Below are 144,179 nucleotides of genomic sequence, written 5' to 3'. Positions count from 1 at the left end.
GATATGCTTTGTAGTACAACAGAGCAAAATATTTAAATGCACTTTGGATGAATGCTGCTTATCCTTTCACTATGCATGTGCCATTTCTCAGGGGAAAGTCCTCCCAAAAGTGGCTAATACAGTATAAAAGTTTTAGAACAAAAACCTTGTAGAATCAATCTATACCCAAAACTAAAAGGAGAGGGTTAGCTAAAGCAGAATATTTGCCCTGTTCACATCATAAAAGCATGATCATAGAATCGTAGGTTTGTAGAGTTGGAAGGGTCATCTACTCCAAACCCCTCAAGGCAGGAATCCTGCCCACAGCCATCCCTAGGTGGACTCGAACCATCAACCTTATGGTTAATAGCCAGACACACTGACCCATGGCGCCATGTTGAAATATAAGAGCTTTTAAGGTCAGTTTGAAATCTAAAAAGGAAGGGACCAGATATACATTCCTTCTTTGAGAGGGAGATCCACAGGAACAGGGGCCAGCCACCAAAAGGCCCTGTCCCAAATCTAATAGAAATTGATTATAAGAACTGGGGCAAGCTTGTATGTGTGCAGGTGGTCCTTCAGGGAATCTCCCTTTAAACTATAAAAACTATAAACGGCAAGAGTGCAGGGACCAAATGAGGACCTGAAAGCCTATCTGGCCCTTAGGACTTTCCCCAGTTCACACCCTCACCCATAGGTGCTCCTGTCTGTCTGGAACCTCTGGCGTCACTTACCACTGACATGTGGCCCCAAGAAGGCTGACCATGAGCGAATGTGGCCCTCCCCATCTCTGATCTATGACTTTAACACAAGTACTTCAAATTGCTCTAACTTGGCAGGCCTCAGTGTGGTGAGGGGAAGAGCCGTAATTTTGTTGCTCCTTCATCCCTGCGCTCTTTGGCCGTGTTAAGATTTTGTAATTGTTTTCGGAAACTTTGGTGTATGTTTCATCACGCGGATTCTGGCCACGCCATCGATAGCCCTCTTTGGTTTACATAATTGTACTACAGGAGTACAACAATATATGTGTTAATGAGATTGCTTGCGAAAAGTGGAGCTGACTTAGCAGGATACTTACGAAAAACATCCCCTACTCCAAAAAAACAAACCATTCCCAAAAAATAATATAGTTCAGGGCACCGTAATCCTATGAACACTCACAGAATCTCCCTTAATGCGTGCTTGCTTTGATGAGGGCATGAAATAGCCTAGCAAATTACATATTTTGTAAAGCAATTCAAAAAATACAAACTTCATGCACATCCCTACCCCAGACTATAGGCAATGTTGCCTGGGGTGGATGGGAATTGTAGTACAACACATTGGGAGGCCCCCTCCCCCAGTTGTGGAAGGCTGTGGTGTGGACAGTACTCTGTCTAGATGGTCCAATTGTCTTGCAGTTTTTTTGTGTTCATCCAGAGTTTAGATTGGGGAGTAAAATTTGATTCAGTCTGCATTTAAAGGAGAACCTACGGTACCTAAATCACACTTCCCAAAGGACACACGTACTGAAACACAGCCATGCATCAAAGTTCAATATCCTCTTGATTCCGCCCCCCCCCCCACCGGCAGTTCTTAAGCCGAGTAATTTATACGAACGTGCATTTACTAGGGTAAAGTGTACTTTAAAATACATTAAGATGCTGGGGATTGAATGAACTACTGCAATTGCATTTCACCCTTGGCACTAGACAGATGGGCGATGGGTCGTTTGTTGGTCACCATGTGACCAAGTGGCAGGTCTTATCGCTTCCTATCAAGTAATTTCTCTCCCCGCCACACACTTATTCTCTCCTTCCTAAGATTTAAAAATAAATAAATATTCAAACGGTGTCTGCAGCGTTCTGAACCTAAACGGAAACAGCACGTTGAAGCAGGAAGTAAAACAGGAGAAGAAACGTCCTACTTATAACCCCCATTCTTCAGTGTGCAGGCAAAAATTCTGCCAGCTTCTGAGGGTGTGTGTGTGTCTTAAGTGCCTACAATTACCCTACTCACCTTTCCCACCTTAGCAGAGAGCTGAGAGGGAGAGGGGTTTGTTTCTAAAGCAGCACCAGGAAACCTGAAACCCTGGGGCCACATGTGGCCCTAAGCTTAATTTAATGTGGCCCTCCAGTGTTGGTTCCAACTGGGGTTTTTCCCCCCCTCGTGGGGTCAACAGCACTTCTTTGGAAGTTGCCCCCCCGCCCCATTCTAAAGAGAAGCAATTGGGACGTTCCAGCCAGCCTGTCACGTAGCTTGTGACCCTATATGCATGCTGAAGCTCTTTACAAACAGATTTCTAGGGCTCCCTCCCGCCCTGATGAGTTTTAGCTCAAGGCACTTAGGACCAACCCTACTCTTCTAAATCCCAGGCATGCAGGGTCTGGTGATGGTTGTTCGGTAGCAAGGCCAAATACCCCCCACTCATGCTCAGGAGACCTGCAAGTATTCCATTCATTTCAGGGCAAATCTAAAATAGAATTCATGGCTTAAACAGAACTCTGTCTGTATCTTAATCCCATTTCTATTAAATCTCTTGAATGGCTTTTTAAGGGGGGGGGCGGTGTTGCGTTCTGCCTGCCCAAGAGCTTGTGTCTTATTTGGTTGACAGCTTCCCTACCCCACGCACGATGAAGGCAAACTGTGGGATTGCTGTCTGGCGTAGGAAAATCTGTGCTCTGTACTACCCACCTGGGTCTCTTTGTAATATGAAGCAGAGGTGAACTCTGGCCAGATTAGACAAGTCTCTAATTTTAAAGATTGCTATTTGAAAAGCGACAGGAGATCATTTTGAGCAAAATGGCAAGCACATTTGTAGAATAATAGGGCAAAAGGGATTGTGAAGAATAAAATTGCATGGGGATTTCCCGCCCTCCCCCTCCTCTTGTGTTCTCTGTTGCGTTTCCTTAAGCACAAGACCTTCCCCATCTGAGAGATTACATTTCTCGGGCAGAATGGCAGAAATGCCAGGGATGGATTTGGTGCTCGTATGTGCTCAATGCCACACACTAAATCTGCAATCCTCTTAAAAACAGCAGACTCCCTGTTGTCCCTTGTGTGAGAGAGATGTGATTGGAAAGGAATAGGATTGCGGATTCCGTCTAGGTTTCCTCCATTAATAGCTTTGCTGAAGGGTTCTGTGTAACCCAGAAAGCTTGCATAGTTCTACACGAGAGATGGGTGCCATAGTTATTCCCCCCCCCCCGCTCCCACAATATTTGGGGCTGGACTTAAATAACCCCCCTTTTTTCTTCCTTAGCTGATAGTCTACGGATTGCCACAATGCTGAGCCAGCCCATTCAGTCAGCCCTTTCCGTCTGCCTTTGCCCTTTGTTCACAGCTTATAGTTGATTTTAACTGAACAGTCTATAAATTAAATGAATGAATGAATGAATGACCACCACCATCACCCCAACATCTTTAATTTCTCCCCATAGAGAACCATGGTAGACACTGGAGCACAGGTGCCTGGTAGACATGAGGACTATTGGTTTCTTTGGAGAGGCAATGGTAGGGGCTGGTGGATTCTGATGCGTCAAGGACAGAGCTTAGCAGATAAGCGTATGGGTTTAATAAAACCTCCCACCCACCCCCAGCTCCATCCACAGACGAGGTATTATTGGCCACCACCCCAATCTCTGAGCGATGGCAAGATTCCAGGGGTTCCAGGTACTTACCCAGAGTCTGTGTCCCCTTTTGGGAACGGGGCACAGCAGAGACTGTGGTGTTTTTATGATAAACGGTTTATTTACACATATATTCAAACTGAGCCTTTGATGGAGGGGTTCACAGTATGAACACCCCAAAAGGGTTTTGTTTCTCACATAGTCCCAGCCTTGCATTTAGACAGGCATCCAACATTGTGCTGTGCCTCTGTGGGTTTCCAGCTTGCTGCTTTACTTCTAGGTCACATTACCGCCTCCAGCTTCTAGCTCACATAACAGCTAACTCAGACCTCTCTGCTGTAAACTCTGGCTTTATCTGTCTCACAAAAGCCCATTATCCTTTGTTCTCTTAATGGCCCAGAACTCAGTCACTCACCAGAACATGGGAAGGTAGCCTGGCTTCATTAGCTTTTAACATTTACTGCATCCAGGGATTTGAGAGGACTTGCAACCAACCAGTTTAACACCGCAAGCCCTTCATTAAATTTTAACACTTTCTAGATCCAGGAATTTAGAGAGGTCTAGCACCCCTGAACTCAAAACCACGAGTTTTACAACTTTGCCTGGATCCTCTATACAGCATTGTGTTGATGGCCAATCCTCAACAGGACAAAACTCTGTTGCCTCTATTCAAGTTACACAAACTCTGGAGGGAAAAAACCACTCGTGCCTAGAAAGAAAATTAGGATTATGATTAGCCTAGGATTTAGAAGGCTGGAAAACAGTATTATTATTATTATTATTATTATTATTATTATTATTATTATTAAATCACTTTTGCAGCCATCTTTATTTTTTAAGCATGCAAAATGCATTGGAAAGCAGAAAGCAGGGAGGCGGGGAAGGAAGGTAACAGACAGTTGGGAAATGTGCAAATTTTTATGTGGGAGAAAGCTCTGTGGATGCACCTTTCCCTTAAAATCTTCATAGGAAAATATAATCGCCTCCCACTACTTTATGCAGAGCTTTCTGTGCTGTTACAACATCTGAGCTGCCACCCCATCAATCGCCGCACTCTTCTCATACCTATTTGTATGCCAGACAACCAACATGCCCCAGTTTAAAAAGGGACTCAAAGCACCACATTTAATGTGGAAGCAAAGGGTCAAGCATGAATGTGGGTATTGACTAAACCCTGCTCCATTCTGCCTTAGCTGATTTGTCCCTCTGACCCTAATATTGCCCATATTGGCCTCCCCAAACCTGGTCCCCTCTAAGACATTGTTGAACTCAAAACTCCTATCAACTCCGGGCAGCAGGTCGGGGATAATGGGAGTTGTAGTCTTACAGCCCTCTGATTTTGTTGGGCTTCCATCAGACCCGCCCCCCCCCCCAGCCAGCATTGCCAATGGCCAGGGATGATGGGAGTTGTCGGCCAGTAACATCCAGAGGACACCAGTTTCCACCACTCCCAGAGTTCCCTGTGAAGAGGGATTGGTTGTTAGACAACTCTTGGCCCCCTTAACAAACTACAGCTCTCGGAATTCTTGTGAAAACAAAATCGAAAATTCTTTCTAGTAGCACCTTAGAGACCAACTGAGTTTGTTCCTGGTATGAGCTTTCGTGTGCATGCACACTTCTTCAGATACACTGAAACAGAATTCTTGTGGAAAGCCATGACAGTTTAAAGTGGTATGATACTGTTTTAAATATATGGTGTGGATGTGGCCATACATTGACTGGTAGTGGTTGTCCAAGGTGTCAGACAGAGGGGATCTTTCCTGCTCCTTTTAACTGGAGATGGTGGGGGTGGTGGTGGAGTGAACCTGGGACCTTTTGCTTGCAAAGGGTGAGTTTTTCCCACCGAACTATGGTCATGCTGTCTTGCAAATCAGCCACTGGTGAATATAAATAATAATAATAATAATAATAATAATAATAATAATAATAGCTGGTTTGAAAGAGATAAGGTCATAGGAAACACAGGAAATTGCCTTATACTGAGGCCACTGGTCCATCTAGTTCAGGATTGTCTACCCTGACCAGCAGTGACTCTCCAGAACAGGGGTCGGCAAACTTACCAGGCCTCAGGCTGGTTCCTCCAGCACCGATCGCGTGGCAGGCCGGAGGGCGGGGGAGCGTGTGCCCATATGCGTGTGCACACGCTATTTCCGCGCACTTCCAGGTCAGCGGAGCACCAGAAATAGCTTGTGCACATGCGTCATTTCTGGCGCACTTCTGGGTCGGTGGAGCACCGGAAATAGCTTGTGCGCATGCACACGGGCCTCCTCAGACCTGTAAGTGCGCCAGAAATGACGCATGCGCACAAGCTATTTCCGGTGCTCCGCCGACCTGGAAGTGGGCAGCCGTGCCAGTAAGAGTGGGCGGCGGCAGTGGGGTTCGCCGCGGACCAGATAACTGAGTCCCTTGGGCCGCATCCCGCCCGCGGGCCTTAGTTTGGGGACCCCTGCTCCAGAATCTCAGATAGGAGTCTTTCCAAACCCTACCAAGATATGCCAATCGGGATTAAACCTGTGATCTTCTGCATGCAAAGCAGATATTCTGCTACTGGGTTGTTATCCTTCATCTAAGTGTCAATAAGGCTCCAGTTCCCATGATTTGAACCTGGGACTTTCTGCATGCAAAGCAAATGCTCCGCGACTGAGCAGCAGCCACCCCCAGGTGAGATTGAGTCAAGGACAACAGCTGGCAAGGGGTGTGGGACGGACTCTGTGTGTGCATGCAGTGGGCTTTCTTGTCAGCCATAAAAAGGGCAATGAAGCCCCATTCCCTTCCTCCTGCTGAAATTTGTAGGCGGATTTAATTGCTTGCGAATGCCAGTATTAGCCACGTGCAAGGCGAGCGAGGGCCCCGGGGGGTTGTGCAAGTTTCCTCCCCATAGATGTATGTGCCAGAACGTTTCCTGTCAGCCTCGTACCATCTGCTTTTTACGCCTCCCCTTCCCTTCGGTTTCCTAAACAGCTCTCTGCCGCGCGCGCGCGCGCTCATTTCCCCTCTTTCATTGCGAAAAATCACACACAGTGGGGGGTGGGAGGTGGGTGATTTGCCATACTGGCTCAGAATGATAGGCCTCAGCCTGTTCCGCAGGCCTCTTCTGACCACCAGGCAGAGAGGTGGAGTATAAATGTTTCTAATAAACCAAGTAATTAAAATAAGATTTAGTAGACTTCTTTTTCCTCCTTCCTGCATTCCTCCGGGAATCCCCACTGATGTTTTTATTTTTCTTTAAGTTGAGCACCCTAATCCTTTCCCCAATACAGAAGGGCCAAGGCCCTGAAACAGCCCTCAGTGCCAGCGATGGGGAACCTGTAGGGTCCTTGTTACTGCTCGACTCCAATCGACCCTGACCATTTGCTACCGTGCTGGCTTCCAGGAGTTGGAGGCCAGAAACATCTGGATGGTCATAGCTGAAGTTCCCCATCTCTGCTGTCCACCTTGCAGTGCTTCTGTAATATCTGTTGCAGGACTTTGGAAACCTCCAGGTCCACCCATTTGGCCCAGTAGCCTATTCCACCCAAGCCATGCCCTTCTGTCCTATGTAAAAGGCCAGGTGCAGTGGCGGACCTTGACGTCTCAAATTTTAGTGGTGCCCTGTGCAATGGCAATATCCGGCACCCTGCTGGATATTGCAGTTGCAGCGCCCCAGAAGCTCCACACCCGGTGCAACTACACTGGTCACGCAACCCTAGATCTGCCTTTGCCAACTGCCGTCCAAGTAAAAAGTTGAAAGGGTGGCAAAGCCCCGTGCCCAAGGTAACACTTTGGAGAGGGCTTCCAAAGGTCAACTGATATCATTGCAGTGCCAGGTAATGGGCCAATCAGGTGGCTCTGCCTACCTGTTGAACTTGGCCTGCAGTGTTTCCCAACCTTGGGCCTCCAGATGTTTTTGGACTACAACTCCCATCATCCCTAGCTAGCAAGACCAGTGGTCAGGGATGATGGGAATTGTAGTCTGAAAACAGCTGGAGGCACACGGATGGGAAACACTACTGTAATGGATTGGGGAGATAACCCCCTGCCCTTCCCAGGACTTAATTGCTGCCTGAAAATAAATAAAACCAAACCAGATATTATTATAATCATCATCATCATCATCATCATCTGTCCCCAAAGGGGTCTCTCACTGGGGATTTTGAGACAGGCAGATGGGCACACACGATGCGACAGAGAGCAGACGTCTGCTGTCTTATTGTGATCTCTGATTCATCCCCCACTGGAGGGAGTTGGATGAGTACTTCCCCCTACCCCAACCCACAAAAAAGTCCTCCAGGCTTTTCTCAGTCCTGTGGTAACCCCAGACGTCAGCCTCCCATATGCTAGGAATTGCCCCATAGCCCCTTTTCCTCTGTCAAGAGAGCCTGTGCTCAGTTAATCTTTTGTGCGTCCTGAGAATGAGATGGTCAGGCTCCTTGTTACAGGACATTATTTGCGGTTTGACAAGACATGGCCTTCTGTGGGAGCAGAGAAACAGCAACACTCAGGATTTTGCGGCAGGGGCTATGGCGGGGGGGGGGGGCGCGGGGCAGGGCCATAGCTAGGGATGGTGAGTTGGGCCCCTGCCAGGGGTGCAGGCGAGGGGGGGCCCACAAAACCGGCTAAAATATGTCCATATATTTGTCTATAAATAAAAATATTGATTATTGCCTCATAAGAAAAGGTTTTTAATAGAGGGTGAATTGAATGGGTGAAAGGGAGGGGGTTGGAGGAGAGGCAGAAAAAAAAGCTAATTTGTCTGTGGCTAGGAGGCGCAATCTGGACACTTCTGCCAGGGGCGCAAGATCACTTAGCTACGGCTCTGAGGGGGTGGGAACTTTATGGACTACATTTTGAAGACCACATCTCATTGGTAGGCATATCCTAAGGCAAAAGTGGCCGAGGAATCACTGCAAATTTTACTGCAGTACTGTTGGCTGGTTGGCTATTTACTTATTTATTTATGGCACTTAGATGCCACCTATTCTTTCAAGGAACTCAAGATACTGTACGTGGTTCTCCCCTCACACACACACCCATTTTATCCTCACAACAACCCTGTGAGGTAGGTTAGGCTGATAGAGAGTGGCTGGCCAAAGGTCACCCAGTGAGCTTCATAGCTGAGGGAGGATTTGAACCCCATTCTCCCAGGTACCTCAACCCCAGGGGCCAAATGTGGCCCTGCAGGGCCCTCTATGTGGCCCCTGAAGACTCTCCCCAGGCCACTTTGCTCACTGGCCCTGCTTTGCATGCTTTTTTCCTGGCGGGAATGTACCCTTGAACTCTGGATAAATGCTCCTTGCTTGCCTGGATGGAGGACACAGAGAGAGGGTGCGCCGCTCTATGCGCAGGGTGGGGTTAAATAAATTTAATCAATAAATAATTTTTTAGAAATCAGTTAATGCAGCCCATTAATTGATAAAATGCTGGAGTCTTCCCTGCAGGAGAAACAACGCTCACCTTCTCGTTTCCTTTCCCTCTCAAATGCAGGTCAAGCTGGGAACTCCCAGACCTCCTCGAGGGCAAGATCCAAGCGATCAGCGACTCGGATGGGGTCAATTACCCCTGGTATGGGAACACCACAGAGACCTGTACCATCGTGGGGCCCACCAAGAAGGAAGGGAAGTTCAGCGTCAGCATGAACGATAACTTCTACCCAAGTGTCACCTGGGCCGTCCCAGTGAGTGACAGCAATGTGGCCAAGCTCACAAGCATCCACAGGGATCAGAGCTTTACTACTTGGCTGGTTGCCACCAACACGGCCACCAACGAGATGGTCATCCTTCAGACAATCCGGTGGCGGATGAAGCTGGGCATCGATGTGACCCCCAGCAAACCTTTGGGGCACCGTGCCAAGCTGAAGGAGCCCCATGCCCAGGAGCAGCCACAGATCCTAAGCAAGAATGAGCCAATACCACCTAGTGCCCTCGTGAAACCCAATGCCAACGACGCCCAGGTGCTCATGTGGAGGCCTAAGGACGGGCGCCCTCTAGTGGTGATACCTCCAAAGCATCGGTAATGAGACCCCCTCTCCCTCTAGTGTGTCCAGCCGCACGGGGTGGATTGGGAGGAGTGGGGGCAGAGAGAGGAGGAGGAGGAAAAAAACCGCTTCATATTTAAGAAAACATATTTAAGCAAAAAAAAAAACCACCAACCAGATGCACTTTTAAAACTCATTTGACAGAAAAGAGAAATATTAATAATAATAATGCAACCATTCTACCTTTTCCCGTCGGAACGGGTCTCACTGTGCTAGAGACTCTCAACAGGAAGGATGCTCCCCTCAAGATTATGACGGGGTGTGTGTGTACGTTTGTCACCAGACATCGAGTTTCTAAGGGAGCAAACAAAATCAATGTCCACACACTTGATTTCCAGCTTTGTAAAAGTTGCTTTTTTCCTTCCTTCAGTTGTTGTTTTCAAGTTCAATCTCATTAACTTAGCTTGGATCACCTGAGAGAGAGAAAAAAACAAAAAGGTATTATATATATATATATATATATATATATATATATATATATATATATGAGGGAGGTTTTATTTTCGGGTTGGGAGGAGGAAGGGAGAAAATTAATTTTTTTTAGTTGGGAAGGGGGAGTGGATGCAGAAGCAACAGAGTAGAAAAGAAAACAACCATTTGTTTATTTCTCCTCTCCCTGGATGATGATGATGATGATGATGATGATGATGATGATGATTGGGGGGGTGGATTTTTTTTTCCTTACAGAGATGATGTTCCAAATTGCAAACACAAGTCACGCGGCCTTATGTAGATTTTACTTTGCATTGCCAAACCTTTGCCTTAAGCAGCATTTTTTAAAAAAAGAGTGGGGGAGTGGGGGGGGGGTAAGAAAGCAAGCAAGCAAAGAAGGCTCTTTTTTCCTTACTGGATATTAGATTGGGGGGGGGGGGAGATGTTTTGTTCTGGAATGAAAATGAATCATTGAGCTTGTATCGCAACCAGTTGCTAAAGGAGGTTGCCATCTTTCCCCCCTTGCTTTTGAAACAAACTGAAACTACACCAGCAGAGATTCTCTTGGGACAGAGAGGCGGTGAAGGAAACTGCACCCGCTTAATTTCCACCTGACTGCTGCTGTTAGTAGTGAAGGGACTCTAATTGCTTCCACACTAGACCTTCTTTCCCCCTAAAATTATCACCCTATGTTTAATCAGTTTTTACAAATTGCATTCCTATGTTTTCTGGGTTGTCTCCGATGTCAGTGCTACTAACATTTCAGTGGGTCTACTCTTAGTAGAACACAGTTGGATACAACCCTCTGTGCATCTTTTTTTCAAATCTGATTTGTAGTGGGGTGTGGGGGTCTCTCTCTCTTTTTGGGGGGTAATTTTAGGGCTTTTAAAAAAGACTTTTCAGGGACGCAGGTGGTGCTGTGAGCTAAACCACTGAGCCTAGGGTCTGCCAATCAGAAGGTCGGCGGCTCAAATCCCCGCAATGGGGTGAGCTCTCGTTGCCGGGTCCCTGCTCCTGTCAACCTAGCAGTTCGAAAGCACGTCAAAGTGCAAGTAGATAAATAGGTACCGCTCCGGTGGGAAGGTAAACGGCGTTTCCGTGCGCTGCTCTGGTTCACCAGAAGCGGCTTAGTCATGCTGGCCACATGACCCGGAAAAAATTGTCTGCGGACAAACGCCAGCTCCCTCAGCCAGTAAAGCGAGATGAACGCCACAATCCCAGAGTCGTCAGCGACTGGACCTAACGGTCAGGGGTCCCTTTACCTTTAAAAAGACTTTTCAGGGCTCCTCCTCCTTTAATTACAAACTTCCTGTGTACAGATTCAACTCACTTTATTGCTTCCTGTTTAGTTCAATGGAAGGATATTGGCAGTCCCTTCATTGCCAAATATTATCAGTTTCTGAGCCTGTGAACAGAGATGCTTTGAGTCTGCATTGCCTCCCATTTTAGCCCCTTTTTATTTGTATAGAGCAAAATAGACAGTACTATTTTTCTACATAAAAATGATAAGAAAATAATGAGAGGCAATCAGTCTTTAAAGCCTCCTCACAGGAACAGAAACTGGCAACGCAGGAGAACTGCATTCAAGAAAAAGTAATATAATGGGCCGAACCTGCCAGCAGTAAGCTTTTAATTAACAGTTCAAGGGGTCTTTGCTTAATGCGTCTTTCTTCTGAACAAGCATTACAGAAGGATCTTAGCCATGGGGAGTGGCATTGCTGATCTATTTGGTGTAATATTAAGTGCTGTGCAGAACCACCAGTTTAATTTTACTTCCTGCACAGTGTGGTAAAGAAATGCACCAGCAACACTGAAAGTAACTAGTGTGGAAGCAACATTTGCTTGGGGGGGGGGATTGTTTTTTTCTATGTCATGGAGGAAAAAACCTGGTTTGAGCCTCCCCAAGTAATCCTCCCTAGCTTAGATGGGGATTCTGTGACCTGTGCTGAACTACAGCTTCCACCAGCCCCAACAAGCATGGCCAATAGCCAGGGTTGATGGGAGTTGTAGTTCAGCAACATCTGGAGGGCCAAAGGTTTCCCACACCTTTCTAGAAAGAAAACAAGAGTACCAAGCAAGGATAGCAGGAAGTGATCTGGTGATGTTTGGATTCTTTACTTCCTTCTCCATATCTGACCCTCATCCCTTTGGGAGGGTCTTCAGGGCAGTGAGAAACAGTTGTATCCAACTAACTCGGAGTAGACCCAGTGGAATTAATGTACCTAAACTAGCCATGCCCATATTGAAAATAACTTAAGTTTGGGGCGGAGCTGTAACTTACTAAGGAAACACATGCTTTGAACACAGAACCTTTTGCTTGCAGTCTGTGGTCAGGGTGTTTATGGTGATGGCAAAGACCTCTGAATGTAACTTTTAGGAGCTGCTGTTGGTGAGAGTAAGTTCTGGGCCTGATGGACCAGTTGTTTTTATTAACATATATGAAATTGGTCACAATGTCCATTAATTGCAATGAGTCTACTCTGAGCGAAGCTTAGTCAGATACAGTCCATATGAAATATTTTAAGAGATACAGTCCATATGAAATATTTTAAGGGGTGAGGGGGGGTGAGGGAAGAGACTCAGTTTTGAAAATGCGCAGGCCCCAGGACAAAACTTCCATGACACACCGTTTCTTTCTGGTATTCACAGGAACAGGAGTGTTTTCCCCTCTAATGATACGGGGCAGCCAGCGTTCAGCACGGATCACTTGGGATCGGGGCAATATAGGGGTCCCTTCTTCACCAAAGGGGGAGCCCAGTGTGCGGTTTGGTTTAAAATTTAAAAAGAAACGGAAGTGGGGAGGGGAGACCACATTTTCAACTCAACATGCAGGATTCTAAAATTCACACTTGTCTGTTTTTTTCTGAAAATAATAGTTCTCTAAGTAATAGCGTGCTTGCACTAGCAGATTACCATCAGACGCGCTTACCGCTGTTGCTGGATTTGACCCCTGCTGCTGCTGCTGCTGCTGCTACTGCTGTAGGGTTCGCACTTGGCAAGGGGGTAGTTTGGTGTTAAATTATTGCTGGGAAAGCCTGCAAGTCACTCAAATGCTGTTTTTCCCCTGCAGGGCATGAAAGAGATGGGGCAAAACAAAAATAAAAACAAACCATCCAATCACACCCAAATGCATGATTAAGAGTTTACCTGCAGAAATATTTGGCTAGTGATTCCTTTTGAAAATATACATGTTCCCTCCATCACCCAACATATGGGGGGTATAGCCATAGTTACTGCCCTCCCTTTTCAGAACAGGGGTAAAACAGGAGTTGTTTACTCCTGATGGAAGCCATTTCTTTTCCAAAACTGGACAGAAGTGACACACTTTTATTGTTGCAGTTAGAAGTGGGAGTTTATCATTGCTGCTTAAAATTTGCCACGTTCAGCAACCATAGGGTGCAGGTGTATTAACCTAATCCATCCAAACAATCCATATTTGGCGGCAGTTGGCCCTAAAGCTTGTTCTTGATCAGCCAAATCCCTGGCTCCTGTATGATCCGTAATCAAGCCAAGGAAATTAGACAGCTGCTACTTTTGAAGGTCACAGCTATATAGCACCAAACGAGTGTGCGATATGCTATTCAGAACGCACCAGTTACTGTGCCTGCATGGAAATGCTTACAATTACTTACAAAATGCCCAGAACAAGAGTCCTGAACATCTCGAGGCATGGGCTGAATCTCAGGCAAGGGTCATATGCTCACAGAGTTATTAAAATAACAAAGCAGCACTACAGTTCCCAGGATCCTTTGGGGGGAAGGGGAGTCACAACTGTTAAAAGTGGTATGAGAGTGGCTCAGTTGCACAGTGTGGATAAGCCCAAGCAGTGGAGGCTGGTCTGTTAGGCAAATGGGGCACTGCCACACCAGTCAATGCCCGCTGTCACTGCCCTGCCATCTTGCTTACAACCAGCCCAACACTTGTTGGCTTCCATCCTCCGCAGTGTTGCCCTTGTAGAACTCAGCAAGGAGAAGGATGGGGAGGGGGGAGAATCAGAATTAATTGGCTCTACCTCTCATTGGTTCTGGACTGTGGCTCCACCTACTGTATGGGCTCACAGCCTTCTGCCCCACCAGCTCAGGCTATGAGAAGATGTTGCTTCAGCAAGCACCAAACAGATTGAACAGCATCATCTTCTTCCCTCCTGCTAGTTCTTCCCACAGTGAGCGGTGCCTTTTGAGTTAAAGGGCCACAGCACACCCCATCAGTCTTGGTGCTACTAGCAGAGCAGGGGAGACTCTGGTCTCACTGGGGCCTCTGTGAAGAGGTCTTTTAAGCCCAAGGATGGCACCATTATATCTTCAGGCTGGGGCACAGGCATTAGTAGCAGACATGCTTCTGTGGTTGGTCTTCTCTGTCCTTTCCCTTCTGCTTTGGAGTCCTCACCCTCATATCCCCAAGGACAAGGAATCTGATGCCAGGGTCACAGAATCATAGAACAGCTGGAAAGGACCTTGTGGTCCACCCCCCCTGCAATGCAAGAATTTCAACCAAAGCATCCATGGCAGATGGCCAGCTAACCTCCACTTAAAAACCTCCAGCACCTCTCATGGGAGTCTGTTCGACTGCAGAATGGCTCTTATTGTCAGAAAGTTCCTCCTGATGTTTAGTCGGAATCTCCTTTCTTGTAACTTGAATCCATTGGTTCGGGTCCTACCCTCCAGAACTGGAGAAAGCAAGCTTGCTCCAACTCTCATGGGAAAGCCCTTTAGATATTTGAATGTGGTTCTCTGATATCTCCTGATCATACCTCCTCTCATCCTCCTCTTATCTGGGCTAAACATGCCCAACTGTTCCTCATACCGCTTGGTTTCCAGACCCTCGGTTGTGACACTGAACAGCCTTCCCTATGAAAGTGATTGAGAATACTTGGAAATAACAGCTGCAACTTAGGAAGCTGCCTTCTACTGAGTTGGACCATTGATCCATCTAGGTCAGTATTGTCTACACTGACTGGCAGCAACTCTTCAGAGCCCCAGGCAGGGAACTTTCCCCCAGCTGTCACCTGGAGATGTAATTGGGGTTTGAACCTGCATGTAAAACACAAGCTCTGCCACTGAGCTACAGCCCTTTAAACAAAAAATCAGAGAGGAGGCTGCTGCTTTTGTCTTGCTGAAGTGGCTTCCCAGTCCTGTTTCTATGGGGGATGTCAAGAAAGCAGACTCCCTCCCTGATAAAGCCGCCTTATTCAGATGTTTTCCTCAACCCTGCTGCTTTAAGTGGAGAGGGGGAGGAGCTGTCATGGACAGGCTTGATCCAACACAAATTGGGATGTGCCTGAAAATGACTGGCTGGACTGAGTTGCTGTCCTCAAGATGAATAGAACCACTGATGAAGGGGTTCAGAAGGTGGAATGTTGAGGGTGTGGGGGGTAAGAGGGTTGTGTGAGATATGGGAGCTGATACTAATGTTCAGTCAGAGCTATCTTTCTAGAAAAAGAGGTGCCAGAACTCACCATGAACACCTCTCTTGTTCTCTTATAATGGAAATGGCGCCCACCTACAGAGCTGTCAACCTTCCTTTTTTTTTTTGCAATGGGAAACGACGCTGGAATAAGGGATTTTCCCCGAAAAAAAAAGGAAAGTTGACAGGTATGCCACCTGAGGTGCTGGAACTGAGTTCCAGTGAGTTCTGGCTGGGGAGGAAAAGCCCTGCTAATGCTGAAAGGAGCTTCTCTAGATTCACATTAAAAGCAGGCAGGTCAGGTATTATTTCATTTAAAAGAGACCGGCTGGATCAAATCAAGAAGTTGCATGTAGTCCAGCATCATCTGGGTCCATCCAACAGTGGCCAACCATAGACGCCAGGAAGACGACGAGATACAAAGCTGTAGGACAATTCCCACTGCTGTTCCTCTTCTCCCTGCCCAGTGTCCGTTAGCTGGACACTGATCAAGGCAGACCTTAGACGAATCAAGCACGGCAAACCCTTGAGCATCTTGGGCTGTGCACTCCCCTATGCAGTTGATCACGGGGATCTCCACCATTCATTGCATGGAGACAGGTTAACAGGTGACTAAATTACTCATATAGAGAGAAAGAGAAAAGGAGATGTGAGATGTGTGTTTTTCACTGTCGTAGCCCAGGGTTACTACTCATCTTTCCGCACACCCCTCTCCAGAATGCCTGACCTGTGGCTGACCTGCCTTCATCCTTTCTCACGCTTTCCTGCTTTGAGCCATTTTCAACATAAAATGAGAACACACTTAACTCTGTTGGGCTTGGGTGGGTCACTGTTGCATCACTGTTGCCCAATGTATAGCATTCATGTGAATTCTGGAGGTGGGGGTGGGGGGGGTGAACTGTGAACCTCCGGGTGTTCCTAAGACACACAACTCCCATAATTCCTTTTGGTCATGGTGGCTGAGGTTGATGGGAATTGGAGCCCAACAACATCTGGAGGGCCACAGAAACTCCCTACTCTTGATCTAAGAGTGTGAAAGATTCTCCTTTTTCACAAGTGAATGCTACTTCTAAACAGGCATTTGCCCATCTCTTGCATGCTGTGAGGGTTGCTCCTTAGATCAGGGAATGGTGGGGGTGGGGGCAGGACTGTAGTCCTCCTGATGTTTTCGGACTACAACTCCCATCCTCCAGCAACATCTGGAGGAGCACAGATTGAATTCAATGAAGCAAACATCACTTCTCTGCAATAGTCCCCTTTACCTTGTAAAGTTGGTGTGGCAATAGCCTGCTCTAATGCATTAATAAGGACCAGAGTAGGAACACTGAGGTGAAACAGTGGCTGAAATTGCATTCACTCCAACCGTCTTCAACCCCTGGGCAGGGTAACATGGTAGGAGACAGGCCTCATCCATACTTGTAAGCATAATAACACACACCTCTCTCTTGCACTACTACACTGTGATCAAAGCCTTTGATTTGTGGCTGACAGCTGTTAAATGCACCAGTTAGTACGGTACCTGTCCACACACCAAAAAGACCAAGGGAATAACTTTGGGAGCAGGTCTTTGCTATGAATAAAAAGGTAGAAGGTCCACCTTGCCTGTAAGGGGAGGGGGCAGGTTACCATAACCCCATTCAAAGTTGTGCCTGGATTTGTGTTGCAGCAATAAGAACTGTCCCTTGGTCTTTGCAAAAAAAAAAAAAAAAAAAAAATACTGTGAAAATGTCTTGTGGGGGTGGGGAAATGTACCAAGCCTGGACACTAAAAAAGAAGAAGAGGTATTTAAGAAGATATAAAAGCAACACATTTGCTTTACAAAAAAACAACAACAAAATAATAAAAGAATTTTCAAAAAGAACCTTTTGACGTCTGGTTTTATGGTGTGTTTGCTTTTTTATGACAGGAGAAAACAACTGTACAGTTAGGGGATATGACATGTCCGATTGAGACCTAGAACAAGCCATGTGGAGTTTATTTGTCTAGAGCATTTGTACCCCCTAAAATAACTCCCTAGGGTGGCTTACAATACATGCCATCAGTAAAAGAAATGAGACAGGTCCTGCTTGCAACTTTACAATCCAAAAGACATGAACACATGGGGAGAAAGGGATGATGGGGTGGGGACTTGGGTGCCAATTCTTAAATTGTACTTAAAATGACCGGCAGGAATGAAAAGAATGCAGGGATAGAAGACACTTCCTATTCCATTCAAAGCTGCAGAGTCCCCTGGGGATTGATGGGGAAATCCCTCTGAGAATGGCACCTCTGGAAGAGGAATGGGGGTTTACTAGCAACTCTCAGCACAACAAACTACAGCTCCCAGCATTCTTTGGGGGAAGCCATGACTGTTTTAAAGTACAGGCTGTGGCCATTTTAGGCACCTGCAATTGACGTGTGATTGCCGCCCAAGGAAGGCAAAACAAGGGTTGAACTGGGTAAAGGGCCAGGGTGTGGGAAAGGAACTCCCAGACAAAATGGCCAGCTGTAGTAAAATACTGCTCTAAATGTATAATGTGGGCGAGGCCTAGTCAAGCCCACAAATGAGTGGGGACACCTTGTCGGGGCTCCCCATTCTCCAACCTCTTGGAAGGAGGAAGCTCATGCTTGAAAAGCTTCCAGTACCAAAAGGGCTATTTGTTTTTTCCCTCAGCTGGGCCACCGTTGCCCTACCCACTTCCTCTTCGTGTGCCTTTCCAGGCTCACAGGAAGTGTTATGTGCTTGTGTAGCACCAAGCTGCTAGTGTGGTTAGTTCTCCTTTTCTACACAGCAATTGCAACTTGCTAAGGGTGTAACCTTCCCCCATCACAGACGTTTTGGTTGTGATGGAAACAGGGAGGGGGGGTAGAGTTCAAAACAAGAAAGGCTTATGGGGAAGAACTTTCTGACCGCAAGAGCTGTTTGAAAGTGGAACAGACTCCCATGAGAGGTGGTGGACCCTGCTTCGTTGGAGGTTTTTAAGCAGAGGCTGGGTGCCCATCTGTCAGGGATTCTATAGCTGTGATTCCAGCATTGCAGGGGGGTTGGACTAGATGCCCCTTGGGGTCCCTATCTAACTACAATCCTATCATTCTTTGAAATTCATGTCCTTTATTTTTTGGCAATGCAATGTGCAGCTGGCCATTGTGGTGTCATATACCGGTGGATAGATGTATGTATGGACATGTGAGCTTCACCTATGGGATTTCAGCATGGGAATCTGGTTCCATAATCGCCAAAGAAATAGCTGACAGTTCTGCACAGGCTTGCTGCTGGCATGACAGCACAGTGTGTGGAATCTCTGGGCCGAAGGTCCTTGTCTGAGGGAGCATCTATTTATAACTCCACGATGAGGGTGGGTGGCACACAAGAAATGGGTGACTGGAGTTACATCACGCCTTCCCCTCTTAGAAACTGTTGACAGCTGCTTGATAGCAATGGCTCCTGATAAACGTTGACTCCAGAGCTTCCTGGGAAGGAGAATAAAAGCTAAACATGAATCACTACTGCCTCTCTTTCCCTCTCCCCTAGAAAATGCTTCCACCTCCCTTCTTGTTCATCTTCTAAAAAAAACATTTTCACTTCTGTAAGCAAAACAAGAAAAATTAAGGCAGGGTGGGAGAAAAATGAGCCTCTGACATTCGCAAGTCATGCAATAGCAAAATTAAGAGTTGTGCACAAAGCTGCGGCTTCCCCCAAAGAATTATGGTAACTGTAGTTTGTTAAGGGTGCTGAAGGTTGTTAGGGTACCCCTTATTCACTTCACAAGGTTGTTAGGAGGCCCCTTACAGAGCTACAATTCCCAGAATTCCCAGTGAAGAGGTATTTATTGTTAAACCACATTGGGAATTATAGCAATGCGAGGGGGGGGTAGGGGGTCTGCTAACAAAGTCTCTGCACCCTTAACAGACTACAGTTCCCATGATTCTTTGGAAGAAACCACACCTGGTTAAAGTGGTATGAGATACAGGCAACTCTCATTTTAGATATGACCAATATGTGCACAACTGCGCACACACACCCAGCAGGGCGGGGGTGGAACGGTGTTTGCAGGCTTTTTCAATGGGACCTCGATTTCACACAAGTGATTTCACCTGGAACACAACCCCCACACAAACACGGAGTTGCCTGTAGCTTTAATGTATAGGATTGTATCCAATGTTATTCCAACTCAGAGCAGACCCATTGAAAAATGTTCTGCCTTATTTGCGGGCAGAAAAATTAAGGGGGACATTTCATCAAATTTATGCATAGGGTGGAGAAATTTCAACCCAGTTTCTGGGGAGTGATGCTTCTGTCTCTGTTTTTCCATTGGGTTCATCTCACCTGAGTTTTTTTTTCAGCCAGAAGTCACCAAACTCAGTTCTGATACCTCTCAGGTGAATGCCATTGTCACTCTAAAAGAACGAATGAGGTGTTCATGCTACTATAGGAAAATAGCACTGACCCCACCCTATTCATTTCTGAAATGGCCACAATTTTGCAGTCTCAACAATGTCCTGGTCTTAATGGTAGCTTAAAAGGAAATACAGAACAGACTTAGAGTGTAAAATATTTTTTTATTTTTAAAAACCAAGTCATAATGGCCTAAAGCAGCAAGTGACTTTTGTCAGCTTGGTGCCCTCCATATTTTATTTTATTTTGTGTGTGTGTGTGTATCATTCTGGAGGTAATGTGAAATGAAAATAGAGGGGACTTGATGGCTATCACAGAAAAATGGAAGGGAAATGGCAGCCGGCAGAAATGATACCACCACCACCAAAAAAGGGAAAATGGCAGCTACTGCAACAGAAGGGAAATGATGGTCACCAAAGCCACCAAAAAGGACACAACCAAACGAAAAAGAAAATAGCAGCCATAACAAAAGACGCCACAAAAAGCATGTAGGAAAAATGGTGACCAGCACAGATAAAAGGAAGGGGGGGGGAACAACACAAGCGTGCACGCGCACGCACGCACACACACACACACACGGGGGGAGGAATCCTGAGAATGTGCTATAAAGTGGTTTTTTCTTTTAGCAGGGATGGGTTGAAAAAAATAAATACCAAAGCTCTTGCAGAAACAGAGCTTTAAACAGGGAGAAAGTGGAACCATTAAAAAGAAGCCAAACCCTGCAATTGGAAACTTTGGAAACTTTATAACTGCCCTGAGGGCTGCTTTCACCTTTGGCTAATCCTCCAAGGAGATGCCAACAGTAGGTGCCTCTGCTGACCAGCATCTAGGGTCACAGCAGCTTACATGGAAATCTTCTGGCACAGTCTTTCATCTAGAAATTCTGGGGGTTGACAAGCCCAGGACCAAATGCATGCAAAACCCTGAACATTGTGCCCATTTCGTGTTGCATACCAAATATGCTAACTGGATGCTTGCTTTATCCCCCACCTCCCCACACCCTCAACCCAGAGCACCTGTTTGCCAAAAACTGGACACTAGCCAGCCAGACTGACTACAGAGCAGCTGTCAAATAGGAATGCCTTTTGGAGACGTCCAGCCTCTGCTACATTTGAAGCTATAAAAGCCAGAAACTCTATCCTCAATTGCCAGGCTGCCACCAACATTGCTGTGTATTTTTTTTAGAAATGCAGTTCCGGACCTATAGCTCAAGGCATATTGCAGCACAACTGGGAAACACAAAGAATTAAAATTAGCAGCCTTATACTGAGTCAGACCATTAGGTCCCTCTAGCTCCAGACTGTCTTCACCGATTGGCAGCGACTCTCTAGGGTTTCAGTCAGGGTAAGTTCCCAGCCCTACCTGGAGATTCCAGGGATTGAACCTGGGACGTTCTGAATGCAAAGCAGATACATTACCACTGAGCTACGGTCCTGTCCTCTAAAAACAGTAGAGATTTTAGTTCTTGTGGTTCAGAAAAAAAGCCGATTTAAGCAGGAAGCTACTTTCAGACAAATCAGGTGCATCTGGCACATTATTGTGCATGCTTGGCAGGGTTTCAGGCAGAGGGGCATCCCCAGCACTACTTGCAGTTGCCAGGGATTGAACCTGGAACCCATTTATTATTATTATTTCAATTTATATACCGCCCTATAACTGGAGGTTTCAGGGTGGTTTACAGAACAAAATCAAAATATAAAACCACAAAATATATAACCCCCCCCAAAAAAACCCCCACATTTTAAAAGGGCATAGGCTGCCACCAGGAACAGGTGGAGAAAGGCAGGACCAGGGACCTCAGGCTCTCAGCAGGGTGCAAAGCAGATCCTCTAACGCTGAATATGGCCATTACCTTTCAACATGCCATTGTTTAATTGTTGGGAGTGGTTTTATTAGTTGTAACTCAATCAGAGATCAACCAGAGAAGGAAGAGACATGTGGGGGTGGCAGGTGACTCTCTACAGAGAGGGGACAGAGGCAGCAGTGTGTGGAGGAATGCCTTATGGTTTCAGCTGTCTCTACATTAATGCACAGAGCATGGGAAACAAGCAAGAAGAACTTGAACTTATTTCGGAATGGTAAATATGACCCTAATAGGCATTACTGAATCTTGGTGGGGTGATGCTCATGACTGGAATGTAGAATTTGAGAGGTCCAACCTGTTTAAAATAAATAGGTCAAACAGGAAGGGAGTAGCAGCATTATATGTAAATGTTGGTTACACTTGTGAAGAGATCCATGACTTGGAGCATGGAAGGCAGATTGAGAGTATGTGGGTAAAAAATGTAGGAGACAGACACAACAGGGACCTTATTGTGGGTGTCTGCTATAGACTGCCAAGCCAGACTGAAGATGCCTAATATTTACAGGGAGAGCGTTCCAAAGGGCAGGTGCCAGTAAAGTCCCAATTCCTTCACTGAGCAGAACAGATGGTATCTGTGGGAGACCCTCACCTGCAGAGTGCAATGATCAACTAGGTATATAAGGGTAAAGATGATACTTCAGGCATTTTGATCACAAGCTGTATATAATTTTACACACCCAAACCAGCACCTTGAACTTAGCTCAGTAGCTCATTGCCAGCCAGTTATCTTTGGCACATCCTTCTACAATTTAACTATTGTACAGCGCCTGTGGTTTTTATGTTTCAAACAAATATGTGAAATGATTCCCTCCTCCCTTGGGGTATGCTTTCTGGCATTGTTGGGTGCAAAGCATCAACTTCCCATCATTTCTCACATTCGTTTACAATTAACTCAAACAGCTTTAACCCGCCAGCCAGTGTGAGTGGCATGCTTGGCATCTGAAAAGAGTACAGCTGACAAGAGACCTTTTTCTAGGTTGCAGCACAGGCCAACGCGTTGGACGATCAATGCAAAGAATTTTGAGGTCAACAACTTGTGATGAGCCAACTTCTATTTATAACCAAGGGGGTGGGGGTGAAGTATAATAAGGCCTAGTGGTTTTTTATAAATGTAACAATGTGTGTGTGTGTATATATAACCACCTGCTCTAGCTCGTCTTCAGGTTTCCAGCGGCTTTTGTCCAAAGCTGAAAAAGGCACCAGTTCCATATCTGTGAATTTCCTTAAACTATTCCTTAAGTTCAGTTAATAAAAAAAAAGGCAAGGAAAAGCAGGGGAAAGGAAAAAAGTTGGAAGTGGGCAGTTATTTCCTTTGATCAGGGCATGATGGAAAAACCCCTATTTGTATCATTGTTAAGATGAGTTACAGGAAATGTCATTTAGCAGCAGTGGAATCATATGCAAATTTACTTTTTTTCTAATTGTTCATTTTTTAAAAAGCGTGAATTCTCTATTAAACTCTTTTGAAGATGCAAATGAAAAATGAAACAACCAATACCAATGTCTAGGAGTGAGACATTTAACATATAAGGCTTAAGTCAGCTCACCAACTATACATACTGGTAATTTTAGTACTTGCTTTATTCCTTTATATTTTCTTTGCAGCCTTTTTCTTTACAGGCTGTTAATGGGGAAAAGTTAACTTAAAAGGTCCCACAAGTTGACTTCCATTCAAGCGGGGCTCATTATCAGGTTAGATGGAGCTAGATAGAAACAGATTTAAGATTAAATCAAGGGTGTTTGGGTTAAAATTTATAGCTGAAAGAGAACTTTTAACATATCATGTAGGATACTTCCAGAGGATGTGTTTATTGAACATCGGCTCTGGTTGCACATAGCTTGCAGGCAGGTTTGACAGTGTTGGCTGTTTATTAAGTACTCATTCCAATTTGTTTGTGGGGTTATATGGCATTATGTAAAGCAGTTATGCCATGCTTTCCAGAGCATTTTCTCATAGCTTTCTTTATTGCAAAGTCAGTTGACATTTTTAAAGCAGGGAGCTGGTTTGTTGCACAAGAGCACCACACCAACTTCCATTGCACAACACAGATTTGCTGGTACGTGATTGAATCCCACTTGAAAACAGAAACATTTTGGAAGAGGACCTCGTTTCGCCCCTTCTTCATGCAGGAAATCCATTGCTGTAGCATTGCTACTACAGTTAACTACTAAAAGTCTCTGCTGAAGGAAATCCAGCTCGCACCAATCAGGGAGGAAAAACATTCCTCCTTTGAAAATACAAACAGCAGGAGTTTTGATTGCCAGTGGATCCTCACGTATATGGTTTTCATGTGGGGAAAGAACAATGGGTGAAAGGACTCTTTGGTACTTGAGAAGTTTTGGTGTGTTTTTATATGCAGGAGAGCCACAGGTTCATCACCTGTTACACGTTGCAGAATGGAGCTTTCTATGTAATACTGGTGTTAACTGTTCTGCATCCCTCTCCTTCTCCTTCTCCTTCTCCTTCTTCTTCTCCTTCTACTTCTTCTTCTTCTCTCTCTCTCTCTCGTCTTAGAAGTCTATTGCTGCTCAGAGTGCCTGTTGCTCCCATCTCTCGAGGCCATCTTATTAACAGCACACAAAGTCATCCGTCCCTTGGCTTTCCTGGCCAATAGGTTTTTTAAAAACACAACCTCTGGAGCAGTTCAAATGTTCATAAACATTCTGCAATCCCTCAGTGGCAGCAGAACCAGAGGCTAAGAAGGACTAATTCCATTCAAATGAAGCCAGCGCTGTCTCAGTCAACAGCTACAAAAGATTAAAACTTGCAGGTTGTATTTACTTAAGTCCCACCCCCCTCTTTTTTGGTTTCCTCTAATGGAGTGTGAATGTGAGCGTGTGTGCGCGTGTGCAAAAACTGCTATTTTTATTGCAAAGCCAACATGTTTCATTCAGTACTTCCCTTTTCTTTCTGTGACCAGATTTTCTGAGCTGATTAACCAACAACTGGCCATGACTTCACTAGCAGATACCAAGATAAGGCGCTGATGCTGGGCAACAGGTGCGCATAACAAACATAGAAAGATCAGCTACTACCAGAATAAAGATAAAAGGGTGGGTGGGCGGGAGGGACACACCAACAGAGAATAGCAGCCTCCTTAAATATATCATGGTGAGAATGAGGCAATAAAACCAGACACCGCTCAAGAACTATTTATGTTAATTCACAAGTTGCAATTTCTGTAATTAATGCTATTTCTAGAAGAGGAAAGATTGCAGAGTAGAGCTTCCACAATGCCACAAAAGGAAGCCTGTGAGCACATGCACAGATTTTGTGGAAACTATTGTTCCCAATGAAGTGTGCACAATTATTTTAAAGAGAAAATGGGTCCTGGACCCCATGATTTTGGAAAAATCCAGGAACGGGGACCATTTCTGCTATATTCTGCCTCTACTGTTGGGAAGCAATATGCCTTGGGAATCACAAGTTGGTGAGGCAAGATGGTGACGGCCACAGGCTTGGCAAGCTGCTAGGGGAGTAACAGCACCGGCTAAATAATTTGGCCGGTCCCTGCGCTGCCGAAATCATTGCCGCTGCTGCTGCTTGTGGAGGGGAGCCCAATGGGATAGAGAGAAATGGAGAGGGCATGGAGAAACAAATCTTCCCAGGCAATCTCAATCCCGAGACTGACCCAGCTGGGCTCAGAAACCCCAGAGAGCCGTGCGACAGGGCTCGCTCCTGTCCTGCAGTGGGGCAAACACTGCACAGACCTCTTCCCCCTCCTTACCTTCTCGTCCTGATTGTGAGTGCGGAATCAGGGAGTCGCAGACGTTGGGGAGCACGAAGGGAGGGAAGATGGCAGTGCCCAGGAGTGAAGGCTGACCCAACCTCATCTCATGGAGGGCTTCTCCCAGAAGATGGTGCCCACACCTCGGCCCCCAAGTCCAGCAGGACTCCCAGTGCAGTTTAGGCCACCCACAAATTTGTCTATTTTTGCCAGTAAAGGGGAGCCTCTGCCGGCCACGTAGAGGGTGCACTAGAAAGAACACAACCCCCACCCCCCAATCTGGGTCCCCTCAGCTGCAGGGTGGGCTACAGATACACACACATATATCAAATATATAAACATTTTTTCTCTTCTTGAAAAATTGTGTTTTTGTTTTTGTTTTCTGTTCCCTGCACACCACCGGCAGAGCCGGGGAATTTGGGAAAGAGGGCTGGAACTGCAGGCCAGGGAAAGCCGCTCACCAGCCGGCCATTCCATTCCACCCCACCCTCCATAAAAAACACTAAAATCAAACAAAATCACATACATTTAGCCTCCCCCTCTCCTCTTTCACTGCAAACTGCCTGCAGGGCCTAGATTTACCATTCTCATCAACCTCACCTTTTGGTGATTAAGTATTTTGACCCTTAAGCTCCATTTCCCCTTCTCTTATTACATTTTATCTTATTTTTATACCTCCACCATATTTTTAGTTTAGTTTTTCGCTTCAGTTTTTTCTTGCTCCCAATTATTTATTCTTTTTTATTATTGTTGTTACTGTTCTCTCTAACTTTGAAGGTTTGTCCTCACGTTTTCAGCTTGACTTGACTTCTTATTTTTGATATATTATTTTTTAATTGAACTCCTGGTCTTGTTCTTATTCACACAATTTTAATTTCACTTTTACTTTTTTACTAAGGAAATCCCCACAACACTAAACGGATGCACACAGTCCGTGTTTAAATCATGGAAGGAAAAAGTAGGGAAATTGGCCCTGACCCCACCCCAACTAATACCCCTGGCCCATCACCCACAATTCCACTATGCATCCCAAAACCTCCAAATGAAGACCTGGCAAGCTAAAGGCCTAGTTTGGTTATTGTTATTCTATATATAATAGAAGCAACTCCAGAACTAGCCCTATTAAATATCTTCCAGGACAACAACACACATGGATATGACAAGAAGTCATTTATTCTCAGCAGTCAGAAACTGACTTTTATAAAAATGGCAATACCATATCAATAAGGGAATACAGGGGACATTCCAGTAGCCCAACTGACCCATCACCAACCACAAGCGTTCTTAAACAATCCAGCAGCAAAAGCAGCAGCCATTCGGCCATTGGCTAATTTTGAAAATCTCCTCCTAACACTGGAGACACACAGGAAGGGGGTGGTATCTACAATATATAAAATACTACTCCAAGACACTACAGACCCCTTCACCACAATTAAAAACCAATGGGAGCATGACATAGGATACAAAATAAACCCCGCACAATGGTAAAAAATATGGTCTAAACTACCATTTAAATCCATCTCAGCCTAAAGAAGAGAACTTACCCTGAAACTTATCTATAGATGGTACTTAAACACCACAGAAGTTGGCATTGATACACCCAGGGACCTCATCTAAATGCTGGAGAGGCTACACCTCCATAGGCAAGTACCTCCACATGTGGTGGGGATGCCCCAAAGTTCATTCCTTTTGGATATCAGTGCTGCAGGAAATAACCACAATAACAAAACGGGTAATAGAAGCAACTCCAGAACTAGCCCTATTAAATATATTCCAGGACAACAACACACATGGATATGACAAGAAACTCTAAGTCATTTATTCTGAGCAGTCAGAAACATCATAACTAGACATTGGAAGGACCTATTAGGAGTGAACATAGACCACTGGTACTAAAATGTATGGGAAGCCACCTTATTAGAAAAGCTAACCAACAAACTAGCACAGGGACAAGCAACGGAGGACACCTTCACACCGGTATGGCTCCTATTTATCACATACACAGCACAACAAGAAAATGACTTATCCCCCCAACAGCATATGAATCAATATGGCCCAACAACACTCCCCTCCCCCAGCACATACAAACAAACAAACAAACTGCAACCAACTGAACACAACCAATCAAGCTCTGGACACCCTAATCTCTTGCAATGTCAATACAAATAAAGTAATATACAAATAAAGGACCTACACACGTGATGCTGACACAAACTCTACACTAACATGATGCAATAGAATGAAAGAATATAACCCCCATCTCCTTCCCCTTTCTTTCCCCCCATCACATGATGTCTATGACAATAGTGTCTCATACTGAATGTAATCAAACTGTGAAAAAGACTCTGAATTGAAAATGGATACGCAAGCTTATTTTCCTTGTTTATTTGTTTGCTTTGTAACACATTAAACATTAATTAAAAACGAATTAAAAACGAATTAAAAATGAATTAAAAAATAAAAATCCTGACATTTAATTGCAACATGTGTATCTCCTCAGTTCACTCCTGCCCATCCAACAGAAGCACAACATGGGCAGGCATCCTTTCAGCTTCTCCAGCTGCTAAACCCAGAGGTGGATCTGAAAGAGGAAAAAGAGAAAACAAAGGTGAGAACAAGAGACCCCTCTCTCTGCCAATGCCAAAGAGGCTTAATTCTGAATATCCCATTGCATAGCAGCCATTGCTAGACCCTTTCAAGGACGGAAGCCTTAGGTCAAGAATGAGAACCCTTTTAAGCCTCAGGGCTGCATCCCCACCTGGGCAACTTTGAGGGCCACATGGCACAGTAAAACATGGGTGGGACTATTCATGTTAATTTTTCCCTTGCACAATATGCTAGTTTCTACACAAACACATGCATGTCTATCCTTCATCCATGCAAACATGAAAGGACTGGCAAGGGTTGTGAACTTCCAAGGGCGAGTGAGAGGGGCCTGGAGGGTCAGATTTGGCTCCTGGGTCAGAGGTTCCCCACCCTTGCCTGAATCCAAGAGTCCTGAATAGTTTGGGGCTCTAAGGAGACCTCCGACTGGTCCAGGCTAGTTGAGTGGTCTTGGACCCCCTTTCCCCCAAAAGGGAACAAACTTCTTAAGCTGCTTATTTTTTTAAAAAGGGAAGAAAAACCCAAATATCTCTTTGTCACAGCCAGGTGTTGCCAATTCCCATATTCCATCCCAAGTGAGTCTTCAAAGCACAGCATTTATTAGGTTTAAAAATAGCCAAACAGTGAGGACTGGAGAACAACTGTGCCCACTGCTCCACATTCCCCAGTGAGGACTAGAGAACAACTGTGCCCACTGCTCCACATTCCCCCCGCTGCTCCCCATGAGCCAAGGACATCTCCCCAAGATTCCCCCCCCCCAAGTGTTGAGATTGCCAATCTGCTTCATGGCACCTTGCACTGTGTGTTTGTGTTTGTGTATGTGTGTGTTTTACCTTGCCCTGTTTTGGGTACTTCTACAAGCCTTGCAAGTGAGGCAAAGTCCAGAGGCCTTCCCCCTACCCCACCCAACCAATAAAGAATAATTCTGTTACTCTAAGAGACTTTCTGGCAGAAGAGCAGGTACAAATGCTTTTTTTTAATTAATTAAATAAATCAATCCCGTCTGTAGCTCCTGGTGTCTGGATATGTGGCCTTGCTTTGTCTTTCTTGCACCAGTTTTTTTTCCTTACCCTCTCAGGCTGCCTCTCCATGCCTTCTCCTTTTGACCCTTCCCCTTTTCCAACACTCTTTTCAAAAGATCACCTCCCCCACATCTGAGGCTTCCTTCTGCTTGTTCTATGGGGGAAACCTGTGGCTCGCCAGATCTCTTGTAAGACTCCATCTCCCATCAGCCCTGACCAGCCTGGCCTTAGAATCTCATTGACCTGAGCAGCTGAGAGCCAATGGCAGGCAAGATTCTTCTTCCAGCTCTTCCTACCTCTGAAATTAAAAGGCAGCTCGACCAATCACTGCCAGGCTGCTCCACTGGCCAGTCCCAAAAGCACTGACATCTCCCAGCAGCATACAAAACTTTATTTGAACATTCTGGACTTGATTTTTGATAGCACTGATAGATTAGTGTTTTCGGTTGGTCTGTCTCGTTTGTTTTATTGTACTACATAGACACCCCTCGTCTCCACTTTTGTATTACGGAAACTGCGTTAATAAATAATTAATACTAATAACAAGAATAACAAAAGGCACAGCTTTTGACCACCTGTGATGCTCCATATATTTTAGACTACTGCCTGGGGCTGATGGGGAGATGGGAGTCTCACAATGCCTCTGCAGACCAAGACTGATGGTTGCTCTACCAGGATGGCAAAGCCTGCTTTGGCACACAGTGATTGTGGCTTTCAGGAACTTCTCCAATGGTGGACACACTGCTGCCTCAGTTTACTCAGGAGAGCTCCGCATTCCACAGAGCATTTACTGAGTTCCCACTCCGTGGAGCATTCAAGAAATAATTGGTTACAGTCCTACATTTACAAAGGAAAAAAGCGCGGGGTGAAGAATAGAAGAAAAGAGCAGCCTATTTCTAAGGGAGGATCAGCTCCCCGGGAGAAACACTGCCTTCTAGATCTTAAGCTTCTCATTAATGTTATTACAAGGGGAAATGAGAGAGGGAACAAAGCCCACAATCATCTCTTGCTGATTCAAAATTCAAGCAGGGATTACCATATTTAATAATATATTTCACCTCAAAAGAAGCTCTCTTTCTGGCACAAAATAAACCGAAAAACCTACCGACAATGTGGAAGGCAGCACGAGAGAGACTTACGCATTAGACGATCCAAAGCCAAAGCCTGTAAGGGGTGGGGGGAAATGCAATGTTAAAGGGATTATTGGACAGGTTATATTACAAAACACACATTAAGGAAAGGTGTCAGGATTCCAAGCCAGCCTCAAAGCCACACGGTCACATCGGCACAGTTTCTCTCTGCCCCCTAACCAGTATCCAATCACTCCAGTTTGGAGTCTAGTGTTTAACTCTAACTCGCAACCAAAGCTCTTCTTTTAATTCATACACAGAGGAAGCTGCCTTCTAAAGAGTCAGACCACTGGGTCCATCTAGCTCAGTATTGTCAACCGTTAGCAGCTTCTCTGGGGTGATTCCCAGTAACTGGGGGCATCTTCCCTCTGACAGCAGAGGTAGAACACAGCCTAATTCCTCCTTGAATTTGTCTAACCCCCTTTCAAAGCCACCCAAGATAGTGGCCGTAACTACTTCTTGTGAGAGCAAATTTTAATTATGGGCTGTATATGGAAAATGGAGGACTTCCATTTTCCCTGTTCTGAGAAAAAAATTCCTCAAAACATCTAAGAACCAGGTGGAGGGCAAGGGCAAGGGGATGGAAACTCTGCACATGCTCATGAGCAGACTTTGCCGACTCCTACTCAGAAGGTGCAGAGAGCAATAAGCCCGAGAAATGAATGGCAGCGGAAGGTTTCTGGGTTTGGGGGCTTAACATCAGATTTGGTGTGTTTTGTAAATTGTTCAAAAATATTTAAACAATTTATGTTCTGCCTAACTGCAACTGTCTCTAGGTGGTTAAAAAGGCTTTAACCCTTACATAAAGGTTTTTAAAGTATGGTTAAAAATATACATTTCTTTCTATTTTCCCGCCCCCAAAGGGGAATGAAAAGATGTATGCTGGATACAGTTATGTCCCTCAGTTTCTCCAACAGAAAGCCAGTGTGGTGCAGCCAGTTAATAGTGTTGGGCTAGGACATGAGACCAGGGTTTAAATCCCCGCTTGGCCACAAAGTTCACTGGGTGTGACCTTGAGCCAGTCAATGCCTCTCAGCCTAACCTACCTCACAGGGTTGTTGTGAGTGGTTGAATTAGGGAGAGAAACCATGTACACCACCCTGAGCAACTTGGAGAGAAAGGTGGCACATAAATGCAATAAAAAAATTAAAAAGCAACCCCTGCTCCCCTTTAAGATATGATTAAGCTTGGTTTGCATCTGAAATCCAGCCCCTAACAGTTTATGACTGACCAAGTGCTGAAGCTCCCCACGCTCCCACTTCTCCAAGCTCCCTCCTATTTAGGGTCAAGAACACCTCGTACCTCCTCCTCCACCCGACCCGAAACCGGAGAAGCCAGTGCCTTGTGTGCCAAAACCCGTAGGCTGCTGAGAGAGGGATCCAAAGGTAGGGGTATTCTGGCTTGCCAGCGTTCCGAATGACACTGTGTTGGCTGTGCCGCCAAACCTGTGGAACAGAGAGGAGGAGCAAGAGGGTTAAAGAGGATGCGGCTTTTAAAAAAGATAAGTGAAGCAAAAAGAGCTAGATGAAGGCAGAAATCCACAATCAGCCAACTTGGGTGCTGTGAATGCCAAGGGAGGTCATGTTGGTACTGCTGCCTGGATTGGTGTTCTTCCTGGACAGGGTCTTCTCAATGGTGGCTCCCCATTGGTGGAATGCCCTCCTTGGTGAGGTGCATCTGCCTTCCTTTTATTAACAGAGCCACCCACCTGCCAATCAACTGACATCACAATGACATCAGGCAACGGGCGCTTTGAAGTCCCCACAATGAGGACTTCAAAGCACTGTACAAGGCTGGTAAATAGAATAGCAGTGTGTTATAGTACCACTGATCAGCTGATGGTCAAAGTTTCAATGCACTAAGCAGGGGCTCCCTGGATTTGGCTCTTTGGAAGCTAGACTTCCAATCCCAGCTCACTTTGTTATCACAGTTCTCCATGGGGAACTCTGTAGTGCAGCCAATCCTAACCAGCTTGGTGATTTGCAGTGAAAGCAAGCTTCCCTGGCTTTAAGGTTCCTGACTGCACAATGGCAGCTGTCCCTTGCACAGGTGGGTGGGGTCTGAGGAAATTGTATAATTCATTGCTGTTACCTGCCCCAGGACCTTCTGGCAAAGGGTAAGTAAGAAATCTGATTTAAAAAATCAATATAATGAAATGTAGTGAAATGAAGGGTGGCTTGCAGAGTATTTATTCAAACTAAGAAATAAAAATTGGGAACCTGGATATCACTGCAAACCCCCCTCCCAAGACGTTGTTGTTGTTGTTGTTGCTTACCCAAATCCTCCAGCGTTGGCGGCCGCCGTCCCCTCTCCGAAGACTTTGCCTCCCGTCGAGCCCAGAGGGCTTGCAAAGGCTGGGGCTGAACCGAATGCTGGCACCCCTCCGAACCCGGGGGAGCCCCCAAAAGTGGGAGGGCTGCCGAACACAGGAGCAGCTCCAAAGCCACCTGAGCAAACACAGAGGCAAACAAAGGGGGGGGAGGGAAAGGGACATACACAAGCAGAATAAATAAAAAGTCAAAATAAGAGAGGGGGGGGCAAGGCAAGAAGAGCAAAGAAAGAAGAAATCAGAGTTAGGACATTTCCTGGTGCAGAAGCCCCACAGACCTGAGCTTGCGGGGGAGGGGGGCTTTATTTGTGCTGCAGAAGCAGTGGGACCCTGACACAGGCCCCCATTTCATCCTAGAAAACATGAAGTCAGTAAATATTACAAAATACCCTCCTTTTTAAAGGCACAACTAAAAAAAGGAAATGAGGGGGGCAGTTGTCTGATGAGTCCTCTCTGGTTTTGGCCTCTTGGGCAAAGCGAATAACACACATCAGGCTCAACACCGTTTTGGATGTCAGAACTCAGGATTCTGAACTCTCTCTCTTTGTAAGAGACTCTCTCTCTCTCTCTCTCTCTCTCTCTCTCTCTGTGTGTGTGTGTGTGTGAGAGAGAGAGAGAGAGAGAGAGAGAAAGCATTGCTTAATTCAAGAGGCAAAAGCAGGAATGGGGTGGGGGGTGGGGGAGCAGAAAGGAAAAGCTTTAGGCAGAGGCAGGGCTTAGCTAGCTTTCCCCTCTTTTTTTGTTTAGAGTTGCAATCTATGTCTGGAAAGGAGAAGTGATCTATAGGATTTACAGCACTGCATTCCCCCCAACTTCCCATCTGAGGGGAACCTCAACCTCCTGCTGGCCTTCATTCGAGAGAAGCCGGATGTCTCCAAGAACTGCAAATCGGCACCCATCACCCCCAACTCTCCACTCTCTTCCCCCCCCAGAATGCACCAAAGAGAGAGAGAGAAAGAGGGGGGGGGTTGGGGAGTTTCTCATTAAGAGCTGCCTTCTTCACCCTCCATACAGCACTTACTGCAAAAGGGGTGGCTAGATTCTGCAGGCATGTCCTTAAGAAGAAAAACCTTGGACATGAATTAAAAGAAAAGCAGGCCAAGAACACCCGCTCTAGAGCGCCTGCATGAAAAAGCAGCAGTTGCTGCTGCCGCCGCCGCCAGCAGCAGCTCTCAGCAAAAGATGGGGAAAAGGAGGGGGGAAGCTAGCAGTTGCTAAGGTAGCTGTTTTCTGATGTCGCCAGCTAAACTGCAACCATTTGAGCACAGCGGTGTGTTGCACCCTAGAGGCAAGCTTATCCACAAACCCCTGACCTGTCACAAGTAGACCAGGAGGAAAGCAGGTCATTCCCAAGCCTATGATGCCATTTCCTGTCGTCCCCACTTTCATTTTAACTGATGCCAAGATTTATTTATTTATATATCGGTGTTTGCACATTACTCTTCCGTTCCAGCCCCTGAAAAAGGCTCCTAGAGCAGCTTGTATCTGTGAAATCAACTGAAAACAAGTCTGGCTTACAAGCTAAAAAAAACACACAAAAAACACATGACACACGAGGAAAATGGGACAAGAAGGGAAGAGGAAAAAAGCAAATCTGGGCACCAGTTATTAAACAGCCATTCTTATAAGGACCAGCTGGCTTGATGGAGCTCGTATTCTGGCAGAGCTGATGGGATGAGCCCTGCTTCTCATCTCTCCTACTGAGGCAGCCTAATGGGAATGACTGGTGACAGCTGAGGGAGGGGGTCTTTATCCCCCCCCCCAAAAGGTTATTTTCTGAGTTGCTTTTCAGGGCTATGCTCTCACAAAGAAACATATGTAAAAAAGGAAGGATGCAAAGAGACACTAGGTGTATGGGAAATAAAAAAGTATTCAAGGTCAGCTTGAAAAAAGTCTGCTTGCAGCTTCTCTGCTTGCAGCCAGTAACATCTCGCCCCTTTCCTAGGAGTGCAAAAATGCCCTTGGGCGCTGGGGCATGATTCACACTGGGAGTGACATCATCGCACACACCATCTTTTGAGCCTCTCCTGTAAAAATGAACACACGGCTCACACAGGAAGTGTGTGACACTGAGCCAAGAACTGAACCATTTTGTTTGCCTTCAGCTCACCAACATGGCAGCAGGTACAAATCTGGCTAGTGGGAAGGAATGTGTGACGGAGCCTTTCTGGTGGTGGCCTCTTCGCCTATGAAACGTCCTTCACTGGGAGAGACATTTGTTTCCACCCCCATTTTCTTTTAGACACTCCTTTTCCAATTCACCTTTGGTTAGGAAGCTGGTGGGGCTTTAGAACACCCTTCCTATTGTCAGCATGATGGCACCTGGTGACACAGGCTGACTTGACAGTCGGCGGTGATGTGTGCCGTTTTTGTATGTTTATGTTGCTCTTCTTTTTTTAGCTTTTGGAAATTTCCAACTGTATGTGGTTTTGAAGAGCAGAGCCGCAATGCTGTTATTTAATTGTGTTTTGTGTTACAATTTTTACTTATTCATCTGCAACCCCCTTGGAAACGGCCTTGGTCCTGAAAAGCAGCATAAAATAATAATATTCTAAAGTAAAGGAGGAAAGCCAAAGAAAACAGCCCTGTTGGGTCAGACCAAAGGCCCATCATCATAGGGGTGGATGATATCAGGTCTGGGGGACAAATGTAGCCCCTCCAAGGGCTCCCCTGCCTAGTCCTTGGGACTCTCCCCAGACAACACACACGACCCCACTTTGCACTTTCCTTGGCCGAAATGTGCCCTTGAACTCTGACAATGCCTTTTGCTTGCTTGGACGGAGAACATTGAGTAGGTGTGAGAAGAAACCAGCCTACAGGGACAAATGTCCCTATAAAGGGACAATTTATAATCATTGCTCCGCCCACTGTTGCCTCTGGACCTCTCCAGCACTGGCATGTGGCTCTTGGGCTTAGAAAGTGTCCATACCCCATGCCTATACAGTCCAAAACCCAGTTTTCCCGCATAGTGGGCTGCCGGATGCATCCTGGAGGCCCATAAGTAGAATGTGAAAACCAAAGCCCACTCCTCCATTGTCTGCCCCCTAGCATGCTAACCACTGTGGACAAACTTTGCCCTCCTTCGTGAATTTCTCCACTGCCCGTTAAAGACCACCAAGACAGCTCGTGGCAGAAAATTCCACACATTAAATTCTGCATTGTCCAAAGAAGTAATTTATTTAGACTGTCCTGAATACTGTCTAACAATTTGAGTTTGAGTATTATAAAAAAGGAAGTGGGGAATCCTATATCCCCCCCTCCTTCTCCACACCATGAATAATTTGATAAGCATCTATTGTACCTATGCATCAAGTGTGAGTATGATGGAGCAGTGGTGAGGAACCAGTGTCCCTTCAGACATGGCTGGACAACAACTCCCATCATTCCTGACCACTGTGCCCTGCTGGCTGGGGCTGATAGAAGCTGGAGTCCAATGACATCTGGAGGGCCACAGGTTCCCCATCCTTAGGATAGAAGCTGGGGCGGGGCGGGGGGGGCGGGGAGGTTCAATTAAAAAAAAGCAACACCCAACCCTTAAGTTCCCTCTTAGGAAAGGTGCCATTTATAATTCTGGCTGACCTTCTCTTCCTTCTTTGACCTAAAAAACCCCCACATCTGCACACTGGCTCTGTTCACAGGTCATGCATGACAAGTCAGGAAAAGTTGTTGCCTTATTAGGAAAAAGAGGCATGCTTCTGTAGAGCTGCCTGATCACTCCTCACTTTGCTCTTACCCTGGCATGAGACAGGAAGAAGAAGAAGAAGAGTTTGGATTTGATATCCCGCTTTTCACTACCCGAAGGAGTCTCAAAGCGGCTAACTTTCTCCTTTCCCTTCCTCCTCCACAACAAACACTCTGTGAGGTGAGTGGGGCTGAGAGACTTCAGAGAAGTGTGACTAGCCCAAGGTCACCCAGCAGCTGCATATGGAGGAGCGGAGACACGAACCTGGTTCCCCAGATTACGAGTCTACCGCTCTTAACAACTGCACCACACTGGCTCTCAAGCCAGGAAGCCACAACTAAGTCTGGCTTCCTGTAACATCCAAAGCTGAGGTTTGCTTTTCCCAAACAAGGTAGGATTCGAAAGCAAACAAAGAACCATGGTTGAAGGCTGTGGTTTGTGATTCTGACTTGCCAGGGAAAAACAAACCACACTTGGGTTTGTCATAGGAAGCCAAGCTTAACTATGCCTTCTCGGTATGCTTCTCCTGCTTGCACCAGAGGGAGCAGCCAAGTGAGAGCAACCAGGCTGGGCAGGGTTCACTTCCTGCTAAACCACGGTTTACTGGAACACACAAGCATCAACTGAATTTCAACTGAGGCTGCCCTGCAGATGTACATAGAGGAATCATGATACCGGCTACTCCTATTTTCTGTCCATTTGCCGATAATCCCTGGCATGGAATTAACTCCCGTTCCCCCAGTCTTCCATGCAGCTCACAGTTTTTACTGCTTTTCAACGCACACTTCCATCTTATTAACAGCCTGCCTGTCTGCTACAAGAAATGACTACCAATATAGCTCCTTGCTGTTTTTGACTGGAGGTGCATTTTAATACCCTGGGTGAAATTCCAGTCCCGACCAATGTAACAGATACTACCCGGTTGTAAACACAACTGTCTGTGGGGGGGGGGGGGGAGAGAGAGAGAGAGAGAGAGAGCTGCAGCTGAATTATTTAGCAGAGATTAGAGATCCAGTGACACTTTTGTCCATGAGCCATTGGATTTTACCATGTCCTCCAAGTTTCATAGGAACCAACGCATGTATTGCAAGTTAAGAACATAAGAAGAACCTGGTTGCTGCACCAGGCCATAAGTCTAGCTGGCCCAATATCCTGTTCTCACCGTGGCCAACCAGATGCCCCAGTAAGAAGCTTGCAAGCAATACTTGAGTGCAGCACTGCTCTCCCCTCTTGCAATTCTCAGCAACTATTATTCAGAGTCAAGGTGCCTCCGATAGCTCTATATATCATGTTCTACCGTAAGGGGACCTGCAGCATGCAAAGCAGGTGCTCAGCCACTGAGCTGTGGTCACTTCCTTTCTGCCATCCACCAGTACCAGTGGCACAGGGAACCAGCACCTGACCTACAGAGCTCCTGGTCTGAGCTGCAGAGCACCCTGATATGAATTAAAGAAGAGCCTGGCTGCTGGATCAGGCCAAAGGCCCATCTAAATCCTCCACCCCGTTCTCACAGTGGTCAACCAGATGCCCCAAAAGGAAGCCTGAAAGCAGGACATAAGCACAACCGCTAAAAGCCACAACATACAAGGGTCAACCATCCTTTTGGAGCCTGTGGGAACACTGATAACGTATTGAGGGCACCATCCTCTATGGTTGCTTCTCCCCAACCTCCTCTTGGGTCAGTTCACTACATATCTAGAGAAAGATGTGATCTACAATTTGATGACAACGCTGGTGGGGAAAGACCCATGAAAAAAAGGAAGACCTGTTTTACCAGAATCAACACTTGTGTACATGGTTGCCTCCTCCCTCCCTCTGTGCATGTGTCTGACTCTCTCCCCTGATTCCTACAGCACCCCGCTTTCTTTCCCCTCACTGCCTCTCAGTTGTTCTCTTTTCCTCCCAACACGCCCCGGAATCACACCCTTTGCACCTCCTGGCTGCACAGTTTTCTGTTCCGCTGCCAATCTGAGCCTTGAAAAGAAGAAAGAACTGAAAAGTGGAAGGGAGAACACGAGAGCATCAGAAGCGTCTGGCTGCTGTATCAGGCAAGTGGCTCATCCTGCCTTGTATCCTGGCCAACCGGAAGCCGCAAGGGACCCAGAAGAAAACTCAAAGCCAATGTCCCCTACGTGGTGATGTGTAAGTTGGCCTAGAACACAAGGTATGGTGTAACTATTGTTCAAAAGGCAGGAGGGCCTTCCCCATGCTAGAAGAACGAGTTCTCCCCACTTCTCCCCATGGTGGGGAAAGCTTGGTTGCAGAGCATCCACTCTACATGCAGAAGATCCCAGGTTCAATCCCTAGCATCTCCAGGTAGAGCTGGGAATGTCCCCTGCCTGAAACCCTGGGAGAAGGGCCATTTCTGCCGGTTAGCACTGACACTACTGGGGCAGATGGACCAAAGGGTCTGACTTGGTGGAAGGCAGCTTCCTATGTTCACAAGAAGAAACAATAGACAAACTAATACCTGCTTTAGTCGGGCTGGAGAACCCAAAGCCTTGAGATGCCACGCTCCCTCCACCAGAGCTGAATGTGCCCATCGGCTTCTGCTCGCCAAAGGAGGCGGTGGTGCCAAATCCAAAGGTCTTGGCACCGCTGTTTCCAAAAAGGCTTGACGTATCTGGGGCGGGGAGAAACGAGAGTCTTTTCTTACATACCAGAAAAAGGCCCGCCTCCCCCAAAAAGTGCCCAAAGCCCAATTGGGGGGGGGAGACACAATGAGGATCAGGGGTTTAAGATGGCACATGTCGCCGCTTGCCTATGGTGAGAAAGAATCGGCACCATGAACAGCAAAGTTTCTGGAAATGGAAAGACTTTCCTTTTCTTTTTCATGGGAACTTCAGGACCATTAGACTTATTATCTGAACTGCTACTGCTGCTATACCACATGCACACACACACATATACTCTCCTCCCTGAGAAGACTGTATGGAATTCTCTTCCTGGTCTAATAGGCTAGACACACTGGGTTGTTTTTCCTCCCCTCTGCAGTATTTGGGCTTGCTCAAGTCATCTGATTTTCAGAAGAGGTTGACCATTTGAACCAGCAACAACCAGTCTGGAATCAAAGCAGTGATGCCTGCAGGGGGCTTTGTATCAAACTGCCCATCTTAAAATGTGAATACTGAGCATCATGACGCCACAGAAAAGGGGTGGGGTGGCCCCTCTATAAAGAGCAGGAGACCATCTACTGATAGCCACCAATGAAAATTTACCACCGTATCATGGATGCCAGGAATCAAAGTCACATGTAATAAGTAGCAAAATATTATAACAGAGAAATACAATAAGCCTGCAACTTACATGGGGGTTATGTTCTGGGGGTCTTCCCTAAAGCTAAGGGCTGATGGGAGTTGGAGCCCCATAGGCTTCCAGCCTGTTGGGTTAAGGCTGTAACCCAAACCACTTATCTACCAGGTTGGGGTTTCTGCTGGTCTCTTCTCATTCCGAGGAAGTAGGTTGGATACTGGAATCCCTGCCAGCAGCAGTCCACAAGAAGCCCTGAAGCAGAGGTTTCTGGGAGCAGCCCCACTGCTATCACTTGAAGGCCCAACTGGGCCTGTCTCCCTGATGGGTTGAGCAAAAGGGCTACAGATGCAGCCCCATCATTCTGGATTCAGGACACCAGTGCATTTTCAGCAAAGCCGTGAGACAGATGCACTATAATGTGCACAAAGAGAGAGTATAAAGCCTGTCTTCTCAAAGAGCCTCTACATCCACGTCCAGTTATGGCTCACAGAAGTGAAAGCCTCTCTGATCTTCAGAATCAGAATCCTCTTTCAAACCCCAGGGCCCAGGAAAGTTCAAAGGAGTACCAGTGTTGTGAGTGTGTGGAAACTTCTCTTTACTACTCAAGGATAAGGCACTTGTGTATGTTCCTAGACCTCTTTGTCCTTAGATTTAGGGGACTGGGCTCAAGACTGCAGTTTCTTTCTGAACCCAGCCCCCTTTATTAATTCCCTCTCTCTCTCTCTCTCTCTCTCTCTCTGTGTGTGTGTGTGTGAGAGAGAGAGAAAGAGAGAGAGAGAGTATATATATTCACTACATTAATTTAGATTAGTCAGAAAACTTATCAGTGACAGTTTATTATTATTATTATTATTATTATTATTAATTATTTTGTAAGAATATTAACAAACCATCAACTCATAAGAAAAATATATCGGTGGTGTACAAAAAAAATTACATTATACAACCAGGGGCGCTGACTTGCCCCCCACATTGAGGGGGCACGGTGGTGCGTGCCGTCATACACCCCTCTGCATGATCTGCCCCCTGCCTGGGATGGGGTGTGCAGAGAGCGATTTCCCCTCTCCACATGTCCCGGCCCCACCCAGCACATGAGGGCTCTCCTGGTGGCGACAGGTGGCAGGGAATGGCAGCCTGCTCAATGCTGGAGGGGGCTCAGCCCCCTGCCCACAAATACTGAGTGGAATGAAGCCCTTTCCGCCCCCTATAGTTGGCTGATCATAATACAGAAAAGAATGACCGCTGCTGAATCAAATTAATGCTCTAAAAGTGCTTAGTGGCAGAAATGTCAAAACTGTAGGTACTCATCTCCCCCCCCCCATTTTTTTATTATTTTAATTAAGCAAACAACAACAATAACAAATAAATCACAAACAATAAAAACAACATTACAAATAGAAACAAACCCTACAACTAAATATACCTAATATCCTTTCTTTTCATTGTAGGTTGACTTCCTCACATCCTCCCTTCCTGCGTTCCTTGAGAATCATCTTTAGTAATTTCTTTACATTGTCAAAATCAATTTTTAATTAACCTTAACCTCTATTCTTCTCTATTATCCCTAACATTATTTCATACACTCTTATTTACTCTACATCTATCCCTAACTCTACAGCCTAGCTTAACTTTCAGCTTACTTCTAATGTTTAATATTACAATAATTTTTTTAATATAATTTGAATTTCTTCCAATCTTCTTCCACCGCGTCATACTCATCTCATTTCAAAAGGAACAAGGTTCCAAAATACTGGTGCCACTACATTAAAAAGCCTTAGTATGCACTGGAGCTAAATCAGGGAGGGGAACATTTTTCAGACCAAGGGCTACTTTCCCTTCTGGGCAACCTTCCTGGGGCCGCATGCCAGGGTGGGCAGGGCCAGTGGCAAATGTGGGTGGAGCAACAAATGGCAATTCTGCCTTTGTACAGTAGGCTAGTTTCTACACACCTTCACATACACAGAACCCTCTCTATCCCCCATCAGGGCAAGCAAGAGGCATGATCAGAGTTCAAGGACACATTGCAGCCAGGCAAACACACTCAAGGAGGGTGTGAAGTAGGGTTGGTGTGGGGTGGGGCCTTGGGAGAGTTAAAAGTGCTGAGGGTTGTTAAGTGACCCTTCTTTACCTCCTGGAGTGGTTTTTATAATCAATCTTTCTTCCCAGGGAACTCTGGGAACTGTAGCTCTGTAAGGTGGGACAGCAGTCTCCTAACAACTCTCAACACCCTGAACAAACTACAGTTCCCAGAATTCTTTGGGGGAAGCCATGAATGTTCAAAGTGGGACCATAGTACTTTAAATGTATGGTGAGAATGGGGCCTTTGGCAAAACAGAAATGGAAACACAATTTAACACAAGAGTTAAAACACCTGTAAAAGGCCTGACAGGACCTACCTCACCTCCAGCAGGAGAGGGGCCCAGAGAAGGGCCTTCGGTGCAGAAATTTAATACAAAAGCAGGTTTATGTGTGAAGAGACACCTAAGTGGTACATGGATCCTAAGCTGCTTATAGGGACACTGAACTGAGCCCATGTGAACAAAGATTCGAAATCACAAACCCAGGGCTCTGTAACTAATGGTTGGCCGCCAAGCAGACTTGATCTCCCCACCACCATCACTTCCAAAATCAATTCCCATCCCCACCCTGGGCTTTGTTGCTGCTGCAAAAGCCAAAAGATTCTGGTTGGCCTAGAACAGGGGTCAGCAAACTTTTTCAGCAGGGGGCTGGTCCACTGTCCCTCAGACCTTGTGGGGGGCGGACTATATTTTTTTTGGGGGGGGGGTGTGATGCAAGAGCACCACGAGCCCTGGTGGCTGCTTACCTGTGTCTTGCGAGCGGCAGGGGCTGGAGGCGGCAGAGGGACGATGAGTAATGCGCGAAAGGGCTCCGGATAGGGGTTGCTTAAAATGGCAGCCACTCGAGCGCTGCTGCTGCTGGCACCAACAAAGCCCAGCCCCCTTCCTCCTCTAGGCAGGGCGGGGGGAAGCCAGAAGGAGGGAGGAGGCGCTGCTACTGCCGTTTGAAGGAGAGGGAGGGAGAGGGAAAGAATGTGCGAGCTGGCAATCCACGCAGCAATTCCTGGACCGTCTGCGGGCCGGATCCAGAAGACAATTGGGCCTGATACGGCCCGCAGCCCTTAGTTTGCCGACCCATGGCCTAGAAATGAGGTCCCTGGTCCACACCAGTTGATCACTTGCTTCCACTGTCAATGCAAACAGTTTCAATTCATAAAGTGCTCCACTAAGGGGGAAGTTCTACATGGGATAGGTCATAAGGTGATGACACATGGGTGATGCAGGTCTTCCAGCATTTGGGGGGGGGTGGGGAGAGAACACCCTGTGTGAATCGGCCAGTTCTGAGGAACAAAGATGGAGTGGCTATGACACTGAACGCACAAGACTTGTCAGTACTTACTCTGGTTGGCCTGGGAACCAAATCCCCCACCGGTGGCGCTGAAAGGGTTCTTATTTGCTGCCTCATGGCTTGGCTTTCCTCCTAGGCCACTGAAGAAACCACCACTTCTCCCGCCGCTGCTTCCAGACCCAAAGAGACCCCCGCCAGAAGAAGTCTGCTGTAAGGAGGAACAAAAAGTGGGGAAGAACTGTTTTCACTGGCTCGCAGGTACACAGGGGCCAGCTTCCATGAGGACTAGAAGCATTGCTCAAGCAACCCTGCAGACGTGGGCTAGGATCCGAAAAGTGTTAGTGGGCTTGGAAATTCTCCAACCCTATATTTATTTTAGATACTTATATACTGCTTTTACATACAAAAAAAATGGCAAAATGTATATAGCATGATTTTCAAAAGTTATTCGTTAAAGTGGACTACAATTTAAGTAAAAGAAAGTCACAATTTTTTAAAAAAAAATCACAACAGCAACAGAAGATAAAACACACACACACACGCATGCACATAAAAACACCCCTGAAAAGTTTTGACAGCTTATTTAAAAGGGTCAGTCTCTAGGACTGACTGTCCTGAAGCTGGAAACAGATTCCAGGGTTTATGTACCGCCACCAAAGAGTTACTGCTTCGTATTATCTGCTAACCTGACAGATGAATGGGATGGGACAGCCATGAGTTTAGAAAGGCAGTACTGTATTAAGTAGGCAATGAGTTCGACTTCATCTGTACCTCTGGGGAATTGCGGTGGGCTATAGACATCTGAATACTCACAAGCTGCAAATGACAACATATTTCCTTCCGTCTTCCAGGTTCTTCCTCCCCCTACTCTGCTAAGCACACAGGAGTCATCTTTTCTAGGGGAAAGAATCTGAATCCTGTGTGATTAGTAAAGTGGGCGGGTGGGTGGAGGGAGGCGGGAAAGGAGCCAGCTAATCAGTTCCTGCAAGATGGGAGATTGGATTTTGGGGAACAGATTTAAGATGGTAAGAAAAGCCTGCTGGATCAGGCCAGCGGCCCATCTGCTGCAGCATCCTGTTCTCACAGTGGCCACCCAGTTGCTTCAAACAGTGAAGGCAGAGCACAGGCATTTTTTCGTGGTCTTTAAGGTATCCTTGACTCATATTGCTCTGCACTGTATGAAGCACTTCTTTGCATATCCCTGAATCGACCACAATGCAAATCTATGGCAGGATGAACCAAGGCGGTGCTCTCCAGAATGTTGTTGGATTACAGCTCCCAAAAGCCCCGGCCAGGATGGCCAGTGGTCAGGGATGATGGGAGGCAGGAGAATAGCAGCATCGAGAGGGCAACACATTGGCTATTCTTGATCTACGGTCTTGGAATATATAAACCCCTAAGGGGGATTCCCCTGCTCTTCCCACCAGAACCAAGCACAGGTTTTTTTGCCCATGAAGAAGCGTGAAAATAAGTTTAGGAAAGATTACCTGGCCAAAGAGGTTCCCACTGGTGTTGGTCGCTTGCCCGAACACAGGGCCTGGGCTGCTGGAGCCAAATGCTGGACATGGGAGAAAAAGAAAGAAAAGAGGGCAGGAGGAAAGTCAGCATTTAGACACAAGACAAATGAGGACTGCTGGACTAGAACCAAAGATATGAGTTTGAGGGGAAGGGTCAGCCTGGATGATGCCCTGAGTTCCTTCCAAGTATTGGGATCCTGTGTCTGGGGTTGAATGCATGAGAGCAAGCTTGCCAAGCCAGTCCCTTTGTCCAGGCTAGTGGTTGCCAAAGTGGGAAGCTGTTATCACTGGATGAAGTTCATCCATTTTGTTGAATTAATTAACCTAAATATATTTAATTGTCTTTTGAATAACTTTGCCATCGATTAACACAGTGTTTTGAATTGCGCTGTGTTGTCATTGCCCTTGGTGAATCACGCAAATTCTGAATAATGCTTTTTATAGGGTAGGGAGCACTGGGGATGAGTTAGTGGAACCAAGGGGGAAGTGGCCTGAAAGACCTTGGGAACCACTGGACTGTGCGAGCTGAGGCTGATGGGAGCTGTAATCCAAACAGCCAGGTTAGCTGGGAGATACAATCCAAAGTGTCTAGAGGAGAACAAGTCAGTGAAGGAGACCATAGACTTGTGTGTGTTGAATGAGGCCTTGCTAGAAATGCCACTGCCATGTCAAGTTTGTAATAGGTGCATTGATGTGTGGCAGGTTATGGAACATCCCCCCTTACGAGTTGAGTGTGGCCCCCTCCTTATATAATTTTTCACAAAAATGTACCTCTTTGCCCAGGTCTTTTGAGAGGAAGTGGGGAGGAGAGAGGAGGACTGTGTCATAGCTCGGTGGGGTTGAGCATCTGCTTTGCATGCAGAAGGCCCCAGGTTCAATCCCCAGCCATATCTCTGGGAAGGGCTGGGAAAGACTCCCTTGCCTGAGATGCAGGAGAGCTGTTGCCAGCCCATGTGGACACCACTGATCACTTGATCAGTATATGGTAGCTTCCTACATTTAGTGATGTCATCTGGATGCCCCCTATTGCGGTGCTCTTGCTGGTCTTGATTGCTATGCAAAATGGTTTTAATTGTGGGCTTAGTGATAAGCACAGCATAGCCTCAACATGTTGCATTAAGCCAGGATAGGCAACGTGGTGCCCTCTGTACATGGATGAGCTTCAACTCCCATCACCTCACCTTTTCTCCAAAAAAGCAAAAATACTGAGCAATGCTGAAATGCTAAAATCACGAAGGAATTAAAAAGGCCTGGATTTCCATTAAATACATTTCAAAATGGCAGCAACTGCTAAATGAGTCCCAGCTGAGGGCTCACATTTCCTTTGTGCGAGAAGGATCTGGAGCTGTGTTAATCACCTGTTCCCGTGAAAAGATAATGAAGTGTTTGTATTAAAAAGAATTCCCCTGCTCACTTCAAAATGCACACCCTGCCATCAAAACTAAGGCACTTTCCTGTAATTAAGGCCCCTTTCCTGTATGCAGGGCTCACTTATGCCTTTGAAAAATATTTTGTCCTGGTAATTAGCAGGGCGGGGGGGGGGGGGATGTTCTTTCTTAAATGTGCCTCTTGTATATTGAAACCTAATTAGTTTTCCACCTTTGGGCACTGTGATCCATGGGGAGAGCTCCACCCACCCCCTGTCCCCCTGCTGTGCTTCTGGGGAGTGGAATGTCTTGATGGATCATGTCCTGGGCTCCCCCCATCACCTTTCCTGTACATTACAGGGGCCTCCAGGCAGGAACTGCATTTCCAATTCTTTCAGTGAGAAAACTACAAATGTCCTGGATCATTGATATTTCTTCTGAAAACTTGAGGTTTTTAAAGTCACTTAAAAAATTTTTGGGATACCATTTAAGGTGCCACAGGACACTTCATGGGAACACAGGAAGAACACCAGAAGCTGTCTTATCTGGAGTCAGATCACTGGTCCTTTGAAGCTCAGTAGTGTCTACACTGACTGGCAGTGGCTCTCCAGGGTTTCAGGCAAGACGTCTTTCTCAGCCAGCCCTGGAGATGCTGCTGGGGAATGAACCTGGGACCTTCTGCATACAAAGCAGATGTTTCACGAATGAGTCATGGACCTTTTCCTTTAAAAAAAATAAAGCAAGATTCTAGTCCTCATGGATCTGAATGAAGGGCTGAATTGATCAGAACCATAGGATGCCGTCTTATAACTGAGCCACGGCACTGGGTTCAACCAGCTCAGTACTGTCCACACTGAGTCTCATCATCTCTCTTGACCCAACATGGAGATTGTAGGTATTGAAGCTGAGACCTTCTGCATGCAAGGCATTCCCTCTGCCACTGAGCTACAGCTCTTTCCTCTCCCGCTTAACCCCTTGGTCCCTCCCTGCACATGCCTTCTTACCTGAAGCTTGACAGAAACTGAATCCAGCTGAGGATGTTGGGGTGGTGGCAGCAGCCGCGCCCCCAAAGATGGATGCCCCCTGCCCGAAGCTGGAGCTCTGCCCAAAAGCCAGGGTGCTGCTTTGGCCAAAGAGGCTGGTGCCTGCAGTGGCCGCAGGCTGTCCAAAAGTGAAGGAGCTGGTGGTGCTTGTGCTGGATGGTGCCCCAAAGACGCTCCCACTGCTGGATGCAGGGGTGGTGGAAGAAGCCATCTGTCCAAATGCGGGAGCAGCCCCAAAGGCTGCCTGGTTGAAGGTGAACCCACTCGATGTGCTGGCCGGCTGGCCGAAGACAGGGGCTTGGCCAAAGGCTGGCTGAACAAAGCCTGTGGAGGTGGTGGCACCACCAAAAGCTGATGTACTGAACCCAGGAGTTGCTGCCTGTGTGGTGATGGTGGAGGTGGATGGTGGCGGGGTGGCAGGGGGTTGGTTAAATGGAGAAGGCGGCGCTGCAGAGAGCTGGCCGAAGATGGGGGGCATGGAAGGGGTCCCTAAAGCCTCAACTGCAGGTTGGCTGAAGGCTGAGCCAGAAGAGCAGGTGGCGGAGGGCTGTGCAAACACAGAAGGGGCTGAAACATTGACTGTGAACGCAGAGGTGCCAGTGGCCGGGGCCTGGATGGACACACTTGGGCTACAGGAAGCTGGAAGCGCTCTGGTCACTTCGGCAGGCTGAGAGGCCGTGTTTGCTGAAGGCAAGGTTGCTGGAGTGTGCTGGTCCAGAGAATTTGCCACAGAAACCACCTCAGCCTTTGAATCAGTAGAAGTGGCGGGAACAGCGTCTTTGGCAGGTGCTACTGTTCCTGCTGCCGCCACAGCAAGACTGATTGCATCCACCTCTTCCAACGAAGGTGTGGCCAGAGCAGGAGGATCTTGAGGAGGTTCTGGAGTATGGACCTGGGGCTGGGGCAGCAGCTGCATTGCTCCAAGCTTGCTGGCATCACTCTGAGGCAGCTTCTCAGGGCCTGGGGAGGTTCTGGTATCTTCCTCTCCTTTACCTGTTGGTGTCGTGGCTACAGCAGTTGGAGCTGAACTCAACAGACTTCCGAATGACAGAGTAGCGGTTGCCGCCGGTGCCGAAGAGGGTGTTGCCGTTGCGGCATTTGCTGGCTGAATCCCAAGTGCGAAAGTTGACTTGGCACCCCCTGCAGGCGCTCCAAGGCCAAAGAGAGCAGGAGACCCTGTGTTGACCAATTGGACATTGCCGAAGATGGTGCTGCCAGACGTTGATGTTAAGCTGGTTGTCATCACAGAGGGAGCAGCCTCTGTTGGTTTGCTGACCTGCAAAGAGCTTCCAAGAGCAAACCCAGAAGGTATAGTGCTTGCTTTTGCTGGCTGTCCACCTGCGGCATTAACAGGTGGAGGTTTGGTAGTGGCAGCCTTGGAATTCTCATCGGCTTGACCGACTCTTAACCCAGAGAAACTCCCAAGGGTCTCTCCAGCAGCGGTGCCCTGGAAGAGGTGATCTCCTTGTTTCAATGGAAGCCCTTCCAGTTTCCCAGAGGTTGAGAAAGGGACGGAGGCCACAGGGGCTGAAGTCACCTGGCTGTTTGCCGGGCATGGATCTCCTGAGCCACTGCTTGTCATGGGGACTCCCGGAAGACTGGGCGGTTTTGCGGACCCAAAAGTGAAGGAGCTCTCCAGAGGGGTTCCAAACTTCACATTCCCGCCAAGGGGAAAGGCATCAGGCTGGCTCAGCTGTTTTGGAGGAGAAGGTATTGCTGCCAAGGCACAAGAGAAAGACACAAAGGAAATAAATTTCAAATGCAAGGTTCACTGATCACCACCACCCAGCTCCAAAGCGGCATAAACCCTGGAATTCATATCTCAGTGGTAGATCATCTGTTTTGCCTGCAAAAGGTCCTAGGTTCAATCCCAATCAGCATCACCAGGCAGGGCTGGGAGAAACTCTGCCTCAATCACTGGAGAGTAACTACCAGTCAGTGCAGACAATACCATGCTAGGTGGACCCTAACAGTTCAGCTCAATCAAAGGCAGCTTCCTATGTCCCTCCTGCTTAGTTTGTTAAGTTCCGTGTTGTTTGGTTTAACCTCCAAAACCTTTTCCCCTTCCTCTTCCAGACCATCAGCTCCACAGTCTGTTAAATAAACCACCCACCAACTTCTGGCAAACTGCAGCTATAGATCAAGTCAACCAGGTATTCCCAGTCTCTTGAAACATTTGCTTCTGTTTACTCCTTTCCTATTGCATATATCCAGGGAGGTTTATGCTTAGCGGCAGAGCATATTCTTTGCATGCAGAAGAGCCTACGTTCAACATCCAGCATACCCAGTTAAGAAAAAGGCCATCAGGCAGCAGACTACAGGAAAGGGCCCTGAAGAGTTTCTGCTTCTCAAGAATTAACAAGACTGGATTATAGGAGGAATGATAGAAGCTTTGGCCCTCCAGATGCTGTTGAGCTTCATCATCCCTGACTGCTATGGACATGCTTGCTGGGCCTGATGCGACTTGTGGTTCAGCAACATCTGGAGGGCTGAAGGTTCCTTATCCCTGGATTAGAGAGGGAAGGAGATGTGGCTGTACCAGCAGGACTAGAGACGTCCCCCCCCCCAGCCTGAGGGCCACGTTCTCTTCAAAATGCACACCCCATTTTAAAACAAAAACTCACCTTCTACTGGAGGGACAGGTGCAAGAGAGGAGAGGATTGCATCAAGGTTAGCTTCTGGTCTAGAGGACAAAACAAAAACATTAATGTACAATATTTGGCCTTTTCAAAAAGGGAAGCAGAAGGTTTGCGGGGGGGGGGGGCAGGGAGGGAAGAAGGTACACGTGCATACACTATATATTTGTTCCAGTTAAACATCATGGCAAGGATGCCAAGAGTTCACCACCTACCTGCACTATGCATTGTCTATTAACACTGTGTTGCTTTTTGTTTTTTTTGTGGCTCTATATGCCACCCAAGTATGCGTCAGTGAGTGGCCAAACAGATTTAATCATCATAATAATTTTTTAAAAAGAGAGTCCTGTTTAACAACTGTGCCACCTTTCTCTCCATTTATTTTCAGGTTTTCATTACACAGGCTTATCCCTAAAAGCAATGAGATAATGAGCTATTCTACCTGAACTGCATGAAAAGATGAAAGTGTTCGCTGAACAACCCCTCCATATATAAATTAAACATGTGCATGGTTACTTATTTGCACAACACATGCACAGTGCAGAATTTCAGCTTCTCCTAATTCACACATTGGGGTGCCTGGGTTCCTAATCCCCTGTGATCCCTTCCCATCTGAATCAAGCATGGGAGATGATTTTTGCTGAACTATAATTCCAATCATCCCTGGCTATTGGCCATGCTGGCTGCAAAGGCTGGTGGGAATTGTAGTTCAGCAACAGCAACCCTGATCTAAATGGTTGTTCCCCAGGTCTGATTATAATGCGATGGAATGAGAACTGCCTACCCCATGGCGACCTTCTCCATGTGACTGCTTATGCAACTGAAGCCTCCAGATGGCAAAAGGATGATTTAGTCACCTCCATGAGTATAGATTACAGGCTTTCCCTCCCAAGCCATAAAAGCTACATTATGGCTAACTGGGCCACTGCATCTTTTCCAGCTTCCATGCTCTCAGGTGGACCAGAGATTCAGCCCCTCCATGGGTGCATTTCAGTTTCTGTGCCTGGATCTGCATGAAGGCTTTTTATTTTATATTTTATTTTCTATATCCAGTGCTGCAGGTTGCAGGGGAGGCTAGCTTGGGCAAATGAGGCACTGCCCTACTGACTTCAGTCAGCGCCCACTAGTGTCCTGTTATTGTTGTTTATTTTTTGTAAGCCACTTTGTGATTCATTTGAATGGAAAGCGGCATAGAAATACAGTAAATCAAATCAAATCAAATCAAATCAGTGTTGCCCCTTGCAGAACTAAGTTGGGAGGACTTAGCTGGCTCTGCCTGTCATTGGCTATGGTGCTGCCTACTTTTGGGCTCCTGACCTCCCAAACCCACCAGTCTCAACGCACACCAGTGGCTACTGGCAGGTTGACCAGCACACTGTGAGACATGCAATTTCTGTCCTAGCAAAAGGGCTATCATTAGGGCTTGTGCCATTACTGAGAAATCGGCTTACAAATATTGCCAAGAATTCTGGTGGTGGCTGGTAATGAGATAGCATGCCGTGTGTTTGTGGATTTTTTGTGTTCTTCTGAACCCTTGTCAACAAGAGCCAAGGGCAGCCAAACCAGGATAGAAGGCAGGTTGTTGTACCCTCCCCTACAACAGTTCACTTGAGCTTCATCTCCACCTCCCACATAGTGCACATAGGCTGCAATCCTGGCCATGTCTATTCAGAAGCACTGGATTTCATTGGGCTTATTCCCAAGTGGGGTGAAGGCTCCCATCTTGTACCTTATATTTGCTCCGAGGAGCTCAAGGTGACAGCCATGACTCTCCTGTTTTAATCTCACAACAATCCTGCAAGGTAGTACTGAAGGTTATTTCCCCGGGTCCTCAATCTGGTAGTCTAATGCAGCCCTTTACCAACCAGGTGCTCTCCAGCTGTTTTGGACTACGACTCCTACCAGCGTGGGGCTGATGGGAGCTCTAATCCCAAACAGCTAGAGGACACCAGGTTGGCCATGGCTGCTCTAACCAAGCCTCGAACTAAGAGGCCAGGGTGGCCTTCATCACTCAGCCTAACACACCTCTCAGGAATATAACCACCGCATTACACTGACTCTCTGAAAAGTGATCATGTGTCTTGCTGTTGCTATATAAAGCACCAGTGCTACCAAGGGACATCAAAGAGACGAAAACAGAAAGACGTCCATACATACACAGAGGTGGTAAATGTGAACGCTTTGTTGAACTGGGCAGCTGTTGATGGAGTGGGCGTAGCAGCAGCAGAAGTCACGGATGCTGATGTCTTGAGAGGGCCTTGCCCTGGGATTGTAAATACAGCACAGAGTTATACACACACCATAGATAGAAGGGAGGGGGAGGGGGAGAGACATTCCACTGTCAGCTTTCCCAGGACAAGTCTTTTTGAGTTACTATGTTTTATACCCCACATTTCATCCAATTATTTAAAGATGAAGCAGGGACATTCCGCATGCAAAGCAGATGCTCTGCCACTGAGTTATCGGCTCTTTCTGGGACTTGCTGTGTTACCTTCCCAAGAAGAAGAAGAAGAAGAATTTGGATTTGATATCCTGCTTTTCACTACCCGAAGGAGTCTCAAAGCGGCTAACATTCTCCTTTCCCTTCCTCCCCCACAACAAACACTCTGTGAGGTGAGTGGGGCTGAGAGACTTCAAAGAAGTGTGACTAGCCCAAGGTCACCCAGCAGCTGCATGTGGAGGAGTGGAGACACGAACCCGGTTCCCCAGATTACGAGTCTACCGCTCTTAACCACTACACCACACTGGCTCCAACACCACACTGGCTCCAACACTGCACCACACAAGCCAGAATGGGCGATAAGAAGCCCTCTCCCTTTCCTGAAGATAAGTAATTATAGAGGAGCTAGTAACACTCCAGCCTAAGACAACAAATTCTGGGCAGAGAGCTCTGAAAACTGGCACTGAGTGGGTGGGGGCAGAGGGAGAGATTATATGACTGAGCTCCAATAAGCAGATCAAGCAGCTTTCCATAAATGTATCAGCTTAGCAAGCCTTTGCACCACTCCGACTCCATCCCCACTGGAAATATGAACACGTATTCATGTGTGAGAGACAATACTTTAGAGAAGTTATAAAGGGGGTGAATGCATGAATGATGTGAAGTTTGTGTAAGTGTGTGAGAAGGAATGAATCAATGAATGAATCAATAAAGAAACAGAATGAGAATATGAGAAACAGAATGAACGAATGTTGGCGTGGTGAGAGAAAGGAGGGTGTGGCTCTGCCCCAGATTTGGCTACGGTCCTGCCCAACACCTTCTCTCCTGCTCCCCCCTTCCATGCAGCCATTGATGGATTACCCCACAAACAAATGTATCCCTTGCAGGGGGGAAGGTTCATAGAGGATAAGGCTGTCAGTAACACCAGTCACAAAACCTATGCTCCACCCTCTATTGTCAGAGTCAGCATGCTTGTGAATACCAGGTTGGCCACAGTAGGGAAAGGATGCTGGACCAGATGCCCCTCCCCCACCCTTTGGCCTGATCCAGCAACCCGGCTCTTGTGTTCCCAACTCCTAAATTCACATAAGCCGTAACCGGCCTTCAGAACTGAAAAACATGGTCTGACCATGGTCTCCAATTCTGGGTTGCTAGCAGTTTGGTCCCTTCAGAGAAAATGCCTGAATGCCCACACACACCAGAATCGCACCAACCCCCCCCCTTTCAGGGCTGTTTGCAGGCTCCTTCCTCGCACGACAAAAAGGTATTGCCGATGCCAGTAATAAAAATGATTTCGGTCTGAGTGGTTTCCTAACCAAAACAAGAATCAGTCTGGATTGTGTATGCATTGAAAGAAGGGGTGATGAACAGGGAGGCTGACAGCCACTACCTCCCAAGAGGTAATAGCACTGCGTATTTATTATTATTATTATTTAACTGCATACAAAAGCTATCAAGAGACCTTGGGCAAACATCTCTCGAAATTGTCACCATAACAACAAATGTTCAAAATGTGGCAAGAGTGGGTTCTGAAAAATCTTGCAATGGCTAAGAGACTTACAATGCAAGGCTGGAAAGATGAACAGTTTATCACTCAGCGGCTCAGGGATCTCACTGCCATGAACATATGCTTACACTTACTCAATTTTGTTCAGATACCTGTTTTGGGACTGCCTATATTGATGTGTACAGCAAGATTTTTCTGTTAAAATTCCAAAGAAAGGGTTGTGTCCAGTGCTAATGCTGCCGAGAGCAGACCCAATGAAATTCACGGGCATGATTAACTTGGGTCCAGTAGTTTTAGTGGGCCTACTCTTGAGCAGGACTAATGCTGGAAACAACGAAAATGTTTTTTTTAAAAAACAAAAATAACCACAATTATTCAAGAAGGCAATGAAAGTGCTGTAGGATTCAACGCCCAACATTTCCAGCTTGCTCGTGATTTAAATCTGTCCTATTTGTTAAAATAAAAATGTCATTTCTGGTGGGGGATGAGGTCTGTTGCTTTCACGTTCCACTTGTGAACCTCACAGAAGCACCTGACTGAGCTCCACTGGAGAAAGAAGGCTGGATCCAGAAAGACTTTAAAAAAACTTCACCCCATGGTTGCCAGCATTTCAGGTTTTAAGTGTCATTACCTATTTATGTAGCCAAAAAGTCACAATCCCAGCACAGCAGACTTGAATACACAGGATTCCTGTTGGTGGTTGCACCACTGATTTGTACAATGACATTATGACACTGTCAGTTTCATCCCTAATTCTGTTCCTAAAGATCCTGGAACCAGCCCTTTTAATGGCTACTACACCCTGGTAGCTGATGTCTTTATTGAGCTTATGCTACTATGGCCCCAGGTTCTTGCTCCTAGTCAGTAATTGCCACTTCAGATCTCGTTAGCTGGCAGTACCCAATGTTAGTCCTACTCAGAGTAGGCCCATTGAAAATGATGGGACATGATTGACTTGGGTACATTGATTTCAGAATGTCTACTCTCAGTACTGTAGCTGGATACTGTATCTACCTGGCTCAATTTCACTATTCCTTGAAATTGGGATACTTTTACCCCATGGTACGTCATAATGCCTTGAGCAGGCCAAGTCCCTCTTCCCTCCCCTTCCGTCTGCAATTTTCTGCCCCCGCAACAATACTCAAGGTAGACATTCTGAAATCAAGCTTCTACATTTCTGCTTAACTAAGGAGTCCTGCAAGTGTGTTGAAATTATGATTAATTTTGGGGAAATGCCATTTCTGAACAGATAAGCACTCTATGTTAACACTATTAGGACAGGACCTGCAATGTACCACTGGTGGGTGGAACACTTCCATTCCTTCTGCCAGACAGCCAGCTTGTGCCCTTCCCCAGGTTACTCCATTCCATTCTTAAAAAACAACAACCCCACACACATTTTTCTGGTTTTCTCCTAAGGCACTCAGCACTGGCCACTGTGCATGCTAAGTCCTTATTGGGCTATTTTTTGGCTCCACTGATGGTTGGTTTTTTTTTTTTACTTCTGTAAGCTATAGGTTCTTGTTTGTTGGTGGCTCTACTTTGGCTACAGTCCTATCATCTCTCAACAATCAAGTTTACTATTAGAAGGAGAGGTGGTGGGTCCTCTGGTGCTTTCTGCTTCTCAGTCTAGGTTGTATCCAAGCTTTACCTGCCAGAGTACACCCACTGAAATTAATGGATCCGAATTAGTCACATCCATTAACTACAACAGGTCTACTATGAGTAGGACTAGCACTGGTTTCCTACTCTTTGGATCCCCCTCCCTTTAAATATTAAGGCAGGTGCCATCACCAGTATCTTCTGGAACCTACTGAAGGTCGTCTTCTTCCCACAAGCCTTCTGCATACAGATCTTTCCTAGTTTGCATCTGCTTAAGAACTGTGTTTAGACAGATTATCTTGTGTTTTTGCTGCTCTGGGTGCCTTCAGGAGAAGGGTAAGGATATCAATTTGAACAACAGCAGCAGCAGCAGCAGCAGCAGCAGCAGCAGCAGCAGCAGCAGCAGCAGCAGCAGCATAAACTGACCTGTGCTCTTTTTGCCAGCAGATGGCTGGCCAGTAGACGCCATGGTGACACTTGCCACAGAAGCAGAGCTGGGTGGAGACTGCACCTTAAGTGAGCTTGGTGAAGGTCCCTAAAAAACAAAACAAAACAAAACACAATAGTAGTTAGGCCAATAAGTATACAAGAAAGGATAAGGGCTTGAGAGATGGTGCACTCTAGGCAAGAAATAACAACAGGCAGTGACCATCTTGTGCATATCTGATTGACGCGCAACCACTGACACCCCCTGGAAGGGACAGGGTGGGGGCGGAATGGGCTGACACACATAGTGACCTGGAACACATACGCCCCACACACAAATGGGGAGTTGCCTGTTTGCAGTCCCCGTGAAAAAGAGGGGGTACCATGAAGGGCAGAATTAACATGTCCTTAGGAGGCACACAGAGAATCTGCCCAAAGGCAAAGTTAGGAAATCCTAGGCATGTTCAGCTCGGCACATCTGCTGTTTGGCCTTACCCACTTCAGACTGCAAGTGGGTAAATATGCTTGAATGCAACACAACTACCAACAACTAAACCTTATTGCATGCACATAGAAAACTTGTGTGTCAGGGAGAAGGCAGTAAGCAACAGCCCTTTCAGAATGCAAAGGTTGGAAGGCTTAATGTACCATGTTCTTGGGGCACCATCAGCCATCCAGCTCAGAGGTGGATCAAGGAATAAGAGACAGTGTGCCCTCCAACCACTCCTGGACCATCCAGACCAGAAGGTGTGGTCTTGGGCTGACCCCTTCAGCTGGAAGGAGTTAGCAGCCAGTCCTCATAACAGACTTGTTTTTACATCATTTTAATTCTATTGTAGCTTCATCACTTTTTAACCCCTCCCTCTCATACACATGCCAGCAAAACTCACTGCAACCAACTGAAGGCAACCAACCATGCCCTAGGCCCCACAACCTCTCTCAATTACAATGAAAACTAGTAAGAGAATAAAAAGAGAACCAACCCAAGTGACACGGGCACAGCAATCTTGCACATACACTATGTAAAAGAATGAAAGTCTACAGCCCCCTACTCTCTCCCCACCTCACACCAGATAGGATGGATCTGTAGAAAGGACTTCATGATCTGAAGATTGAGAAAATGTATGCACTTTCGTAACCAAATAAAATGTTTTAATAAAAACACTTTGAAAAGAAAAGTGGGAATGTATGTGAACTAAGGGGTTTAAAAATTACATTGTGTTGCAATCTTAAAGAGAATTTATATAAAATGATATTTGGTGTTAACTCCTGAGAAACCATTCAGAATGCATAAAGATGTTTCAAACGTTTGCTGGAAATGCCAAGAACATGAAGGGACATTTTTATCATGCCAGTGGACATGTTAAAAAGCTAAAAAATATTGGCTGCAAATACATATATACGTGTGTGTGTGTGTGTGTGTGTGTGTGTATCTCTCTCTCTCTCTCTCTCTCTATATATATATATATATCACATTTTAAAGGCTAATATTCAATTTAAGCCAGAACTTTCTCTCTTAGAGCTAATGGATACACAATTAGAACAGGATTATGGAAGATTACTCTAATATATGATTACAGCAGCAAGTATGCTTTACGAATAAAGATGGGAAGATACAGCACTACCCACTATAGAAGAATGGCTGATAAAATTATTGGATCTGGCTGAGATAGCAAAGTTAACATGCTTAATTAGACAGAAAAAAATATTTCTGACATTTGTTGGAAATTTGCATGATAAGAAAATTAGGGCTGCCATACATCTGGATTTTCCTGGACATTGCCAGAATTTCAAAGGTGGAATTGATGTCGGGGGGGGGGGGGTCCTGAAATGCGGTGCTTTGCAGTTTGTCCGGGGGGGGGGGGGACTCAACAATCTTGGGGGTTTCCTTTTTTTAAAAAAAAAGGGCAACACAACTTTCAGGGTGTCCTGGTTTTAACTTTTTGAAATATGGCAAGGTGCAACACTAATACAGTTATAATCTTGGAATAGCTCCTGTCTTACCAAGAATTGGAACAGCAATAATAAAAATAAAAAATGATAAAAAGAATACTAAAAAAAAAAAAGAAATTAAAAGAAAAAGGAAATAGAAAAAGAGCAACATCAGGGCCAAGTCATGAAAATATACATATTGAAAACATGTTTAATGTCTAATTTAATGAAGAGATCAAGTGGGAAGCCCAAAGATGAGATTATGTATAAATTCAGCCTTACTGAAGCGAACAGAAGGCTAGAATGAACCTATATTTTTAAAGAGTTTTTGTAATAAAAATATATGGATGAAAATGTATTTGGAATTAGATCTATATGTGTAGGTGTGTTTAATGTGTACTTGTTCTATGTGTATGTATATGTAAGTGTGTACTTTGATTAATAAAAAAGGGGGGGGGAGAAAATTAGGGCTGCCATACATCTGGATTTTCCTGGACATTGCCAGAATTTCAAAGGTGGAAGTGATGTCGGGGGGGGGGGGGGTCCTGAAATGCGGTGCTTTGTAGTTTGTCCGAGGCGGGGGGGGGGGAGCTCAACAATGTTGGGGGTTTCCTTTTTTAAAAAAGAAGGCAACACAACTTTCGGGGTGTCCTGGTTTTAACTTTTTGAAATACGCCAACCTTAAAGAAAATGAACTTGTAATATCAGGATTTATAGATAGAAAAAGTACTGGTTTACAGAACACAGAATGGTTGGGTTTTAACAAATAGATATCATATGAAGCTGCAGGACAAAGAACTGGGAGTTATTTTACTCTTTTCTATATTTCCTTAGTTTTTTCTCTCTTTCCCTTTTCTCTTCCTTTCTCTCTCCTCAAGTCTCTTCTCTTTTCTTCTTTCTAACTTTGTTCTTTTTTAGACTAAGTAGCTGTTTTATCTTAGTATATTATAAAAAAGATACTTTGCAATTGGTATGTATTTTTGTTAAGAAAGAAAGAGGCTTTCTGGGAAATGATTTATAACGAGTTTTAAAAAATGATGAAGATAACTTTTGTGGGGAAAAACAGAAGCTTTTATTTTAGGTATAACTGATGGAGAAGTACCCAGAGAACAAGGGGAAAAATGTTTATGTATGCTACCCCAACTTCTTGAATGATTTATGCCCACAGATGGAAGAAGAAACAGTTCCGATAAAAGAAGATTGGCAATAAAAATTAATGGAGTATACAGAAATGGTGAAACTCACCAGAAGAATAAGAAATCAAGAAGAAAGACTTTTTAAAATAGAGTGGGGAAATTTTATTGATTATTTGAAGATATACTGTAAAAAAATCAAAACATTAGTGGGACTGATAATAAACACATGCAGTAAGAGATGATTAAGTGGAAGGTAGGGGGAAATGAATATATTTTAATTGGATATGCAGTAATAAAAAGATAGAGAATAAGTAACCACAGAAAGGAGGGGAGGGAAGTCAAGGGGAAGGAAAGTTAGACTTTGTTTTGCTTGTTAAAAATATATGGAAAAGGTGAAAATGAAAAATTAAAATTACAATTAAAGAAAGAAAGCTTGAGTTTGTGCAGTCTGTAAGAGACTGAGCATTAAAAACCCTTCCTCATGGGGCTTACGAAAAGCAGTTGAAACAATGGGAGAAAATTGGCATATCTCCCCAAAATTATGCCACTATTCAGTCCCAAACTGGATTGTGACATGTGGATTACTTTTAAGGGTTTGAAAATAGAATTAATCTGATCATGGTTATAATACACAATAAATTTAAATAACCTCTGAGGCTTGAGTTTTCTTACTTACCTTTGCCTCCCTCCTTCAATACCAAACTCCTCCCTGACTGCTTTATGCTATCTTGCAGAAGAAGAAAATGTTATTTTGACTAGCACTGTTCTAGGAAGCAAGTGGTAGGCGGGGAGATGTCCTTCTTCCTTTGTCATAGTTTTAAACAACTTTGGCAACAAGTAGCTTGCTTTCATTTTGTATTGTTAACCTTTGCCCTTTGCTTTGTATTTTATTACTTTTTGAACTGTTCTGATCTGCTGCTCTCACCAATGCCTTTAAAATTGTAATAATAATAATAATAATAATAATAATAATAACCTCAGCCATTTGGCTGGGTTTCCCCATTCACTCTGACAAACACAAAAAGGAGGGAGGAATGAGCAGCTGCTAAAAACTGGATTAGGTTCTCCTTTTTTAAAGCTAATACAGAGATAATCACTAACACATTTGTAAGAAACATTAGGCCAATAACTTTGTCAAAAAGGGACAGGGTGCAAAGGCTAGGAAACTGCTTGTGGTGGAAGAGGCTATGCCACTACAAAGAGTGATGACTAGCTTGCTGCTAATGGGCCTATTCTTGTCCTTCAAAAGTCTCATAGGCCTAATGCTAACTAGTGAGGCTTGTGAAATGAATAGGACTGAGAGCCCCTGATGAACTCTGCTTTTAGTCTCCTGCTATTTCTTCAACCTACAGGTGTCTGAAAAGTGGGATAATAATGAGGGCACAAAGATTTCTCTATCCAAAGGGGGGGGGGGAGAGAAACTCTCCTGGAACCACTAAAGGATCATTTGTCATTGGAACCTGGAGACTGGATCTATGTTCCCTCGCACCCTGAAACTGGACTGTTTGCAAGTGCTCCTCACTTGCCCATGCTGCTGCCAAGTGCCACAAGTGCCAGCCTGGTGTAAAAAGATGCGTCCTGATGGCCTCGAGACAACTGAGACTTGATCCCGGAGGCCAGGGACAGAGATCCTTCAAACTCAATTCCCCGGTGGAAAAGAAGAGGAGCAGGGGCTTAACAACACCTATCTGAACACCATAGATGAGGTTATGAGCTTAGCACCAACTTGTGTGGGTCATACCATTCCTACCACCTGAGCAGAAGGGGCAAGCCTATTCCCTGCATGCCTTGTTTTCTCCTTTGGATGCCCAATCACATGGATTGATCCAGAGAACAAAGACTGTCGTCCTTCAGACAATTTTTTGGGCCTGAAAAGAGCAATCCTTGGTTCTCATCTGTTTTGTGTGTTTCTTCTCAATTGGTTGGAGCATGGTGCTGTGTGGGAATACGTTTTAAGGTGCTCCTGCACCTGTTTTCTTTAAGGTAACCTTCCGCGCTTCGCATGGAAGGTAAAGGATCCGGCAGAAGGTTTGCTGCATGGATCCCTCCACACTTGGGGCAAAGCGCGCCAATTTAGCTTTATTAACGGTCAGTTAAGAGTTTCCCGCCCAGAAACTCACCTAGAAACAACGTTGTGATTGGTTGTTGACAATGTTATGACGATGTTTAACTTCCTAATAAATAGCCCCTGCTCTCTGTAGCGGTGTGGAGAGTGCGCAAGACAAGCTAAGAAAGAACATCAGTGCGAGACAAGCCAGAGAGAAACCGAAAGAGAAACCAAGCTGCACAGAGCAGTGGAGCGCTTCTTCACCATTGACTGCAGTCTCTTAGTATTTATTTCATTTTATTTCTAAAAGTTTATTTGGCCTTCTAAGTTTTGGCCGCTACTTTAGCTTTGCCTATCTTTCCTATCCGGAAACCTCCGGAACCTCCGGAAACTACCTTCAGATCATAACCAGCGGACCCTTTCACGGCCAGTGGGAGCAGGAACTCCGGGATTACTGGTCGTCCCAGATGCTGGTTATCCCCACAGTGCTGATAATGCCAAGGTTGCAGAGTCAATCCCCATATGGGATAGCTGCATATTCCTGCACTGCAGGGGGTCTGAACAGATGTTCCTCAATGTTCCTTCCAACTCTGCAATTCTATGATTTTATGATTCTTCCTCACAGGGCTACATGCCTTCAGAAAACCTTTGGGAATCAGAAAATATCTGATTCATGGACTCTATTCCATAGCCCCCGCTTTGAATTGATTATAGTTCTACTGTAATATTTTGAGTACAACATGCTAGACTTACTTGTCATAGTGTTATTGCTTGTTCTGTGTGTGATTTCTAGAGCTACAAAGGGCATCAGCAGGATGTAACCGAGATTGTAATGTTGGCAAGTAAAATACGGTATTGTAAAGAAGGTATTAAAGAATTACACTCAGGCTGCATTAAGCATGTGTCATGAATGCTGTGTGCACATAAGTTGAAAGAAAATTGAAGCAGAAAGCCAAAAAAGAAAGCGAAACAAATGGTTGGAAGTTTAAAGGAGAATTATGAATTCCAAAGCAAAGGTAAGGGGTTTTTTTCTGAACAAAGGGAGGGATTGTTGGATAATTACTGAAATTACAGTGGAACCTCGTGTTATGGACGTGACCTGTTCCGGAGGCCTGTCCGTAACACAGAACTGGCGCAAGCCGAAGCGCCGCATCTGCACATGCGCAATTTAGCACTTTTGCGCATGCATGAGTGGTGAAACCCGGAAGTAACCCATTCCTGTACTTCCAGGTTGCCACAGGACACAACACGGAAATACGTAACCTGAAGCGGACGCAACATGAGGTATGGCTGTATAGAATGGAAAAGGAAATGTGTGTGAGAGCCTAGAGTATTGGACTTGAGCCCCTATATTTCCCTAACAATATACTATTAGTCACCTGCATAGGCCTGGTGGAACAGAAGTTTTCAGCAGGCATTTAAAAGTTGGCACAGAAGATGTCCACTGAATCTCCAGTGGCAGAGTGTTCCACAGGACTGGGCTGATGGCACTAAAGGCTTGGTTTCTTGTTGTCATCAAACAAGCCTCACCAGCTTGGGGTATGACCAGACACACTCCTGCAGATGATCTCAGTGATCAAGCTGGGATATAAAGGATTATTAGGCAGTATCTTGGATCTATGCAGTTCAGGGCTTTGTAAATGAATACATGGACCTTGAACCTTGCTTGGTAGTAGAGGGACAGCTAGTGCTAATGCTACAACAGTGGTGTCATATGGGACAGGACATAAGAAGCTAAACTTATGTACCAAGTCAGACGTTTGGGTCCATTTGACTCAGTATTTCCTACACTGACTTGCAGTGGCTCTCCAGGCGTTTCAGCCTAGGGAGTCTCTCCCAGCCTTAATTGGAGATGCCAGGGATTGAATTTGAGGTTTACTACATGCAAAGTAAGTGCTCAAGTACTGAACTAGACCCCTTAGCAAAAACTCTGGCCTCTACGATAGGAAAGGTCTATAAAGAAAGAGAAGTTTCAGGGGACGGGTGATACCTGGCTCGCCTGATTGGTAGCTACAGTTGCCAGAACTTGGTGGACAGCTTGTGCAGCAGACTGAGGAACCGATGATCTAGAAAAGGAAAAGGAAAAGATTTCAGAGGCCAAACAAACCACCAACAAAACACAGGAGGCTGCCATTGAATGAGCCAGATTATTGGGGTGCATATAGCTCAGTATTTCCTACACTGAATGGCAGAGGCTATCTCCCAGCCCTTCCTGGAGATGCTGAGGATTAACTCCGTGTGACAGCATAAATGCTAAACTCCTAAAAGAAAATGCAAGATTCTCAAAGGGCGTGTTGCCTGCTGCACCCCTGCATGAGTTACTGTTATGCCGATTACATTCTGCCAAGATTGCATAATTCTCCTCCATCTTTGCATGGACAAGATTGGGTCCATAACATCATTCAAGACACAGTAGAGTCACCCTTCAAGTCAGTGGAACCTTGGGGTATGTTTGCATGAGTCTCCGCTCCATCAGTTCAGATGGGTTACGCCTAGTGCAGAGACTTAATCAAACGTACCAGAGACTGGAATTCTCTAGCCTTTTTACTGCTTTCATATTTACTCCATTTTTATCCCATCCTTCCTTCAAGGGCTGCATTCCCTTGTGAGGGCAACATGCCAATAGGAGGTGGGGCCAGAGGCAAAAGTATGAGAAACACACTGGTCCACCCCTCTCTATCCTCCATCCAAGCAAGCAAGCAAGCAAGCGGCTTTATCAGAGTTCACGGGCACAGCCGAGCAAGGCAAAGACACTCAAGATGAGTCCCCCACCCCTACACTGCTTGTGGGCTTCTTCTTGGTTCCTGTTGATAACAGAAGACCTGTGGTCTGATCCAAGAGAATTCTTTTTGTGAGGGTGTGTGCAGAAGGCTTGCTTGCAGCAACAGCCAGGAGTGGGTTGAGGATGCACAGAGAAAGTGCTGCATACCCCTTTGGTGTGAGTGTGTGTGTACACACAAACACACTCCTCCGTTTGCATAGACTGGGCTCTTTTATTTTTTGTCACACTGACAATACCATGAATCAATGCCTGGCATCTCCACCCTGGTTTGAAATCCTGGAGATCCACTGCCAGTCAGTGAAGACAGTACTGAAATAGATGGGTCAATGGTCAAACTGAGTTACAAGGGAGTTACAGCTCTCTGTGTACCTATTTGGGAAGTGGCTGCAGCTTGGTGGTAGAGCATAAGGAAATTTTGTCCATGGTATGATTATTTTCCACCTAGCCATTTTGATATGTTGGCACGCTATTTGCAAAATTTAACAATTCCAAAACACAGGCAAGCTTTCACTTATGCAAGATTAAATATACTGCCTTCAGCTGTACTTGAGGGTCGATTTCATTGGAAAAAAGCTTATGTGAAATGTGGAGATGGCAGTATTGAATCAGTAGCTCATGTGCTTCTAGCTTGCACCCTTTATAAATATTTGAGGAGTGAGTTATTACCCCTCTACTATTGTCCATACCAGGTCACTTAACCATTGCTACTGTGACCTTTCTTCTAGCAGATCAAGATAACCAGGTGACAGCAAAAACTGCAAATTTTTTATCAGGCACAATTAGAATAAGATCTGTTATTTGATTGGCTGATCGCCGAAGAATTGATGCTTTTGAATTATGGTGCTGGAGGAGACTCTTGAGGGTCCCATGGACTGCAAGAAGATCAAACCTATCCATTCTGAAGGAAATCAGGCCTGAGTGCTCACTGGAAGGACTGATCCTGAAGCTGAGGCTCCAATACTTTGGCCACCTCATGAGAAGAGAAGACTCCCTGGAAAAGACCCTGATGTTGGGAAAGATGGAGGGCACAAGGAGAAGGGGACAACAGAAGACAAGATGGTTGGACGGTGTTCTCGAGGCTACCAACATGAGTCTGACCAAACTGTGGGAGGCAGTGAAAGACAGGCGTGCCTGGCGTGCTCCGGTCATGGGGTCACGAAGAGTCAGACACGACTGAGCAACAACAAATTTGATTGTTGATGTAAACCTCCAGAATGTATTTTGTATAGTTAAGTTTTTACCTCTATCTTGGGTACATTGTATTTTATTTTATTGCTATGGCTAGGGATCAATGCAAATAAAGATTCTTCTTCTTGGTGGTAGAGGATATGCTTTAAATGCAGACGGTGCCAGGTTCAATCCCTAATATATCCAGATAAGACTGGGGAAAGACTCTGTGCCTTAAAGCCTGCAGAGCTGCTGCTGGTCAGTATAGACCAGGGGTCCCCAAACTAAGGCCCGGGGGCTGGATGCGGCCCAATCGCCTTCTAAATCTGGCCCGCGGACGGTCTGGGAATCAGCGTGTTTTTACATGAGTAGAATGTGTCCTTTTATTTAAAATGCATCTCTGGGTTATTTGTGGGGCATAGGAATTCGTTCATATTTTTTTTCAAAATGTAGTCCAGCCCCCCACAAGGTCTGAGGGACAGGGGACTGGCCCCCTGCTGAAAAAGTCTGCAGACCCCTGGTGTAGACAGTACTGAGCTGAATGGAATCAATGGTCTGACTTAGTATAAAGCATATTTCTATGTCCTGACCATTTCTCATTCTCTTTCTCTCGTTCTCTTTCTCTCTCCCCCCCCCCCCCCGTTCCTAGGGTAATTGTGTTCCTAATTAATATTTAACCCCTGAACCAGCCATGTGCTGGGACTATGAGATGTAACCATCACCATCAGTGGCGTCAGATAAAGCATGTGCAAAATCCCAGCAGGATATATATAAAAGACAGGCTCGCAAGCACAATATGACAGAGCAGATGTTTTTCACAGTAGCAGAGGGAATAAACAGAGCATACGGATGGCCAAAAAAGCAGGCAGATCTGATGCTAGTTTGCAAGGAGGTTAATTTTTCACATTGAAAAAATAAAAGAAAAAGGGAAAGGAAAGGAAAGGAAAGGTAGGTGAGAGGCAGACAACGGAAGGAGTTCATGAATGACAAACAAAAAGAAGGGGACATAAACCAAAATGTGGCAAATTCACCTTTCAGGATGGAACACCAATCAATCACCAGCTTACATAAAGGAATGACAGGTGATGTCTTTTCCACCACAAAAAGGGGCGATTTGCAAGGAAGAAGCGGCAGCTGAGAGGGGGGAAAGCTATGGCTCAGTGGCAGAGAATCTGCTTTTCATGCAGAATGTCCCAGACAACTCTAGGCAGGCCTGTGAGAAACCCCTGTCTGAAATCCTGGAGAACTGCTGCCAGTAAATGGAGACAATTCTGAGCTACACGGACCCGTTTAATCTGGTATAAGGCACTTTACTCTGTTCCCAAGTTAGCAAGAGCATAGACAACTACTGTACGCATATTTGACCATCTGGCTGGGGATTTGTTTGGAGATGCTTTGAAGCGATAAACACGCACCAGGTGCTATCATGCTTAATTGGGACTGGCAAGGTGGGGTGGTGGGGTGAAGGAGGTGGACATAAAAATCAGAAACTTGTATCCTCCATGCGACTTCAGGAAGGTTGAATGTACAGACAACTCCCAATTTATGCAGGGGTTACGTCCCAGAGCCTCATGTGCGTAAGTGAAAATCACTTTAAGTGGGGAGCAACCTCTAAACTCCCATTAAATGCTCTCTCTGCCACTCTCTCTTCAATCCAGAGCAAAAATACTGTACCAAATATACAACTTCAACCGGAATTTAAGTTCTAGAGCAGGAAGGAAGCTAGAAGACAAGCGGAAAAGCGGTGGTGGTGGCTGTGCTAGCACACACCAGCTGTTAGGTGGTTCATGCACAATGTATATGGGTCATGCACAAGTCAATCACATGCAAGTGTGTGTGTGTGTGTGTCTGTATTTGCATTCTGGGTCACTAAATCTACACTCAATTTAATTTTGGAAGGCCAGGGGACTAGAAACTTTATTTTAAAGAAGAAAGCCAAGACCATGGAATACAGAGAGCCCCTTTTTTTCAATGGCCCCTTTGCTCCTTTGAAAACGAGCCAACCAGCTTCAGGAGCCCAAGCAGAGGCTCACTACTACCTTTCTGAAACAATTACATTGCCCTACTGACACCTGAAATGTCCTGTACGAATGGCTTAAACAAAAACAGGACATTTGAAAGGTGAGCAGAAAATTAAAAGGGTTTACCTACCCTATTATTGTAGAAACAGCTGGAGGAGAGGTGTTACTCTTGAGTTCTCGCACATTCACCACCTGAGGGACATTCTTCAAAGTTGATTCAGTTAAGGAAGCACTCGCAGCTTTAAACATAACAATAATAAAGAGACATGCTAATGGTTAAAATAACTTGACTACGATTAGCCAGACAAGGTTAAGAGGCTGCATATTCAGAGAAAGAGCACCCGCTTTGCATGCAGAAGGCCCCAGGCTCAACCCTTGGCATCTCCAGGTGTGTTGTGTTCATTTTTAGACTGTAAGACTGTCTTGTTTTGAGTGTATGTAAGCTGCTCTAGGAGCATTTCTGGCCAAAGAGCAGAGTACAAATGTTCTAAATAAAAATAAATAAATATACAGCGGTACCTCTAGTTACAGACTTAATCCGTTTCGGGGTGCCGTTTGCACCCCGAAAAGTCCGCAACTAGAGCGCTTCTCCTGCGCATGTGTGCGGCGCGATTGAGCGCTTCTGCACTTCCGGGTTTGCCACGTTCTTAACTTGGAAAAAAAACAACCTGAGGTATGACTGTAACTGGGATTCAGAGGTGCACTGACTTCAACAGAGGGATGGCTAGCAGCCATCAAAGGCCACGGCAAAAAAATGCTGAAGGGCACACAATTGTAATAACCTGCCCATACATTTGGGCCCTTGCAGTGGCATCACCTCTTGAAACCCAGTAACCTCTTTGAGAGACAGACGTCCCTGAAGTCTTTCCGGGGTGAGGATTGCAATCAGAGCCTGGAAATGCTTTTGAGGTGTTATATGTTATTGGCTTCTTAGAACATTCTTCAGTAAAATGACGATTTGGGACCATGTCATTTCCCTGTAAGCCTTGTTGAAATGTACTCTGCACAAGGGTAATGATATCTGCCAGACTGCATGTTAATGGTATTTTATCAACCCTACTCCAACATCTTCTTATCAGTATATGATTGTTACAGTTGTGTGCCCTTCAGTATTTTTGTGTGTGGTAGTTATACGGTGCTGTTCTCTTTGCATATGTTTTTTTTTATTATCTAGCAGCCATTGATAGCCTTGTCCTTCATGGATTTGTCTACTCCACACAAGTGGGGCAGAGCATTGTTTAGGAGTGGAAGAAGGCTGTGTGCTCTCATTCCCTTCATATGCTGAGCTGGTTTGGAAGATGACCAAGTGACCAATGAGACTCCATTGAAGTATTTTCTGAACCAGCCCCTCTCTTTCAGTCATGATTAAACCTCCTCTTTTTCGTTTGCTTTCATCAATGGCATGAAAAACTTATCAAGGAAAACCCGAGTTAAAAAGCAAGGGGATGTGCAGAGTCTACCCAATTATTAGCAACCCCAAATTGATACCTGGTCAAAGTGTGAGGTTTACCTGGGTTCTGGGTAGCCATCTGTCTCCGCAATGCTGCTTCCGCTGCTGCCTGGGGTGCTGGGAGGCCGGTGGAGGGAGCAGGGGCTCCGTGCTTCACTGTCTTTGTTGCCAGCATTGTGCTGTCTGCCCCTTGTGGGATGATTCTCGGCATGGCTACTGGAATGGGGTGGGAGAAGATTTTGTTAAGTTACTATGAACAGCAGAGAATCAAACATCTTGTAAACATCATGTAAGGTTCTACACTTAGGCAGGAATAACTAGCTGCCCAAATATAAGATGGGGGCAGCTTTCCAGTAGTACACGTGAAAAGGATCTAGGAGTTTTAGTAGATCACAAGCTTAACATGAGCCAACAGTGCAATGCAGCAGCAAAAAAAGCTAATGCAATTCTAGGCTGCATCAACAGAAGTATAGTGTCCAGATCAAGGGAAATAACCAGTTCCACTCTGCCTTGGTCAGACCCGACTACAGGACTGTGTCCAGTTCTTGGCCACACAGTTTAAGATGAATACTGAGAAGCTGGAACATGTGCAACCAAGATGATCAAGGGTTTGGAAACCAAGTTTTAGGGTGAATCGTTGAGGGAATAGGGTATTTTTAGCCTGGATAAAAGAGAGTGATGGGAGATATGATAGCCATCTTCAAATATCTTAAAATAACTGTAAACAAGTGAAAACACTAGCAGGATTAAGGTAAATTCAACAGTATAATGTATAATAAGGAAATACAATGGGGGGTGGTTTAAAACTAAATGGTTTTATCAGACTATGCAAAAATTATGGGAAAATTCAAAGAACCATGGAAGGGGAAAGAAAGATGGGTTTTAGTTTCCTTCTCCTTTCCTCCCTTTGAAGTATCAGGCTCTGCTCTTCGATACCACAAACTGCTCTTGAAGGACCCTTTCAAAACAGTTTGCTAGACAGCTGGAGAGGCTGCTATTTCAGAGCCTTTTGTCCACAGCACCCATATGAAATCAGTGCTGTGGTTATCTGGTTCTGGGCCAAGGGCTTTGAGGCCCTGTGTGCATTTTTTTTTTAAATTGCAACGATATGAGACCAAAACAGAAAGCAAAGGGTCCTTTGAGAACCTGTACAGTAATAATCAAAATTTACACAAAAGGGTCCTATCTTCGCAACAGCTCATCGCAATTTCCACTTCCATTCCCAAAAGATGTGTTAATCTGTTAACATTATTAGTTCTGTCTCCCAAGAGGCTTTCCTCAACCAAACTATCGTGTGTAGTGGCCCATTATGAATTTCCAGCGCTTTGCAACAACATTTCCTGCCATAAACAGATTTTCAGTAAGGGCTTCATGGTTGCATATGTCAAAGTTGGCTAAGTATACCTGAAGGAGCGTCTCCACCCCCATCGTTCCACCCGGACACTGAGGTCTAGCGCCGAGGGCCTTCTGGCGGTTCCCTCGCTGTGAGAAGCCAAGTTACAGGGAACCAGGCAGAAGGCCTTCTCGGTGGTGGCACCCGCCCTGTGTAACACCCTCCTATCAGATGTCAAGGAAATAAACAACTATCTGACTTTTAGAAGAAATCTGAAGGCAGCCCTGATTAGGGAAGCTATTAATGTTTGATGGACTACTGCATTTTAATATTTTGTTGGAAGCCGTCCAGAGTGGCTGGGGAAACCCAGCCAGATGGGCAGGGTATAAATAAATAAATTATTATTATTATTATTATTATTATTATTATTATTATTATTAATCAAACTGTACAGGAAGATACAGTCTCAGATTAATCCCAACCATTACAAAAAATACTAGTATCTTTAATCCTGCTAGTTATGCACAGAATTAGTATAGGATGCACAAAACTTCCATTTCATTTACGGCCTACTGACTTTCTAGGGGCTAAAGATCCACCTCTCTCACATGAATATGGCTATCCAGTCCAACCACCTTCACTTCTTCCGTGTACACCTATATACCAAACCACTGAAGTAGAGTGGTTAAAACAGCCTTTACCAATTTCCGGGTTACTGCGGAATGGCGTCTGACAGAGAGTGAATTGGGGGAAGCATGAGGGCACCGGGCACCCTCAAGAAAGCCCAAAGGTCCTTTTGGGTTCTGAGGAGTCCAGCAGTGTGATTGTCAAGCTCTTTTCACCACACATTGCTCTGAAAAGAGTTGGGCGGGGAGGAGATCGAGGCGAAAGCACCAGGCTCCAACACAGCTCCATGGCAAAAAAGTATCAAAGCAGTAACTTTTCCAAAAGTTTAGAGCTCTGAATTTTTAAAATAACAAACTGTATATTGAAATGGGAATCAATTTGGCAAATGTCGATGGGGTGTAAAAAGGAGGTCCACCCCGGACGTGTTTAAAAAAAAAAAAAATCTGCATGAGAACAATCTACAAGTGATTTATTTTATTTTTCCTATTAATAATTAACTTTCACCAGAAATATAAAACTCTTTGGATAAAGTATATGGACTTTTTGCATTATTATTATTATTAACTTTGGTTTTATTATTATTATTATTTTTTAATCTCCCTTTTTCTTTTTTTTAAACTTACTGTTATTGGCATGTTTACCCCAGTATTGGATTATTCAGATTATTAATGGATTTTCCTGACACATGCTTGGAATAAGACATTATTATTATTATTATTAAATATATATATATTGTTCTCTGTGAGAGGGAACGTTTACATTTACTTAACTGGCAAGAACTGATTTCTGATTTCAAACTCAATATAGAAGGTAAAGTTATAGATAATCTGAAGGATATAAGAAAACATTTTGTAAAATATTATTCAGAACTATACTGAGCTGGCAAAGAGAACATAAATAATATTGAAGATGATCTTAAGCAGATTAATTTAGCAAAAACTCCGAAAGAAAAACTCCCAATTTACAGCATGGGAGAAATTACGGAATTGGGATTTGAAATTTACAGGATGTCATACTTTGAAAGAAAATTATATGAAAATGATGTATTGTTGGTACTTAACTCCTAGTAAATTAGCTAAAATGTATAAAACAAGGTCAAATATATGCTGGAAATGCAAGGATGAAGAAGGCACCTTTTACTATATGTGGTGGACTTGTAAAGTAGTAAAAGAATTCTGGGAGATGATATATAATGAACTGGGGGGGGGGATGTTTAAAATAACTTTTTCTAAAAAAAACCCCAAACTTTCCTTCTAGGAATTCTAGGCGCTGAAAGACTATTTATGTATGTGACCACTGCTGCCCGAGATGGAAAGAAGACAGACTCCCTATCAGAGAAGAATGGCGGATTAAGCTGATGGACTATGCTGAAATGACAAAAATGACCAGAAGTATCAGAAATCAGGAAGACCAAAAATTTTAATAAGGAATCGGGGAAATATATAATTTACCTTAAAAATCATTGTAAGCAATTAAAATTATCAGCAGGATTGGAATAATATTTGTAGTTTAACGATGAATTATGGTTGTACAGGGCAACCTCGGGTTACGCACACGATCCGTTCCAGGTCACTGTGCGTAACGCAGGCGTGCATATCCCGAACGCACAAAAAAACCCCGAAAACCTGGAAGTAGCGAGATTTGAGCGCTTCTGCGCATGCGCATAAGCGTTCTGCGCATCCGGGGGTCGCGCGTGCTCCGGAAACGCTTCCGGGTTGCGGGTGTTCTTAACCCAAACTTACGCAACATGGAGCGTGCGCAACCCGGGGTATGACTGTAATGCAGATATAACAGATTTGGATTAATAGCGAAGATGTGGAGGGGGAGGGGGGAGTTAACACAAGGACCCACAAAGGGGAGGAAGGAAGTCCAGGGGAATCGACGGAATTCTCTTTCCGTTTTGGTTGTTTGACAATTGTTTATTAATTTAAATAAATAAATAAATAAATAAATAAATAAATAAATAAATAAACAACAGCCTTTACCAATCAGATGTTTGAGATGTCATCTCCCATTAACCCTAGCCAGAAAGGCCTGGAACTGCCATGCAAGGAAGTGGGGACTCTCTCAGGTCAATACCCCAGGGCCAGTCAATTGCTATCAACCTAACCTACCACACTGGGATTTTGTGAAGATATATGTACAGTTGTACCTTGGTTGTCGAGCACCTTGGTACTCGTTGGTTCTGGCTCCCGAACGCCGCAAACCAAGAAGTGAGTGTTCCGGTTTGTGAATGTTCTTTGGAAGCCAAATGTTTGACGGGGCTTCCGCAGCTTCCAACTGGCTGCAGGAACTTCTTGCAGCCAATTGGAAGCTATGCCTTGGTTTCCGAACATTTTGGAAGTCGAACGGACTTCCAGAACGGATTCCGTTTGACTTCTGAGGTACCACTGTAGTAGGCAGAAGGAAACCGTGTTTGCTGCCCTAAGCTTGTTAGAAGAGCAGCATAATGGTGAAAAAACAAATGCTACAGTTTGCTCCCACCCAGACCCTGCAGCTCAGAAACTCAGTAAGTCAGAATACCGAGGCCCAGAAGCAAAGAGGTTGAGCAATTTTCAGCAAAATGAGCAAAAGAATGTGTGAAGAATTGAGGATTGAGGATTGAAGGTTGAGGATGAGTTAGTGGAGAATTTAGGTTTCTTGGCATAGTGTCCGTGTTTTCAGCTGTGCACAAAACTGTAACAGACACTCAGCAGAAGAGATTCCATTCATGAAAACATAGGAAAACTAATATACTTGATCTGACTAATGGTCCACCTTAACTCAGCTCAGCATCGAGTCAACTCAATTCAGCATCTAGTCATCTCATCTCAACTCAGCTCAGCCTCTAGTCACCTCAACTCAGCACCTGGCCTCCAACAAAACTGACAAACAAAAATCCTGCAAAATGAAATGCAAAATGAGAAAGATGTGCATTCTATAGTCTACTCACTTAAAGTGCCCATTGGGATGTGGGGTTTGCCGTGAGGGAGGGGCTGTATCATTAGACCAGGCTGAATTGAGGGCGTTCGGACAACGGGGGCATGCCGGGGAACTTGGATTGGTGCAACCTCCTCTTCCTCTTGATCTGGGGCTTGAACATCCTCATTCTCCAGGGACTGGGCAACGGAAGACGTGGAGCTAACATCATCCAAATCTTCATCGTATCTCAAGGACAGGAAGGCTGACTGGGAGAGGTTGGCTGAAATTGTAAGGCAAAGAGGGGATGAGAGCAACAGGAAAGCCTTCCTGATTTGGAAGCTTATACAGTAGCTTTGAGGGGGTGGGTGGTATTTCTTTTTTCATAAAATTTTTATTGGTTTGCCACAGAAACAAAAACACAGAGACAATACAAAACACAAATACAACATACAACAATTACAAACAAACCTAAACAGAAATAAATCTAAGCCGGAACACCAACATCCCTTTACTTGTTACACACAAAAAAATTCTTGTTTCGAATCTTCTTGGGGTGACTTCCCCCGTTTTCTCTCCTTTGCTTTCAGTTCTAATTTACTTTAATAACATCCATCTTTAAATTTAAAATCCGTTATCATTAAAATAACCAAATAAACTTCTTTACATTTAATTTACCTTATAATACAACATAATGCTTCTTAAATCAAATATTAAATCTTATTTTACTTAAACTGCTGCTGATAATCAATCACATATCTCTTCACTAGTTCAAATCATTAAATCTTAACACACTATCTTCAGGGTACCATGATGAGCCGTCCTAATTATATTTCTAACATTTTCACCCTATCCCTCTTCTAACCATTTTCCTAGGAAAAGGGTGGTATTTCAGAAGGAAGAGTCATGGAACAGGATGTGGTGGGATATTGGCAATCTGATATGTTGAGGTGCCTTTGCTCTGCCCCAGCAACTCCAAGATTAAAATTGGCTTTGATGGCACACACGGTCAATACATTTAAAGCACATGGGACCTGTAGCTGAGAATTCTAGCTCCAAGGGGTAAACCATAGTTCCCATGCTGCTTTGAGGGAGGGTACATGTTTAAAATGTATAGTGTGCAAGCAGCTTTAGATTAATTTAAAACAGAACAAAACAAGAGAGAGGCAACAGCACACTCGAGCAAATCCCAAGGATTGTAGAAGGACAAAAACAACAACACCCCAACAACTCCCAAAGGGGAGCCCCTCCAAAAAGCAGGCCAATGAGGACCAAGCATGGTCAGTGGAGATACAGAATGTCAAGTTGTCAACTAAAAAAGAAATATACAAAATGTGTTGGCAGGGAAAGGGATAGTGAATTGGTCTGATAGAGCCCCTTGTAGCTAGTAGAGCAGGAAGGCATGGCTACCCTGAAAGAGGACCCCTTGAAGAGGAGAGGAGTATATTGCAATGCTTTGCAGCTGGCTCCACCTAATGGCAAAGGCAGGCTATTGTGTGTGTCTCTTTGTTAGGGGGAGGAGCCAGTTGGAAAAACAACTTTGCCAAGTGATTTTCAAGTCCCAGAGGATACCTGGTGCAGTTGTCCTTACGGGCGGCACCTTCCTCTTAGACAGTAAATTCCTCAGCTGGCCCTGATTCACAGGGGACAGTTTGCCTAGAAAAGAAGCAAGAAGGATGATTATTTATCAAGCATTGCCAGTATGGACCCTTATAATCCTGCAAGCATTCAGTTTCAATTGCAAATCCTTACATCCATTAAAAAAAAAGACAAGAAGGTTTCTAGCCAACTGAGTTCTAGAGCAGATCCATTTAAAAGTAATGGACCGATGTAAGTCATGCCCTACTATTTCAAAACATTTACTCTGAGCAGGAGTAAATTAAATGTTAGGAGATACCAACTTGCTAGTTACACATAGAGCAGCTTGTTGAACTCAGTTTCCCAGATGTACTGGGAACACTTTATCAAATTAATCTGAAAGCCAGCCCATGGATTTGAAACCAGTAGCAACCACCATGGACTCTCTCCTCCACTGAGAAAAGCTTCCCTCAACCTGGCACCCTCTGCAGGTTTTGGACTGCAAGTTCTGCCAGCTCCTGCATGCTTTTGTAGTCCATAACACCCACTGAAAAAGTGGCCATAGATAATTCTCTATTTTAGGATTAGGTATTTAATATAAAAGAATGGTTGCAAAGTGAAACAAGTTATGCATGCTAGCCTTGTAGCTCTCTTCATATGAAGTATTTGTAACAGTTAATCATAAAAAATAAAATACAGATGAAAAATTATTCTTGGGGGGGCGGGGCGGGTTGTATGTGATGTTAGACCTACTCAAGAGCAGATCCATGGAAATTAATGAACATGACTAACTTGGGTCCACTCCAAGTACAATTTATCTGCATACAATGTTTTGTTCATTTCCTCCTTTGCTTTATTACATCACCATCAAACCAGAAGAAAAATCAGTCCTCATAAGTCACCCGGCCCAGTCTTAAAAATGCTGGTGGAATCTTCATGGTCGATTTCTGAAACCTTGTGATGTTAGGGTTTTTTGTTTTTTTACTTCACACTTAGCACACAAAAGCAGTTGTTTTATGGACAATACTGTTGAAATTATTGCTGCGACTATATTCTAACGTGTTTTATAGCTTCACTATGCAGGAAAAAAAGCAGGATTGAGGCTCGAAGAAGAGACTCAAGCTAGACAAAAATATATCATTATTTCATACAGTGGTTGGGTTCACATGTTAACACTACGCCAAACCATGGTTTAGCATGAATGTGCTGGCTCCTGCAGAGCAGATCTCAGTTGCTTTGCCAGTCTTTTTAGGTCAGTTTGGTAGAGCAGCTAAGCCAAGGGCTGACTCAGCTTGCCTTCTGAGCCCAGGATTGCGATTTGGGATGCTCTTCCTTTACCACAATCAGTAGCCAAGGTGCCACACTATGCTGAGCTATAAGGGGAGGAGTGGAACAGGTGTGAGCTCCTCTCTGGGATCCAACGTGCTGGTTGGGACCGATGGGAGTTGTAGTTCAGCAACATTTGGAGGGCCATAAAGTTCCCCACACCCGTCGTAAGTCTTAGTGTGGTTTACTCTGATGTACAAAAGCTTGATAAATTATTATACAGTAATCAAGATGGATTATTATCTCTGTGCCTTTGTTACACAGAAAACAAACCCACACACATTAGCCCTACACAAGGACAGGACAACAGACCAATGTAGTCACTACCTGGTGAAGTCTTGGTGCAAGGTTGAAGCGTAGCTTTTGTCAAGGCATTACTTAGGCTCTCCAGTTCACTGTCAAGGCTGAGTTGATGAGAGTTAGAAAAGGAGGGAAAGGGAAAAAACCAGAATCCAGACATCAATCAGACCCTATTTACTGTTTCTGAAGAACTCAAAAAGCATAACTAACGTTGGATTCTTGGCACAGCAATGAGCCGTGGCAGAAATGTGTTCTCAGCAACTTAAAATTAGCTAAAGGCAAAGCTAAAATATTTATGGGGATGAACCCAACATTACTCCTACTTAGAGTATACCCATCTAAATTAATGGACATGGCTGATTTAGATAAATTTCAATGGCTCTACTTGGAATGCAGCTTGGCTGAATACCAATTTTAGCTCAATTTTTTTATACACTGCAATATGATTTTAGTTCATATACAAACCAGGGGCATCTGCAGCAACATTTATCAAAGCTCTTCCTCAGATGATGGAAAAGAAACTGAAGCAAAAATTGTAATACTATGATGAGGTGCAGAGGAAGGCACTAAGTTGCCAATGCATCTTACCTATATGCTTACCGACACTTAGAAGAGGAAAAATATGTCCATATTTTAACAATAATATACCACTTAATTGTAAATGGGACCTCTAAGTGGCATACAAAAAGTAAAGCAAAAACAAAAATTACATTGTTTGATTAACCACACCCACCCACACACACTGCCTGATTGTATTAAATAAAACCTCGAAGCTGTTTAGAAGAAATAGTAAAATTAGCAATACAAAACCCTAAACAAATTTTAAAACCTTTTAAAAGAAGTAACATTAGCAATTAAAGAGAGATTAAAGCATGTCAACATCTGTACATTTGGAGATAGATAGAATGTCAACATTAATTTTATTTTTTTTCTTTCTTATTGTGGATTTTAATTTTTTTTTTAATTCCTGTTTCTATATGTCTGGACAAGCTTACCTAAACAAAAAATAGGAACTGAAAAGGGAATAGTGAAGGCACCTGTCTGCTATCATTAAACAAGAAGTGATAGGACAGCATCCTCCTGTGATGGTTAGTAGGAAAAGAAGGCTCCATTGCACTTGTGGGAAGCAGGTTAGGCCAGTGGTTTTAAAACCAGTGTGCTGTGGCATCCTGGGGTGCCTTGAATGACAGGAGAAAAACTGGCCTCTCTCCCTCCTCTGATCCCCTTTCACATCTCTGCCTCCCAAAGGCTTGCACAGTTGTTTGTTGCAGCAGCCCTGGCTACAAGCTCTCCAGCAGAATGGTGCCTCTAGGGCTGGCCGGGGGGTGGGGGGGTGGGGCTGGTTGCCAGGAGCTGAGGCAGCCTCAGAGTAAGCAAACAAGCGGGCGAGAGTGCCCAGCCAGCCAGCCCACCAGCTCTTGCTGTTGGGAATGGAGGGACAAGTAGGAGGCTGAGCAGGTAGGCATTGCACTGGCCTTTCTTCTGCTTGCTGTGTGCAAGGCTTGCCTGGAAGCTGAGTGTCCAGCGCCGAAGGGGAGCTTTTCCACCATGCAAGCCCGGCAGCGACCACTGTCGCCTCCCAAGGTGAATAAGGGGCTGGCCTCATGTTCACCCTTGGCCAGTCTCAGTTGGTCTGCTAAGGCTGAGGGAATCCTCTTCCCAGGTCGCTGTGGGGCAGCGTAAGGAGGCACCTCTCTTTGGTGTGGGGGCGGCTGCTCAGTGGTGGTGGAAGCTGCTGCCCAGATGACTCCCAAGGAGAGGGGAGGAGGCTGAGGAAACACTCCACAAGGGAGGGTGTTTGGGAAAGGGTGAGAGGATGCTAGCCCTTCAGGCAAGGGGTGACATAACTGGGCTCCTGAGCCCCACAGGGGTGCTGCAGAAAGAATGTAATTGGTCAAGGGAGCCGCGGATTCAAAAAGGTTGAAAACCTCTAGGTTAGGGGATCCAGGACAGGCCACATGGCATGCACACACTGAGCTCTGTCCTTCAACAAAGGGAAATGGGGGCTGCTACCATGGCTTCCCCAAATCCAAGCAACCAAAGCCTGAAACAACCACTTCAGTTTCCCATAAACTGCCGGCATTTACTGTTTCATTATTATTTTTTTAACCCAGTAGGGAATCTTTGACCCTCAAGATGTTCTGAGCAATGACTCCCACCATTCCTGGGCTATTGGCCAGGGGAAGATGGTAGCTGTAGTTCAAACACATTTGGAGGGCCAAAGGTCCCTCACCACCTGTTTTATAAGAACTCTTTATGTAGGCTGGCTTCTAGTGAACTCAGCTACTGTAAATATTGAGTAGAGAGGGGCCTTTTTTTTTTAGCTCGCAGCTCTTAACCATGACGTTATTCTATTTAGACATTTAAGTACATATGGAGAGAGAAAAGCAACAACTCACAGGAAACTAGTGTTTACAGGCATATTCCTTTGAGGAAAACTTAACTGGCCGGCAGGACATGAAGATCCACCTGCATAATCAGTTACAAGAGGTTGGATTCCAAGTTCCGTGAGTGGAATCTGCTCATGGAATGGACTTTTCCATCTCCTTCCCTCTAACTTGAGTCCCTTACCCACCATAAAAGCTGCCCTGATGTGTTCTTCTTTGTGGGGAGGGGACTCCCATAGTATAGAATGTGGTACTTGGGGATGGGGAAGGTGGTGGTGAAATCGGAGCACCTCAAAGCTCCCTGGGCAAATGGAAGCACCTTCTAGACGTGTAAAGACATATGACTGTGCTCAGCATAAAGGATAGTGGGATACAGTTTCTAACAGAATCCACGGACTATACGTCACCATCATTCAAACTGAACAGAGGAAAAGATTTTCAGAAAATGTTTACTCAATGATATTAAACACACACAGAGAGCTGGATGGGGCTGGTGATGGGTTGGAGGAGTGTGGGGGTGGGGGTGGGGGTGGAACATGGCTCAACACAGGTATCTGTTTCAGTCCACAATCCCTGAAAGCTCAAAAGCCTACTTAGTTTGTCCCACTGCCAAGTTCTCTATTATTCACAGCACCCTTTGGGGCCTTAAGCACTAGATACACGCTCTTTAAAAAAATTATGTATACATACTCACACACGCACAAGCTTTCCATTCCATCTAGATCCAAACACAAGGAAGGAAAATGTGGCTTACATCTAACATTAGACCCACTGAAATTAACAGACATGACCAACATAGATCCATTAATTTCAATGGATGGTGTTCAACTCAAATAGTAGACCTTTTGAAATCAATGGACCTAACTTAGTCATCTTCATTCTTTTCAGTGTCTACACTGAGCAAAACTTATGGTAGGTTGGACACAATGCTCCTTCTTTGGCAAAGCTTTGGACCCAGCACTCAGATGAATCAATGCACTGCAGGGTGGGAAAGCAAAGCTGCTTGGGGGGGGGGGGTTCTTGAGCAACGCCCACCTTTGTATGCTGCTGCTGCTGGAAGAGGTGGTAGTGGATAGGCTCCACCGTGGCGTCTGATTGTACAAGCGGAGCTCCTGCAGGCTCCCCACCAAATTCTGCAGCCGTTTCAACTGCTGGTCAATAATCTCCCGGTTATTGGTGAGGGCGTTGAAGAGAGTCTCGCGCTCAGGTACCAGTAAGCGCCTATTTGTAAAGGAAAAACCAGAAACCAAATTTCAACAGGGAGGGGAAGAGAGAGAGGCAAAAGAACAGAGAACAATACAACAAAAAACAATGTGAACATTTAAAGAAAAATGTCATATATTAAAACAGTTAAAAGGAGTACCAACACAGATGCAGACTGTAAACGGTGGGTCAGAGAATAATGCTACAAATATATGCAGATGGAGACCACAGGAAGGGAGTGCTTGTGTCCTTGAATGCTGCTTATCGGTTTCCTACAGGCACCTGGTTGCCCGCCGTGAGAACAGGACGCTAGGCTAAATGGACCATTGGCATAAACCAGCAGGGCTTTTCTTATAAGAACTGAGGAATTGGAAGGGACCCAGAGGGTCATCTGGTCCAACTCCCTGCAATGCAAGAATCTCAACCCAGACAGTCCCCTCATCCAATTTGAAACCTGAAACTGGACTCTGCTTAGCTTTGAAAATGTGCCAGCAGTTTTATTGCTGCACTGACTGGGATTTGTTATTATGCTAGATTTTTATGTTGCAAACCGCACTATGATATTTGAATGAAGGGTGTAAATAAATAAATAAATTAAATGTCCTCTCAAAAGGCTAGTTGGAATAGGAAGGTCTTCAACAGGCGCAGAGAAGGAAGCAGAAAGGGTGACTGCCCTTGTATTGCAGCAGAGGATTCCATAGAGCAGTCCCCCTACACTAAAGACCCAATTCCTACCTCATAAGGATCTCCTGGGTTAGATGATTATGCAGAGGAAGCCAGACCGACCATATGCTGGGAATGCTCTAGCGCCAGACTTCTGATCAGGAAGCTGGACTAGAAAGTGGCCTTCAGGTTCCTCCTCCAACCATCCCTGAGGTTAAAGGATGGCAAATGAGGTGAACCTGGAGCCTGAACTATCCCTTGAGTGAAACTAGTAACCTGATATTTTTGATGGGAAACAGGGAGCTCAGCCTTGAGAAGACACTTGGCTTTTTGAGTATCAGTTAGCTAAGAAGTAAGCTTTAAAACTCACTTCTGCTCTTTTTGCTGTTCCAGGTGCCGATCCCACTCCAAATCCAGGACATCATTCACATCCTGAACAGCAAATTTCACGTACTGGTGTAAGCGCCGGATTTCCTGCCCAGAAAAAAAGAGGGTGGGGAATTTAGAATCATTTTTAATCCACTCAGGACACTATACGTGTGTGTGTGTGTGTGTGTGTGTGTGTGGTTTCAGAAATTATTAAGATTATCAAGAGTTTACAACTATACCAATTTGGTTTCCTTCTGTGGTTAATGGCAGACTGTGATCTATCTAGATTTCAATGAGGCTTCTGGCACCCAGTTGAGGAAAGGTGGGGCAGGATGCATATATAACCAAAGAATTAGTGCAAACAACCTTGGAGGAGGCATTCATTTAAAAACATTTCTATCTTCTCTGACCCGGCTTTAGCCTTATTGGTGATTGGGCAGTCTGAAGATACTAAAATAGTCCAATCGGAAACTTGCAGCTTCACATCTGGAACTAGCCAATCACTGGAAGACACTGGAGCTTTTGGAGAAAAGCTGGTTGGCTGGGATTTGGGGGAAAGCATTGTTAGAGGGCTTGACGTACCATAGTAGAGTACAAAGCAGTTTGCAGAAATAAAGGATGAATTTGAGAGAATCAGGATGTCTTTCTTGATTTATGTAAACCAGATTTATGTAAACTAGATTTATGTAAACCGTATCTGCCCTCCCTCAGCCTTCACTTCACTCTGCTGCATGCCTAGACCTGTCTCAAGTCTAACTCATAGTGGTGCTGAGAGGGCAAAGTGAACCTTCAAGCATTTTGTATATTGAAAAGAGAAAAGTATACTGTGAGAAAAGGATGCTGGGCCAGACAGGCCTTCAGTCGAATCCAGCCAGATTCTGCTTATCTATATCACGTTACAGATCTAGATTCACATGTTTATTCAAGCAACATCAACTCAATGCCCCATTTTAATTTAGATGTGGCATTTGGGAAAGATGATTATTGCCTGCAGGGGGCCTGTTGGAGCCTCTGGTGTGCATGAATGATTGAAAATTGTCCCCAAAAAGGCTTCTTTAGTTTAATGAATGTGCCTGTTCCACTGGCTTCAGAGCTCAGCAGGGCTGCGGAAGATATTGATTTGCTGGCTGCTACACTTGTAGGGAGAGATGGCAGCTGCTTTTGGCAAGGATGTGCTGCTATTTTGAAGAGCATTGTCAAAAAAGAAAAGAAAAAGGGAGATGCTAGCCACCTTTCCTCGATTTTAATCTCTTAAAGCGAAAAAAGAGGCAGTATTATCCGTTACTGGGAATCGCAGGTAGGGACAGCGCAGCTGCACTCCAGTCTTGCCTGTGGGCTTCCCACTGGGGCACCTGGTTGGGCACTGTAAGAACAGGAGGCTGGATAAGGTAGGCCTTTGGCCTGATCCAGCAGGGCGCTTCTTAGAATGGCAAGGGAGTTATCACCCAAGGGCAATAAGAGATTAACTAACACCCTGACCTTACATTCAGCCTTCTAAGGTACTGTTTTAATTATGGTTCCTGCTCAGAGGTCGCACCCCACATTATCCTCATGCACCCAAGCTGTGTCAATTACACAGTACCAGCCAAGGCTCAGTTCAATATTTTACAGTTCAGCACGACAGGGGAGAAATAGCTTGTTTAACTTCTGACATCCCAGGGGAGGAGAAGCGCAAGCTGAGTGAGGTGAAGTCTCTCGTTCGAAAAAAACCTTTTCGCACATTGGCAGGAACTTCCTGCGGCAGCCCAGCATTTACAAGCCCATTTGGCTTCCAGCCTCCCCATCCGTGAAATTAACTGCAGCAGCTCAAGTCCTTGTAAATCATCACAGTGAGCAGCACGGCACTTGGTAGTGATAAAAAAAAATCCCCAATGATGAACCCACTTTTTCTTTATAAAAATTGGGTTAGAATTATTAAACTGGCACTTCATTACGAAAACTCTGCACTCCATGTTTGAAGATGGAGGAAAGAAAAATGTTGGGATGACGACATTGGCTTAAAGAACAGCCTCTAGGCCAGCAGGCCAACAATTTGCCCTTTAGAGAATTGTACAACAGAGGCATTGCTCACCCCAGGAACGTAGGAAGTTGCCTTAAATTGAGTCAGGCCATTGGTCCATCTAGCTCAGTACTGTCTACACTGACTGGCAGTGGCTCTCAGGGGTTTCAGGCAGGGAACATTCCCAGCCCTACTTGGATATGCTGGGGAGTGAATCTGGGACTTTCTACATGCAAAGCAGGTGCTCTACCACTGGGCTATTGATTTCCCCCTAAACATAAGGAAGATTCTAGTCCTCATGGTTCTTAATCAACAGGCAATTTACACAGGAAGCTGCCTTGTACTGAGTCAAACTACTGGTCCAACTAGCTCAGTACAGTGGTACCTCGGGTTACAGATGCTTTAGGTTACAGACTCCGCTAACCCAGAAATATTACCTTGGGTTAAGAACTTTGCTTCAGGATGAGAACAGAAATCGTGCGGCAGCAGTGTGGCGGCAGCAGGAGGCCCCATTAGCTAAAGTGGTACCTCAGCTCAGGTTAAGAACAGTTTCAGGTTAAGAACGGACCTCCAGAACGAATTAAGTTCTTAACCCGAGGTACCACTGTATTGGCTACACTGATTGGAACACTTCGCCAGAGTTTCAGACAGGGTTCTCTCCCAACTCTACCTGGAGATGCCAGGGATTGAAGTTGGGACCTTCTGCATGCAAAGGATATGTTCTACATCTGGGCCATGGCCACTTTAGCAAAAATAATAGGGACTGTCAACCGGTAGTCACAAAACCCAATCCAGTCTACAAATAGTTTCCATCCAATCTGGGGAACTGCACATGTATTCACAGAGAAGCAGTACAGTGTAATGGAGAACCTGTGGTTCTCCAGATGTGGTTGGACTCCAACTCCCATGAATCCCAGCCAGCCTGGCCAACAGTCAGGGGTGCTGGGAGTTGTGGTTCACCAACAGCTGTAAGGACCAAAACATAGCTGCCCTGGGGTACTGGATAAAGAGACTGACTAAGACTAGGGAAACCCAGGTTCTAATATCCAAAGACATGAAACTCACAAGGTTGCCTTGGGTCACTCACCATATCTTAGCCTAATCTACTTGACAGGGCTCTTGGGGAAGTAAAAAGAGGATGGGAAGTGATAAGAGATTCATATACATTGTCCAAAGCTCTTACCAAAACATTTCCAAGCAAACACACTTAACTTCTGAGAAGGGAGCAACTAGCAGCAGGGAATGCTTGCTAGAGATTGGAGCAGCCTATATGACACCTCTAACTGGAACAGGTACCATTACTTTGCTGGGGACCATGGGGTTTGGAACTTCCTCTGCCTCCGCAACAGGCATTTTTAATTTCCCCCTGGCTCCCAAAGCTCTGACCCCCTTGCCCTATCAAGGATCCTACCTGAAGCTGAGCTTCACTTTTTGGGTCCAAAGGCCTCTTAAAGAGCAGGTGCAGATACTCAGCGTTGTGAGCTCGCATGTCCTTATGTCTTGCTTCTTCCAGACCTGCAAACCCCTCCAGTAGGCTTGTCTTCAGGAGGCTAAAGTCTGCATGAAGGGACTACAAGAAAGGAACAAAGGGAGAGGGAGACCCACCAGGAAGTAGGTGGATATCTTTGTCACAAAACACGTATGTGGCTTTTCCACAGAAATCTTAATTCATCAGCTCTGGAAGAAAGCTATACAGTTCAGCAGCACAAACCGCCGCCACAAACAGGATTCTACATCTCAGGGGCAGAGGTGGTGGGACCTAACAAATCACAAGGCTTCTACAAGCCGGTCAGCATCCCAGTTCCCTTTCTTTTTTAAATTTTTGGCATCTATATGCCACCCCATAACCATAGCTAAACTAATTAGACAAAACAAAGCACTTAAAAAAACAAAGCCCCAACATAAATAGAACAAAAACAGTGGCAACAATAACATTAGCAACCTGCCCCACTACATATTACTGAAATGAAGAAAGCTTGGGGTAGAAGGTAACCAGGGTGGATTTGGGTGAGAAGGACCGATGGTTCTGTTCAGTTCTGGTACTCAACATTAAAGAAAACTAAGCCCAGGGATTTGTCCTTAAGTGTGTGCCTTTTGCAACTGTTCTGTTTGAATATCAGGATTCTAGCAAAAGCAACAGCAGATCTTGGAAGTCTGCCCTCCCCTGGCCTAGAGGCTTCAACTGTGGCAAACTGTCGGATTCCCTTCCTGCAGGGGTTTGCTTGATGCTGTCGTTATTTTATTTTCACTGCTAGCTCAAATGGGACATTTTATTCCCATTGGAATTTTTAAGTGGTATGCTGTGGGTTTTTGCTCTAAAGTCATTCTGAGAAGTTTGAACAAGTGGCTAAAAATCATTCAATAAATATATATGATTTGCCAAAAGAATAAAACCCAAACAGATTTCAGACCATAGTTTCCAAGCCAGTCACAAATTATGGTTATCAGCTCAGACAGAAGATGGAACTATGCTGTATGCACATTTCTGTCATCTCACTTTTGTCTCTAGCTCAAACAGGTTTGTGGGACGGTTCTCAAAGCCCGGCAAACTTATTTACCGGAGGCAACGCAATGGAGAGCGTATATCTCCTTCAGGAGCACCAAACCCCCTTTCAAACTTCCTCCTTAAGAGTGCGATCTGATGGGAATAGGATAAGTATGATAAATAAGGAAAATACATATGTCATGCAGCCAAGGGCAAAGTGGTCTATTAAGGCACAGCATATTGTTTTCAGCAAATGAAAACATACAATCAATTACAAAACAATGGAGTGAACTAACTACTGTATTTAATAAGTGGGACTTGAGGGGGGTGGGGATCAGAAGGCCATTTCAAACCACTGTGCTTTATGATACTGATTTGGCAACTGTTTCAGGCAAAGCTGAAAATAAAATATATACACAACACAATGAAGAATACAACACCCACCTTGAATTACCAGGGCTACCAAGCAGAGCAGACATGGTTGGGATTGCACAGAAAATGTCACTGTCTCAGTAATAGTAATACCACCATAATCGTCCCATGCAATCAACAGAATAAGAAATTCTTCAATTTGTAAAAAACCTGAACCTAACAAGTAACCCACTCTCAACCCCGAGATAACTTAGCATGAAGGAAAACTTGGTTCTCAACTGGGGGGCTACATCCTCCCCCAAATCCTCTTACCTCTGTTGTCTCTTTGATCTCCAAAAGGAAAGTGTGAAGGTCGTTTAACTCCATCCTCAACATCTCCTCCTCTTCCTCAGTGCCCACTTCGATGGCAGCTTTGGCTGTCCTGCCTTTGAGCTCTTCCATCTCCTTCTGGAAATGTGCAATCTACAGGAACAAGTTTAGTCGTTCATGCATGTTAAATGACGACACACTCAACCGTTGAGAGCTCAGGTTGGGGAAGAACAGTATGTACAGCAAACATGTTGTCCACCGGATGTTGTTGGACTACAACTCCCATCATCCTCTGACCACTGATGAGAGTTGAAGTCCAACTTCATATGGAGTCCAGTTTCAAAGAAAGGTGACCCAGGGAAGAACAGAACATCATAGCTCCAGAAAGCCTCACCTCCTCCCTGATTCCTATGATGACAGGATCTGAATCCTTCCACTGGTGAGCCTGTTTCTCCACCCCAGCAGTGGGTGGTTGCTGCCGGCCCTGCAAGGCACAAATGCTTTATTATTGCTTGATGGGGAATTTTAGAACTAAAATGTTCTGCTATGAAAGATAAAACAAGAAAACTCCTGAATATGTTAATGGAAGAGAGGGAGGAAGGGGGGAGCGTGTGTGTTGAAAGAAAAACACAGGTAAATAAAATTTGTAATCTGCTTGTCTGTAAGGGTGGGTCTGACAATAACGGTACAAAAAATTAATACCAAGGACAAGAAAAATTAAGCCTCCCCAAAATTAAAACCTGCCCCCCTAAAAACTCCTAAGCAACCCCCACCCCACCCCCAATAGTGTTTAGGCACCCTGAGCCACATATCCAGCAGGAGGAGGAGAAGAGTTTGGATTTGATATCCCGCTTTATCACTACCCGAAGGAGTCTCAAAGCGGCTAACATTCTCCTTTCCCTTCCTCCCCCACAACAAACACTCTGTGAGGTGAGTGGGGTTGAGAGACTTCAGAGAAGTGTGACTAACCCAAGGTCACCCAGCAGCTGTATGTGGAGGAGCGGAGACGCGAACCCAGTTCCCCAGATTACGGGTCTACCGCTCTTAACCACTACACCACACTGTAAAATGTCTTCCTTCCTAAATATGCACAGGAGCACACTCTTGGAGTTCACTCACATAACTGAATGTCTCCCTTTCCCAAATCTCCTCAGAGACCCCTTCAATCTTCCAGAGAGAAGCTGTGAGAGATAGAAGCAGCTATATTCACGCAGTAAGCTTTGCCGGATTTGATCCTTGTTTTTGAGATGGAACAATATGGTTCCTGTCAAGGACAGACAGGCCAGCTTCTAATTACCTGGGAAGGGCTCACTTTTGAAACAGCTGAGGAAATCTTGGCCGTTTTCTGTAGCATGGAAGCTGGAGGAGCACTCTGAGAAGGACGCACCACTAAGAGTCCAAAAACAAACAAAATGACTCACAGACTCATGAATTTCAAAGATTACAGGATTTGGTATGTGTGGCTATCTGCTTTCAGGAAAATTGAGTTTATATGTTTTTATGTAGTTTCCATATTGCTGTTTTTAAGGTTGTGTTTTAGTTTTAATGACATGCTGTTTGTTTTTTAAGATTGAATGCTGCTAGATTTTTGAAATATTAAGCAGTAGATCACAGCTCTCCAAACTGTGTGTCGTGGCACATTTGTGTGTCAGCTGCAGTGTGTAGGTGTGTTGTGCGAATGCTCCCCACGCTTCTCCCAGGGCTGGAAAAGAGTTAGTTTAACCTCCAGTTTGCTAGTAAAAAAATATGAATTACTGCGTTGTGAAATGATGCATGTCTAAAAACATGAAAAGTTTGGAAAGCTCTGCAGTAGATAAACACGTTAAATTAAACTGAATAAAGAAAGCCCCCCCCCCAGCAAGAGATACTATAAGTGCCAATCTCCAATGCCTGATGCAACAGTGGGCAGAAATTAGCAAGAATGAGCAGACCACTGTGTCAAAGAGAGCTCTAAGCAAATCCCAGAAAGGAGGGGTCACAGCCAGGCAGTTAAAAATAAAATAAAATAAAATCTGTGTGGCAGCAATAGACATCTTCAGCAAAAAAAGCTAACCACTGTGGGATGTTGAAATGCCAAACTTCCATTTTTGTACAAAGTTTATAGTCCTCAATCCCTGTTTCTCATACTAATCCACATGTAATGCAGTCACAACTACATACGAGGTTTTATCAGCAGAAAAAGGGGGAAAGGGAAAGGGGGAGGGGATGTACCTGCTGAAGAGACTGGGGTGGAAGCCTTGATCGGCGCTGCTGGAGGGGTGCCCAGCACAGTGGACTGGCCCAGAGTCCCAGCAGGTACAGGCTTTGCAGCAGGTGAGAAGGAGAACATACTGGAGCTTTGGCCATTGTTGGCAGCTGGTGTAGAAGATTCTGCAGCAGTGAACCTGGGGAGGGAGAGAGAATAAAAGAATTCATGCCCTTGGAACTAGGAAGCTTCATGGTAGGGGCCTTTTGCAGGTGACTGTTACCCGTAGCTGCATGCAGGGTGCCCTTGGTCACACCCTGTGCCATCAGCACTCTGCAAGAGCAGTGGAAAACCTCTATCCCACAAACGTATTGAAAAATAGCTGCACTATATATTTAAAGCAGTACCAATAGTCAGGGCTTCTCCAAAAGAATCCAGGGAGCTGTTGCTTGTTAAGCCCGCTGAGATAGGTTAGGAGACGCCGGCCTATTCCCTCTCACAAAGATATAATTTCCAGAGTGGCTTAACAATCAATCCTTCTTCCTGTGAACTCTGGGTCTCCTAACAGCTCTCACCCCCCTGAACAAACAGTTCCTAAGATTCCTTGGTGGGTGGACCTGCTTAAAACGGTACTGCTTTAAATGTACAATGCAGATGAGGCGCCTGGTGCAGAACCTGTAGTGCCCCTCCGGGTATTGGACTCCAACTCCCATCAGCCCCAGCCAGCATGTTCCATCGGACAATAGGAACCCTGAATCCAGCGGCACATGGAGAGCCCCACCAACTTTAAAACAATGGGTTTAACACGTTCAAAAACTGCTTCAAAACCACATTGGCTAAAAAGACTCAAAGGGAGACTTACTTTTCTGTGAGGTTAGTTTTGACGGACGAAGTTGACGAGGCAAAACCTTGCTTTAGCCCAGCAGGACTCGTGAAGGGAGGGCCCCCCGCTGAGCTGTCCACGGCCGCTTTATAACTCACGGAACCAAAAGAGAAGGAGGGAGGAGAAGCTGTAATAGGGCTGGACAGCAGAGATGGGGTTGGAGGCACTTTGGAGGTGCTGGTGGTCGGAGAGAAGGGGAACCCGACTGCTCCGTTCAGGTTGGAATCAAGGGGAGGCTTGGGGGTCTCCGACATGCCAGGATACTGCGGCGGGGCATCAGCGGCAGATCTGGTGGATTTCAGAGTGAAGGAAGCGAAAGACAAAGTGGCTGCCCCTTTGTTGGAAACTGAAGATGTGGCTGGGACAACGGCCAAGGAAGCTTCTACTTTTGGAGGAGGAGCAGAAGAAGCGGAAGCAGATGATGGGGGAGTGCTTCCTGGAAGAGATAGGAGAGGTTTTTGTTAAAAGTTACCACGTGTCGTTAGGGGCGTTCCACATCAAATCAACGCAAAAAACAAGGTTTTCGCCACCCACCGTCTTGGATTTTGATGAAACTTTGTGTACACCCCTCCCTTATGGTTGCAAAATTGAAAATAATGCATAATTTTAAATTCTTTTTATCTTTTTCTTGCTAGGTCTTACTTCCTTACGTCAGCATTTAAAGTTTCAGACCAATTTTTTTTTTAGATTGATTTCATGATATAGCCAATTTTAATAGTTTTAAATACCCCAAAATTGAAACAGAAGTCTGCACTTTTGAAAAAAACAACAACCCTGTAATAACCAATATTATTTTAGATTTTAAGATGAACAACTTAGTTTCATTAATTTTTTTTTATTACAGCTATGCATTGTAGGAAAGTTGTACCCAGTAGCCATTTCCCCCCACTGATGTCCAAAAAACGTAACATTTTGTTACAAGACATAAAAGAACATTAATTTTTATTCTTGGTTGAGAAAGAGCATCTTTGTAATAATTTTCACCATCAAAATCTTTTGATTCCATTGTGCCCACACGTTGAAAATTTAGGTTTTCTAAACCTAGTTTTTTTCACACAAAAACCTACATTTATACATTTTTTTAGGCATTTATAAAATCTTTTGAGCACTGGTGTATTTTTTCCTGAAATCATCATCCTCTTATTGAGCTTTGTGTAAAATTTCAAAGAGATCTGATCATTGGTTATGGAGAAAAAAATTAAAAGGTACACAAGGCCGAGGATCTCAAGAGGGACAGAAACGCAGATTTCACGAAACTTTGAAGTGCTATAAAATCAAAACCATTTGTGATAGAGGGAAAAAATTTAAGGGGGTTTCTTTCTTTCAACCATAAGTGAAGGGTGTACACCAAGTTTCATAAAAATCCAAGACGGTGGGTGGCATGACCGCGTTGAACTGACGTGGAATGACCCATTAGGAAGATGCCAGACATCACTCAGGGGCCACAGCTAGAATGGTGTTGTGTGCCAAGACAATTGAGACCACTAAACCAGAGCAGAACAATTCCAGAACAGGATGAGCTAGCTGAGAGGTGCAACAGGAGATGATGAATAAGGAAATGGGGCTGTGCGTCTAACTCAGCCGGGCTATAAAAACAGGCTCCGTTGGAGTTACAGTTATGCAGGCTTGGTGGAAAGCTTTTAACCGTGACTGGGTATATGCTGCGGTTAAAGGCTACCTGCTTCACACTAGCACATTATTTTTCCATTTGACTTAATCTTGCTTGCTTGGACTGGCAGCTGCTGTCTATGGTCTCTGGGCTTGGAAGAAAGATGTGGGGTGATCCAGATAACACACTGAGGCCAAGAGAGGTTCACTGCAAAAGAGAGAAGACCCTCAACTGCCACACAGCTTGGTGTTGTGGAGAGGCTTTTCCACACAATTGAGATGTACCTCAGAGGCACTTGGACTTACCTCCGCAGCTCAGCATGCCATCCTACCAGATTCTCCTTCTCCCATTTAGCCCCACAGGGGAGGGCCAGAGTCAGCACACGTTTTAATTCTCTATCAACACCAGACAAGATTTGTGTACATGCACAGATACATGCTTAGAATACTGATATTAGCTCTGCCATTTAAGGATATGGCAGGCTAGACATAAAAAGTAATGTACCGGTAATAAAAATGCACAATAGATCTTTTCAGACTCACAGATCGGACCTCCAAGATCCCTGCCCAAAGGGCCAACCCTTAAATCAATACTACAATTTCCCAGGTCGGATGGATTTTAATTGAGCTGGGAATTGACAGCACAAGGCCTTCTACAATCCCCCATCGATTTTTGGCAAGGAGCATGTCAGTCTGAATCAAACATCCTGCCGACAAGCAAGCCAAGTGGAGCTGGAAAGAAAAGCCTTTGCCAAAACCAAGGTGTTCCGTATTGACAGGAAATGCAATTACACAGATGAAAAGTGAACAGAGCTTTGCAGTGAACCTTCATCTCTGGCCAAAACGGATAATACACAAATAGTTCTCTTCGCCCTTTGAGTTCAATATTTACTACCAATATACTGACACTATATTGGCAGCTCAGTGGGAAAGAACCTGCATTGCATGCAGAGTCCCAGGTTCAATCCCTGGCATCTCCAGTAGCTCTCCAGGGTTCAGGCAGGAAACATTCCCAGCCCTACCCAGAGATGCCAGGGATCACACCTGAGACCTTCCGCATGCAAAGCAGTGTAGTTCTACCACTGAACTACACTGCTCCCCCCCCCACACCTATTAGGAATATTCCTTATTTCATGTCAAATTGTTGCTCCAGCTAACTGAGTGCTGTCTACACTGACAGGCAGCAGCTCCCCAGGTTTCCAGACCAGGGTCTCTTCCAGCCCCATCTGGAGATGACAAGGACTGAACACAGGACTCCTTGCATCCAAAGCGTAGGTCCAACCAATCATATATGCAAAGTGGGACAGTCTGGTAGCCTCTGCATTGCACACAGAAAGACCCAGCTTCAACCCCCAGCTTCTCTAGGTGGGACGGAGAGAGGCCCTTGTCTGAAACCTTGAGAGATGCTGCCATCCAGTGTAGATAATACTGATGGTCCAACCTGACATGAGGTCTGTTTCCTACTCTCCTATGGAACGCTGTGAAGCGTTCCCGAGACTGCAGCCTTACAGAGGAATACTAACCACATACAGAAAGATCTATTAAGGTGGAAATGCTGATGAGCAAAACCAAAGATTGAAAAGGGAGGATAAGGGGCACAGGTACGTCTTTTTGATCTCAAGTTGTGCATGTTGCTTGCCACACCCTCCTTATCACTCTACACCAGCCTTCTCTGGCACGGTGCCACTCATAAGTTGTTGAATTCTGACTCTCTTTATTCCTGGCCACTGACTGCTGGGAGTTCAGTAACACCTAGAGGGCACCAGGCTGCTCCATTTGCATTCAAAGTGTTTTAGGATAAGTGTTCTACAACCTTGGATACCCGGGTGTTGCTGGACCAAAACTCCCCCCCAAAAGCAAGCAAGCACCTACCGGCTGATTTTGCTCCTCTGTCTCCTTCTGGAGAGAGAGGCTCTGGCATCACAATCAGAGACCTTACACCAGGGTTTTGATTGACCATGTAAAAGGGGCAGAGGACTCCATCAGTTGACAGCAGCAGCAGGACCGGTGCTGGGTCCATGGTTTTATCCTCACCTGCAAAAATGCCACAAACACACACACACCATGACCAGACGTGTTCAGCAGTACCTTCACTTAGTAAGTAGCTATGTTAGAATGGCAAGAGTTTAAAACTTTACAAAGGGAACTACCGTAAGTTCTCTTGAATAATGCGAAATGTATTACGACTTGATTCCATGCATTTCTAGTCCACTTTTTTTACTTATACAGGACACATTCCAGCCAGGCAAAAATAGTGCCAGCTGGGGAGAGTCCCATGGGCCAGATAAAGAGGCCTGGAGGGTCACAACCGGCCCCGAGGTCGCAGGTCTGCCCACCCTGAATAGCCTCAAGAATCACAGTTAGAAGGTGGGAAAATAGCACTTCCAGGTATATTAATAGCATCTTCTCAGGACTAATGACCAGCACTAAAGCTCCCTCTACAGCAGGCGTGAAGAAGCTTTAGCCCTCCAGATGTTGCTGAACTACAACTCTCAGCATCCCTGGCCATGCTTGCTAGGGCTGATGGGAGACATGGTTCAGCAACATCTGGAGGGCAAAAGGTTCCCCACACCTGCTATAGAGACCACTGCTGTTTGCTTTATGCTTAACCCAGGAACAACATTCATATACTTACTAATGGTTATGGGCATGTTGCTGGTGTAATCAATGGCCACGCCTACGGGCAAAGTGTCATCGCTCTTATCTGTGACCGGAAGTTCTGCTCGGCTGGAGTCTTCCAGAACCCACAGCTCCCAGTTGTTCTGTAAGATGGGTTAATTTAATTAGTGCTAGGAATCAGGATCTTGGTCTATCTAGCACAGTATTGTCTACAATGACTAACAGCAACTCCCTACGGTTTCAAGCAGGGAGCCTCTTCCAACGCTACCTGGAGATGCTGGGAACTGAACCTGGGGCCTTATGCTTGCTAAAGAGATGCTCTGCTACTGAGCTATGGCTGCTCCCAATTGGGTCAGTGCTTTGGCAACCTCTGGAATCGTTCCTGCCAGGGAGGTCAACTTGTAATAACAAGGGCTTTTTCCACTTTAAAAAATCACTGTGGTACGTGCAGTGGAGAGGAAAATTACTATTATTGCTTGGTTCATTTATAAAGATTTTTATGTACAACCAACTCATATTAAGTATCAAGGCAGTATACAGCAATATGTACAAGTACAACTGAAACATTATGAAATAAGCATTTAAACGACTGGATAATCAAAAATGTTTAAGCAGCTGCATGGGCCTGTTGGCAAAAAAAGGTATTCAAGAGATGCCTTAAAGTCAAAAGGGTATATCTGTTCCACCATCACTGGCAGGGGTGGGGAAGAGTCCACGGTCCACAAAAGCAAGTGCCTGAGTAATGTAACTGTTAGCAGGTCGGACTTGGACCTGGGAGCCCAGGGTTCAAATCGATCAAGTTCACTGGGCCAGTCCCTGCCTCTCAGCCTAACCTAATAATAATAATAATAATATTTATTATTTGTACCCCGCCCATCTGGCCGGATTTCCCCAGCCACTCTGGGCGGCTTCCAACAGAAATCAAATACAAAAATATCAAACATTAAAAACTTCCCTAAAAAGGGCTGCCTTCAGGTTTTTTCTGAATGTCAGGTAGTTGTTTATTTCCCTGACCTGTGATGGGAGGGCGTTCCACAGGGCGGGCGCCACTACCGAGAAGGCCCTCTGCCTGGTTCCCTGTAGTTTTGCTTCTCGCAGTGAGGGAACAGACAGAAGGCCCTCGGCGCTGGATCTCAGTGTCCGGGCTGAATGATGGGGGTGGAGACGCTCCTTCAGGTATACAGGACCGAGGCCGTTTAGGGCTTTAAAGGTCAGCACCAACACTTTGAATTGTGCTCGGAAACGTACTGGGAGCCAATGCAGATCTCTCAGGACCGGTGTTATGTGGTCCCGGCGGCCACTCCCAGTCACCAGTCTAGCTGCCGCATTTTGGATTAATTGCAGTTTCCGGGTCACCTTCAAAGGTAGCCCCACATAGAGCGCATTGCAGTAGTCCAAGCGGGAGATAACCAGAGCATGCACCACCTTGGTGAGACAGTCCGCGGGCAGGTAGGGTCTCAGCCTGCGTACCAGGTGGAGCTGGTAGACAGCTGCCCTGGATACAGAATTAACCTGCGCTTCCATGGACAGCTGTGAGTCCAAAATGACTCCCAGGCTGCGCACCTGGTCCTTCAGGGGCACAGTTACCCCATTCAGGACCAGGGAATCCTCCACACCTGCCCTCCTCCTGTCCCCCAAAAACAGTACTTCTGTCTTGTCAGGATTCAACCTCAATCTGTTAGCCGCCATCCATCCTCCAACCGCCTCCAGGCACTCACACAGGACCTTCACGGCCTTCACTGGTTCTGATTTGAAAGAGAGGTAGAGCTGGGTATCATCTGCATACTGATGAACACCCAGCCCAAACCCCCTGATGATCTCTCCCAGCGGCTTCATATAGATATTAAAAAGCATGGGGGAGAGGACAGAACCCTGAGGCACCCCACAAGTGAGAGCCCAGGGGTCTGAACACTCATCCCCCACCACCACTTTCTGAACACGGCCCAGGAGGAAGGAGCGGAACCACTGTATAACAGTGCCTCCAGCTCCCAACCCCTCTAGCCGGTCTAGAAGGATGTTATGGTCGATGGTGTCAAAGGCCGCTGAGAGATCCAGCAGAACTAGGAAACAGCTCTCACCTTTGTCCCTAGCCCGCCGGAGATCATCGACCAGCGCGACCAAGGCGGTTTCAGTCCCATGGTGAGGCCTGAATCCCGATTGGAAGGGATCCAAATGGTCCGCTTCTTCCAGGCGTGCCTGGAGTTGTTCAGCAACCACTCGCTCAATCACCTTGCCCAAGAATGGTAGATTTGAGACTGGGCGATAGTTGGCCATATTGGCCGGGTCTAAAGATGTTTTTTTAAGAAGCGGTTTAATGACCGCCTCTTTCAGCGGGGCTGGGAAGGCTCCCTCACAGAGGGAAGCATTCACCACCCCGCGCAGCCCATCGCCCAGCCCCTCCCGGCTAGCTTTTATAAGCCAGGATGGGCAAGGATCAAGGAGACAGGTGGTTGGTTTCACTCGTCCAAGCAGCCTGTCCACATCCTCGGAGGTAACAGACTGAAATTGATCCCACGCAACTGGACTAGACAGGACTCTGGCACTCTCCCGCCCTGGCCCTGCTCCCACGGTGGAGTCTATCTCTTTCCGAATCTGAGCGATTTTATCCGCAAAGAACTTTGCAAACGCATTGCAGGAGATCTTGGGGTCCCTACCAGGCCCCGATGACGACGGTGGCTCCGATAGACTCCGAACCACCTGAAAGAGTCTCCTGCTGCTATTTTCCGCAGATGCAATAGAGGCGGTGAAGAAAGTCTTCTTTGCCGTCGCTATCGCCACTTGGTAGGCTCGACGTTGAGCTCTAACCTGTGTTCGGTCGGATTCAGAATGGGTTTTCTGCCACCGGCGCTCTAGCCGTCTCAACGATTGTTTCATCGCCCTCAGCTCCGGGGAAAACCACGGGGCTGTCCGGGCTCCATGCAACCGGAGAGGGCGCTTCGGAGCCAAACAGTCAATAGCCCTGGTTAGCTCCACATTCCAGCGGGCCACCAGGGAATCGGCTGAAAGGCCATCAACATGGGATAAAGTATCCCCTACCACTCTCTGGAAACCATTTGGATCCATTAAGTGGCGGGGGCGGACCATCCGAATTGGTCCCACCTCCCTGCAGAGGGGAAGGGTTGCGGAGAAGTCCAGTTGCACCAGGAAGTGATCTGACCATGGCACTTCTTTAGTTTCACTTTTTTTTAATGTCAGATCACCAACATCCATAGAGGTGAATACCAGGTCTAAGGCATGTCCTCGGCTATGAGTTGGACCAGACTTATTCAGGGTCAGCCCCATGGAGGCCATGCTTTCCACGAAGTCCTGAGCGGCCCCTTGTAAGGTCGTGTCGGCATGGATGTTAAAATCCCCTAGGACGACCAAACTAGGTGACTCCAGGAGAACATCCGCCACGACCTGAAGCAGCTCGGGCAGGGAATCCTTGGTGCAGCGGGGAGGTCGGTACACCAAAAGGAATCCTGTACTGCCCCTATTGCCCAACTTCCAGAACATGCACTCAGAGAACTGGGTCTTCCCAATAGGACGCCTGGTGCAAACTAATGACTTCCTAAAAATCACTGCAACCCCCCCTCCCCGCCCACAAGGCCTGGGTTGCTGTGCGTAAGAGAAACCTGGTGGACAAGCAGCGGCAAGGACAGGCCCATCTGCCTCGTCCAACCAAGTCTCTGTTACACATGCCAGGTAACCTACCTCACAGGGTTGTTGTGGGGATTAAATGAGGGGGAGAACCATGTACACCACCTTGAGCTTCTTGGAGGAAAAAAGGTGGGGTATAAGTGCAATAAATAATTAATAATAATAATAAATGATAATGAATAAAATATTCTGTCCCAGTAAGTGCATGGGTTTCAAGGTGACATGAGACTTTGCTATTTCTTGCTGCAGCTGACTAATAATAACTACCCCCCTGGAACTCTCACTGGGACCTCTGGTCTTCTTATAAGAGGCACTTGGTGGGGAAATAGGAAGTGGGATTACCTTGTCTCCTTGCCTTGCGAGGATGCTGACCTCTGTGGAAGCAGCAGATGCTGCAAGGACCAGATCCCTTGAGGAAGGAAACAACAACCACAAATCCATAACCCACTTCAAGCAGCATAAACACCTTGCCCAGTTAGTTTCAAATAACAATCTTTAAACACACCCAGCCCTTTGCTCACCTAATTAATATTAAAAGGGGACTATTTGATGTTGTGTGATCTCCGTTACCTACCATTCTTCAACGTAGTTAAGGAAGTAGTGATGTAGCCTCTCAGAACAGCTGCCATAACAGGGCTCCATGAAATTCACAAACAGCTCAGGCCGCTTGTCTTCCTTTTTCTGAATGGGGAGACAGAATGGGAAATTGTGTGGAAAATGGGAGACGCAACATATGAGAAAAAGCGCCTTGGGGGAGGGGCAGCTCACAAATGACCCTGCAGATGCTGGACTGTTTTAAAATGTTTGCATCATTTATAACATACATAACTGTTTTATGGTTGTGACTGTTTCATAATTACAAGGAGAGGGCCTGCTCCCAGATTTTGTGGCTTCCTTCCTAGAGAAGCTAGACTGGCTCCTTCATTGCTGTTCTCCCCGGCACATGAAGGCTGCTTTGTTCCCATGTGCTTTTGGGAATTGACTGCTTTTAAGGAAAGTGATTTGAGTAGTGCTATGCTATTTTTTTGCTACCAGTATTTTCATAATTTGTGTTTATATACGGTAGTTTTAATTCTATTACAGTTTAATTCTTTTTAAACTATTATCTTCTGTATGTTTTTAGCTTTCTGTATTTTATCTGTGTTGCTTTAATTTCCGAAATCCGCCTCGAGTCACAGTGTAGGGGAAAAGCAGGATATATAGAATGCATTATTATATAAAACAAGCTGCCATCATTCCTGAACACAGGCCATGCTAGATGGGGCTGATGGAAGTTGGAGTCCTACAACAGGGGTCAGCAAACTTTTTCAGCAGGGGGCTGGTCCACTGCCCCTCAAACCTTGTGGGGGACCGGACTATATTTGGAAGGGGGGAAAAATGAATGAATTCCTATGCCTCACAAATAACCCAGAGATGCATTTTAAATAAAAGGACATATTCTACTCATGTAAAAACACGCTCATTCCCGGACCATCCGCAGACCGGATTTAGAAGGCGACTGGGCCGCATCCGGCCACCGGGCCTTAGTGTGGGGACCCCTGCCCTACAGTGTGTGGAAGGTCAAGGGTCCCACACCTCTGGCCAAAAGTATGATGAAATGTTTCAATAACCACAAAAAGATATGTACTCCTAAACCGTTTTGCCTGGCTGGGATGCATCCTGGAATTCTGAAAATGCCTCGACTGTCTGAATGGAGGACAGCAAGGACTATTATGAGTGCCCGTAGAAACTAGCCTAGTATCCATAGGCAAAATGTACATCCGTTGCTCTGCTCGCTTTTGCCTGCAACCCTGCTGCTCACCAATGGCACGTGGTCCCTGGAAGGCTGCTCGGGACGGAATGTGGCCCTCAGGCAGAAAGAAAGTTCCAAATACCCAAGTTAAACCTGTGCATCTAAGAGGTAGGCATCTAGCACATGTTTGTTTGGGACTTGGCAAGCAAAACTGACACTCGTAGAAGTGTGGAGGCTGTTGTGGTCGGGGAATGCTTCAATTTTCATGCAAGGTTTGACTAAATGGTTTCTATGAAGTGGGATTCTACATCTCGGGTCGCTACTTTTTTTCTTCTTCTTCCGAAGCAAAAGCCTAAAATGCAGGCAGACACAGCAGCACAAACCAGGGACAAAGACCTAGCAAAATTGTGAGAAGGACAGTAGCCAGCAAAGACTTAGAAAGCAAACACAAAAGGAATAGAAGTTGCTTCCCCAGCGCTCCCTCTCTTCACGTACAGGAAGCACAGCCATCACCACTTCTGGTGCAGTTTCCAAGATCCCATCCGCAGCCGCATATACGATAGTGAAGACGTAAGTGCTGACCCACAACACGTCCAAGACTGGAAAACAGAAATGTGGGTAAACTTGGGTTGTCAGTTTTTTTTGCTTTTGTTTTTCTCAAGTGCCACTCATTATTATTATTACTACTACTACTACTACTACTACTTACACAGGAACATAGGGTTGTATGCAAGCTTGGTCCTACTTAGAGTAGGCCCATTGAAATAAATGAACCTGTGTAGAAGTCAGTTGGTTACATCCCACTGGAAGCTGCCTTATGTCAAGTCAGAACACTGGTCCATATAGCTCAGTATTGTCTGGCAGTGACTTTCCAGGATTTCAGGCAGGAGACATTCACAGCCCCACCTGGAGATACTGGGGGACTGAGCTTGGGACCTTCTGCATGCAAAGCAGATGCCCTTCCACTGAGTTATGCTGCTTTTCCCTCACATTAGGAAGGTTCCCAATATCATGTCAGATCACTGATCCAGCTGAGTCCTGCCTACAATAATTGGCAGCAGCACTCCAGGGTTTCAGTCTCTCCCAACCCCACCTGGAGATGAACATGGGATTTCTGGAGTCAAAAGCATATGTCCATCCAATGAGCTATAGGCAAAGAGGGATATCTTGGTGGTACAGCAGCTGCTTTGCATGCAGAAAGTCCCAGGTTGAATCCCCAGCATTTCCAGGTAAGGGTGGGAGGCACCCCAGCCTGAAATTCCAGACAGCTGCTGCCAGTTACAGTAAGCAATACTAAACTTTATGGATTAACAGTCTGACTTGGTATAATGCAGCTGGTTAGTTCCTTTATGTGTTCCTTAACACTGCGTACAGAAGGATCTAGGATACTGGAAACCTTCCCTACAGAGGGCTGCATCCAACAAAGTTCTACTCAGAGGAGACACACTGAAGTTAATCTGCCTAATTTAGTCATCTCCATCAATTTCAATTTGTGGCAGTATTAATCTTAGGGAACAAGACGTATAAAGAACTTCAAGTTTCAATTACAAATATACAAATTAAAAATTTAATGTAACAGATGTGATAATATGCCCAAGGACTGCACTTTTTTTCCAAAAGAAAGGAAGGCATTATCAAATCTTTGCACTATAATTATGTATCTATGCTGCATTAACAACCCTGACAACTAAATTACAGGAGATTAAATATTAATCCATACTGTAAATGGAATTGGTATAAAATACTACTCAGTATTTTGAGCAAAACACCTGCCAGATTTATTTTTAAACATGGGAGATTCAACTAGTCAAAAACAAGCATCTCACATTCCACAACATGCCTTGATTTCATGGATGGGCAAATTCTAGGCACTTAAGTGAAACACTGTGATTACAAGATCCATCTGTACTACCGTAATACCAACCGGTCAAAACGCCAAATTTTAGGAAACACAGTACCTTTGACAGGATTATCTGAATCATAGAATGGAGGACAGGGAATTGTTTTCTTCTCCTGCAGGTTCTGAAAAAGCAGAAGAACGAGAGTGATTAGAATGCCCTAAATTTAATTATATGGGGGGCATTGTTTTTTCTATCTACAATGCAACACTTCATATCACACATGCAATAATACAAACACTCTGAATTTATACAGTGTACAAGCACTTTCAAAAAAATGTCCAAAGTGTTTCATCTGAAGCTGCCATGGTTCAGTGATCTGATGACATAATACATTTCACTCAGTACTGTCTGCTCTGTGGATGATGAACCTGAAGCCCTCCAGATGTTCTTGGACTACAACTCCCAGTATCCCCTGACCATTGGCCATGCTAGATGGAGCTGATAGGAGATGGAATACAACAGGGGTCAGCAAACGTCTTCAGCAAGGGGCTGGTCCACTGTCCCTCAAACCTTGTGGGGGGCAGGACTATTTGGGGGAGGAGGATGAACGAATTCCTATGCCCCACAAATAACTCAGAGATGCGTTTTAAATAAAAGCATACATTCTACTCATGTAAAAACAGCAGGCAGGCCCCACAAATAACCCAGAGGTGCGTTTTAAATGAAAGCATACATTCTACTCATGTAAAAACCACCAGGCAGGCACTACAAATAACCCAGAGGTGCATTTTAAATAAAAGGACACATTCTACTCATGTAAAAACATGCTGATTCCCAGACCGTCTGCGGGCCAGATTTAGAAGGCAATTGGGCTGGATCCGGCCCCCGGGCCTTAGCTTGCCTACCCATGGAATACAACAACAGCTGGAGGGCTATGAGTCCCCTATCCCTAATCTGCTGTCAATGGGAGCAATGCTCCAAGATTTCAGGCACAGGCATTTTGTAGCCAAAGATCTAAGGAGAGATTGTTGGCAGTCAAATGTGGGCACTCTTTCGCATCAAAGCCATGTGGCCTCCCGCATGGCCCCAATTCACCCATATCAGAGATGAACATCATCATGGGAGAGGTGTTTCCAGCAACCCCATCCTTTGCCCTTGGAAGCCTTATAAGCTGCTGCTGCTACAGGAGAGGGACTGTAAGCAACATCATAGGAGTGGCGTTTCTAGGCCTAAGGTGAAACTATGAAGCTTCCTTGTTGTTTTTGCTATTGCATGCTGCATGGTGCTTAAGTAATCTTGTTATATTTATCTTGTTATATTTATAGTACTGAAATGTGGGGTTTTGGTATGATATATTTTTGTTGTGCTGTGTTATTATGAAGGTTTTTGTAGTGTTCGTTGTAGGCTGCCTTGAGCATGATTTTTTTTGTAGAAGAGCAAACAAATAAAATGAAAGAAAATTAATTGATATTAGGCCCAGGGACTAAATGCAGTCCTCCAAGCCTCTATTTTGTCCACAGGGTTCACCCCAGGCCATACCCATTACTAGCCCTCTTTCCCCCTTTGTGTTTTTGCCTGGCTAGAATATGACAGGTGCACAGCCATGCATTCATGGCACATGGCTTATCACTAAGAATCCTTAGAACCATAGTTTACCCCAACAGAGCCACAGTTCCCATGATTCCTTGGGGAAGGGGGGGGGAGAAATGATGTGTTTCAAATGCATGGTGCATATGCAGCCCTGTGCTCCTAAACTTCTTGATTGCCTTGATGGTGAATAGAGAGGAGTGTGCATGCATGAAAAAACTAGCTTACTATACAAAAGCAAAATTCTCATTCTACCTGGCGGTGCCGGTGACTGAACCTGGGGCCTATTGCATGAAAAATGGATGCTGAAGCTCTAGACTACAGCCCTTCCCAGGCACGTCCTTCTGCTACCCTTATGCTTAAGACTCCATCTTCTGAAGCGTGAGTTGGGAAAACAAAACAGGAAAGAACCAAGAGAGAGAAGCAAGGGGAGGCTGGTCATTACAGGCCAAATAGAACAAAAATGACTTACAGGCAGATACTGGACCACTGTGCCATTCTGCTTGCCTACAGCCAGCTGCTTTCCTTTAGGACTCCAACACACTAAAGGTGGGGGGGAGAAAAGCAAGCAGGCATCATTAAGCAGTAGCAAAGGAAATAGCAACAACAAAACCAGCCAGTGCAATTTGGCAAATGGCTTAAATTGCCCTCACAAGTGTTATTCAAACACGACAATCTCAAATTTGGAATGCAATAGAATGTCCATTCAACATGAAGGTGCAGCTAACGATGGTCTCGGGAGAGCAGGAGAGGGGAAATGTTGGCCCTCTAGATGCTACTGAACAGCAGCTCCCATCAGCCTAGCAAGCACAGCCAATGGCCAGGGGTGGGTGGCAGTTGGAGTTCAGCAACATTGGGAGAGCCAAAGGTTCCTTATGAGATACCCTTGCTTGCAATTGTCCATTTGGTGCATTCAGGCTTACTTTGAGCTGTACATCTAAAATATATGTAAGCCAGAACTCCAATTCAGCTGATTTATAATAGGGATTTCTGCATCGGTCTAAAAGTCATGTTACCAACCTGATGTAACAGCCACAGAAGCAGGGAGAGTTGCATAGATCTTCACGGAATCTGCCACCTGCAGGACAGAGACGCTTCCATCAGACAGACAGACGGCCAGCATGGAGGCATTCACCGGGTTCCATTTCAGGTCATTGACCATCGCCCCAGCCATCTTCTGATAGGCAAAGGGGCGTTTTTGCTGCTTAGCCTATTAGAAGGAAATGGACATTTGTTAGACCATATCCATATGAGCAAAGACACCTGCCTTCAGTAGAGTCAAACAACTGGCCCATCAAGCTCAGTATACCATACTCTCCAAGACTCTCTAAGAGATGTTTTCACTAGCCTCAACTCCTATCAGTGGTAGAGTTCAGAAGTAACGATGAGCTGCAGATTACTGCAGGACTGGAGGACCTTTTTATACAGAGGGCCACATTCCATTATGGACAACCTTCCAGGGGGCACATATCAGTAGTGGGCATGGCTTGAGGCAAAAGCGCACAGAGTAATGGATATATACAGTGGGCTACATTCCAGCCAGAGCCTTTTGCATGTGCTACCCCCTGTATCTACAGCCATGCAAGCAAGAGTCATTATCACAGTTCATGGACAACTTCCAGCTGGGCAAAAGCACTCAAGGAGAATGCAGAGCAAGGGTGGTGAGGAGTGTGGCCTGGGGAGAGTTTTGAGGGTCAGATAGAGAGGATATGAGTCATAGCGAACCTCAGCCTCACACGTTTCATTCCCCCTGCCAGCACAGCCACAAGGAAGAGACTGGAATCTTCTGCTCCCTTTTTGATTAACTGCAGTTTACTATCGCACATGAATACTACACTGTGGTAGTATTCCTCCCAATTTTTAATTAACCATGGTTTAGCATTACATCTGAATCCTAAAGTGTGGTTATTCTTCATTAGGGCTTGCTGAAGCTCTCCAGTTTCAAAACTCATAGCAAAGCACACCCTGGAGTAAGGATTGGGGGAGGGGTTCCCAAGTTTGCTTTTAACCATGCAACTTACCTGATTCACAAATGTGCGAACATCAAAAAAGCCAATGAAGGACCCAACTTCACTGGAGGCCATGCAGACAGAGAGTGTGAGGTTATCACAGCTGAGTGCCAAGTGATGTACACAGAACTTGGTGGGAACGAAAAGACTCTGGACATTCTCAACTTAAAAAAAAAAAATGAAAAGGAGCAACAGGGAGGAAAAAAAATAAATTACTTAAAAGGTAGTTGGAGGCCTCAACTAATCGAATACTGTCCTATTCGTCTATTAAGATCAGCTGGGGATGCCCTGCTTGTTATTTCAACCTGCTGGACAGTAGAGCTGGGCGATATCTGGTTTTCAACATCACAATATACCAATATATCATAATGTCTGAAATAAGAAGAAAGGAACGAATAAGGTGTGAAGTAAGAAGCAGCCACATGTTCTGGATATGGACTTCAAACTGGTTTTGGATGATACATTGCCCAGCTTAGTGTTCTAATCTGGAGGGAGGGATCAGGCAGCCCACATGCTTGGGTGAAGGTGCAGACAGGAGGCAAGGACCTTCTCAAGTTTCCTCTGTCAAGGCTGGCAGCTGGGCTGCAGGGGGAGGAATTGGGCCTCTCACTGCGGGTGAACATCAGACGGATTTGCAAGTGTCACCCGAGAGTGAAATGTGCAGTGCTGGTGGCAGCCAAAGAGTGAGCAAGGATTCGTGATATATTGCCAGGTGATAAATTCTGAAACTGTTATCATGATCTGCACTTCAAACCAGTTTGGGGCAATGCTTTGATACAGTGGTGCCCCGCTAGACGAATGCCTCGCAAGACGAAAAACTCGCTAGACGAAGGCATTCGTCTAGCGGAAGGCTGCCCCGCAAGACGAAAAAGTCTTTTTTTTTTCTTTTCGTCTAGCGAAAGCGCGGCTGTCATTGCCGCTTTGCTAGACGAAAAACCCGCTAGACGAAATTTTTCGCAGAACGAATTATTTTCGTCTAGCGGGGCACCACTGTATATCGCCCAGCCCTACTGGGCAAGCACTGTTGATACAAGACATTCTGAATGGCACCCTCAAAGAATATAGAATTCCCTTGCAAATGGAATGTGTCACAATGTGAAAACCTTTATGGTTTACGCAAGCCTTTGGAATGTAATATACCTTCTTGCCAATGCCACTACTTTATGTGTTGTTAATGCTATTTATTGTTGTGCTGTATTTGTAAACTGCATTGCCCAGCCATGCTCCTGTTGGGAAGGTCAGGATATACCGTAAGTAAAGGGAAATAAATACAGAGATACATAATAAATCCCTGATTCCACTATTCTAAGACAATGCTAAACTAGGAACTACACACTCTCCCCTTTTGTGATTCCCAGCAACAGGTATTCACAGTGATTCACACACATTGTCTCAGTAAGCATTACAATGCCTGTAGGTGATTGGCCAATGTTATTTCCCCTGCACCAGTTTGACAGGTTAGAAAATGCAGGCTTACTTACGGCAACCAAGTTAATGAATGAGGCAACAGCTGAATGCAGACTTCCAGATGTTTAGCTGTCCCTTACCCTCTATGCTACATGAGCCCAAATAGGTAAACAAAACACCAGAGGAATCATGGGGGGTATATAAATTAAAAGCATATGCAGAGGATCTTGTAATAACAGTGGAAGACCCTAAGAACTCTCTACCAAAAGTCCTAGAAAAAATACAGAACTTTGGGCAGGTGGCAGGTTTTAAGCTGAATAAAAAATAAGACAAAGCTGATAGTGAAAAATGTACCTGAAAAGGGGGGAAAAGAATTACAGCAAAATACAGAAATAGAGATTCATAAAAAGTTAAATATTGAGGAATTTGGTTGACAACCAAAAATATTAACATCATTAAAGATAATTATGAAAAAAATGGACTGAAATAAAAAGGAATCTGGAAGTATGGGGAAGAATGAATTTATCACTGTTAGGAAGAATTACGGTGATCAAGATGAACGTATTGCCAAAAATGTTACTTTTATTCCAGTCAGTACCGGTTATAAGTAATGCAGGATGCTTCAAGAAATGACAAAGGGATATTACAAAATTCATCTGGATAGGGAAAAACCAAGAATAAAACATAAATTACTTACAGACAGTAAAGATAGAGGAGGTTTTTCCCTTCCAGATCTTAAATTATATTACGAAGCTGTCTGTATTGGTTGGATCCGGGACTGGATCAAACTGGAAAATACAGATTTGTTAGCTCTTGAAGGTCATGACAACAGATTTGGATGGCATGCGTACTTGTGGTATGAGAAAGGGAAAGTTCATAAAGCATTCCATAATCATATAATTAGGAGATCACTTTTAAAAGTCGGGGAAAAGTATAAAGATTTATTAGAACAGAAGACTCCATGGTGGTTGTCTCCAATGGAAGCAACATCTATTAAAAAAATAAATGAGAAAAATGGCTTACATATAAAGATCTATTAATAGAAACAGAAGGGAAATTAAAAATGAAATAATTTGAAGAGATCAGAGAACATGTTAATGACTGGTTACAATATTTTCAAGTAAATGAGATCTTCAAAGAAGATAAAAAGAAAGGATTTAGTTATACTTTGTCTAGATTTCAAAGAGAAATTGTAGAGGATAATACCAAATTATTGAAGATAGTGTATAATTAATTATTAGAACAGGAAACTAAAAATGAAGAGGTTAAATGTATAATGATTAAATGGGCACAAAATGTAGGATATAACTTACAAATGAAAGACTGGGAAAAATTATGGAAAGTTGATTTAAAATTCATAGCATGTACAACTTTGAAAGAGAATTATATGAAAATGATGTACCGATGGTATTTAACTCCTGTCAAACTGGCAAAAATGTATAGAACAAGTGCTAATAAGTGCTGGAAGTGTAAAGAGAAAGAAGGTACACTTTACCACATGTGGTAGTAAAATAATTAAAAGTTATTGGGAAATGATATATAATAAACTGAAGAAGACGTTTAAAATAACCTTTGTTTAAAAAAAACAAAAACCAGGAGCTTTTCTGTTGGGTATAATAGGAAAGGAACTACCAAAAGAGCGAAAGAAGTTGTTTATGTATGCTACAACGGCGGCTGGATTCTACTGGCCCAAAAATGGAAGGATGACAAGATACCAATGAAAGAAGAATGGCAAGTCAACCTTGTGGAATATGCAGAAATGGCAAAACTAATGGAAAGAGTAAGAGACAATGATAATGCAGAATTTAAAAAAGACTGGGAACCTTTTATGTTGTATTTACAAAAATACTGTAAAGATACGGAATCACTAGCAGGATTTGATTAAACACTTACAAGTAAGAAAATAAGATCAAAGGTTATGTAAGGACTGTAAGATGCGATCATGAATGAAAATTTGGTATAAAACTGATAAGAAAATAAGAGAATTAAGGTATAAGATTATAAAAATATGATAATAATTAAGCAGAAGTAGTAAATATTTAAAGAACCAGAAGGGGAAGTTGAGGGAAGTCACGGGGAGGGGGGGGTTCTTTTTCTTATATATGACAAATGTTATATTGTGTTGTTTGATTGAATATAAAATTGAAAAAATCCAAAAGGAAAAAAGAAAGGGGGGGAGAAAAAAAGAAAATGGAGGCTTACTTAGGGAACCAAGTTAATGAATGAGGCAACAGTTGAATGCAGACTTCCAGATGTTTAGCTCAGTCCCTTACTCACTATGCTTGCTACATGAGCCAAAATAGGTAAAAAAAAATCCCAGCCCTATAATTTGCAAAGGAGATTTGCCACCCCAAAGCTTATGATGGGTACTCAAAGCAGAACAAGTGAGTTTATCCTTAATGCTAAAAACCACATCTCTGTAGATAAAAATTAAGGAAGGCTGGGGATGAGGGTGGAGAATGAGAAAAACTTACCTATTTTATTAGGAGAATCCCCCACTGGAATCTGCATTAGAAGGTTTTTTGTCTGGAAGATCTGCAGTCCAGCTGCACAGCCAGCAAATAGTAATCCATATTTGTTTGATACAGCAAGAAGACTGGAACGCTCTTTGGGGAGTTCATCAGGAGCATCAAAGATCCGTACTTTCTTCAATGCTCTGAATTTAAAATCCTGTGGCACATTCATAGATTAAAATATCTGTGCAGGCTAAATCTAAATGCATCAGTTTATTCAAATACGCCACAGAACTCAACCAAAACCTTGATTATTTAATTACACAAATGATTCTCAGACTTGTTTACTCCTCAGTGACCCAGCTACTAAAAGGAGATTGGAGTGCAGTATTTCCAGTGGAAGTGAAGGGTATAAGAACATAAGACAAGCTGGATCAGGCCAGTAGTCCATCTAGCCCAGCATCCTGTCCTCACAATGGCCAACCAGATACTCCCAAGAGTTAATTGGTAAGCAGCACTTGAGCACAAGACCAACTGTTCTCTCCTGTGGTTTCCAGCAACTGGTATTATGAGGCATAATGACTCTGACAGTAGAGGTAGAACAGACATCATGGGTAGCAGGCACTGTCTCTGATGCATTAGTCTGGTCTGCTTTCAAAGCCATCTAAGAAGGGAACTTTCCCTCCTCTAAAAGCTGTTTTGGTTTCTAAGCTGGGCATGCAAGAGAGGCACTTCAGCTGGTCCACCCCTTCACCTTCATGCCATTTCTGGTCACCTGCAGCAATGGCAGGGAGCCCCGGTTGGCCCTGCAGGTATTGCTGGGCTCCCACTCCCACCAGCCCACAATATGCAAGGCCAGAGATGGTAGCAATTGCAGTCCCACAAGACACCTGTCTGGACGACCACATAAGTTCTCCATTAGTATCTGTACCGCTGAAGACATTTTCTTTTATTATTCTGCACCTAGCTATTATTATTGAAAATAAATTTTAATTATTTTTTTAATGTTATCCATTCCTGGATAGCGCTTAAATGCATGGCTGGTTTACATAACGTGCTCTGAATTTCCTGACACAGACACACAATTTCAAAAATTCTTTCTAAGCATTGTGAACTTTCACAACATCCCTGTAAGGTAGGCCACTTATTTTAACGAAAGTAATGCCGGCAAAATCACAACTGGGTAAAATACAATATTTACATAACAGGTGCAACTGGAGGAAATGTTCCCCGCCCCTTCCGACTCACCTTCATCTCCCTCTCGGGGATTACATCCATGTCGTCCCCCATGACAGAGCCTCGGACGAAGACTTCCAACGAAGCCAACCGGTGCGACAGGAGGACTTCGCGCGCGCAACCTCAAATCACATTCCCTGCCTCTTCTAAACCAGGATGGGAAGGGAATGAGAGGAAACATCCGCTTCCGGGGAACAGATGAAGCACACAACGGGAACTTCCGGCGACGCTCTAGGCGTGCACCTGCCGTCTTGGTTCCTTTGCTCGAAGCCTCTATGTCAAGAACGAGAGCGGGTGTGAAGTTAGGTGCAGGGCGAACACGAGTCTTTACGCCCATTACCATGTTTTGGGAAGGCGTCCGGCCTGTGGGACGCTGATAGCCTGGTCGGAAAGTGACGCAGTTCTGGTACCTCAATTCCGGTGACGTATTAGGCCTGGTTTCAAACCTTCTCTTATTACAGTAACCATAGAGAAAGAAATTAGGTATCTGACCATAAGACTATAGACTCACACAGTACAGACAGGACTTCTGAGGCTCTTTAGAAGTCAGCTTCATATCTAAGGCGGAATGAAGAGATGCCCAATAAAAGCTATGAAACCACGATTTGGTCGTCGTCGTTATAGCGCCACTGAATGCGTATTCCAAGGTCCTTGCTTTGAGGCACTTAAAACATTTTCTGTGAAGACTGCGTTCACCACACCCGCAAATCGTAGCAGAAAATATAGCAATTCCTACTCCTTCCAATATCACATTCACACTATATATTTAAAGCACATGACTCCTCCCCTAAAGAGTCCTGGGAACCGCTGTTTTCGCACATACCCCCCAGAGCTACAGTTCCCAGCACCCTTAAAAAAACTTTATTTTTTCAAAAATAGAATAAGTTGAGGCTGCACTCTTTTGTGCACTTATGTGGAAATGAAGCTTCATTGAATGGAGTGGGACATCTGAATAAAGATGGAATGAGGTTGTGCCGTAGACATTTATAAGGATACACCAAAGTTTGCAGGAGACTTCTGGAACAGAAGAAACTGACTTACCCAGATTCAGACCTTTGGTTCATCTAGCTTAGTATTGTCTACATTGACTGGCAGCAGCTCTCTGAGGTTTCAGAAAGAGAATTGCATACCCTCCAACATCCAGGTGATGCAAATTGGGACATGACCCGCCTCTCTCCTTCAGGCCCCTCTCCCTCAGTTCCCTCCCTCTCTTGAGACTCACTACTCCCCCCACTGCACTGACTGACCCTTGTACACCTTTCTCCCCCACCCGCATCACCACTTCATTGTTGTTGTTGTTTGCCTCAGCAGTGTTATAAGAATTCTAAGATCTCAAATATGGAATAAATGTTCGTAAATGTACAAGGCAAACACACACATAAGTGTATAAACCATGTCTGAAATAGGCTATCCAGAAAATGCAATCAGTAAGGCATTATCAGGTATCCTGGCAAACAGGAGAGAAGCAACACACTCAGATTTCTGCTAGAGACCGCCTCCTTCCGTCATGTATGTATGATATTTTGGGGGGTGGTCTTGGGGGCTACAGGGTGGGCAATTTCAAAAGTCTTTATAGGAACTTGCCCACAATTGTTCAGGATTCTCCTCTCTCCTGCGTGTGGTGAGTGGGGACCCTGTTGCAACAGTTTATTTCCTTGAATAAAGATCAGGCTTACTAGGTGTGTTGCTTTCAATATACTAGGGTTGACCTCTGCTTTCTCTCCGACTGATAGAGATCTCCTGAGGGACTCTATACGGGCTCTGGATACCCCATAAGTGAATTAGAGGTATTTTTCTTATAACAAGAGTCACTTGCCAGCCTCTTTCCTCACCCCACCCACAACTTAGCCACAGTGACTTCTACTTCCTTCCAGCCAAAGTTGTGAGGTGGGGGTTTCTGGAAGCCGGCACCACTTGGCCCATGTGGAGGAAGAGAAGGGGGCAGTGCATGGGCCCAAGGCGAGAGTGTGACACCATTAAAAAATGCATCTTTGGTCTCACGCCCTGCCAGAGCCAAAACAGGACATCCCAGGATGGAATCAGAACCCAAGGTGGCTTCTGTAATTCTGGGATCTCCCAGGACAGTTAAGCAATATGAAGTCACCCCGACTCTACCTGGAGCTACCAGGCATTGAACCTGGGACCTTTTATGTGCCAAGCAGGTGTTCTATGATCACTAAACTATGGCCCTTCTGCATGTAACTTATTTCCAGAGCATGCTTCTCTTTCCCCCCAGATATGCTTAATTATTATTTTTTGACTAACTATGTGAAAATGTGAGCCCTAATCATTCAAATGGCAAACTCAGGTGGCAAGTAATGCTAAGCAGCGAAACAAGCAGGACCACTGGGAAACAATAGGGAGGTATGAGCTGCTTGAGCAAATCCCACGTTTTGCAGGAAAAAAACTAGTTCCCAGGATTCTTGAGTGTTTGTGCTCTAAATAAATTTGACTCTATTATGTGTAAAGGTAAAGGTAAAGGGAACCCTGACCATTAGGTCCAGTTGTGTCCGACTCTGAGGTTGCAGCGCTCATTTCTTTGACATGCTTTTGAACTGCTAGGTGGGCAGGAGCTGGGACCGAGCAACAGGAGGTCACCCCGTCACAGGGATTCAAACCGCCGACCTTCTGATCAGCAAGCCCTAGGCTCTGTGGTTTAACCCACAGCGCTACCCACGTCCCCCTATGATGTCTACAAAGCCTCAAAATCACCCAGAGATCTAGCAGTCAGTCCCAGTTTGCTCACTTCTGCTTGATACAAACCAGAGTTTTAAGAGAATGACCAAGTTGCTGCCATTATTATTGTTATTATTTTATAAGCATGAGATTTAAAAACAACAACTGCTGCCAAAAACTGCAGGAAAAAAAACACTTAAGAAAAACAGGACAAGGAACCAGTGAAGTTGTGACAACCAGGGAGACGAAATCAACCAGAGTTCAAGATGCCACAAATGTAGAAAATGACAGCAAGGAATACTTGACTTTCAGGAATGCTGGGAGGATCCTCTTGCTGAAAATTGGCTGTTAAGCTGGAGAAGCATTAAATAGGATATGGCGAAGAAGTTCGGGTTTTGCAAATGTAATGCAAGACTGTATTTCCACAGAAGTCAACATGCGAAAAATAAAAAATGAAGCCTGCTTGTGGATGTTGCTTGCCAGATCAGGGCTTTGAATTTGGGAGTATGAAGTAAGATAACCCATTCACTCTTTCAGTAGTTCTTTTGTTTTCAAGCTAAAGGAAGGCTTGTCTTGGCACAAAGGTGTCTTGCTTCTGAGACAGCAAACAGGATCTGGTGAAGCCTAGCTGCAGAATAAGGAGGAGAAAGGCACAGCTAGGCAGGGGCAGCCTGTCTTTGTGTTGCTTCCTCAGGCAAAATGGGACGACGGTGCTGCCCCACAACCAAAGCCTTGCTTAGCAGAATCACATGGCACGGCTGCAGTTTCCAGGTCCCAGCAAAATTTCATGAGAGGATCACGAGATCTCGCCCAAACCTGGCTGCAGATGCTTCTCCAGTGGTAGTGGCAACAGAGGAAAGGCCACCCCCTCCCACTATAGGAGAAGTGAGAAGTGGTGGCAACAGCAAGATCTCAAGAGAAGCCGTCGCTTCTCCTCAATTCTCCGTCACCTTCACGTAACACACACATGGCCTCAATATCTTGGTCAGCAGTGGAGTCTTGTCCACTGGAGCAAATGGGACACTGCTCTACAACATGGGATTCTGCTTTCACTTTCACTCTTTTATTTTTCACAACTCACCTATCCTTCTGAGAGGAGGGAGAGTGGAAGGGGATCACCTCCAGACTGGTGGTTTTGGGCAGGTGTATTCTTGGGGAGCCATATGTCCGGGAAAACCCAGGCATGTGCTCTTTTGGAAGGCCAACATGCCCATCCAGGCAGATTGTTACATTTTAAAGGAAATGTACTAGTTTTTCAGGCTTGGCCGACTCTGCACGCTGCAGCTGCTGCCAGCCTGAGCCAGGGAATGAGGCGTGCAGACACAGCGGTGGCCCCGTGTGCCCACGTTCCTCTTTCCCCCAGGCTGGCAATGGCTCAGGCTGTCCTCTTTTTTGCTCTTCAAGATAGGGCAACCCTAGGTATTCTGCAACTTGCTATTAATATAATGATAGTGCATCAGTAGTGGATTTATCCTGGACTGTCCATGCATCATTCTGCTCTGTTAGTTGTTCTGCAAGGCTTCCCTCAGCCATCTGGAGGGATAACTTTTGTTCTATACCACAACAAAAGTAGGACAAAATAAAATAAACCAGAATATTTGTGCCATGGAAAGTTAACAGGTTTTCAGCAGGAATCTACAGGACATTTGCCAGTTGGAAACAAAGGATTGCCCCAGAAATTTTTGCAGGTGCAAACTGTATTCAGAATGGGATGGTGCCATGGTGTAGCGTGGGTTGTCAGCACCCGGGGCAAGACAAGTGTTGCGCCCCCTAACCCATGAACCGTTAGCACTCCCTGAGTTCCTTCCATCATTCCAGTATTGAATAAAGTAAATGAAATACTCTAGCACACTGACTTCTGTATCTTCAATGTGCACATATCAAATCCCTTGAGACAAGCATGGCGGAAAGCAGAACAGGGAATTGTTTAGAAGTGAATATCTTTCTAAAGCCCGTGCAAAGGGTGCCTTGGACACTACCCAAATCTGCTCCTCAACCCAAAATATTGGGAGATTTTCTGTGTGTGTGAGTGGGTGGGCGTGCTGTTTAATATGTATTATTACTACTTTCCCCCACCCCTCTCTCTGACAGTTTTCACCCCCTAAGAATTTTGAGCCCAGGGCAATCACCGCTGTGACCCTGCCCACACAACGCCACTGGGATGGCTTATGACCTGATATCACCATGAGCACAAATATCCATGAAATTACAATAAAAAGGATGCCTCAGGGCCCAGAAACAAAGTGGGAAAGGCAAGGGAGGGGTTTCAGTTAAAAAATTAAAACAGAATGCATGGCTACTTAGGGATTCCTCCAGCAGAAATCCCTGGAACTTCCCTTGTCATTCCTTTTTGCTAAAAGCTGGTTAGTTTCTTGCTTTCTAAGACTGTCCAGTATCAAAGCAATGCAGCAGGAAGCCCATGTAAAACCGCTCTGGTGAGCAATATGAAAGCGTACAAGGTAGGCTCTGAGGGGCTCGTTTTCCTTTCAAGGGAGGCTGGAGATATCTCTCTCAGGAGGTGGGCCTGAAAGCTTTGGGTTGCTTTCGTTGGCTTTTCCTTCAAACATCATGACCCTGAAAGAAAAATAAAGAAACAACAGAAGAAAACCTGTTAGGAAGAGCTGGGGTACAAATGTAATGACTAGCAACCTGCCAGTCAGGTGTTGCTTGGGAATTCTCAGTGAGCAAAGAATCATTGCAGTTCTGAAGTCAGTGCATTAGCCAGCAGAGGGCAATATTGGTCACTAGGAGTCACCCCCCAGAATCCTCCACTCCAAAACTTTGGCTCAAAGTCTGTTTGGGGTGTGAATGCAAAGTGATCCATCCTGCTCCCAAGGGGAGCAACTTGAGGAGGAAACAATCTTATCACTCAACCACTTGATGCAAACGAAGCAATATAAACAACTCTTTATCCTCTGTGTCCCGTTAGAAGTTTATGGTGTACTTTTGCTAGGCACACTCATGGTCAGAAACTGCTATTTTTAATAACAGTATAAAAATGCTGCTTCTTATGAAAACAATGCATTGCATTTTAGGGTCTTAGTATGCCGTATAGATATTCAAAGGGTGTTTAGATCTGTTCACATGGGTTACATTGGAATCCCTCCAAACATCATGAGCTAAGAAAAATGTTGAAATATAATTTTGTTAAGAAATCTGAAGCCTTTTTACTAGGTATCGTAGGTACAGACATTGAAAAACAGGACATTAAACTTTTCCAATACGCAGTGACTGCAGCTAGGATTTTGCTAGCACAAAGGTGGAAACAAGAAGAATTACCGACGAAAGAAGAATGGACAGTGAAACTGATGGAATATGCAGAACTGGATAAAATGACGGGAAGAATCCGGGAACAGCGGGACCAGAAATTCATCAAAGACTGGTTAAAGTTTACGAACTATTTGAAAGATAATTTGCAATTGAATACACTAATAGGACTTCAAGAAGTTTTGTAGTTAATGTGTAGAAATATTATTGTAAGTATGGTAGTTAGAGTATGTATGAGATTTATGATAATGTAAGCAATGTTTGATTAAAGAAGTATAATAGGCTACTAAGATATAATTCTGAAAGCCATGTGGAAGGTCTGAGGGAAGTCACGGCTATGTTAGCCAAATTGGAAAATGTATATGAATGTATGTTTGATTTTTTTGTTGTAGTATAGTATAAAATAATAAAAATTATTATATATAAAAAAGGAATCCCTCCAAACAACCCTGCAAGGTAGGCCCAGCTGGGACACAGGTGAAGAATCTTCTTCAGCCCGAGGGCCACAATAACTTGGCCCCTGGGCCTGCAGTTCCCCACCTTTACCCTGGAGCCACATTGCAGCAGAGGCATTGTAGGAAATCACCATGGCGATGACAAGCCACCTCGTTCTCCTTTTGCTGCTGCTGCCCTCCACCACTGCCAGATACAGGTTCATGGACACAAGATGTGGCCTGCCAGAGACTCTTTTGCCAGACCCTCCCTCAGACCTAGAGCTGCCCCCTCCCCAAGGAAATGCACAGTGGTGGGTCAGCCACCACCCCTTCCTAAAACAGCAATATACCGCTTGAAAGCCTTATAGCCGTAGCTATCGCATTTGCCCCACTGGTCAGCCTTTGCATTAACAGGCTGAAGGGGAAACTCAGTAAATGGACGGAAATATCCCAGAAAGCTTTGCAACAGGCGCCACTTCACACACTCACAGCCGTGGGCACTTCAACAGCTACCTCGGCCCTCACTGTCTATTGTTTGCAGATGGGGAGTCGGCTTCTGGAACGGAGCGGAAACCGAGACAGGAGGCCAGAGACAATGAGTGGCTTGTTTGTGTGCTCATTTCTGAAAAAGGGACCTGTGTCTTCTGAGGGCTATTCATGTCGGTATAGGGACAGCGGTGGGGGAGAGAAAACTGGCCTCCTCTATTCCTCAGCAAACGGAGACAGAAGCCAACTTGAGAAGGAGGGTAACATGAGGAGATAAGAAAGAGCCCTGATGCACGAGTCCGAAAGGTTTTGTCGAGTCCAGGATTCAGTTTCCCACAGTGGCCAATCATATGCCCTCTGGGAATCTCACAGCCTGCTTGCAAAGACTTGAGGATATAAGAAGAGCCCTTCAGGATCAGGCCAATGTCCCATCTGATCCAGCATCCTGTTCTCATAGTGCCCACCCAAATGCAAGCAGAATCTGAGCACAAGAACCCTCTCTCCTATGTTTTTCAGCAACTGGCATTCAGAAGCATTGCTACCTCCAGCTGTGGAGGCAGGGGGAAGGAAAATAAAAAACAAAACCCCTGTCCAAAACCCTATTCAGCTGCTGCCAGTTAGTGTAGACAGTATTGAGCTAGATGAACCAAAGGTCTGATTCTGGGTAAGGCAGCTTCCTCCGGTCCTGAGGCCAGATAGCAGAAGATTGCAGCAGTCAAGGCCTCAGCCCTGAGCAGCAAGCAAAACTCAGTACTGGCAGAAGATGAGCTGGCTAAGAGTGGGACTGATGTTCTGCTGGCTGAGGAACAGAGCCCGGTTTCGGTCACCAAATTCAAAACCCTAAGCCAGGGCCTCACAGATGCCTTCCCCTGAGCCCAATTTACATGGGTGAGGGGGCACGTACTTCCCAATTCACAGCGCCCGTCTAACAGTGCAAGGAACACAGCAAGCCAGAATCCACACAGAGAAAGGGAGACACACTTGCCTTTAGGAGCTTATCCCTTTGAGAAGTCGTGCCTCTCAGGTGTGAGGGGCAGAGCCTAGGATGGGAGAGGTAATCTGGTCAGAGGTAGTGATAAGGCCTCAATCAACCTCCAGCTTTCCCTTGGAGCAAGCTGTGCAAGTGGAGCTATTTGAGGTGCTGCCATGGATGCTTCAGCTGAGATTCCTGCATTGCAAGGGGGTTGGACTAGATGACCCTTGGGGCACCTTCCAATTTTACAATTCTATGATACTATGAGTCTTGCTCTCAGGGTTCCTTCCACTTCAGGGTCAGATGGCGTCATGCCAATCTATATGCTAAGTGGGGCAGTGACCCATTTGCCCTGATGGGCCAGCCTCCACTGGAGCTCAGTCAACCCAAAACAAACCTCTCTTCCTTCCCTCTTATTATGGATACTGTACTCACAACTTGAGGACTGCAGACCGTTTCCCAAGCATCAGGTTGACAAAATCTTGGTAAGAGATGGTGTCGCTGACACCTCCGGTGATTTCCGAGATCATTTTCTTCAGCTCCAGGTGGGTTTTGGGGGCTCCCAGCTTCTCCATCATCCTTTTCACTGACATCAGATCTACAAGGAATGATAACAAGGGGTGATGAGTGGTACAGACAATGGGGGACATGACTTTATAGTGCCTGATAGAGATGGATTAGGCATGGGAGACCGTTCCCACTCCACTCTAGAGATTCCTTAGAACCAACTACAGGTAGGTAGCCGTGTTGGTCTGCCATAGTCAAAACAAAATAAAAAATAAAAATAAAATCCTTCCAGTAGCACCTTAGAGACCAACTAAGTTTGTTCTTGGTATATGAGCTTTCGTGTGCATGCACACTTCATACCAAGAACAAACTTAGTTGGTCTCTAAGGTGCTGCTGGAAGGATTTTTTTTATTTTGTTTTGACTTAGAACCAACTGTACCTCTAGGTAAAGGTAAAGGGACCCCTGATCATTAGGTCCAGTCACAGACGACTCTGGGGTTGCGGTGCTCATCTCGCTTTACTGGCTGAGGAAGCCAGCGTTTGTCCGCAGACAGCTTCCGGGTCATGTGGCCAGCATGACTAAGCCGCTTGTGGAAACGCCATTTACCTTCCCACCAGAGCAGTTCCTATTTATCTACTTGAACTTTTTTTTTTTTTTTTTTAAATAAATCTTTATTGAGAATTGTAACATTCATACATTAAAAACAATACACAAGAAAACAAACATCACACACACACATAACCATAATACATCAAAAAGAAATTTAAACAAAACAAGTCGTACATATTCATTCATTCAATCATATTGTCTATTAATAAAATATCAATATTCACTACTTAAATAAATAAATCATAACTAATCCAAGTTAATCATAAATCATAATACCTAGTTGTAAACTTGACTAAGGCTTCCGCCTGCCCTCCTCCCGGATTGCTTAATTTACTTGTTACTGCGTTTTCAATCATTTAATCAAAGTTCATGTGAATTTATTGACTTTTTGTCTTTCCTTCCCTTTTTTACCAATACAGAATGTTAGAAATGGATCCAAGTTTTTATATTCGGGCACTGGTTTTTCATATATATTCCAAATTTCTCCCATCTTTGATTAAATTTTTGATTACTACCACCTCTTATCACTTCTGTTAATCTTGCCAAATCCAGGAAGCTAAATAATTTTTCTTGCCATTCCTGTATACTAGGTACTTCTTGTGTCTTCCAATAAGATGCAATCAAAATTCTTGCGGCCGCTACTGCGTACAAAAACAAATTTCCATCTTCCTTTTTTACTCCGTCATCTAATATACCTATTAAAAAGGCTTCCGGATTTCTTTTGATATTATATTTCAAAATCTTCTTAATTTCTTCAAAGATTTGTATCCAAAAATTTTTAATTTTACCACAGTGCCACCACATATGAATGAACGTCCCTGTTTCTTTCCTACATCTCCAACATAAATTATCTTTAGTTTTATATATCTTATGGATTTTAACAGGTGTAAGGTACCATTTATAAAACATCTTGATCATATTTTCTTTTATTCCCTCTGAAGCTGTGAACCTCCACCCTTCCTTCCAGAGTTTTTCCCACGATTTTAACTGTATGGTCTTCCCTAAATCCATTGCCCAATTAATCATTGTCTCTTTAACCATTTCGTCTTTAACTTCCCACTCGAGCAGAACATTATACATTTTAGAGATTATTTTATTATCGCTTCTTAGTAGGTGTGTTTCCAATAAAGAGGGTTCGTTTAAAAAGCCTTTTTGTCTCACATCCTTGTTAAACTTACTATGTTCCTGATGGTACTGTATCCATCCTGTTAGATGATGTTTAATGTCTTCATATTTCTTCAGTTTGAGTATCCCTTCTCTCTCTTCCAATAAATCATTATATTTCCCCCAGCTTCTTTCCATATTTACCTTCTTTACGGTGATAATTTCAATAGGCGACAGCCATTTAGGTGTTTTTGGCTCTAAGAGATTCTTATGTTTGTCCCAGACCCTCAACAGTGATCTTTTAATAATGTGTGTATTAAATCCTTTATGGGCTTTTAATTTGTCTTCCACCATATAAGCATGCCATCCAAATTTATTTTCAATTCCCTCCAGGTCTAATAGTTCTAAGTTTTCTAAAGTAATCCAATCTTTTAACCATAAAAAACAAACCGCATCGTAATATAGATTTAAATCCGGTAAGGCTAATCCTCCCCTATTTTTGATGTCAATTAATAATTTGTATTTAATCCTAGCTGGTTTACTGTTCCAGATAAAATTCGTTAAATCCTTCCTCCATTTTTTAAATTGTTCTGACCCTGTTGACAAAATTGGTAACATCCGGAATAAATATATCATTTTTGGAAGTATATTCATTTTGATGGCTGCTATTTTCCCCAATAATGATAGATTTAATCTACGCCAAATATCCAAATCCTTTTTAACCTCCTCCCATTTTCTTATATAATTATCTTTGAATAGATTATTGGTATTATTGGAGATCCAAATACCTAGGTATTTGGCTTTTTTAACCACTTTTAATCCCACCTTTTCCTGTAATTTCTCGATTTCTTCTCCTGTTAAGTTTTTGGTTAACATATTTGTTTTATTCCTGTTCAAGTCTAATCCCGCCAATTTTCCAAATTCCATAATTCTGGTTAGAGCTAGAGGGATACTTTCTAATGGTTTCTCCACAGTTATTATGACATCGTCGGCGAACGCTTTGGTTTTATATATATTTTTACCGATTTTAATTCCTTTAATATCATCATCTTTTCTTAAATTTTCCAATAGAAATTCAAGTACCAAAATAAATAGAAGGGGGGATAACGGGCATCCCTGTCTGGTGCCCCTTTGAATTTTTAACTCCTCAGAAATTTCACCATTAATAATCAGTTTTGCTCTTTGCGTTTTATAAATTGAATCTATTCCATTATATATTTTTTCCCCAAATCCCATTACTGTTAGACTTTCTTTAAGAAAGGCCCAGGACACTTTGTCGAACGCTTTCTCTGCGTCAAGTAAGAGAAACGCCACTTTTTTATCCATTTTCATATTCAAATATTCTAAGATGTTTATCACGTTTCTTATATTGCTATGAATATGTCTGTTTGGTAAAAATCCTGCCTGGTCTTTATTTATTAATTTCCCCAACACCCCTTTCAGCCTACTGGCTATGATCCCCGCAAACAGTTTATAATCACTATTTAGCAGAGAAATCGGTCTAAAATTTTGGACTTGGCAATTATCTGTGCCTTGCTTGGGGATCATTGAAATGTAAGCCTCCTCCCATGATTTAGGGATGATCCCTCCATCACCAATTTTATTCATTAATAACTTTAGAGGCTCTGCTAATAATTTTCTAAACTTTTTGTAATAAATAGCAGGCAGCCCATCCGTGCCGGGTGGTTTCCCTATTTTGGCTTTTTTAATCGCTCCTTGTACTTCCATTAATGTAATCGGCTCTTCGAGTCGCTTTTTGCTTTCCTCATCAATCTTCAATAAATTCGCCTTTTTAAGGTAATTTCCTATATCCAATTTGCTATAACTTTCTGATGTATATAGTTTGGCATAAAATTTCACAAAGGAATTGGAGATTTCTTTAGGATCACCAATTAATTTACCGTTCTCTATTATTTTATCAATAACTCTCTCTTTTTGTTTTTTTTTTAACTGCCAGGCTAAATACTTTCCTGCCTTATTTGAATATTCAAAACTTTTTTGTCGTAAGAACCTTATTTTATTTTCAATTTCATTATCAATAATACTTGAGATTTGGGTTTGTAGTAATTTTATATTTCTCTTCAATTCCTCCTTCTTTTGCATTTTGGCTTTCCCTAATTCAATTTCTAATTTCCTTACCTCCTTAAGAAGGTTATCTAATTTTTTCGCCTTTTCTTTTTTATTCCAGCTATTTTGGCTTATAAAAAAACCCCTAATCACCGCTTTCCCAGCGTCCCACACCGTTTCTATATTTGCTTCCTGATTTAGATTGTTTTCAAAATATTCTTTCAATACCTGTTCTGCTTTGTTTACTACCCTCTCGTCCTCTAATAAAATCTCATTTAGTTTCCATCTTTTGCTTCCACTCCTTTTACCTACTAGTTCCATCATAACTGGGCTATGGTCAGAGATAATTTTAGGTAATATTTCTGTTTTTTTACACCTTAGTAGTAACTCTTTAGATGTCCAAATCGAATCAATCCTGCTTTCAGAATCTTTTGCATGTGAATAAAATGTATATTGTTTTTGGGAGGGGTGTCTACATCTCCAGACATCTTGTAAATCCAATTTATCAGCTAATTGAAAGAAGGCTTTGGGTAGCCTTCCTTCATTAGATCCTGCTTTATTACTGTTTTTGTCCAAATCTGGTGAAATTATTCCATTCAAATCCCCTAATAAAATAATTTTTTGATCACAAAGTTCTAATAGTACTTTTTCCAATTTCTGGTAAAATTCAGCCTTTTTTCCATTCGGGGCATAAATTCCCACTATAATAATATTTTCCATTTTCCCCTGGATTTTAATTGCTATAATTCTGCCTTCATTATCTTTGTAAACTTGTTCCGGTTTTAATTTAGGATTCGCATATATCACCACCCCTCTTTTTTTAACGGAGTCTGAAGATATAAACTCCTCTCCCAGTCTTTTATTAACCAATAATCTGCGGTGCTTTCTTGTAACGTGTGTCTCTTGGAGACAAATAATATCCATTCTTTTCTTTCTCAACACATGCTCTACCCTGTTTCTTTTGGTCTTATTATTTAATCCATTAATATTCCAAGTGATGATTTTCAGATCCATTTTGCTCTAGTCTTATCCAATTTATTTTTCAATCTTTAATTCCCCCAACAAGGGCATATATCATAACAAGTATTACAACAGTAAAAATTATAACTCAAATTAACACAGTTAAAACCATTTATCTCCTATTAAGGCATTAGTTAGCAGGTGAACTAGTTGAAAGAAAGGATTTTGATTTCAATTACGTTCCTTTCTCACTTTCCTCAGCGTCTGACTCTTCTTTATCCCCTTTATTTCCTAGGACACTCCCCCCCCCAAATGCTTTCCATACTTCCTCCAAAATTTCTCTATCTCAAATTCCGATGTCAATTTCTTCCTGCTTTGTTTGTAGGTAAATGAAATTCCTTCTGGGAACTCCCATTTAAAGAAGATGTTATTTCTTTTAAGGACTTCAGTCAATGGTTTGTATTTGGACCTCTTCCTCAACAAACGCGGAGGAACCTCTCTCATTATAACGACTTCCTTGCCCTCAATTCGAGGTTTTTCTTTCTTCTTATGTTGCATAATTTTATCTCTTAGGATTCTTGAATTAAGGAATAGCAGACAGTCTCCAGGCCAACTGTCATTTCTTGCTTGTTTAGATCTTAGTCTAAAGGCTCTGTCTATGCATATTGAGACGTCTTCTTCTTTTAATTGCATCCATTCTGCTATTCCTTTGATTAACGTGATTTCTACATTTTCGTCCTGGTACTCCTTAAGACCCCTGACTCTCAAGGTCAGATCATTCTGCCTTAACTCTTGCATTGCCAGAGAATCCCAGATGGCTTCCTGGGTCTCCCTGATTTTCGTCATCTCCTCCTTCATGCCTTCATAGTTTTTCTTACAGTCCTTACAGTCCTCCACATGTTTTTTCAAAGTTTCTTCCTGCTTGTTTAATCTAGATGTCATAGTTTGGGATTCCTTCTCCATTTCCTTATTCTTCCCGGATAGTTCTGTAAATTGCTTGTTCAGGTCTACTATCGCTTTCGAATTCTGCTCTATCATTTTTAAATTCTGTTCAATCCTATTCCCCATTTTGTCCATTTTATCCTTCAGAGAGTCCATTTTCTCATTTATCTCTGTTTTCATTCCTAAAATCAATTCTCTAATGTCCATAGACTCTATTTCCACATTTGAGGTTCGTCTATTAGAGCTTGCTGATGTTCCATTAGCTTGACCTTTGAATTTTCTATTTTCCATTGTGGCTATCTTCTTAACTAAAGCTATGTTCTTCCACACAAAAAATGAAAAAGAAAATTTTTTAATTTATTTATTTTTTGAGACAGATCTGTTACTTAAATAAGGGGGGGGGGAAGGATTGATCTTCACTTAGCCAGCCATTATGATTTTACTGTCTTCTCTTTACAATAGATTCACTCCTGGAAAGGTGCTTTATGTTTAAAGCAAAGTCTCAGCTCTTGCTTTTCACAAATGTTCCACTGGGTGTCGCTAGTTGCTTTATATTTAAGGCAGAGACTCAGTTCTTGCTTTTCACAAGTATTCCACTGGGTGTCGCCTTGGTGCTTTATGTTTAAGACCGAGTCTCAGCTCTTGCTTTTCACAAATGTTCCACTGGGTGTCGCCTTGGTGCTTTATGTTTAAGACCGAGTCTCAGTTCTTGCTTTTCACAAATATTCCACTAGGTACTTTATGTTTAAGGCAAAGTCTCAGTTCTTGCTTTTCACAAGTATTCCACTGGGTGTTGCCTAAGTGCTTTATATTTAAGGCAAAGTCTCAGTTCTTACTTTCACAAATATTCCACTGGGTGTTGCCTAGGTGTTTTATATTTAAGACAAAAACTCAGTTCTTACTTTTCACAAATATTCCACTGGATGTTGCCTAGATGTTTTATGTTTAAGGCAAAGACTCAGTTCTTGCTTTTCACAAATATTCCACTGGGTGTTGCCTAGGTACTTTATGTTTAAGGCAAAATCTCCGTTCTTGCTTTTCAGAAATATTCCACTGGTTCTTGCTTTTCAGAAATATTCCACTGGGTATTACCTAGGTGCTTTATGTTTAAGGCAAAGACTCAGTTCTTGCTTTTCACAAATATTCCACTAGGTCCTTTATGTTTAAGGCAAAATCTCAGTTCTTGCTTTTCACAAGTATTCCACTAGGTGTCGCTAGATGCTTTTAGTCCTTTTAGTCCTCCCCTCTTAATTCCCTTTTAATCTTTTCCTTGCCTTTCGTTTCCTGCTTCTTGTTCCTCTGCCCTTCCACTCTGCCGTGATTCAGCAACCCACTGACGCCATTGTCCTTCCTCCACCCTTCTGGCTCCTTTTTCTAACAGACCTTCACCACCTCCACGTATTTTCTCTGTTCTTATAGTAATTTCTTATGCTAAACTCTTCTTTTATTAAGTTGGGACCCCCCTTCCTTTTCCCCTTTACTCACTCAGTCCCCGGACGCTCCTTTCAAGACTCTCCAGCGCTCTTTGCCCTGTCCTTTCCCTGCAAATGCAGACGCAGGTACCTCCAGACCGGGCTTGGCTTCTTTATTTCCACTGAGTGAGTTCTTTATATCTGCTCCACACAGTATTTTGTAGCCTCACCGACTTTGAATCCACTCCGTCCTTGAACTTTGACGTGCTTTTGAACTGCTAGGTTGGCAGGAAACTGTACCTCTAGTCGATTCTGAATGGCAATGATGGTTACCATAATAATAGCCAGGGTTTTTTCCCTCCAGCCAGAACTCAATGGAACTCAGTTCTGGCACCTCTCAAGTGGGCACCATTGCCATTATAAGAGAACAAGGGAGATATTCATGGTGATTTCCGGCACTTCTTTTTCTAGAAAAGGAGCACTGATAATAGCATTAATTTATATATTTTAAAGAATTCAAACACCTATGCGCAAGCCACAGGGTGGCTTACAACAGGCAGGCAGATTTTTAAAATCCATAAAATAACACAATCCTTTAAAATACCGGTACATCACAAATCACTAAAGAACACTTGCCCAGTCAGGCCTCACCTCCTCCAAATGTCAACCAAAAAATCTGCATATTAACCAGCCACCTTAAATGATGAAGAGATGGGGCCAGACACGCCTCAGTAAGGAGGGAGTTTCACATACAAGGAGCTGCCACCGAAAAGGGCCTTTCCTGGGGCCCCACACCATGCACATCACATTGAGGAGGGACTACCAGGAGGGCCTTGTCCACTTATCTTAGAAACCAGATAGGTCAATACACACAAGTAGGTCAATAATAATTAAATGCATACAATGGATGGGATTCAGGGATCCACTATACCTAGTGTTGTGGAGAACCTCTGGCCCATAGGTTAGAATTGGCCTGCCAGGACTCGCTGTTTGGCTCACCAAGCCATTTTTCTGTGTTCCTGTGTTCGGCCTTTCTTGGTTCAGGCATGCCAGCCAATTCCTAGCTGGAATTGGCTCATTCACCCAAACCCTGCAGAAAGCAAGAGTGAACACCCCATGCATCATACTTGTACAGTATCTACCCCCACCCCCAACAAGCTACCTCTGGCAGATATTAGGAACAACCCAACTGGCAATCAACTGCCATCAGATGGTTAGCTGGTGGATTGTCCCACCGAGATGGGGGAAATGACAACCTGGTCCACTAGGTCAAAAAGGTTCCCCACCTCTGCATCCCCATTAACAAGGTTCAGCATAGCCCAGGAGTGGAAGCTTTGCAAATTTTAACAGAAGCCGCTCACCAATTTCACCTTGGTTGTTCAGGTCGAACTCCATGTACTTTTCTATAAAATACAAGGAACATGTTAGCACAATCAAAACTTCCACCTGGCACCCTGCCACCTCTGCTTGTCTTCAAAACAGCATCACAGTAGGGAGGGGAAATAAATTCAGTCTGGCTCTCACTTGAATGCAAACCTCTCTGAATCTGCAATTTGCAAACCGAAACCCCGTTACCCTTCAAAATTTGCAGTGCAGTTCTCAGGCCAAAAAGAAAAGATACACAAAAATTCATTCTATTAAGGGGAATTGCTTGCAAACATATGTATATGAGGAGAATTGCACAAGTGGAACATAGGAAGCTGCCTGATACAAGGCCAGACCATTGGGTCCATCTAGCTCAGTACTGACGGGCAGCAGCTACCCTGGTTTTCATGCAGGGATTTCTTCCAAGCCCTCTTGGAGATTCTGGGGATTGGACCTGGCAATTTCTGCATATAAGGAAGATGCTGGTGTGTTTTTCGCGGACTTTCTTAAAAAAAAAAAAAAGTAAATTCAAATGAATGTGGGAGTGTGGTGAACTGAACTTATAATTGGAGTAAATGGAAAAAGAAACTGACATGTTTGTCCATCACTCCTTCAGGGTCCCGTGAACTTGTTGAAAAATATATATAAGGGAAGATCCCTTTCATGGACCTTTCATGCCATGTCTATTTTGGCAGATTGAAGAGGCGCCCTGTGAGATCCATAGAACTTGTGCCCAGGTTGGCATCTGTAGAGACTGCAGCCCTGCTGCCTGTTTACTTGGAGGTTGGTGCCAGTAAGTTTTCCAAAGCATACAAAACCTTGCAAGCCCAGCTATCTCTCTGCATTTGCAAAATCCACATTTTTGTTTTCTGGTTAGAGATCCAATAGAATAATCAATAGCACTACTTCCCACTCTCCTGGAAAATTCCCCTGACAGATTTCCTGCTGCTGCTTTTTCTTTTCTTTTTAAGTAACCTTCCCCAACTTCGAACCCTGTAGTAATTCTTCCTTTTCTTTCTTTTTTCCTTTTGGGACCTTGGTTTCAGGCTTAAAAACCCAGTCACTTGATAGCTATCATCCTCCCTGGGCACTTAGCCCATGTCACAAAAAAGGAGGCTGGCAGGCATATTCTGTGGACCAGTCAGAAAGTACCCCCTCCCTTGATGGGGTTGTGTGTGTGTGTGTGTGTGTGCTTGCATGTGTGAAATGGGTGCCATGCAGATTCACAAAGGCCCTTTAAGACAGGCCCAAATGTACCACGATGACCCAATTAGCCCATATGGCAGTTTAGAGGCTCTAATTAGGGACCCCATTCAGAGGCTTTTCTTGGAGGGGGGGCGGAACTGCTGTAGGGATGTCAGAGAATTCTGACAATGCAGGAGCAGAAATTGCCAGTGTTCGCTTATTTGTACCATGTCTGGAACGGAAATCAATCCAGCGAATGCAAGTGGTATTCACTGTTGTTGCTTTTAGTCCACTAATGATATGTAATTGATTGTGTTAAGAAAAGGGAGCCACACATTCTCTCACTGCATTCCCCCTTGTATTGAAATGAATGGGCTAGGATATTACAAGGGCAATTGTGCAGTGAAGTTTTGTAATTTCACCGCAACAGAGCCCGAGAGGAATAGCATAGTTTTTTGGCAGGAGATGAACTGCAGCAGAACAGAAGTGCTACCGAGTGTGATAAACACAGGGCGGAATTGGAAAAGATGCCTTCCTTCATCTCTACACAGTTTATTACCTGTGGCATATTCTGGGAGGACTGGGTCCTTTTCCGAAGCTGGCAGCCATTCTGATGGGCAAACAATCCAGCCTTACCTAAACCAGCAGCATTTTTTCCCTAGGTCTATCTGGGAATCCTGGAGAATCACTTCCAGAGCTTCTTGGCTTGCCTGATTCAATTGCATGGCTTCCTTCACGTTAAATATACCCCACTCTCTAACACTATATACCCCACTCTCTAACCACCAACAGAGCACATGATATGCATGCAGAAGGTCCTAGGTTCAATTTTCAGCAACTCTAGGTACGGACAGGAACATGGAAAGATGCCATTGGTCCGTCTAGCTCAGTATTGTCTACACTGACTGACAGCAGTTCTCTGGGGTTTAAGGCAGGGCGTCACTCTTAACCCTCCTTGGAGATGCCAGGCATTGAACCCGGGACCTTCTGCATGCAGCGCAGATGCTCTGCCACTGGGCTACAGATGCTCCTGCCTTACGCTGAGTCGGACCAATAGCCCATCTAGCTTAGTATTGTCTGCTCTGACTGGCAGTGGCTCGCCAGGGTTTCAGGCACAGGAAATTCCCAGGCCTCCCTGGAAATGCGGGGAATCGAACCTGTGACTTTCTGCATGCAAAGGATATTCTCTATCACTGGGCTATTTCCCTTAGAAATGAAGATTCCAGTTCTGGATTAACAGCGGTTCAAATAGGGAGTTGTCTATGGACTTGATGCCGGAGGGCTGTTCTTATAGCACCTGATCCTTGGATCTAGAAAGTTAGCATGCCCTTTAGATTGCTAGGTTAGAACGTCTCTTACTGATACTCTAGCTTTCTAAGTGAAAGGGTTTTCTTTTGGTAGTACAGTATAGAGAAGCATTCAGTTGTGTGATTCCCCACAACGCCACTCTTGATCAGCTAACCGCACAGCCTGTTATTTGTGTAACCCGGTTCTAAGTGGCTCTCTGTGTGTTGTTGTCCCCCCACCCCCAATCTATTTCTGTCCATTGAGAATCCAGTTTGGGAAGCACAGCAGTGAACAAGACATGCTTTAAAATAAATTTAAAAAAACCTCCCCCTCCTCAAGTCAAACCCCTTCTCAGCAGTCTAAGCTTTCCTGTGTAGGGTCCAAAGGTTCCGTCTTTCATTCCCCGTTCAATGGGGCAAAATCTTGCCTTAGTACACACACGGACAGACACAAATAGCTTTGACACAAATGCCAATTCTGCAGAGGGGCTCTTGCAACTTCTCATGCCCAGCGGGGGAGAAGGAGGCCAGAACAACAGGGTGATTGTTGGGAGACCCGGAGAAGGCGTTTGGCAGCAGCCTGAGCGACTCTAGGCTGAACAGGAGCTGGAATCGACATGACGAAAACATGGAAGGCCGGGGAGCAACAGAATGAAGGCAAGTTGTGGGTTCGGGTTAGAGGAACCCACAAACTGGCGACCCACCAGCCACAATGTTTGAAGAAAGGCTTATTCAGAGGGGGGAAATCTATCTGTGTATGTTTTAGGCCTTGCTTAAAAACAAACAAACGAAAACGCAAGAAATTAAAAAAAAACCACCCACCACACCACAAGGACACAGATGTAGGGTGGGCTGAGAAATTAGAAGCAGCATTGTTAAATCTATTACCCGCCCTTCACTAGCAGGTACAAGGTCGAGTTAAAACAATTAAAAATTTAAAACAGTTAAAACAGATTACAGTGACAGGAATAGGGTGGGCCCTGAACACACATATCTCAAGTGTCGGAAGCCAGGACAAAGAAGTGCATTGAAAGTTGTATAGTGAAGAAATGACAAACAGATATAGATTGCGGGTTGTGACCAATGCTAGTCCTACTGACAGAGAAGACCCGTTGAAAATGATGGACCTAGTGAACTTAGAGCCATGGTCCCTAAATTTTCAGACTAGCTTTTGGCAAACTTCAACAATGCAGCTTTCAAGAAGCATGTTGAGTGCAATGGCTCACTACGAGATTATTGTTTTGCCAAAAGGGAAACCAGTAATTCCATAGGGATCCATATGGAACCACAATAACCTTGTGTGGTTCTTGCAGAATCCCCCGGGCCCAGCGTGGGGGGAAAGAACTAGGTCAGTTTGGGCCACTGTTCCCACCTCAGACTAAATCCTAAACAGAAACATATCTGTGTACACTCCAGAGTCCCCAGGCAAAGGAAATAAAGTGAGGCCAAAACAACAACCCAAAACACAGAGATTCCTAAATCACATCTGTTTCTCAGAAACCTCCGTGTCAAAAAGAGGCAAGGAAGCAGCTGTCCCAAAGCCCTGACCCAAAGATCTGCGATCCTCTCCCACACCCTGACACTATTGCCAAAGAGTTATTGCAAGACTATGGTGGCTTGTGGCTGAGGAACCTGCTTCCAAAGCCAGCTTTTCCATATGGACAAAGGCCACCTCTTAAGATTTTGGAAGCCCTCAAGCAGAAGCTTTCAGCGGACTGTCTTACATTTAAAGGTCATCAACCAATGGGGTGAGTGGGCAGGGCATGAAACCTAAGAGAGACTTTCAGCTTGAGTTGCTCTCTGAAGGGCTGGGCACAAGTTTCAGGAAAGAGGAGAAACTGGGTTTGGGGCAAATTCACATTTCTGAGAAATGCGGGAACATCACTATCCTTTGAAATTAGCGCTTCTCTGTATGTTGCAAGGCAGAACCAGAGGGTATGTGCAAAATGCATATATTGGAAGAGATTTGCAAAAATAAAAAATGCATTTATTCATGAAAATAATGGATAGAACAGGGGTCCCCAAACTAAGGCCCAGGGTCCGGATGCGGCCCAATAGCCTTCTAAATCCGACCTGCGGATGGTCCAGGAATCAGCATGTTTTTACATGAGTAGAATGTGTCCTTTTATTTAAAATGCATCTCTGTGTTATTTGTGGGGCATAGGAATTCGTTCATTTTTTTTTTTTTTCAAAATATAGTCCCGCCTCCCACAAGGTCTGAGGGACAGGGGACCGGCCCCCTGCTGAAAAAGTTTGCTGGCCCCTGGGATAGAAATATACAGTATTGTAGGAGGGGGGGGTTGTGGCAAAAATGTGTATAGTAGTCAAAAGTGTGCAGAAAAATTAGGATAAATTTACGCTAAAATGCTGATGAGTTTTGTTTTTAAGCCAGCTACTACAGAAATGTAGAGAAATGAATTTACGACTGGACAAAAATTAGAAAATTAGAGAAACAAAAATTGGCAGTGTGGGCCATCCCTAGTTACTATACACCAGCCATCTCTAACCTGGGGGTCTCTGACTGTGGCTGGACTCCAACTCCCATCAGCCCCAGCTAGAATGGCCAATGGCCAGAAATGATAGCAGCTGGAGTGCCATCTACGGCTGCCCATGCTTAGAAGGTGCAGGGGATATGTGGAGTAACTATGGCTCAGTAGTAAAGCACCTGCTTTGCTTGTAGAAATTCCCTGGTTTGGTCCCCTGCATCTTTAGTTGAAAGGGTCTCGGTATCAGTTATTGTGGAGATGCTGCCATATTGGGATAGAAGGATTAAATAGGCTGAGTCAGAGTTGTACCTTTGAAAACTGCAAGTTTTTCCTCCAAATGCTCTTCATCGCTGAACTTTGGGTCACAGAGAAACTCCTGAGGAAGAAAGGGTGGTGGGAGAGAAATGAATTCAATACGTTTAAGAAAGTAATGACAAAGTCTTCAGATGGGTTAATACCACATAACACTGGTACTTCTTCAGGTGGGGATAAGATAAATTTGAACTGGAGAAGCAGCACGGTGTAGTCCAGTGACAGAGCCTTTGCCATGCATGCAAAAGCTCCCAGGTTCAATCCTGGCCTCTCCAGGTAAACCAGAGAATGTTTCCTGCCTGAAACCCTGGAGCACCGTGGCCAATCAGTGCAGACAGCACTCAGGTAGACAAACCAATTGTATGACTCGGTGTAAGACAGCTCTCTAGGCTCCCATTTAAAAATCGGCTCTTTATCCAGGACCTTGAGGACTAGAATCCTGTTTTACTTCTGGGGGAAAGGCCACAGTTCAATGGCAGAGCATCTGGTTTGCATGTGGAAGGTCCCAGGTCCAACCCCCAAGGGCATCTCCAAGTTCATTTTCACCCCCAAACTCCATTATTTCTCTTGCTGTCTGTTGTGGTGAAGTGATGTAACTTACACAATTAACTGATTACATAAATGATGTTGTCATTGCTTTTCCCACACACACCACTCGTTTCAATGTGAGGCAAGTTGTGTTGGTGGTGTTGTATTGTGTTTACAAACATAACCACTTCTTCTCACTTGCAGACTGGAAGGAAGCAGCAAACTCCAGTCATATTTGCTAGATCCGTTCTGGACGCGGCATGAATGTGCGGACCCCGAGAATTTTCGCTCCCATTTCTGTTTGCATCACGCTGGGCGGAGAGGAGCAAGAGTGCTGTGGGGTGCAGGCCAGGCTTCTTGGGTGACCCTCACTCAGCCAGCTCCCTCTGCAGCTGCGTGCCAGAGGCTCTTGTTCCAAATTCCCTCCCAGCCCTTAGGAACCTGATGGAATGTAATGGCTCCAGTCTGTTTGTCCCCACCCCCAACCCCCCACCCCTAGGCACCAGCAACACATTCCACATGGCAGAAATCACCGACATCTGCTCACCACTTGGCTCCGGGTTTGTCCTCTCTGCTCACGGAACCAGGACCTTCTGATGGGATGACACCCAGCTCACAGGATACTGCATCTCCCCAAGAGCATGTCCTCAAACACAAGCTGCACAGCAGGCTTGTGTTTGAGAGGCAGGCAGGCAAGATGTATTTAGAAGACATCTGAAGGCAGCCCTGCTGTATAGGGAAGTTTCCAATGTTTGTTGTTTTATTGTGTTTTTAATATTTATGTTGGGACCAGCCCAGAGTGGCTAGGGCAAGCCAGTCAGATGAGTGCCATATAAATAAATTTTTTAATTGTTGTTGTTGTTGTTGTTATTATTATTATTATTATTATTATTATTATTATTATTATTATTATTATATGGAAGAAAAGGGGCTGGCCTTCTGGATTAAATGGCCCCTGTTTTCCAACTGTCCCAAATTGATGACCACGAGTTCCTGGTAAATTCCCATTTTGGCTTCGGGGAAGATTTTGGAGATGGGGGGACAGCCATGGCTCAGTGCCAGAGCATCTACTTTGCATGCAAAAGTTTCCAGGTTCAGTCCCCATTGGCCTCTCCAGGTAGAGCTGGGAGAGACCCTTGTCTGAAACCATGGAGAGCTGCTACCAGTTAGTGCAGACAATATTTAACTACATGAACCAGTGATCCGACTCAATGTGAGACAGCTTCTTCCTTTTACCATCCCTTTATTTAGTGCCATGAGGACAGGGGTAGTATTTTAGTTGAGAGGCAGAGCATTTGTTTGCTGACATCTCTGGGTAAGGCTGGGAGAAAGTCCCTGTCTGAAAACATGGAGAGCTGCTGCCAATCAGTGCCAGTGCCAGACACTATGAAATTACATTGGGGGGGGGGGGTAGGTGTCTTTTTCAGTTTTCCTCGGATATGCCAGGGGTTGAACCTGCAAGCAAAACAGATGCTGTACCACTGAGCTACGGCCCTTCTCCTAAAACAACAGGAAGCCGCTTTCTACTGGGTCAGACCACTGGTCCTTCCAACTCCTGTTGCCTACATTGACAGGCAGCTACACTCCCAGTATCTCAGGTGGAAGGTCTCTCCCACCAATACCCAGAAATTCTGGGGACTGAACTGGGGACACGCAACACAGGTGCTCTCCCACTGGAGCCCTTTCCAGGAATATAGGAAGCCACACCAATGGTGCATTGGGCTGGCAGCAGCTCTCCAGCATCTCAGCTTAGGACCTTCTCCATTGCAAAGTAGGTTGTTGTTGTTGTTGTTGTTGTTGTTGTTGTTGTTGTTGTTGTTGTTCAGTCGTTCAGTCGTGTCCGACTCTTCATGACCCCATGGACCAGAGTACGCCAGGCACACCTATCCTTCACTGCCTCTCGCAGTTTGGCCAAACTCATGTTAGTAGCTGCAAAGTAGGTACTCTGCCACAAAGCTATGGGTGCTGGAGAAATCCGTACCTGAAAATCACCCTTCCTGTCTCCATAGTTAATGCTCAGCCAGAGTCCCAAGTTTAGGGCTCTGGTTTCAGGCATGGGAGTCAGAGGTTGTGTGCCCCCCTTTGGAAGCCCCTCCTGCTGCTGTGAACCCGAGGCCAGGTTAGGAGCTGGGGATTATCAGGGCTGCCTTGTGCTGTGGCCAGCCGAGCCTTGGAGGGAGCCTGAGAGAAGCTTCCTGCCTTTTCCATAGAAGGCCTTGGCTGTCTCCCAGGGGCAACCTTGCCATGCTATCCCCAACAAGGCTGGAATGTCAAATATTCCACAGTGATCTGGGAGGCTTTATGAGCAGAATCAACTGTGAGCCTCTGCACAGCTGGAGAGATAATAACAAACATGACTCTTGACTCATGCTTTCTAGCCCAGGAATGGGGAAACTTGGGGCCAGGGGGCCACATGTGGGCCTCCAAATCTCTCTACCATACCATCTCAGCCATACCCTCTCAGCCAAACACCCTCTCCCCAGGCCACATCCTGCACTGGCTCTGCTTTGTAACCCCCTTTTGTATTTCTGGTTGGCTGGGATGCGTCCTCGGACTCCAATCATGTCTCTCACTGGGTGGAGGGCAGAGATGGGTTTTTGTGTCCACAAATTAGCCCAACTGTACAAAGGGGAAAAAAAATTCACAAATATTGTTCCTCCTGCTTGTGTGTCCGGCCCCACCCACCCCTGGCATGTGGCCCTTGGAGGGTTGCCCAGAACACAATGCGGCCCCCAGGATGAAAAAAACTTTCTCATCCCTGCTCCATCCCAAGAGGGACACTGTGCATGGAGGAAAAATGGACTCAAGAGATTTGACAGCCATTCCAGACCCTCCAATATTTTCTCAGAGAAAGACAGATATTAATCTCTGGTCACTGGGAATGCCCTTGTCTACTCCTGTGTTAGTAGCTCTGCTAATTTGAGATTGGAAAAGTATTTGCAGATCCTGAAGCCTAGACAAGCATTGTGTTTTCTCTCACAATTCTCACCATCCCACTCCTCCAATTACCTTAACCAGAACCATTATCTCCATTAGTTGGCTAGAGGCAGAAAGAACCTTATTTATTTATTTATTTATTTATTTATTTATTTATTTATTTAAAGGTAAAGGTAAAGGCCCTCTGCCTGGTTCCCTGTAACTTGGCTTCTTGCAGCAAGGGAACCACCAGAAGGCCCTCGGCGCTGGACCTCAGTGTCCGGGCAGAACAATGGGGGTGGAAACGCTCCCTCAGGCTAAGGCCGTTTAGGGCTTTAAAGGTCAGCACCAACACCTTGAATTGTGCTCGGAACCGTACTGGGAGCCAATGTAGGTCTTTCAAGACCGGTGTTATGTGGTCTCGGTGGCCGCTCCCAATCACCAGTCTAGCTGCCACATTCTGTATTAGTTGTAGTTTCCAGGTCACCTTCAAAGGTAGCCCCACATAGAGCACATTGCAGTACTCCAAGCGAGAGATAACCAGAGCATGAACCACTCTGGTGAGACAGTGTAGGCAGGTAGAGTCTCAGCCTGCGTACCAGATAGAGCTGATAAACAGCTGCCCTGGACACAGAATTGACCTGCGCCTCCATGGACAGCTGTGAGTCCAAAATGACTCCCAGGCTGAGCACCTGGTCCTTCAGGGGCACAGTTACCCCATTCAGGACCAGATGATCCTCCACACCCGCCCGCCCCCTGTCCCCACAAAACAGTACTTCTGTCTTGTCAGGATTCAACCTCAATCTGTTAGCCACCATCAGTCCTCCAACCGCCTCCAGACACTTACACAGGACCTTCACCGCCTTCACTGGTTCTTATTTGAAAGAGAGGTAGAGCTGGGTATCATCCGCATACTGATGAACACCCAGCCCAAACCCCCTGATCTCTCCCAGTGGCTGCATGTAGATGTTGAAAAGCATGGGGGAGAGGACAGAACCCTGAGACACCCCACAAGTGAGAGCCCAGGGGTCTGAACACTCATCCCCCACTACTACTTTCTGAACATAGCCCAGGAGGAAGGAGCGGAACCACTGTATAACAGTGCCCCCAGCTCCCAGCCCCTCTAGATGGTCCAGAAGGATGTTATGGTTGATGGTGTCAAAAGCCGCTGAAAGATCCAGCAGAACTAGGAAACAGCTCTCACCTTTGTCCCTAGCCCACCAGAGATCATCGACTAGCGCGACCAAGGCAGTTTCAGTCCCATGATGAGGCCTGAATCCTGACTGGAAGGGATCCAAATGGTCCGCTTCTTCCAGGCGTGCCTGGAGTTGTTCAGTAACCACTCGCTCAATCACCTTGCCCAAGAATGGAAGATTTGAGACTGGGCAATAGTTGGCCGCATCTAAATATGGTTTTTAAAGAAGCGGTTTGATAACTGCTTCTTTTAGCGGGTCTGGGAAGGCTCCCTCACAGAGAGAAGCATTCACCACCCTGCAAAGCCCATCACCCAGCCCTTCCCGGCTAGCTTTTATAAGCCAGGATGGGCAAGGATCAAGGAGACAAGTGGTTGGTTTCACTCGTCCAAGAAGCCTGTCCACATCCTCAGAGGTAACAGATTCTGTTCGACTTCCAAAACGTTCAACTTCCAAAGCATGGCTTCTGATTGGCTGCCAAATGGAAGCCGCAGAAGCTACGTCGGACGTTCCATTTCCGAAAGAACGTTTGAAAACTGGAACACTCACTTCTGGTTTTCGATTGTCCAGGAGCCGAAACATTCGACTCCCAAGGCGTTCGGGAGCCAAGGTACAACTGTATACAGAATAAGGTTGCAGAAGAAGAAAAGAAGGGAGAGAAGGGGGAGAAGTGGTAAAATCATATTGTTATACTTAGTGTCTATGTGGGTTTTTTATGTCAGCGTCATTTGGGTAGGTTCTCTTTCTGTTTATCTATATATATATATAAATGTTCAAGATGGGTTGTTTGATGTAGCCGCAATGCTCCGTAACCACTTGACCAATTGCCTTCAAATCTGGACACAACATTCCTTGGCCATATGGGAAGGTTCTTAGGTACCTAGATTGCAAAAATATCACACCTTTCCCAGGTAAATCCATGAATTTGTGCAAAAAAACGGGAGAGGAAAAAACAACAGGTGACAGGGGAGTCTCAAGGCTGTTTCCACAAAATGAGCCACAACAACACGTGGCTGGGTCTACTAGTTTATTATATTTCCTTGGTAGTGAAAGAGGTTGGGTGAGGGGCCCAGGGCATAGTTGGTTGTGTTTAGTTGGCTGCAATGAGATTTGTTTGTTTGTGTGAAGGGGGGGGGGAGGAATGTTGGGTCAAGTTAGCCGGATTGATTGGGGTGAAGGCATCCTCTTCTATTTGCCCCCTTGTCAGTTTGAGTCTGTTGGTTAGCTTTTCTAGTAAGGCTGTTTCCCATACTATTTGATAGCAGTGGTCCATGTTCACTCCTGACAGGTCTCTCCAGTCTTAAGACCAGAGGGTGCTTAAAGCTTAGTTGGTGGGGCGACAGGAGCTGGAGGAGGATGAAGGCAGGAAGAGGTGTGTGAGCACAAGAAACCTTGAAGCATCATATGTGAGAGGACATTCCAAAAGTTACAGGCTCAGCTTGCATTTCTGCCAGGCAGGGAAGCTGCCCTGAACACAGAATCCCACTCAATGAAAAGGCCCCTTCTGCAATGTCCATTTAAAGCAGAATCATACCACTTTTAAACAGTCATGGCTTCTTAGCAAACTGTAGTTTGTTAAGGGTGCAAGCATACTGGGAACTGTAGTTTATAAAGGCTGCCGTGAGTTGTTAGGTGACCCCTGTTCCCCTCACAGAACTAAAATTCCCAGAGTGGTTTAACAATCAGTCCCTCTTCCCAGGGAACTCTGGAAAGGTCAAAGTATCAAGGCAGACCCACATCAATTGTTTCAAGCATATGACTTCCCCCAAATAATCCTGGGAAATGTAGTCTGTTGGGAACTGGAACTCGTGAGAGGGAAACTACAGTTCCCAGGATTCTTTGGTGGAATTCTTAATATGTACTGTATCTTAATATCATTGTGTGGCATTGCTGGCAGGGGCTGATGGGAGTTGTAGTTCAAAGCAGCTGGAGGGCACTAGCTTGGGGAATGCTCCTTTGCTGATGAATCAGCCACACACAGTTTCCACTGGGAACTTCCTTTGCGCATGCGTGCATGCGTGCACACGCACACACACACACACACACAAAATGAACCCAACAGTATCCTCCCAACCTAAACCAGTTGTCAAAGAGAGCTGTAAATTAGGACTTCTGTGATCTTGCAAGAGGTAAACAGCAGCACATCCACATATCAACAGAGACAGACATTCCTGAAGTCCCAATGACATTGGAAACTCTCTCATTAAGGACCCCCTTCCCATATAAACAGGTGGGGAATAAGCCAGAGATTCTAAAGCAGGTTTTTCCACCTCCTGCAGGCTGAAACACCAAAATCAAAGCTGATGGTTACATCACTTTGTCACTTAAACAGAGGTTCTTTTGGAATCTGTTTTATTGCCTCAGCAAAGAGGTGAGAGATTTTGTGGGCCAGGATCCGCAACTGAAAGCTTTTTAACACAAAGATGGGGAACCATTGGGATTGAACCTGGGACCTTCTGCATGCAATGGTAGGAACAAATGGCATCTTAGGATGCTGCCTTGGCTTGTACAGAGTCAAACCATTGGTTCATCTAGCTAAGAACTGTCAGCACTGACTAGCAACGGCTCTCTGGGCTTTCAGGCAAAGGACTATTTTTATCAGCCCTACTTGGAGATGCCACTGAGGACTGAACCTAGGCCTTCTGCATGCAAAGCTAAGACCCTACCCTTGCATACATACCTGTGCAGCTTCCTCTCCCCTTATCCTTGCCTCTGTTGACTGCAAATGCCTTGGAGGCAGGGACCCCGCTTCTGAATACTGTACAAGGGGACCCTCAGCAGCTGTACAGCAGGGCTCCTAATCTGCACTCCACATTTCTGAACAGCTTCAGCCCATGTGCACCACCACAAACTTCTGCACTTGTATACGAATAGCTTGCACATGTGTAAAGGGATTGAACTGTCACAAGGGCCACTTCGCAACCAGGAACGAGGTTTAGGTAACCACTGTTAACCTCTTCAGTGGGGTTGTTCCATGACAGATCACCACACCTTTACAACACTTCCGACTCTCAAACTTTGGGATTGTTGAAATATGTACAAAAAAATTAATCAATTTGAATCAAATCAAGGTGACTCAAATTAAAGTCACAAATTACTTACTTAGTTGTTTCTGGGGCACCTCTGGGATTAGGGGGCCTAAAGCTTCAGCTTCGTTGGTTTCATAGTAGATCCGCCCCTGTCTGTCAATTTCAGGCTCCATCTCTGAAACCCTGGAGAGCTGCTGCCAGTTAGTGTAGGCAATGCTGAGCTATATGAATCAGTGGTCTGATTCAGCATAAGGCAGCTACATGTGCACTTAGTTCTTTAAGACTGCAAGCCTGATGGTAGGCAGCTTCTTGCCACTGACATTTGGAAGCCTCTCTATCAGTCTGATGGGGGGAAAGCCGGATTAGGGATTTGTGAGAAATTCGCATTTTGCATTTAAATGCACTTTGCCCCTGAAATGCTAGTGAATTTTCAAGAGGACTTAAAAAAGGAAACAGCAAACTGTGTGGAAACGTGGAGAACTCAAATTTAAGAATGCAATTATTAGAAACTGAAACTGATAAGAGCCACCCATCCTAGAGCAGGTAAGTGAATAACTTGCGATTGAATTGCTCCCACCTTGTTGATCTCTTCCAGCCTTCCTTGCTGCTTGGCTTTGAGTAATCCAAAGGCTTTTCCTCCTGGATAAAAGAGAGAGAAGGAGCATGTAGCAAACCCAGGTGTGTATGTGACCCTCTGCCTGGATGTACTTAAACTTCTGGGACCAGCGAGTGCAGGTGACATCTTCCCGGGCAGCGGCGCCGGCGTCATGAGGATTTTGAAGTAGCCCTCCGGAACACCGCGCAGCAAGAGGAGGATCTCCGGTTGCTGTAGAGCTCGCTTGTCACGTTTTTGAAGCAGGCAAAGTTCCACATTATCCCCGACCCCCGGGCCTCCTCCTCCCCCATCCCCGCAAGAGTCACATCTGCACCACCATGCATACCTTGATATGCGCTGTTTAACATGAGAGACATGCTGGAGATTTCACGAGCGAGACCCCGGGCTGAGGAGTTTGCAGAAAGTTTCTCCGCTGTGCGCCGCCGGCGGCACGCTGCGGGTTTCCAGCCAGGGTGGCGAGCGAAGATCTCCCTTCTGCTCAGGACGGCTACCGAGCCAGCCCAGGTACTTCCAACAGAGTCATTCATGAAGTGGGACTCCGCAGAGGCCGGCTGAGAAGGCTCACGCATCCCTCTGGCGGAGGAGGCGGAGGAATGCCGCCCTCCCCGGAGTGGGGCCTCAGACCCGTTGCAAATGGGCTGCTGGCAGGGTTAACCCTTTCCTTGCACAGAGAACAGAAAATGCAACGCCAACACCATTCGGTTTGTTCGCTGGTTTGTCCTGGCGTTGGTGTCCCACTTTCTACCCCCCCCCCACCACTCCCGAGGAGCTCGAGGGGGCTGCGCTCATGGCTCCCCCGCCTTCCTGGTTTAATTCCCCACGGAACAACCCCGTGGAGTAGGTTAGGCTGAGAGGCTGTGACCGGCTTCCAAGGTCACGCAGTGAGTTTTTAGGGCCAGGTAGGGGATTTGAACCCAGGTCTTAGTTTAGCACTCTAACCACTGCACAACACTGTCTCTGCCTCTCCCTCCAAACCCTCCCCTCTCCCAAACTGTTGTGTACTACTCCAATCTGCAAGCCGTGGGAGATTCCAAGAGTTCCAGGCACCTATGCAGGATCCGGATTCTGGTTTTAATGGGGCTTCCTCGGAGGCCTAGGGGCTTAACACTGAAGTCTCCCTGAACTGAGTAACTTGCTCAGGATCAGTTCATTTGAGAACTGCCAGGAGCATTATGGGAAACTTGAATGGTGTCTCCCTGATCCAAAGGCACAGCTCTTCTCAGATCAGAGTGCTGGTTGAAGGAGAAAAGGGGTAGGTGGCACCTTAATCGAGATAACCTCCACTGTCAAAGGAGGCAATATCATGGCTCTGAACAGCAATTACTGCTAGGAACTGCCAGTGTGAAAAGTAGTACTGCTGCACTTGGGTCCTGCTTTCAGGATTCTCATTAGGGCATCTGGTTAGCCATTGTGAAAAGAAGACACTGGGCTGTTTGGGCCTCCGACCTGATGCAGCTTCGGGGCTTGTATATTATTTTGTTATGTTCTTAACCTCAATTGCCCAAGGATACAAAGGACGCTGTTGCCAGAACCTGTTATATGAATGAATACAAACATAGATGGGTGAATAGATAACTCTACGCACGTGCAGAATGCAGTGCAGAATGAGGCAATTTTTTGACAAATTTAAGTGGTGGCTCCCAGCTCCTCTTACCCTACTCCGGGGGGGGGGGGTTGTGGAGGGATTTAAAGAGAGGATCCTCCCTATGTGCTATAAATAAAGGATAATAATAAGGATGCCTGTATACATAATGAAAATAATAAAGAATCTGCCTAAACCAGCTCAGTCTTGTGTTTTTTTTTTTTATTCTCCCCTCAAGTCTCTGGGAATAGATTTTGCTTCAAATACTCGTTTTAGGTGAGGCCCTTCCAAAAGGCCCCCACCCATGTTGGCCAAGCCAAGGTTCTGAATCACCACTGGAGAGGCTCCCAAACACCAATTACGTAGTGACCTTCCTCTTTGGGCCTGGTGTCTTCGCCAGAAACAAAGGGAGTGGGGCTGGCAGCCTCTCCCCACCTGGCCTGGCCACTCAAGTTAATGGAACCCTAGTGGCTGAGTCGGACCGCACACAACCCAATGCTTCCCCAAGACTCCCGATTCTCAGGTCTGGGTGTCATCTTCTTTGGGAGAGCACCACATACCTGGCTGTTGTTTCATCTCTGGACTGAGCAGTGCTAAGGGTTCAGCAGCTTGCCTTAGAGAACCAGAGAAGGCAATGGAGGTTAGAGCACCTGGAAGTCTGCAGTTCAGTCTCCAGCATCTCTGGATAGGGCCTGCCTGAGGCCCTGAGGAGCTGCTGCCTGTCAGCACTGACGGTACTTTGCTACCGTAGATGCAGCAAGGGGTCTGACTCGGCATAAGGTAGTTCCCAATGTTGCCACGCAGAATCATGAGGACCAGGAACTTTATTTCTGGATGGACAATAGTGCATTCTAAACAGGTAGGAACCGAGTGACAACAAACCAAAAGTAGAGATTATGAACCAAATGGGATCTGAACTGTATGCAAATGAATGCAAACTGTATTCATGTAGTGTTGTTATATGAAAATTTGGGGTTTGCTTTTACAGCCAAACTCCCTAAGGACTTTGTATCCCCTCTGTTCATTATCAGAGAAGAATGGATGGAGGCAGGAACCAGCAGAAGAAAGCAATTAATATATTTATTTTCTGTAGCAACAGTTCCCCTCACCCCTTGCAAGGAGGTGAGGACCCAGAAAAAAGGTGGGTCCCAAACATCTTTTAAAAGCTTTATAAATTGCCCAACCCCTTAGCCAAAGGCCACCCAAAAGTATTATACAAGGAGTGTATGACTTGTCTCCTTTCTCTCAAGAGACCTGATAATGCTTGCTGATTGCCTTATCCTAGCCAGCCTGGGGCACTCTTTTGAAATTGTAAATATCCTAGTTCCTGAAACCATTGTCACAGACCTCCCCTATTCATACATAAAATATGCTCCTTTGATAAGATTTGAAGAATTTATATGAGAAAGGTTTTTCCAATATACTTTTATTGCAGGGAAAATATCTGAGGACATTAAGAGAGCCAAGATGGCTTGAGGATTGTTCTGTGTACTAAAATAGTCTATTCCCCCCCCCCCAGGAATATTTCCTAATTTTGAAGGTGAAAGATTGGTTTTCTGTGGAGTGTGGCTTCCTATGTGTGTGCACCTTATAACTGGGTGGAAGTGTTTTATGTAATTAATATAAACAATGACAAACAGAAATCATGGTCACAGGTTTAATCCCTGGCATCTCCAGGTAGGGCTGAGAAAGACCCCTGCCCCAAACCCCTGAAAGCCACTGCCAGTCAGTGTAGACCAGGGTTTCCCAAACTTGGGTCTTTAGCTGTTTTGGACTACAACTCCCATCATCCCTAGCTAGCAGGACCAATGGTCAGGGATGATGGAAATTGTAGTCCTAAAACAGCTGGAGACCCGGGTTTGGGAAACACTGGTGTAGATTATACTGAGCTTGATGGACAAATTGTCTGACTCTGTACAAGGCAGCTGCCCATTCAGAATCATGAGGACTAGAGTCTTACCTTGTATTTTCACTGGACGGAATGTCAGATAGCAAAGACCTGCTAGCATTTGCCAAAATCCCAGGTAGGCTATTGTAACACATCAGGTTTGGAGGCGGACTCTGACCTTGGCTCCTCCAGAGCAGGACAAACAAGCCAGCTGTGATCTAACACTGCTTGTGTAAGGATTTCAAAGTGTTAGTAATTTCCCCCTGGAGGCCAGCCCATAAGCAGCAAGGAGAGACCGCTTCCCTTCAAACCAGAATCTGCTTGTGCGATAATCCAATGTTCTGTTTGTTGTGTTTTGTAACACTGTTTGCTTTTGGAAAACTGTCCTTGAGGCAGAGAAAGGAAGAAGGAATCACAGTGGACTTAGTTCCTCCCCCTCCCAAAATAAGACAACACATTCCAGGAAAGGTTTTGTGATTCAAGAATCCTGCATGCTTGGGGTTCAATGATCTCAGGGCCCTGAATGCCCTTTCCCCTAACTCCTAATATTTCAAAGTGGATTAATGTACTCAAGAAGACCAGCTATATAAGGTATGCATGTGCATTGCTGCATGTAGGAAGGCAAGAAGCTGTCTTAAACAGAGTGAAACGATTGGTCTGTTTACACTGACTGGCAGCCCCATTGCAGGATTGCAGAGAGGGTTCTCTCCCAACCTTCTCTCAAGATTGAACTTGGGAAATTATGCATGCAAGGACCAAATTAAATGGAAACACAGAAAGCTGCCTTACACTGTACTGAGTTGCACCATTAGTCCATCTAGCTCATTGAATGGACAGGCAGCAGCTCTTCACAGATTCGGGCAGGGGATATTCCCATCCTTACTTGGAAAGCGAACCTGAGGCTGTTGTGAGTGAGCCCTGTGGAGACTTCTTGGCATGGCTGCTCAGAGTAGGAGGAGCTGGGTCTTGGGGCGGAGCCCAGTGGTCAAGGCAACATTGATCTGGATGCTGGGATTGGGAAGAGTCTTCCCTCAGTGCCATCAGATGCCCCTCCAAAGACACCTGCAACCAGAATGGACTGTGAGCTGGATGCATTGACTCCACCTCCATTGTCAAGGTCAGGGTGCTGGCATGAGCAGACCCAGGAATGTACGTTTGTGTGCTCAGTCCTGAGGCTTCAGACGGAACCTATACAAATGACTGTGCCCACCCCGTTCTTCAAAAGGGGACGTCCTCAGGGGGCATGTCAAGTATGGGGACAACATAATAGTTTCCTCCTAGCCATGGACCTCACAGCTCTGATATAACTGCTGATCCATGCGCCTTGTATCTATGTTTGGGCAAAATTCTTATTGAATTTTGGAATTAAGTCTTGAGCAATAGCTGTGCTGAGAGTCCATGCATGCATTCATAAGTGGTAGCCGGGACAGGGCCTTTATTTTGTGCA

At 45.0% G+C, this 144,179-nt stretch overlaps 3 protein-coding genes across 4 annotated transcripts in view; 1 reads left to right on the top strand and 2 right to left on the bottom strand.

Annotated features, from left to right (window-relative positions):
* Positions 1–13,130, top strand: part of FAM78A (family with sequence similarity 78 member A) — a 22,481-nt gene extending 9,351 nt beyond the window's left edge. The window contains exons 2-3 of one of the 2 annotated variants that reach the window (XM_033137671.1): positions 9,051–9,575; positions 13,103–13,130. In XM_033137671.1, coding sequence (XP_032993562.1) covers positions 9,051–9,575; positions 13,103–13,109 — 532 coding nt within the window. In that variant the 3' untranslated portion in view covers positions 13,110–13,130. Of the gene's footprint in view, positions 1–9,050; positions 9,576–12,681; positions 12,876–13,102 lie in introns of those variants that run through there. The other variant, XM_033137670.1, reaches the window with a different exon arrangement.
* Positions 13,131–27,863: 14,733 nt separating this feature from the next.
* On the bottom strand, positions 27,864–109,070 carry NUP214 (nucleoporin 214). Its single transcript, XM_033137052.1, has 36 exons — positions 108,921–109,070; positions 107,694–107,889; positions 103,825–103,976; positions 102,824–103,013; positions 102,276–102,346; positions 100,334–100,397; positions 98,871–98,974; positions 97,218–97,324; positions 96,986–97,052; positions 93,021–93,147; positions 92,258–92,419; positions 88,757–89,213; positions 87,921–88,093; positions 87,007–87,098; positions 86,104–86,193; positions 85,713–85,862; positions 83,955–84,113; positions 80,546–80,649; positions 79,345–79,530; positions 75,923–76,026; positions 74,291–74,374; positions 72,753–73,001; positions 67,921–68,076; positions 66,541–66,649; positions 62,431–62,506; positions 55,326–55,434; positions 51,508–51,613; positions 49,339–49,397; positions 46,676–48,430; positions 44,275–44,345; positions 42,839–42,995; positions 38,640–38,792; positions 32,434–32,605; positions 31,461–31,603; positions 30,168–30,192; positions 27,864–27,983 (listed from the first exon to the last, which is right to left on the bottom strand). Exons 1-36 carry the CDS (start codon positions 108,960–108,962, stop codon positions 27,950–27,952), a joined length of 6,255 nt encoding a protein of 2,084 aa, XP_032992943.1. The 5' UTR covers positions 108,963–109,070; the 3' UTR covers positions 27,864–27,949.
* A 4,599-nt stretch (positions 109,071–113,669) lies between these two features.
* On the bottom strand, positions 113,670–139,876 carry AIF1L (allograft inflammatory factor 1 like). Its single transcript, XM_033137515.1, has 6 exons — positions 139,588–139,876; positions 139,224–139,285; positions 130,978–131,044; positions 125,708–125,749; positions 117,180–117,342; positions 113,670–114,158 (listed from the first exon to the last, which is right to left on the bottom strand). Exons 1-6 carry the CDS (start codon positions 139,829–139,831, stop codon positions 114,071–114,073), a joined length of 666 nt encoding a protein of 221 aa, XP_032993406.1. The 5' UTR covers positions 139,832–139,876; the 3' UTR covers positions 113,670–114,070.
* Between the last annotated feature and the right edge of the window lie 4,303 nt (positions 139,877–144,179).

Source organism: Lacerta agilis, chromosome Z (genome assembly GCF_009819535.1).
Source record: "Lacerta agilis isolate rLacAgi1 chromosome Z, rLacAgi1.pri, whole genome shotgun sequence".
NCBI classification, from domain to species: domain Eukaryota; kingdom Metazoa; phylum Chordata; class Lepidosauria; order Squamata; family Lacertidae; genus Lacerta; species Lacerta agilis.
The sequence above is the reverse complement of the archived record's forward strand: the minus strand, read 5'-3'. Positions and strand labels throughout refer to the sequence as shown.

Coding starts and splice junctions, on each gene's coding strand:
- NUP214 (XM_033137052.1), bottom strand. CDS start 108,962: ATGGGGGACGACATGGATGTAATCCCCGAGAGGGAGATGAAG. Junction 103,014..103,824: donor TTCGCACATTTGTGAATCAG/GTAAGTTGCATG, acceptor TCCTTCTAATAG/GCTAAGCAGCAAAAACGCCC. Junction 31,604..32,433: donor GCCAACGCTGGAGGATTTGG/GTAAGCAACAAC, acceptor TCTGTTCCACAG/GTTTGGCGGCACAGCCAACA.
- AIF1L (XM_033137515.1), bottom strand. CDS start 139,831: ATGCGTGAGCCTTCTCAGCCGGCCTCTGCGGAGTCCCACTTCATGAAT. Junction 131,045..139,223: donor GGCTGGAAGAGATCAACAAG/GTGGGAGCAATT, acceptor TTTCTTCCTCAG/GAGTTTCTCTGTGACCCAAA. Junction 117,343..125,707: donor GAACAACCAAGGTGAAATTG/GTGAGCGGCTTC, acceptor CATTCCTTGTAG/ATCTGATGTCAGTGAAAAGG.